This window comes from Anabrus simplex, chromosome 1, assembly GCF_040414725.1.
Source record: "Anabrus simplex isolate iqAnaSimp1 chromosome 1, ASM4041472v1, whole genome shotgun sequence".
Lineage (NCBI taxonomy): Eukaryota > Metazoa > Arthropoda > Insecta > Orthoptera > Tettigoniidae > Anabrus > Anabrus simplex.
In genome coordinates this window covers 1,254,379,865-1,254,524,043 of record NC_090265.1, presented here as the reverse complement: position 1 = coordinate 1,254,524,043, position 144,179 = coordinate 1,254,379,865, and the positions used below count along the sequence as shown (strand labels likewise).

The window sequence follows — 144,179 nt, the reverse complement described above, 5'->3', positions numbered from 1 at the left end:
CGGATGATGATCTTCAACAGCCGCTGTGAGGGCAGCTGGTGAGTGTAGAAATAGCATTAGCGGTGTCGAAATAGTTTATCAACAGTTGGTAGTCCTGTTCGTCATCGACATGATACTTGAGGGTGTCCTTGGTGTTGATGACCCGAAGGTCGCCAGAGCACCGCTGTCTCAAATATTTGAAATGCTGCTGATAGTTGGTCTTGTCAAAGACAACTACCGGCGGCAGCGACTTTTTCTTTGCAGGGGGGGGGGGGCCGTGGTGTCCATATGCTCGACTTCTCCACCAGGAGCGGTTGGCGTGGCAGTCCCATTCCCGTCACACATAGACGGTGGTGGCGCCGAACGGGAGGCGCTGGTCGAGGGGGCGGCCTCGGTCGCCGTCCGGGGAGTAGGCGACTGGGCAGGCACTAGTGCCTCTGGCCCGTTGCTACCACTGGTGGGTAGGGCCGAAAGGGGTGCGTATGAATTTAGATCTCTATTATAAACTAGGGTTTGGCCATTTGCAGTCCGTTTCTTTAAAACATACCGAGGTTTGGATTTGCCTTTAACTTTCCGAGCCGTTTGCCATTGGTTATCATTATTAGCAGCTTTGGCGGCAGCAAAAGAAGCCAATAATTTAGCCTGTTCTTCTAGAGTGGTATCAGATGGTAGTAAAGTAATCTTAGAGGTACTGGTAGCGGGACCAGAGACCTCCGTCAACTTTACCGTTCCCGAGTCCATGTCCGTAGCCGGAGTCGTCATCTGGGTAGCCGGGGCCCGTTTCCTCTTGGTGCCCCCAACACCAGGCGGGGGACCATCCGTAGCCATGATTGGGTTGCTCACTCGGAGGATTCAGCCAATCGCAGCGCGGGGTAAATGTCCAGCAACCCGCAACACACCGTACTCGCCCGTCAAACACTCAACTAAGCGCGCACAACACACAGGTAGTTCCTTACTCAACAGCAGTCAGATCTCGATTCAAAAGTTGTTTGGGAAGCAGCTGTATTTATATGTAAGTGTGTGGCCTCCAATTGGTTCGCGCTGTGCAATCCGACATATGATTGACTATCTGAAAGCACGACCTCCGATTGGGTCGCGCCGAGCAGCCTGACGTTTGGTTGCTATCTGAGCACACGCCCTCTGATTGGTTCGCGTCGGGCATGGATTCTGACTGGGTCGCTCCGAGAAGTCTGTCGTCTGATTGGATCACGGAGAGCACGACCTCCGATTGGGTCGTGCCGAGCAATGGATCCTCTGGTTGGTTGACTGTAATGTCCCTGATCTTAGTAAACTTCGGCCGTACGTTATTTAAAGGGGTGTACCAGGCCTTGCTGAGTTTCAGTCCTTCCTCCTTTCTATTAAAGTTATCCGGATGTTTATGTATTTCGATTGCTTCCCTGTATAGACGGGCGTGAAAGTGAGATGTTGTGGCCAGTAAGTCAGTATCCTCGTAACGGATCTCATAACTTCCGTCAAGCAGTGCATGCTCCGCTACTGCTGATTTGTCGTATTGCCCCAAGCGACAATTCCTTTTGTGCTCCGTCAAGCGAGTATTGACACTTCTGCAGTCGTGCCAATATAAACAGCTCCACAGCTGCACGGTATCCTATAGACCCCAGTAGATGTTAGAGGGTCACGTGGATTTTTGGCAGTACGTAACATGTTTCGTAGCTGTTGGGTCGGCAGAAAAATGGTTTTAACTTCGTGACGTTGAAGGAGCCTTCCAATACGATCCGTGACGTCCCGTATATACGGCAAATAAGCGATACCTTTCTTCCTGGGTTCTTCTCGCTTACTATTCGCTGGCTGTCTTCTGGGGTGGAGTGCTCTCCTGACCTCTTGTACCGTGTAGCCATTGGTTTGTAAGGCTAGATCAAGATGCCGTAGTTCATTCTCGATGTACTCTGGTTCACAGACACGAAGGGCGCGATCCACCAAAGTCTTCATCATGGCGCGCTTCTGCCCAGGATGGTGATTCGAATTTTTGTTTAAGTATCGGTCTGTGTGTGTTGGTTTTCGGTATACTTGATGCCCTAGGGATCCATCATTCTTCCTCTTCACCAGCACGTCCAGGAAAGCTAATTCTCCATCCTTTTCCTTCTCCACAGTGAATTGTATACGAGGATGAATACTGTTCAGATGTGTAAGAAAACCGTCAAGTGCGTCCTCTCCATGTCCCCATATTACAAAAGTGTCATCAACAAAGCGGAACCAACAGCTGGGTTTATTTACAGCAGTCTGCAGGGCTTCCTATTCAAAGAACTCCATATAAAAATTAGCAATAACAGGGCTAAGTGGGCTTCCCATGGCAACACCGTCTGTCTGTTCATAAAATTCGTGTTTCCATTGGAAAATGTCGTCGTTAGTACATGTTCAAATAAAACTATTGTCTCCTCTGCAAAGAGATGTTGAATATGTTCAAGAGTATCCTTGATTGGTACCATAGTGAACAGCGAGACGACGTCAAAACTAACCAGTATATCCCCCGGTTGTACTCGCAAGTGTCGCAATCTGTTTATGAAATGGGCCGAGTCTCTGACGTGTGAGTCCTTAGTCCCTACGTAAGGTTTCAGTAAATAGCTTAAATATTTTGCGAATTCATAAGTTGGAGAGCCAATGGTTCTAACGATGGGACGAAGAGGGACGTCTGACTTATGGACCTTAGGAAGACCATATAGTCTTGGACACAAGGCTTCTGATTTTTTCAGCTTCTTCTGTTCTTCTGGTGAAATAGAAGATTTCTTAATCAGAGTATTGGTCTTGCGCAGGATACTCATAGTCGGATCACGGGGAAGTTTTTTGTAGATCGATGGATCAAGAAGTTCTTTGATCTTATGTTCATAATTCACGGTGTTCAAGATAACAGTAGCATTACCTTTGTCAGCTGCTAATATGATAATACTTTCGTCGGTTTTTAAATTCTTTAGAGCAAGCCCCTCCTTCTTGCTAAGATTACGTTTTGGCAACTTGGCCTTGCAGAGTATCTTGGAACAGTCGTGACGTATTTCCTCGGAAACCTCTGGTGGCAACTGACGTATTCCTGATTCCATGTGGGAAATGATATCTTCTATTGGGATGGTCGCCGGTGTAACAGCAAAATTGCCTGCTTTTGCAAGAACAGTAGTTTCATCTTCTGTTAAAAAACAACGGTTAGATACACTGACTGACAGAGCAAATGCAACACCAAGAAGGAGTGGTCAGAACTTTATGCCAATTGCAGGGTAGACTGACGTCATTGAGGTATGCTCATGATGTGAAATGCACCGCTGTACTGCGCACGTAGCGAACGATAAATGGGACACGGCGCACAGTGTGTCGAATCCCATATCTAGGTGGAAAAAATTCACTGCCGCAAATCAAAGCGAAACCTGGCTCATTCGATAGTGAACAAACCAGATGGTGACCTTCGATCTCCCTTTGCACTTTCTGGTACGTAGGAAGGAGGGGACAGGTGCTGAAACGTCTTCCTGGCAGTTATCATCTCATTTAATAGGAGGTGTCGGAGTGAACAGAACGTTGTGTTTCTAGTGAGTTCGACGAGGTGTTGTCTTCTGTGGCTCATGGAAAAGTGAAAAGAGGTATGTGTTCTCACTTTTATGCGTAATACAATCGTTCTGCACGAAGTAAATTATTTACAATGCGTTGTAAAAGGAAGCGGTTGTAGAAAATGAGATTGTTTTTAAACTTTGCTCGATAAAAACTTTATGAGTGCCTCATAGTGCCACTTTACTTTAAACGTCATTCGATGGGAAATTTAATGTAGATTCAGGATCTGTAGTGGTTTGGTTGCGCACGAATGTGCATGATGGTTTATTTTCTTATTTTCAGTGACTATGTGGGCGTTACCGCGAGAAGAATTTTTCAACGCGTGGCGGTCATGTAGTAAAGAGGGGCGTTCAGAAGTCATATTTCAATATGTTATGAATAAATTTGAGCCTACAACTCTTACTGACACTCAGATTCAGGAGCTAAGAAACAATATTAAGTTGATATCCCATAACATTAACAAAAAATGGGAGAGTGCAGGAAGAAGAGAACAACGATTCCGGGAAAAATTCTGTGATTGGTTAAATGGGACGGATATCATCATGTTAAGTGAACAAGACGACATTGATCCAGCGTATGATCCGAAAACAAGTTGTGTCCCTAACAAACCCGGTCGCCACTCTAAGGAATTTAAGGACTGTTCCGTAAAGACGAAGAAGCAAAAAGTTTGTGATATTACCGAATCGCATAGTTTGGAGGAAGTCGCGTTTGCTGCTGAAGATTCTTTTCGATCAAACGGGAAAAGAGATGCAGCAAACATCGTGAAAGAGCTTTATTCCTCCCCAACAAGAGGCACAAAAATTAAGAAAGCTCTATTTGCTCACAGAAAGGAGCAAGACAAGCGTCCATTTACAGCGGAGGAAGCGTTAGCGTTATACGTTGACACCAAGTCTACCTCGTATGGTTATAAATTAATGAGGAAACGTGCCATGAATTTAGGGCATTTTATTTACCCCTCATATTACGCTTTAAAGAAAGCTAAAGCTGTGTGTTATCCTGCGGAGGAAGATCTGACTATTAGGGATACCTCGGCTACTGTAAAGTTACAGGCAATATTAGATCTAACGGTAAAACGCTTAGTTGACACCTTGCCTGTGCAAAGTACTGACTCCTCTGCCACCCTTATCAGCAAATGGGGATCTGACGGAAGTTCAGGTCACAGTTTGTACAAACAAAGTTTTAAGGACCAAAGTAACACAGATGAGTATTTGTTTGTAATCTGTTTCGTTCCTTTAAAACTGCACGTGAATGATGCCGATAAAACTGTCATTTGGACAAATCCCAGGCCTTCATCAACGCGTTATTGCCGGCCAATAACATTTCGTTTCGAGAAGGAAACATCTGAAATGGTCAAACGTGAAGTTGAGTTAATTGAAAACCAAATAAAAGAGCTGACGCCATCTCTGACTGGAAATTGGAGTGTAGAACACAGCTTTCTGCAAACCATGGTAGACGGAAAAATCTGCAATATTTTGACATATACTCCAGGCTCTCAAATTTGCTATATTTGTGGCGCAAAGCCAAGCGAAATGAACTCACTTATGTCTAGAAGTGTTTATGTCAATAATTACGTTTATGGTTTATCTACATTACATTCGTGGATAAAAACATTCGAATGTCTAAAAAACATTGGTTACAGAATTCCATTTAAGGTATGGCAGGTTCGTTCACACACCAGGGGAGAATTTGAACAAATGAAAAAACAAATTCAGCAAGATTTTAAACGAATACTAGGCTTGACAGTTGACGTTCCTCAGCCAGGATTCGGCACTTCGAATGATGGCAATACGGCCAGAAAATTTTTTCATGAAGCTGAAAAAAGTGCTGAAATAACGGGCGTCGACGAAGGTTTAATAAAAAGATTTCATGTATTACTAGCTGCTCTTTCTTCTGGTTCTGAAATAAATGTGAATAAATTCAAAGAATTTGCTTCGCAAACTGCGGCTTTGTATGTTAAACTTTATCCATGGTATTATATGCCCGTAGCTGTGCATAAAATTTTGGTACACAGTACTCAAGTAATTGAACATTTTCTTGTGCCAATAGGAACTTTATCTGAAGAAGCTCAAGAAGCTAGAAATAAGGATTGTCGGAGGTTTCGTGAACTTCATACTCGAAAGTGTAGCAGGGATTCAACGAATAGAGACTTGCTTAACATGTTGTTGATTACATCAGATCCCTTAATAAACAAGTACCGAACAATGCCACGTAAAACTCCTGGTAATCTACCTAAGGAAGCTATTGAGTTACTTAATGATTCCCAAGATCCTTTCACATCAAATGAAGAAGACCAGTATAGCAATGACTACGATGCTCTGGACTCTACAGACGAATCAGGGGACGACTGAACATTAGACATGTTGTTACTATTAACGGGATGAGACTGATGAGACAATTACTTGTAAATAATATGTTCCTTTCACGTCTTCTATGTTTTTGAGTGTAATCTTGACTTTTTATGTGGAAATACAATGCAATATATATAATACTATTGTTTTCGTGTGTAAAGTGTGTTTACAAAAACTACGTCATTAACAGGACTGGAACAAGAAATTTTGTTATAAAGAAATATTGTTGTTATGATTATGACGAATATACTTAATTTTTTAAAAAATGTTACTTTTTGTGCATTTTTCGTTGTTCTATGTTTAATACCAATTTAAAATACGTTTTCAATCTGGAAGCGTTTACATACAGTGCCTCCGTATATTCCCTCAAGGTGTAACATGAATACTGAACTGAAATTCTCATTGTTATTCATATTTTGTCCAGGTTTAAATAGTATGTTTACCATTGTCATAAACTGTAATATGCACATCCAAATCGTGATTTTTACTCCCGAAAATGGACGATTCTTTTGTTGCTTTCGGTCATTTTTAAACCTCCCCTTGACCCTCACCCCTATATATTTACCCCTGTAGATCGTACACTTTGGACGATGCCAGACATGAATTCAGCGACCTCGAAAACGGTATATTGCCAACTTTTATTAGGATCCCAGCACTATTAACGACGTTATTAATTTTTTCCACCTAGAATTGGGATTCGACACACTGTGCGGCGTTGGCGAATGGCCCACTTCGTACCGTGATTTCTCAGCCGACAGTCATTGTAGAACGTGTTGTCGTGTGCCACAGGACACGTGTATAGCTAAGAATGCCAGGCCGCCGTCAACGGAGACATTTCCAGCAGACAGACGACTTTACGAGGGGTATGGTGATCGGGCTGAGAAGGGCAGGTTGGTCTCTTCGTCAAATCGCAGCCGATACCCATAGGGATGTGTCCACGGTGCAGCGCCTGTGGCGAAGATGGTTGGCGCAGGGATATGTGGCACGTGCGAGGGGTCCAGGCGCAGCCCGAGTGACGTCAGCACGCGAGGATCGGCGCATCCGCCGCCAAGCGGTGGCAGCCCCGCACGCCACGTCAACCGCCATTCTTCAGCATGTGCAAGACACCCTGGCTGTTCCAATATCGACCAGAACAATTTTCCGTCGATTGGTTGAAGGAGGCCTGCACTCCCGGCGTCCGCTCAGAAGACTACCATTGACTCCACAGCATAGACGTGCACGCCTGGCATGGTGCCGGGCTAGAGCGACTTGGATGAGGGAATGGCGGAACGTCGTGTTCTCCGATGAGTCACGCTTCTGTTCTGTCAGTGATAGTCACCGCAGACGAGTGTGGCGTCGGCGTGGAGAAAGGTCAAATCCGGCAGTAACTGTGGAGCGCCCTACCGCTAGACAACGCGGCATCATGGTTTGGGGCGCTATTGCGTATGATTCCACGTCACCTCTAGTGCGTATTCAAGGCACGTTAAATACCCACCGCTACGTGCAGCATGCGCTGCGGCCGGTGGCACTCCCGTACCTTCAGGGGCTGCCCAATGCTCTGTTTCAGCAGGATAATGCCCGCCCACATACTGCTCGCATCTCCCAACAGGCTCTACGAGGTGTACAGATGCTTCCGTGGCCAGCGTACTCTCCGGATCTCTCACCAATCGAACACGTGTGGGATCTCATTGGACGCCGTTTGCAAACTCTGCCCCAGCCTCGTACGGACGACCAACTGTGGCATATGGTTGACAGAGAATGGAGAACCATCCCTCAGGACACCATCCGCACTCTTATTGACTCTGTACCTCGACGTGTTTTTGCGTGCATCGCCGCTCGCGGTGGTCCTACATCCTAATGAGTCGATGCCGTGCGCATTGTGTAACCTGCATATCGGTTTGAAATAAACATCAATTATTCGTCCGTGCCGTATCTGTTTCTCCCCAACTTTCATCCCTTTCGAACCACTCCTTCTTGGTGTTACATTGCTCTGTCAGTCAGTGTAAATTAACGACTGTCCGAGCAGTGTCCACTCTGTCGATCGGATCCCAATCAGAGGTCGTGTGCTCAGATAGCCAACCAAACGTCAGGCTGCTCGGCGCGACCCAATCGGAGGTCGTGCTTTTAGATAGTCAATCAGATGTCGGATTGCACAGCGCGAACCAACTGGAGGCCACACACTTACATATAAATACAGCTGCTTCCCAAATAACTTTCGCAGTCGCCAGCGGGATACAGGAGAGCGTATCTACACGACGCCACAGAAGATGACTACCGCAGCAGTAGTCGAAACGTCTGGGAGAAGCGAGAGGAGGGGACCACGGCATAACAGCCCGGAAGAATTTTATTATATTGACACCGACCGTGAAAGCCTTCATACTTGAATAACCCACCTCTACGGTGAGGATATTTATCGTTTAAGTCGTCAATTTGAAACGCTTCGCAAGAAGAAATGCCATCTACTGTGCTCTCTTAAAGTTTTACCCCGCTGCCGCGACACATGTGTTATTCCACAATTTCTTCGACAGAAGAGACTTTTTTCAACTACTTCGGCACACAGAATTTATAACAGGACGGAACAAGCCCTTCTTAGGGAACGTATTCAGATTACTCGTAAAGAACTGGCCCTCAATGATTAACGGCTCTTATCACTACATTTGACGACAGGCAACTCGATGCACTGGAGTGACTGGGACCGAATTGACAGGATTACTTACACCATGGAACATCAGGAGAAGAAGGTTATGCTTCGGCAGAAGAAAATGTACGAACGCGTAAGTGGCAATATGAGGACGAGGGATCCGATCGACAGAGTGGACACTGCTCGGACAGTCGTTAATTTATCTAACCGTTGTTTAACAGAAGATGAAACTACTGTTCTTGCAAAAGGAGGCAATTTTGCTGTTATACCGGCGACCATCCCAATAGAAGATATCATTTCCCACATAGAATCAGGAATAGGTCAGTTGCCACCAGAGGTTTCCGAGGAAATACGTCACGACTGTTCCAAGATACTCTGCAAGGCCAAGTTGCCAAAACGTAATCTTAGCAAGAAGGAGGGGCTTGCTCTAAAGAATTTAAAAACCGACGAAAGTATTATCATATTAGCAGCTGACAAATGTAATGCTACTGTTATCTTGAACACCGTGGATTATGAACATAAGATCAAAGAACTTCTTGATCCATCGATCAACAAAAAACTTCCCCGTGATCCGACTATGAGTATCCTGCGCAAGACCAATACTCTGATTAAGAAATCTTCTATTTCACCAGAAGAACAGAAGAAGCTGAAAAAATCAGAAGCCTTGTGTCCAAGAATATATGGTCTTCCTAAGGTCTATAAGTCAGACGTCCCTCTTCGTCCCATCGTTAGTACCATTGGCTCTCCAATTTATGAAGTCGCAAAATATTTAAGCAATTTACTGAAACCTTACGTAGGTACTAAGGACTCACACATCAGAGACTCGGCCCATTTCATAAACAAATTGCGACACTTGCGAGTACAACCGGGGGATATACTCGTTAGATTTGACGTCGTCTCTCTGTTCACTATGGTACCAATCAAGGATACTCTTGAACATATTCAACATCTCTTTGCAGAGGAGACAATAGTTTTATTTGAACATGTACTAACGACGACATTTTTCCAATGGAAACACGAATTTTATGAACAGACAGACGGTGTTGCCATGGGAAGCCCACTTAGCAGTGTTATTGCTAATTTTTATATGGAGTTCTTTGAAGAGGAAGCCCTGCAGACTGCTGTAAATAAACCCAGCTGTTGGTTCCGCTTTGTTGATGACACTTTTGTAATATGGGGACATGGAGAGGACGCACTTGACGGTTTTCTTAGACATCTGAACAGTATTCATCCTCGTATACAATTCACTGTGGAGAAGGAAAAGGATGGAGAATTAGCTTTCCTGGACGTGCTGGTGAAGAGGAAGAATGATGGATCCCTAGGGCATCAAGTATACCGAAAACCAACACACACAGACCGATACTTAAACAAAAATTCGAATCACCATCCTGGGCAGAAGCGCGCCATGATGAAGACTTTGGTGGATCGCGCCCTTCGTGTCTGTGAACCAGAGTACATCGAGAATGAACTACGGCATCTTGATCTAGCCTTACAAACCAATGGCTACACGGTACAAGAGGTCAGGAGAGCACTCCACCCCAGAAGACAGCCAGCGAATAGTAAGCGAGAAGAACCCAGGAGGAAAGGTATCGCTTATTTGCCGTATATACGGGACGTCACGGATCGTATTGGAAGGCTCCTTCAACGTCACGAAGTTAAAACCATTTTTCTGCCGACCCAACAGCTACGAAACATGTTACGTACTGCCAAAAATCCACGTGACCCTCTAACATCTACTGGGGTCTATAGGATACCGTGCAGCTGTGGAGCTGTTTATATTGGCACGACTGCAGAAGTGTCAATACTCGCTTGACGGAGCACAAAAGGAATTGTCGCTTGGGGCAATACGACAAATCAGCAGTAGCGGAGCATGCACTGCTTGACGGAAGTTATGAGATCCGTTACGAGGATACTGACTTACTGGCCACAACATCTCACTTTCACGCCCGTCTATACAGGGAAGCAATCGAAATACATAAACATCCGGATAACTTTAATAGAAAGGAGGAAGGACTGAAACTCAGCAAGGCCTGGTACACCCCTTTAAATAACGTACGGCCGAAGTTTACTAAGATCAGGGACATTACAGTCAACCAACCAGAGGATCCATTGCTCGGCACGACCCAATCGGAGGTCGTGTACTCTGAGATCCAATCAGACGACCGACTTCTCGGAGCGACCCAGTCAGAATCCATGCCCGGCGCGAACCAATCAGAGGTCGTGTGCTCAGATAGCCAACCAAACGTCAGGCTGCTCGGCGCGACCCAATCGGAGGTCGTTCTTTCAGATAGTCAATCAGATGTCGGATTGCACAGCGCGAACCAATTGGAGGCCACACACTTACATATAAATACAGCTGCTTCCCAAGCAACTTTCATTCGAAATCTGACTTGTGAACTGAGCGGATCTGCTGTACGAGTGTGCTTGGTGAGTGCGCGCAGTGATAGTTGTACTGACGGGCGAGATCGGTGTGTTGCGGGTTGCCTGCTGCTAGTCACCCCGCGCTGCTATTGGCTCTCTGGTACGACCGAGCGACCCAACGATGGACACGGCTGGTCCCCCGCCTGGCGGCGGGGACACCAAGAGGAAACGGGCCCCGGCTTCGATGACGACCCCTGCTACGGACTCGGACACTGGTTTGGTAAAGTTGACGGAGGTTGCTGGTTCAACCCCCAGCACCTCTACGATTACTCTCCTGCCGGAAGGCACCACTTTAGATGACCAGGCTCGCTTATTGGCCTCTTTTGCCGCTGCTAAAGCTGCTGAAGATAGTCAGTGGAAAACGGCTCGGATGGTGAAGGGCAAATCTAGACCCCGCTATGTCCTAAAAAAGAGAACTGCTAACGGCCAAACATTAGTTTATAATAAGGATTTAAATTCATACGCCCCTCTTTCGGCCCTACCCACCAGTGGTACAACGGTCCAGAGGCACTAGTGCCTGCCCAGTCGCCTACTCCCCGGACGGCGACCGAGGCCGCCCCCTCGACCAGCGCCTCCCGTTCGGCGCCACCACCGTCTGTGTGTGACGGGAATGGGACTGCCACGACAACCGCTCCTGGTGGAGAGGTCGAGCATATGGACACCACGGCCCCCCCCCCACCCAAGAAAAAGTCGCTGCCGCCGGTAGTTGTCTTTGATAAGACCAACTATCAGCAGCATTTCAGGTATTTGCAACAGCGGTGCACTGGTGACCTTAGGGTCATCAACAAAAGGGAGGCCCTCAAATATCATGTCGACAACGAGCAGGACTACCAACTGTTGACAAAATATTTCGACTCCACCAATGCTCACTTTTACACTCACCAGCTGCCCTCCAAGCGGCTGTTGAAGGTAATCATCCGGAATATCGTGTCAACAGTTGATATCGATTGGGTCAGGGAAGAGCTGATTGCGCTTGGCTATCAACCCAAGGACATTTATCAATACACCAGGAGGGATGCCACCACCCAAAAGGTTATCCCCCTCAGCGTAATCAGTGTCACGCTTCCTAATGAGGAATTTTCCAAAACCATTTACTCTGTTCACTACTTGTGTGGTGCCAAGGTAAAAATTGAGGCTTACCGAGGCAGGGAAGGACCTTCCCAATGTTTCAAGTGCCAGAGACTGGGGCACACTGCCAATTACTGTAAAATGCCTTTAAGATGCGTTAAGTGCGGAGATAACCACTTGGCTGCGGCCTGCCCGCTCACACCGGAGGCTTCCGCCAAGTGCGTTAATTGTCAGGGGGAACATCCAGCTTCGTGGCGAGGGTGCAAACTCTTTCGGGAGGCTGTAACTAAACAGAAGACTGCGGTGCAACTGAAAGCCCAGAAGAAGAGTGCACTGCCACCCTCAAAACCTGTGACCGAGGGGGTTTCGTTCGCGAGCCTCTTCGGTGGCGCTGCTGCCCCCTCATCATCTCCCACTCCCTCCCCTAGTAGTACTGGAAACTACTTCCCCGACCTCGGCGGTTTAGCTGACATCATCGATCTGCTTCGGCAGATTGATTTTTCCAGACTTATCCCTATACTCAAGGATACCATGACAAAATTGAGCTCGTGCAATAGCACTCTTGACAAAATCCTGGTGCTGATTGATGCCGCTATGCGGTATTTCTCAGCCCCTTAGACGACGCGACTGACGCCACGGACTATGGACTTAAGGGTTGGTGCTTGGAATTGTCAAAGTGTTGTTGGTGAGAGATATGAGCTTGAGGCTTTTATCTCTGACCATAACCTAGACATCATGCTACTGGGTGAGACGTTTCTAAAGGAGCATATGCCTTTCAAAATTAAAAATATGGTAGTCTACCGGAAAGACAGAGTCGGGATGAAGGGCGGGGGTGTTGCTGTGCTGGTTAAGTCTAGTCTTACCCATCACGTCCTCGACCCCCTCCCCCACTCCGTACTGGAATCCCTCGGGATTGAAATCCGACATCGGGACTATCATTATCGCTTATTTACAGCATACCTGTCACCTAATGCACCCTTCAATCTGGTGGAACTAAATGCTCTTTTGGAGAACCCTAGCCACGTACCCACCATAGTGGCTGGTGACCTCAATTGCAAGCATCCCGACTGGAACTCCAGGGTAGCCAATCCTCGGGGGAGAATCTTAAGTGCTTACATGAGAGACAGTGACGTCAAGGTGTGTGCTCCCACGGAGCCCACAATATACCCGGCTAATGGGTTACCTGACGTCATTGATGTGACCGTATCAAAATATTATAACAGAACAATTGATTTTGTTGTTCCACATGAATTGAATTCTGACCACAATCCCATTGTTTTCAATCTTGTCTGGGAGCGCTTGGAGGGGCCAACTCGTTCGATCCCTCCCATCAACTTGGACTACCACAAGTTCAGGAAACATGTGGATCGAAATTTTAAACCTTTTGACATCCGCACCCGGGATGATGTTGACCGGGCAGTCGAGCATCTTACTGGTAAGATTCTCAATGCACGGAAACACATCCAGGCCGTTGCCCGAAATTCTCGTTCGGCCCGCGGTCCACAAGTTGAGGAGGGCCTACCCGATCTCCTCAAGGATTTGATCAAGATCAAAAATCTCTATCGGAAGAGATGGCAACTCTATCGCGACCCAGATGACAAGGCAGAATACCAGGAACTTGCCCGTGTCGTCCGCCAACGGCTGCTGGAACACAAGATTGAAAAATGGGAAGAACTCTGTCGCACTCTCACTGAAAACGACTCAGACCGTGAGTTTTGGAGGGTTACTCGCAGTCTGACTCGAACACGAGAACCCCGTCGAGCACTTCACGGCCGCCGGGGTCTCGTTTTCTCCCCTCTGGAGAAAGCTGAAGCTTTCGCTGACTCCATTGAGAGTCAGTGTGTAGTACACTACACCCGCCACGATGACGACCGTACCGACCGACAGATTGAACGAAAAGCTTCAGCTCTCAGGCAAAGTAGGACGCCACGAGACACTGTGACTGACATCACACCAGCGGAGGTCCGCCGGTGTATCAAAGGACTTAGTGAGAATAAGTCTCCCGGGGCTGATAGGGTCACTGTTAAAGAAATCAAGTCCCTCCCATACAGGGCTGTGGTATTTCTAGCTGCCCTCTTCACGGCCTGCCTTTCCCTGGGTTATTACCCAACGGCCTGGAAGACGGCAAAGATTTGTCTGATTCCCAAGCCGGGGAAAGACAGGCTCTTTCCACAGAATTACCGCCCTATCAGCCTTCTCTCCCACTTGTCCAAAATTTTCGAGAGACTTATTCTCAAACGCCTCAATTCATACCTTGTAACCAGTAGGATATTGAGACCGGAGCAGTTTGGTTTCCGGGCCAAACGCTCAGCTCCATTGGCGGTATTGCGCCTGGTCCAATATGCTACGAGATCGTTCACATTACGGCGTAGCGTGCCAGCGGTCTTTTTCGATGTCGATAAAGCTTTTGATACCGTCTGGCACGATAATCTACTTGTGAAACTGGGGGAATTATACAAAGTCCCTCTCTACCTACTCAAAATTATTCAGTCCTATCTTCGGGATCGACAGTTTTTTGTCACCTGCGATGGTGAGAACTCCACCCCTCGGCGCTTATTGGCAGGAGTGCCTCAGGGAGGGGCACTATCGCCTACCTTGTACGCCCTATATGTGAACGATCTCCCCAAGGTAGCGGGAGTAGAAATTCAGCAATACGCTGATGACATTGCAGTTTATACCGCTCAGCGAAGATATTGTGATGCCACAGCGAAAATGCAAGCCTGGATTAATCAATTTTTATCCTGGTGTACCAAGAACAAGGTCAAAATTAACCCGGACAAAACCCAGGCAATCCTCTTTTCGAAGCGGCGTCCGAGGTTTTGTCGTCTTAAAATCCGGCGCACCGAGCTGCCATGGTTGAGCCGTGTCAAGTACCTTGGTATGACCCTGGACAAAGCACTAACCTGGAGATGGAATGTGGACCTGGCATTACAGCGAGCCAACGCCAGAACAGTAGCATTGCGCCCTCTGCTGCTGAATCGGCATCTCGGCGATCGTATCAAGAGGTCCTTGTACCTTGCGTGCGTTCGACCTATCTTCCTATATGGCTGTGAGGCCTGGTGCTACATGGCCAAGACGCACATTCGGCGACTCCAGGTGTTCCAGAACAAGGTACTGCGGCGCATGACCGGTTCACCATGGTACACATCAAATTTGAGGATTCGTCAGAATCTCCAAATCCCCACTGTCCAGCAGCAGATCTTCAAACAGGTTAGGATGACAAGATCTCGGATCACCCTGACTCAATCGAATGATGAGGGTCTTCTCTTGCTCAAACGGGTCATCAGGACCAAGAAGCCAACAACACGTTACCGCCACCGCGGCCCTTGGCTCCTGTATACCAAATTCTAGTTTCGGCCTTTTCCAAATTTTTCACAACGTTGTTCAGGTAATCACTAAAAGGTACTAAATTCTGTTTCAATAAGACTGACCCACTTCCTGGTTGACATCATGTTATGGCCCAGCGATGAGGGGGTTTCAATTCTGCCCCACCTTCTCCGGTGGGAAAGAGTGATTTTTCCCCCGCCAGTGTAGGTAACTCGCGACTTTTTCTGACTCATCAGGTAACCACGGAAACAGATGAGTAAGAGGGCATATTTTTTCGCCCTGGGGCTCCCATATACTTGATCTCACTAGGAAAAAAAAAAAAAAGCAACTTTCGCAGTCGCCAGCGGGATACAGGAGAGCGTATCTACACGACGCCACAGAAGATGACTACCGCAGCAGTAGTCGAAAAGTCTGGGAGAAACGAGAGGAGTGGACCACGGCATAACAGCCCGGAAGAATTTTATTATATTGACACCGGCCGTGAAAGCGTTCATACTTTAAAATCTGTCCTATTTTATTGGTGACGACTTCCGAAAAGTCCTTTCAGATGCATCTCAGCTCCTCTTCTTCACTCGGTCGAAGATGTGTGAACTGTATCTCATATGTTTACGTGGACTTCCGTATCCTTGGGAATCCGGAGATTTCCATCGTGCCAGGCAACTCTCAGACGTGTCTTTTCCCAAGAAGACTTCATGAGCTGCGTAGTCCGGGATCTTCTTGTATTCCACCAGCAAGTCATGACCTAATATGATGCCAGGTATCAGGTTCTGAATCACTTCAACATAAATTACAATAGGCATGTTCATGCATCTAGCGGTTAGGTTAGTCTGTCCTTGGATGGAATAGGTTACCCCGTCCGCTACTCCCACTACCCTTCCGAGGTGGTGTGGCTTTATAGGCGGTAGTAATCTGGCGACAATCCTGTTGACAAATGAATGGCTTGCTTGGCTGTCGAGTATGGCTGAAAAATTCTCGTTGAAAATCCTTAAGATGATAGCTGGGCGGGGTTGGCCTATTCTATTCACTATCTGACCAATTTCTGTTCTACTTGACCAGGGTTGCTCGTCTGTCAGTTCTTGGTCCCATGCCTTCTTAATCCAGAGTGAACCTAGTTTCTCTAACGTCGTGGTTGGGCACGTGTTCTTCAGGTGTCTCGCTCTTCCACACTGGTAATACTTCCTAACTGCACTGGTCTCTTCTGTACCTTTGTTCCTGTGTTCCTCCTCCAGCTGCAGTGATTCTGCATAGATCATCAAAGGATCCGGGTTGTGATACTTTCTACTAGGGGTCGAATCTTATCATGGAGTAGCTCTGTGATATCGGGTAAGATCTCGTTTTCGCTTCCTTCCGGGTGCGGGCGCTTGAAGATTTGGTACTTCTGTAGGACGAAGGTGCTAGGTCTCACGCCAGTGGGTTGTGCCTCAGTCAGTAGCTTCCTTTTCATGCAGCTCTTCACCCATCCGGAATTAAAACTTGCGAGGAATTCCTTCTTGAAGTCCGTCCAGTTTAGATTTAAACCCTTCAAGTTGTTACACCAAGTAGCAGCTTACCCCTTTAATCGCGGTGTGAGTTGCACAGAGATGTCCTTTGCTAAATTTTTCTTTCCCAATAGGTTGACCGATCCCTCGACGAAGCTAGTCGGGTTCTCCTTCAGTCGCCCGTGTAATTCCGAAAGGCTCTCTATAATCAGGTGTCCTGTATTGCCGGTTAAGTTTGAGGGGTTTAGAGGTATGGCGGTATTTCCTGTTTGAGTCGATCTATGTTCTACTGTGTGAAGGATGCTTTCCCTTATATTCTACACATCTTCCTTGATGGTCAAAATCCAGTTTTCTATCCTTCCTTCAACAGCAGAAATAAGGCTCCCAAGAGTTTTCTCGACGGCAGATATCGGTTTTCAAAATTTCTCTCTTTGTTCGAAATCCTCCCTTCAAACTGATGTTTTATGCTGGAAACCTGGATTTTCACACCCTCCTTGAGGTCCAAGACATCCCCTTCCAGCTGGCTTACTCTACTAACGATCTGGTCAACCCGTCCCAGTTTTGACATGATGTCCGATATCTGCTGCGTTAATCGATTGTTGGCGTTGCTAATTTGCGATGAAATTTCATCATTTACGGTTGAAATGTTTGATTCTAGGCCCTGTTCTACATTTTAAACCTGTGTGTACACTTCTGCTATCTGTCCGGTTGAAACTGAGTTAGCTTGAGGAATTTCGCCTGAAAGTTTGTCATTTAAGTCTGAATTTTGTTATCTACTTTAGAAATTTGATCAGCAAGTTTGCCATTCTGTTCATTGAGTGCCTGGAGCATAGTTATTATGTTCGAACACATTTTGGGAATATTTACCTCGTCTTCCGATGTTTCGTCGGCATCTTCACTGACTTCGATAAAAAACTTTTCCAAATCTACTCCCTTCTCCGCAAGATCTTCCCGTAGTCGCGCCCGTAGCGATTTCTTCTTCCCGTTCGTTGGGAGATTCCTCTTGGTAAGTTCGTCTTTGAGCTGTTCGAGTGACATATTCTCTAGTATGACTTGCATTTTGATCTATACATTCGTATTAACTCACAAATTTTAACGCTTCGTCACGGTCGCCAGTTAACGAATCCACAAAGACGCACACGAGATGCTGTCAGTTGGCACAATTATTTTATTCAATATATTTACAAATTAAACACACACATAACCTTGACCACTGCTGTCACAACAAAACACTGACATTACAAACCGTCATTTAAAAGACAACTGCCGATCTCTTCAATATGGCGACTGCGTTTTACCACATGTCACGAAGTCACAAGTATATTCTTGCTACACCATAACTCGTCAACCAATAACTTCCAAACAATAACTAACTTCTCTGTCAAGATCGTCTCCTTATATGTGTGTGCCTGGCCAGGCTTCTAGAAAGTTACATTACAAAATATATCTTCGTAAAAATTCTAGAGTGTCTAATGCATAGGTTATAATGTATAGAATATTCTCAATTATTCTCGTGCCTATTACCATTCTGTAAGTTACAGTGTGTTTCACAATTATGGATTACAAATTATATACAGGTAAGAATAAATTATATTAATTTACAGGTATTTACATTAACTGAACTAATATAAATGTCTATATACATTGCACATTTCATGACATAATGTCAAAAACAACGCGATCATATCGTATGTACACATGATGTAATAATAATAATAATAATAATAATAGTAATAATAATAATAATAATAAATGCATGCAACAGTTCACAGCTATACATACAAGTAATAATAAGAACCATAATCATAAAATTAATTATTATTATTCGAGCTCGATATCTGCATTAGTTACCCATGGGCAAGAGAATATTGTTTTCAAGTTATACCTGTTATCGCACTTGCGTCACCCTCGCGCATAAAACTCGACCTTCACTGTCCGCGTCTTTATTAGGCCTCTAGGCTACATCGCTAGCTGCGGCAACCGGCTGTACAGTGCTTCTGCGTAACGTCACTGGTTCTCGGAAAGTAGTGAAGAGAGAATGACATTCTACTTGATGGGAGACAGGTTCGCAGCACGGGTGACCGGGCGAGTGACAATCCCCTGAATAGATAAACAAATGCCCCTGCATTAGCCTCTATAAAAATGTTTCTCAAATCTGCAAAATGGCATCGAAACATGTGAGCCTTCAAATTCTTACAGAGGTCATGTCTACTTAGTGGCAGAGTTTTAACGTTTCTACTGTACCTGACACTTAGTAAAATTCATAGTTTTACAGATAGCAGGAATATTTTCGTGATGGATCATCGTATTGTGAACACATGTGGAACAGGTATTGCCGGCAAATTTTCAATGGGTTCTCGTCGATATTATGATGCCAACTGTTAGTCAATTGTTATTAAACATGTGGATATGTAGAATAATTGTGCAGTTGCAAGAAAATACGGCATAACTAAAGCCAATGTTCCGCGTTAGCGTGAAGGCAGATTAAAAATGCGTAATATTAAAAAAATGCATTCATTGGCCCGCAACAAGGACGCTTTAAAGAAGTCGAATATTAAATTGTGAGGTAGTTCGGTCCTGTGGTGTAGGGGCAATGCGTCCGCCTGTCACCCAGCGGCCCCGGGTTCGATTCCCGGCTGGGTCAGTGATTTTTGATTGTAAATGATTAATATCCCTGGCCTGGGGACTGAGTCTTTGTGTCGTCCTTAACGTTCCTTTACTCACATTCAACACTAAATTTCCTCGATTCCAATTACACGCAGGTTCATATCACATGGTACAAGTAGGGGCAAAGGATCTCTTTAGGTCAGCGCCCTGAACAATTAGCATTTTAAAAAATTGTGAGGTATGTGCGTGAAATGCGTAATGACGGGAATGGCCATACCATACTCGTTGATCTGAAACGTCCACGTCTTTTCTGCTCTTATGGCGGGCGGCCAACATGCTGTCAGGGGAAGCGGGGAGCATGGGTATGTCTTCTGTCAAGGTAGTTGTCCTCATGCAGATGTCTCCAAAACGTAAGTTACTTATAATATTTCATCGTTATATGTTGTACGCCATTAAGGGAAAGAGACAGAAGTCACTATTACAACGTTGCCAGGAGCGCCCGCGTGTTAAAGTTGTGTTAAAATACACATAACTTTGAAATACAGAGCTTCGTATGTTATAGTTCGAGTATGGCCTGTGGATGAGTTTTATTATTTATTTTTATTATATCTTCGATGTAGTATGATACGAGTTAACCCTTTAATGCACAAAAATTTTAGCACAACGCAATTTTAATTTTTTCATAGAGGGAATTATTTATTGTAGGAAATGTCTAAAGTTCGTGAATTAATCAAAAATACAAAATATATAACTTAACTATATGTAAAAAACATGGTGGTATTGTAACGATACCACTATGACGTTACAGTTCACAATCATCGACATAGTCTTCCAAAAATGTCATTACATTTCACTTCCACAGAGCTATCATTACTTTGTGTGGTAGTCTTCAAAACAATTTTGCTTGTCTCTGAGGCACAAAGCAACACCACATGCCCGGCATGACCATAGGGATCGTTGCCGATTGGCTTTGGTGCTGCAATTGGCACATCGTTTCCAAGTACCTCTCACAGGCATATGTACACCGTTAGTGAATCTAAGTTCTTGAGAGACTTGGGACTTGAACTTGCTGATTCTGCATTTCACCTTACACTATTCCTTTGGAGTTTTTATGGGGAGCATCCCGTCGACCGGAGATATCCAAAACTGTTTCAGATTTATTGGTTTCCCTAACTTCTGTCTCTAAATATGATTAATGAATTGACAATCGCCACATCTATAGAATGCCTCCCCAACCAGTCCTCCCGTAAGCTAAAGGTGTATCATCCTCAGAATCTGATGAAACTTGGTTGTTCACGCCTATTGTATCACTACGATGAGGCACAGGAAGGGTATCTAACAACTGTGGGTACAGGTGATCAGCATTTTGCCCGTTTGACGGCCCAGGAACTGGATTATCATCATCATAATCTTACCACTCTAAAGATTCATCATGTACATCAACAGACATATCACTGGTAGCTCGAATATCTGCATCAAGGAGCAGAGGGCACGGTAAAGACATCTTAACTTCATTCGCATCAGGGCACCGTGACTCATCGTCAGACAATGCCAGATCGTCATCGGAGCCTTCACTCGGAATATCAGTCCATATTGAAACTAGGAAATCCTCATCAACTTCATTCAGTGTCCATGCGTCACGTCGAGACATCTGTAAACAAATAACAGGAACTTGTTACGTCATAGTGGTATGGAGGCAATACCACCCATGTTTTCATGTACAAAACTGTACATAAATTAAATTGTCTAGAATTTGTGCAATATTATGATTCTACAACATATAACGATGAAATATTATAAGTAACTTACGTTTTGGAGACATCTGCATGAGGACAACTACCTTGACAGAAGACATACACATGCTCAGAGCACTGAAGTAGCAACTACTGTGTATGCCTTGTAGATATTTCTTTATTCTGACCCAGAGCGCTGTCGTTCGAAGAAGTGCATACTTTGGCCAACAGATGGCAGCATATGCTAGACCCTGAACGGTGGTAGAGTGAAAATACCACTGTGCAACATGTGGGAACACACTTGGAATATGTGGTATTGAGGCAATACCACTATGAAGGAAAGAGTTAATTAATAATGCATATAAAAAGTGCATTGACAACAGACCGAAAAATGATTCGTTCAAGAGTACAGAGTTACACAATATATTTGTTTAGTGTCAGGTATTCACCCTTTACGTAATACCATAACTTAGGGGAGTTCTTCCTTTTACATATTTATGGAATCCGTCGACTGCCTTTATTATAGCCTACAGTTCCTTTCGATTCGTTTGCACGGTGATTGAAATGAGATGGAACCAGATGACTGGGTAGGTAATGTCTTTACCTTTCTTTACTATACGCTGACCGGTTCGCGTACTAACTTGACGAGCTTCCAACACTCTCTGATGCACTTTATACACATTCACTAAAGGGTCATTTTCTGCTTCCTTTTGAAAATATTCATGAACATTGCTGATCATTTTTCTACCCTGGCTCCTTATCTCGTTCCTCTTCACCATTGTAAGATATATAGTGCAGTTATTACATACAACAATAACAACGACGAGCAATGCAAATAGAAACAAACTAACGTCATATCACATGTCACGAACACGCTAGTTGAAGAATGCAGTAAAGTATGCGGCAAGAATTACTCATAAAACAAGAATTATCCTAAAACAAACTCGTCAAACAAGCTCTTTGCAATACCCACACGCACACTGCAAAGCTACTTGGCAACACAGCAGTTCGGAGAGCGAATTGAGCGCAGCAAACTGCCCGGGAGACAGACTAGTTCTCAGCGCCACCGCCAGGCGATCTTTTGCCTGATTGGGCAGTGACATACTGCCCGCATCCCACTTTCCCTGACAGCATGTAGGCCGCCCGCCATCAGAGCAGAAAAGACCTATAGCCGCTGAAGTTGGCTGTTGCCAGCAAGCAAGACATGCGTCTAGCAGCAGCCAGTTGTACCTGACGCTTAGTTAAAGTAACAGTTTTATAGACAGTAGGAATATTTTCCTGATGGATCGTCGTATTGTAGAGACGTGAAACAGTTATTACCGCAATTTACACGCATTCGGAAAGATAAATTTCCCAAAGTTTTAAATAAGACCCGCACCCAATTTTGGAAGTGATATTTTTTAAAAGAAAACAACAGTGCGGATGGTATTCAAGATAATACGGCATTTTCAAATCGTTATTCCCCATGATAAGTGAAACCACATAATTACATACACAGGCAAACAAAACTTTATAATTTGTTGTACAGTGTAATTAATGGCATCTTTTTCAGGTATTTTTGAAATTTATTTTAAACTGAATTAGTTTTTGATGTACTGAATAACCTCACAGTTATAGACCTTGAAATGTTGTCTAGTAAAGTCCAACTGCACAAGAAGCAAATTGTTTATGAACAGGCATGTCTGTAAGAAAACTATATGCAGCAAATGCATACCCAATGACTATTATGTGTGAACGTCATGTGACATTAGCCATTAAAGGTACACTACAGTCTACCGGTAAGTAAATTTTACTTATTTTGTATTAAAATTCCATTTCAAAATACTGTGTACTCTGCGTGTGTTAAATTTCAAATAAATATTTTACTCTATTTGATAGTTACCACTATTTCCATCTATTCACACACAATAAAAAAAGAGATGAGAGTCTTATGTGACCCAGCTATGGTTGTAGGGGACATTCTTTACTAAAATAATGTATCCTGAACAATGGGAAGATCAATATAGTGCAGCCAGCTGGAGGAATTACACCATAATATTCAACAGAAGAGGCCAGAAATAGTGAACGGAAAGTCTGTACAATGCAAGGTTTCACATGTTCTCATCACTGATAGCAGGTAGCAAGAGACTGGCTAGGATATTTTACCATACCTACTATACGTGTATATAGGACATATTCAAACTTCTACTTTGTCAGAAAGGACTTCGATTTCAAAAGTGACAGAATAAATTGGGGCATAAAATGCAGAATACATTGATGAATGGAGACTCTTTTTGATAAGACTTTATGTCCATGCAAGCTATTGTTCAGAACTTCTGGACAACTCATTAGTAACTTATGAGTAGCGCCCGGATATTTAGGTTTTAACTTATTTTTTGTCGCGAGCACCGATTCGCAACACGTCCTTCCGTGGGAAATTATGGGGCGAGCGCATCGAACGAGATTCGATCCGTGACCTCCTAGTCAGAAATCCCCAATACTCATGAGTAATTGTAATAGAATATCAGTGCAGTGAATAAGTGCAGAATTGCAATTTTGATTAAAAGCATTTCTTAAAGCTAGTCTCAACTTGGAACATTTCAGTGAGCTGAGAATGAGGCAAACTTGTGCAATCAGAATATTGGTCAGAGAAACAAGTAAACAGACTACAAGGTCATAGTTAGAAGCTTTTAGAGGGTGGACCAGGAAAAGCAAACCTGTTGTTGGTCACGTAGCAAGGTGCCCTGTAAAAATAAGAACGCATGCTGTGGTGCAATAATTCTTTCTAGAAAGAGTCTCTGGAAGGTCACCAGTCACATGTACATCCATGAGACGGGTGGGACCACACTTGAAGCAACCAATAGGAAACTAACAGATCAGTAATGTGAGGGAACATAGTAGTAGGGAATGACTTGTTCCAGAAGCTCAGAGAAATGATAAAGGGGAGTGACAAAGGGGCCTCTTGGTCATTTGGTCATTCGGGCATTCTGCACCATTCTGTCATTCTGTGTCATTCTGTTGGTAGTAATCCTGGTATCATTCAGGCAGTTATTCTATAACATTGGAAAGGAACGTTCTCTTGGGAAGGAACAGACACTAGATTACTTGGCAGAGAAGAGACTCTGTACAATAAAGTCAGTGAAGATAGCAGTATATGAGGTTAGTCAGATTAGGCAGTAGTTGAGGCTGCCATCAGTATAAGACGTTATTCAAATTAGGCAGCAATTAAGACTGTCAAGCAGTAGAACTGGTTAGCAGTGTTCCACAGGGTAAAGTACAGAGACAGTACTTAGAGAACTCACTGAGTGTTCGAAGGAGACTGTAGCTTCAGTTAGCATTCACCTTAGAGTTCTGTGTTCGAGTCCTGAAACCGTCAGGGAAGATTCAGAGGAACACCACAACGTGGATTCAAGAGAGAAGCAAGAAGAAAGAAGCTTCAAAACCCGACATAAGTATAAACTAGTTAAGAAACTTTAAAGACTGAAGGGAATTTATAAATGCTGTAAAGTGAATCATAGAAGTGTGCGTATTTTCCAAGGAAGTCAGAGACTGATAAACTGGTTATTTAAAAGTAATATTGAGAAGAGAATAATTACAAGTGTGATGTAATATTATTGGAAGGGTATATTTGATAGTTTGTTTAAATAAATTAGACTAAGAATTTAATGGTGTCAGAAAGTGTTTTATATAAAGGTCAATCTGATATTCGAACCCAAGTCCTCAGCCTGTCCTGTTCATAGAATACGACAGGTGGACGAGAAAAATATTTGGTGTCAGATTCTGGGGTAATTAATTAGTTAGGTTGAAGTAATAACCTATCTAATACAAGCTTGTACAAGTTCCAGAAAGTTCGAGCATTGTGAGCCCAGTGTTGGAAGGAAGTATCCAGCAGCAAACACTTGGAGCCATCATGAAAAAAGTTACCAGCAGTAGCAGCCCAGCTCAGAGTCCTGTTTTATTCAACAGTAGGGTGAGTCAAATTCCTAGTTCATAATGGATGGGTCAGATAGAAGTGGTAGTCCTGCTCCCAGCAACATTGATGTAGCTCATGAGGAAGTAGTGCATGCTCACCATTATACTATAGTAACAGAGATTTTAAAACTTATTGGAGCAGAGTTTGATGGCTCTCACCCTGATAGGTTAAGAGAATTTTGTGAAAATGTGGAGACTGCATTGGGGCTAGTGAGACCAGGTGACCTAGATTTATTTTACAAGTTAATCCTAACAAAGATTACTAAAGAAGAGCGAAGTAAGTTGATAGTAAGATCAGATATCCAAACATGGGAAGATATTAAGGGTGCGCTAGAAGAATATTATAGCGAAAGGCGAACAATAGATTTCTATGCATGTCAGTTGTTCGCAGCCCGACAAGGCAAAGACGAAAATATTGCCCAATGGTCCCACAGGATTGACCGGATGGGCACGGAACCGAGAAACACGGCCACACAGGGGGAAACACCTGTAGCTACGGAACACTAGGCGAGATTCATCAGAAAACTAATAAAGGCTAGCTTTGTCCAGGGCCTTAAGGATGAAAGAATCCAAAATTTAATTAAAAGTAGAAACGCTCAAACTCTAGAACAAGCCATGGATATTGCTAGAGAGGAGGAGACTGTTATCATCTCCACTCAGGCAAAACAGCAATTAATGACACAGGTACGAAGACCTGTAGAGGTAAGAACAAAGTCGGAACCTCACTATCAGAGGACGTCCATACCCGCCCGTAAACCTAAGAGACAGGCAACCATTCGAGTCATATGTTACAACTGGAACAGAGAGGGACATCTCGCCCGTGATTGTAAAGCTCAAACAACAGTGAAACGGGAACCGAGACGAGATACCTGTAGCTACTGTAAAAAGATACGGCATCTCGGGAAAGACTGTCGGAATAAAAGAGAAAGGAGGCAAAGTGAAAAGCACGAAATAAAGATTTGTGAGATTATAAGATGTTATAATTGCAATAGGATGGGACATACCCAACGGTATTGTAGGGAAATCCAACGACAGTGCGGAGACAGGGCGTGCTTTACGTGTGGACGCAAGGGTCACTTGCAAAGGAATTGTTGGTTCAATCCTCAGAACACAAAGGGTCCAAAAAATCGCGGAAAGGAGAAAATCAGAACTCGTGATAAAGAACAGGGTAGAGAAGAGGTCTCCAGCAGAGACAGAGATTGGGCTAAACCGAAAACCCAAAATTTAAACGAGAAAGGGGCCGCCAATACGGGTCCCAAGAATTAAACGACCCACAAAGTAACGAACCACGCAGTAGGGGAGCCCCGAAAAAATCTGTCTGCTAAAGAAAAAGTGGACAGGAGGACAGATACACGGGAAGAACATGATCGAACCGGCTCTATTCTAGTTCGAGCCAGAGAGCGTAGGGAACCCCTCAAGCTCCTTATTGATACGGGAGCTGACGTCAGTCTAATTAAGGAAAGGAGTGTGCCCAAAAAGGAAGTCCATTATCGAAACCCGACAATAGAGTTATCCGGTGTCACAGGAAGGACATCCCGTACAAGGGGATCTATGAAGTTACATATAGGGAAATCCACCCCTGAGTTTCATGTGGTAGGAGATGAATTTCGTTTGTCAGTAGATGGGCTCGTGGGAAGAGACCTTCTGCAAAACAGTATAATTAATTATCGCGAAGGGTACGTGGAAATCTTTGGACAAAAGTTCCCTATGGGATTACGTATAAGAGAGAATAGTTGCATAGCAATATAGGGCATGAATCATCCACGAGAGAATAAAAGTGTAATTTATCTTGAGATGCCGGGTCAGAAGGACCCCCTTCGATTCCTGATAGATACAGGAAGCGAAGTGTCCTTTGTAAAAAGAAAGCTTGTGCCACGAGAGGCACTAATTGTGAACGAGCCTACCTTAAAATTAAGGGGGCTAGGCACAGAAAAGATCGAAACTAGCGGCAAAATAAGACTCCTAGTAGGGAAATCGAACCCCAACTTTTACGTAGTGGATGAAAACTTTAATTCACATTATGATGGCATTATTGGAAGGAATGCCTTGAGAGATAGCATAATTAATTTCAAGGAAGGTTATGCTATAATAGCAGGGAAGGAATACCCCTTAGGTGAACGGACTGCTCAAGTCCAGGTAATACGTCTCGAACCCCGAACAGAGACTATAATAGAAATAAGGACAGATAAGGGCTCTATTCAGGATCAGAATTCAGGACAGGTGTCTGTGCGAAATCGGTACGAGTCACTCCAGGTAGAACAACAGAGGGAAGATGAGGGACAGGGAACTGTTGCTGAGATGCATGGAAGTAGGAGGAAGGGAAAAGGTAGGAAAGGGAAATGTAGAGAAGAGGATAGGAAAATACAGGTGGAACAGGGTCATGGGAAGGAGAAAAGGGAGGAGGAAGTAGCTTCTGGAGCTATCAGAAAAGATAGGGCTGACCAGGAGGGGAGGGGATCAAATGAGGTGGGTAGGGTTGAGGCTCTGGTCATGGGGGATTCCATCGTTAGACACGTGGGGAAAGTGTGTGGAGGAAAGGGAACCAGGGTAGAATGTTATCCAGAAATTAGGTTGAGGCAGAGGTTGAGGAAAGTAGAAGAGAGGGAGGAGGGGCAGGAGAAGGTGGTAGTGTTTCACCTTGGTACCAACAACGTAAGGCAAGCTGATATAAGTACCAACATAGTTGGAGATGTGTGGGATCTGGTAAATGCAGCACGGGTGAAGTTTAAGAAAGCGGAGATTGTTATTAGTGGAATACTGTGTAGGAGGGATACTGACTGGAGGGTGATTGGGGGTTTAAATGAGACTATGGAGTGGGTATGTGGGAAACTGGGAGTGAAATTTCTAGATCCTAATGGGTGAGTAGGAGATAGGGATCTGCGCTCGGATGGCCTTCATTTAAACCGCAGTGGTACGTATAAGTTAGGAAATTTGTTTGGAAGGGTAATAGGGAGGTACATTCAGGGAAACGGGATGGCCTAGGGAGCGGTGATAAGGGAACAGGGAACTGGAAATCAAGTAGGGATGACATAAAATTGTTAGTGCTGAACTGTAGAAGTATTGTAAAGAAAGGAATAGAATTAAGTAATTTAATAGATATATATTTACCAGATATTGTAATAGGAGTTGAATCATGGCTGAGAAATGATATAATGGATGCAGAAATTTTCTCACGGCACTGGAGTGTGTATCGTAGAGATAGGATAGGAAAGGTGGGAGGGGGAGTTTTCATTCTGGTGAAAGAAGAATTTGTAAGCTACGAAAAAGTTAAAGATGAGACACATGAAATTCTAGGTGTAAGGCTCATTTCTAAAGATAATAGGCAACTTGATATATTTGGAGTGTACAGATCGGGAAAGGGTAGCACTGATGCGGATTCGGAATTATTTGATAGGATAGTCAGCTATGTGGGAAACGACATGGAAAGAAATGTGATTGTAGCGGGAGATCTGAATTTGCCAGATGTCAATTGGGAAGGAAATGCGAACGACAGGAAGCATGACCAACAAATGGCAAATAAGTTAATATGGGAAGGACAGCTGATTCAGAAAGTGATGGAACCAACCAGAGGGAAAAATATCCTGGATGTCGTGCTGATAAAACCAGATGAGCTCTATAGGGAAACTGAAGTAATAGATGGTATTAGTGATCATGAAGCTGTTTTTGTGGTAGTTAAAAATAAATGCGATAGAAAGGAAGGTCTTAAAAGTAGGACTGTTAGGCAGTACCATATGGCTGATAAAGCAGGTATGAGGCAGTTTCTAAAAAGTAACTATGATCGGTGGAAAACGGTAAATAAAAATGTAAACAGACTCTGGGATGGGTTTAAAGAAATTGTTGAGGAATGCGAAAACAGGTTTGTACCTTTAAGGGTGGTAAGGAATGGTAAAGACCCACCTTATTATAATAGAGAAATAAAAAGACTAAGAAGGAGGTGCAGACTGGAAAGAAATAGAGTTAGAAATGGCAGTGGAAGTAAGGAGAAATTGAAGGAACTTACTAGAAAATTGAATCTAGCAAAGAAGGCAGCTAAGGATAACATGATGGCAAGCATAATTGGCAGTCATACAAATTTTAGTGAAAAATGGAAGGGTATGTATAGGTATTTTAAGGCAGAAACAGGTTCCGAGAAGGACATTCCAGGAATAATTAATGAACAAGGGGAGTGTGTATGTGAGGATCTTCAAAAGGCAGAAGTATTCAGTCAGCAGTATGTAAAGATTGTTGGTTACAAGGATAATGTCGAGATAGAGGAAGAGACTAAGGCCAAAGAAGAAATAAAATTTACATATGATAACAATGATATTTACAATAAGATACAAAAGTTGAAAACTAGAAAAGCGGCTGGAATTTATCAGATTTCTGGGGATATACTAAAGACAATGGGTTGGAATGTAGTACCATATCTGAAGTACTTATTTGATTATTGTTTGGTCGAAGGAGCTATACCAGATGAATGGAGAGTTGCTGTGTATAAAGGAAAGGGTGATAGACATAAAGCTGAAAATTACAGGCCAGTAAGTTTGACATGCATTGTATGTAAGCTTTGGGAAGGTATTCTTTCTGATTATATTAGACATGTTTGTGAAATTAATAACTGGTTCGATAGAAGGCAATTCGGTTTTAGGAAAGGTTATTCCACTGAAGCTCAACTTGTAGGATTCCAGCAAGATATAGCAGATATCTTGGATTCTAGAGGTCAAATGGACTGTATCGCGATTGACATATCTAAAGCATTTGATAGGGTGGATCATGGGAGACTACTGGCAAAAATGAGTGCAATTGGACTAGACAAAAGAGTGACTGAATGGGTTGCTATATTTCTAGAAAATAGATCTCAGAGAGTTAGAGTAGGTGAAGCTTTGTCTGACCCTGTAATAGTTGAGAGGGGAGTTCCTCAGGGCAGTGCTATCGGACCTTTATGTTTTCTTATATACGGTATATAAATGATATGAGTAAAGGAGTGGAATCGGAGGTAAGGCTTTTTGCGGATGATGTTATTCTCTATAGAGAGATAAATAAGTTACAAGATTGTGAGCAACTGCAACGTGACCTCGAAAATGTTGTGAGATGGACAGCAGGCAATGGTATGTTGATAAGCGGGGCTAAAAGTCAGGTTGTGAGTTTCACAAATAGGAAAAGTCCTCTCAGTTTTAATTACTGCGTTGATGGGGTGAAAGTTCCTTTTGGGGATCATTGTAAGTATCTAGGTGTTAATATAAGGAAAGATCTTCACTGGGGTAATCACATAAATGGGATTGTAAATAAAGGGTACCGATCTCTACACATGGTTATGAGGGTGTTTAGGGGTTGTAGTAAGGATGTAAAGGAGAGTGCATATAAGTCTCTGGTAAGACTCCAACTAGAGTATGGTTACAGTGTATGGGACCCTCATCAGGATTACCTGATTCAAGAACTGGAAGAAATCCAAAGAAAAGCAGCTCGATTTGTTCTGGGTGATTTCCGACAAAAGAGTAGCGTTACAAAAATGTTGCAATGTTTGGGTTGGGAAGAACTGAGAGAAAGAAGAGCTGCTCGACTAAGTGGTATGTTCCGAGCTGTCAGCGGAGAGATGGCGTGGAATGACATTAGTAGACGAATAGGTTTGAATGGCATTTATAAAAGTAGGAAAGATCACGATATGAAAATAAAGTTGGAATTCAAGAGGACAAACTGGGGCAAATATTCATTTATAGGAAGGGGAGTTAGGGATTGGAATAACTTACCAATTTCTTTGACATCATTTCGGAAAAGGCTAGGAAAGCAACAGATAGGGAATCTGCCACCTGGGCGACTGCCCTAAATGCAGATCAGTATTGATTGATTGATAGATAGATAGTATAAGCGAATGGCAGATGGTGTGATTGAAAAAAAGGGAGGTTCTGCCAGGAGTATATGTAGCAAGTTGCCTAACAAAAGCACGTAATCACAAGGCAGTAGTGAGCGTGCTAAATACAAGAGATGCAGAAGTTGAATTTGAAGTGCCAGTACTCTGCATCCGTGAAGTCGAACCCGTGACACCTCCGAAGCAATATCAGCGAAGGACAGTCAACCATGTAACCCAAGTAAAACATGAGAACACGAAGTCCCGAGAACAAAGGGTGATAGACCAATTAAGGGTCGACCATTTGGCACCCAAAGACCGAGAAGAGTTGTATGCTAGCTGTGCGGCATATAATGACATTTTTCACTTGGAAGGGGATAAATTAACTTACACCGATGTTTTACAACACGAAATTCGGATCAGGGAAAATCAACCTCCAATTAATGTGAGACCTTACAGATTACCGGAGGCTCAAAAGGAGATCCAAAGACAGATTGACGAAATGCTAACGGAAAAAATAATCGCGCCTAGTACCAGCCCGTGGTCTGCACCGTTACTCATCGTCCCAAAGAAAATGGACGCTTCAGGAAAGCAAAAATACCGCATTTGCATCGATTTTCGAAAGCTCAATGAGGTGACGATAGGGACGGTATTTCCAATTCCTCTCATATCAGAGCTCTTAGATGCTTTAGAAAAAGCACGTTACTTCTCTACTATGGACCTAGCGTCGGGGTACCATCAGGTGTTAATAAGGCCAGAGGATCGTGAGAAGACGGCATTCTCAGCCTTAGGACGGCACTAGAAGTATTTGCGTATGCCGATGGGGCTTAAAGACGCTCCTAGTACCTTTATGAGGCTCATGACGACAGCAATGTCAGGCCTAAACGGTGTAAAATGTTTGATTTATATGGATGATGTTTTAATTTATGGGAATTCAATCGAGGACCATAATCAGAAATTGCGGGAAGTGTTCCAGAGGCTCAGGGAACACCGGCTAAAATTACAACCAGATAAGTGCGAATTCCTGCGAACAGAAGTGGCATTTCCAGGCCACGTGATTACCGAGAACGGGGTGCAACCGGATGAACGAAAAGTTGAGGCAGTGAGAAATTTTCCAAGGCCTACAACCACCAAACAATTGAAGGGATTTTTAGGCTTGAGCGGGTATTATAGGAGATTCATACCTGAGTATAGCAAGATCGCAAAACCCTTATATGAACTCCTGAAGAACAATGTCCCTTATGTATGGACAGACAAACAGGAGACGGCTTACAACATCTTGAAACAAAAGTTGACCGAAAAGCCCATATTACAATATCCAGACTTCGAAAAGCCATTCATCCTAACTACGGATGCAAGTGGTGAAGCTCTCGGAGCCGTTTTATCACAGGGAGAATTAGGGAAAGATTTACCAGTGGCGTATGCGAGCAGAACGCTAAATAAGGCAGAGAAAAACTACTCAGTGACAGAGAAAGAATTACTTGCAATTGTATGGGGAGCGAAGTACTTTAGACCATACCTATTCGGGCGACATTTCACAGTAGTGACAGATCATAAGCCACTGAAGTGGGTATTCAATGTCCAAGATCCGTCATCCAGGTTAATAAAGTTCAGGCTAAAGTTAGCTGAATATGATTTCACGACGTATACAAGATGGGTAAAACAAATAAGAATGCCGATGCATTAAGCAGAATTCCCGTTGTGCCTGAAAAAGCTGTACAAGTCGTGAATTCAGAGGGAATCATATCCCATGGGACTGCTGAGACAGGTGAAACTGAGAGTAAAAAATGAGCGGAATGATCTCGTGGACGCGGAAGCAGAGAGGTCAGGTGGGAAGGTACGAACCAAAGACTCTAACTCCGAGAACGCAAAAGCAGAGGAGAATGAGTCCAAGGAAGAAGAAGAATCGCCTGTTAATGAGCGTAAAGATTTGACTGAGGAAGAAAAGTTAGCAACACTACGTGATGTCCACACATCCCTTGTAGGTGGACATCAGGGGATCACAAGAACATTAGCGCGAATAAAAGACGTTGTTCAGTGGCCAAACATGAAGAAGGATGTGGAAGCCTTTATACGCTCCTGTCCTTCATGTCAGAGAAATAAAATTACAGGTCCGGAAATTAGAGCACCGTTAGTATTAACAGATACTCCAAATACTGTTTTCGAAAAGATATCATTGGATGTCGTAGGCCCCCTACCAGTCACCGAAAGACAGCATAAGTTCATACTTACTTGCCAGGACCAATTGTCCAAGTATTTAGTTGCAGTACCAATGGTTAATCAGGAAGCTGATACTGTGGCGAAGGCATTGGTAATGGACATTATTAGTGTATTTGGGATACCGAGCTCAGTTTTGACTGACATGGGGAGCAACTTCATGAGTCAAACTTTTAAAAGGCTGTGCAAAATTTTACGAATTCAAAAGATACACACAAGTGCATTTCGGCCACAAAGTAATGGTAGTATAGAGAGAGTACACAGAGTGCTTACCGAGTATTTGCGTCATTTGCGTCACTATATTTGCAAGGAACAGAACGATTGGGATGAATATTTACCCACAGCCACGTTCGTGTACAATACTTCAAAACACAGTAATACAGGATTTACGCCCTATGAATTAATATTCGGAAGAAAGGCGAATATTCCGGGAGTCCTCCAAAGGAAACCCGAGACATCTTATAATGAGTATCAAAATGTAGTCGAAGACTTAACTCGCCGACTACAAGAAAACCATGAGATTGCTCGAAAAACACTAATACAGAATAAAGAGAAAGAAAAAGAGAGATATGACAAACGACAGCACGACCTAACCTTACAGGTAGGAGATAAAGTATTGTTAAGGGATGAAACCCTGAGACGGGGTAGGTCCCGAAAGCTAGAACCTCCGTTTAGAGGCCCCTATGAGACAGAGCGAATTGATGGCGTAAACTGTCTTCTAAAAACTAACAGAAAGGGAATATTAATAAAGGTGCATAGGAACAAATTAAAATTATATATTTGAACGTGAGAAAGGATTGGCTTCATTTCGGCCGCGATGGTCTTGCGCTCTTCACCATCCCAATGGCTTTTTAGAACTATCGATAGTTGCTGGTGTGGTTAGTAGAAATACCGTGCCAAACTGCGTGCAAAATTTTTGAAGAGAAATTAGAAATTTAACCTGGGGATATTGAAGCCAAGAAATTTTGGTACGGGAATATCAGTGCGTATATATCCTTAGTACACGTCACGAAAAGACTGTGAGACAGCGAGGCCACAGTCTAGATGTCAACCTTGCAAAAGGATAACAGCGCTGGAAAACTGAGTCCTGCACTTAATAAATAAGTGCCCCTGTATTTGAAGGCGACAAGAATTAATAACAAACCCCTACATACACAGTGATTGTAATATAGAATGCAGATGTAATGAAAAACCTGAATCAGTAGAATAAGATAAACTAACACAAGAATATTACACTTACAAAAGTATAGCGACTTTTTGTTTTCTTTACAGGTCATACGACAAACGATATGGAGAATCCCAGAACGAAAATAGTCTATACTCTAGCTTTAATATGCATATTAAATTTTATGGGAGAGGCGTTAGATTTTCAGATTATGCCTTACGAGAAAACACCAAGTGTTTATTTTAAGAATCAAGGGGAAATGCAATTATATTCCATAGAGTGGAAATTAATCACTTATGTAAATTTGAGTAAATTAAATGATGCGTACGTTGTTTTACAGAAAAATATGCAAAAGACCCAAACATTGTGCTATCAATTACAGCAAGAATTAAATCACACTTGTCGACACGAAATACAGCTAGAAGCAAGCCGATTGCAAAAGATTTAAGAATTAAAAGAAACTATAAATCATTTTACTAAAGAAAAGGGTAAACACGAAAAGAGAGGAATTTTCAATTTTATAGGAACGATATCTAAAACATTATTTTGCACATTAGATGAAAACGACTCCGAATATTATCAAAATAAAATTTCAGAGTTAGAGAAAGAGCAGATGTCAATGATCAAAATCACGAAGGAACAGTTAACCGTTGTTAAGTCAACTCTACAATCAGTCAATAGTACTTTATATGATGTAACAGCTAATGAGTTACTCTTGAATAAAAACTTAGAACAAATAAAAGAATATCTTAAAAATGAAACGGGTCAGTTAAAACAAGTATTTACACAAATGGATATAGAAATTGCAGTCAATAGGCACCTGTTCGAAATTGAGGATCTGATATCACAGTTGTATGATTAATATAAGGTAATAGCATCAGGGATAATGTATGCACAATTAGGAATTATACATGTGCAAATTTTAAGCCTCACAGAAATTATAAGAGCCTACAGAAAATCTAGGGATCAATTTCCACACAGTATGACCTTACCATTTGAGCTGGGAACGACTCAAGAACATTTAATCTATAAGATTGTAAATGTAAATGCATTTATTAATAAGAATGTGCTGGCATATGTAATAATGATGCCTCTTAGTGACAAAAAGACTTATAAATTGTATGAAATACTTCCTTTCCCAACACCAGTGCAAAATAACATAGGAGAATTTGTACACATTAGAACAGAGAAAGACTTTATTGTAATTGACACTGAAAAGCAGTTTTATGCATACTTAACTGATAAGCAAATAAGAAAATGTAAAGAAATTAATGAGGAATGTAGGGTATGCAAATCAGACTTTCCACTAAAGATAATACAGGTAGACAAAGACTGTATAGTTACTTTATTAAAAGGGATAAATACTGTACCAAAAAACTGTGCAAAAGATGTCACTCACATTAAACAATTAACATGGTTGTTCATTAAAGAAAATAAATATGTGTATCTAGCACCAGAACCAACAAAAATAACTGTAGTGTGTAAGGACACCACTGAGGTGACTTTAAATAATTCAGGGATAATTACATTTTATGAATATTGTACAGTGTATGGACCAAACAGTAAAATACGGTCCACAGAAAAGGTAAATACCGCTGACAGGAAAGATTTAATACCAGATGTCTTGTTAGAATATGATTGTTGTATACATTTGAACAGTGATTTAAAATTAGGAGATGTAATAAATTTAAATGAAGCCCCCTTGCACAGTTTGTTAACACATGTTGAGGACTTCAAACATGCAGGCAAGAAAGTAGAGGAAGTCGAGAACTTAATTATTGATAAAGAAAAGGAAATGTATACAAATAACATGTATTCCAATTTTAATGTCTATAAAATAATTGTATGGACTATTGTAGCCATACTTATTGATGTGTTGTAAATGTTGTAATCCATGTCTTGTTAGCATATGTAAAAAGAAATATTGGGATTCAGCTACTGGGTGTTGTATGAAAATTTGCGTCAAGCAAAAGATAATTAATGCAAGTCGAGTGAAGGTGAAGTCATCAGACGATGACATAGTAGTGCATTTTGAAAGACCTAGAGTAATTGACACTAGGCCTAGTATTCATAACCTAGAATCAGAGTCAGGTATTTCAGAGATAGAGGAGGATAAAGAAAAAGCACAAACATCCCGTAGCCAGAGGATCAAAGACAAAGCCAGAATATAAAGGTCAGAGTATAAAAAGGTCAAAGAGAAGGGACTGACAGAAGTGATCGCAACGTGGGTAGCGATACACTTCTTTGCCTGGGCGGGGAGGTGTCGCGAGCACCGATTCGCAACATGTCCTTCCGTGGGAAATTATGGGGCGAGCGCATCGAATGAGATTCGATCCGTGACCTCGTAGTCAGAAATCCCTAATACTCATGAGTAATTTAAGTGTAATATATAAAAGGAAGATACAGCAAGAAACAGTGGAAGTGAATGAGTAAGTGTAATAGAATATCAGTGCAGTGAATAAGTGCAGAATTGCAATTATGATTAAAAGCATTTCTTAAAGCTAGTCTCAACTTGGAACATTTCAGTGAACTGAGAATGAGGCAAACTTGTGCAATCAGAATATTGGTCAGAGAAACAAGTAAACAGACTACAAGGTCATAGTTAGAAGCTTTTAGAGGGTGGACCAGGAAAAGCAAACCTGTTGTTGGTCACGTAGCAAGGTGCCCTGTAAAAATAAGAACGCATGCTGTGGTGCAATAATTCTTTCTAGAAAGAGTCTCTGGAAGGTCACCAGTCACATGTACATCCATGAGACGGGTGGGACCACACTTCAAGTAACCAATAGGAAACTAACAGATCAGTAATGTGAGGGAACATAGTAGTAGGGGATGACTTGTTCCAGAAGCTCAGAGAAATGATAAAGGGGAGTGACAAAGGAGCCTCTTGGTCATTTGGTCATTTGGGCATTCTGCACCATTCTGTCATTCTGTGTCATTCTGTTGGTAGTAATCCTGGTATCATTCAGGCAGTTATTCTATAACAATGGAAAGGAACGTTCTCTTGGGAAGGGACAGACACTAGATTACTTGGCAGAGAAGAGACTCTGTACAATAAAGTCAGTGAAGATAGCAGTATATGAGGTTAGTCAGATTAGGCAGTAGTTGAGGCTGCCATCAGTATATGAAGTTATTCAAATTAGACAGCAATTAAGACTGTCAAGCAGTAGAACTGGTTAGCAGTGTTCCACAGGGTAAAGTACAGAGACAGTACTTAGAGAACTCACTGAGTGTTCGAAGGAGACTGTAGCTTCAGTTAGCATTCACCTTAGAGTTCTGTGTTCGAGTCCTGAAACCGTCAGGGAAGATTCAGAGGAACACCACAACGAGGATTCAAGAGAGAAGCAAGAAGAAAGAAGCTTCAAAACCCGACATAAGTATAAACTAGTTAAGAAACTTTAAAGACTGAAGGGAATTTATAAATGTTGTAAAGTGAATCATAGAAGTGTGCGTATTTTCCAAGGAAGTCAGAGACTGATAAACTGGTTATTTAAAAGTAATATTGAGAAGAGAATAATTACAAGTGTGATGTAATATTATTGGAAGGGTATATTTGATAGTTTGTTTAAATAAATTAGACTAAGAATTTAATGGTGTCAGAAAGTGTTTTATATAAAGGTCAATCTGATATTCGAACCCAAGTCCTCAGCCTGTCCTGTTCATAGAATACGACATTTTTTCCTCGCTATTTAATTCACAAATTTAAATATATTAATTCGTTTCAGACTTCCTGGAGTAGAATATGTGAATTTCATTGCACCTAAACAAAACCCTAAATGACGGGTTGACACCTAAAATAACCTAAATAGCTGTTTTACCTTCTTCAAATAAAGAATTATATTTCCCCATTGAAATGCATTGTAAAATTATTTCCACCGCGATTACAAGCAGTAGGACAGAGATAGTTCAGGTTACTACCATTAAATACAGCACGCCCCATGCTTCCCACTACATGTGACATCTGGTGGTTCCTTGATGCACCTGATAGAACAGGAGGAACGTAAACAGGTTCGCTGCCAGTCGTCCACAAAGATTACAGTTGGCAGGGTGTGTAGTGAATGGTTCCTGCAGTATTTTCTAACAGTAATTGTTGTATAGCAAAACAATGCCTAAATCGCACTTATTGAGAAAATGGATTGCTACAGATGGTCGAGTAGTCCTTTGTCAGGCAGGCTCCAAAGAAGTAAGTTTCCCGTAACTGACCTAAAACCTATGTTTCAATACCCCAGCTTGCTTACTGAAGAGTACTTAGGATTTGGATTCTTCATTTCAGGTTAAATGTGAGCAGAAATCCCATCTTGAGCAGCACAAATCTGCAGCCGCTCCCATGGCTAGCGTAGCGAGGGGAAATAAGTTCAGCAGCAACAGTAAGCAAAGGATTATTTCCTCCACTGTTGGCAGGCCTGAAAATAACTTTAACTTTTGCCTATGTCAGGCACTGGTGTCTGCAAACGTCCCATGAAACGTGCTAAGTAACCTGACCATGAAAACATTCTTGGGAGACATCAGTGGCCACAATATACCTAATGAATCCACTTTAAGGAAGAGTTATTTGCATCCTGTTTACCAGAAGACATTCGATGAAATAAGAGGAGATATAGGCGATCACTATATTTGGGGTTCTGTCGATGAAACATCTGACAGTTGCGGTTGCTTCATTGTGAATGTGGTAGTAGGTAATCTGGATCAAAATGAACCAGGTAACCCTCATCTAATTCTTTGTAAAGAAATAGAACAAACTAACAACAGCACAATAGCTTGCGCAGTGAGGGATGCTTTACGCATATTGTGGCCAGCAGAGAATCAAGATAGTAAGTTCGTTTTGTTAGTGACAGACAGTGCTGTCTACATTTTGAAGGCAGGGCAGGTTCTACAGTCCTTCTACCTGGGCATACTATACGTTACGTGCTTGGACCACGGCCTGCACCGCCTTGTGGAGTAGATTAGAAGCAACTTTAGTAATGTGAACAGCGTGGTTTCTTCAGTCAAGAAAGTTTTCTTAAAAGCCCCAACACGTATACAGTTGTTCAAAGAGAAACTACCAGCAACACCTCTTCCACCTGAGGCAATACTTACCCGCTGGGGAACTTGGCTGCCTCTGCTATTTACTATGCTGAGCACCTAGAAGGAATTAAAAATGTCGTCAATGAGTTAGATGAAACAGAAGCTTCCTGCATCGGCAAGGCCAAGAAATCGCTCGAGTGCCCAACCCTCGTCGCTTCCCTAGCATATATTAAGACACATTTTTGTTTTATACCAGAAACTATTCTCCAGTTGTAAAGTGCAACCTTGCCACTCAAAGATTCCCTGGATATCACTGGCAATGTTTCCAAAAGAGAAATACCTGGGCCATTGGGAGTGGCATGTTCTTCGAAGCTGCAGGAGATTCTTTGACGCAATCCTGGCTTTGAAGATATGAAAGTCATCAATTCAGTGTTACAGGGTGAAAGGTATTCAGGAAAATTACCCCTACAACCTGCTGCATTAGCATGTATGCACTACGCTCCAATGATATCATGTTCCGTTGAAAGAACTTTTTCATCATATAAGAATGTGTGACGAGACAACAGGAAATCATTTACGCCAGACAATTTGGGTACGTACATGTTATTTACTGCAATACCAAAAATAACTTACAAAGGAAACAGTAAAGAGTATTCTCTGTGTGTTTTTATGAATATGACAATGTAAACTTCTGTGAAATAAGTACATAAATAAATTTTATAGAACTACGAAAACAGAAAATTATTGCTGCCTGTATTGATCCTGGAGGCAAAACCTAAAATAAAAACCTATTTTAAGAAAATAAGAAACCTAAAGTGAAGGTTTATGCCACCTAAAAATCTGGGCCCTGCTTATGAGAGAAGAGGTAAAGGCTCTTTCTCATTTGGTTTTACATTTCAATAAATGCTTCTACTTTTTTTTTTGGTATTTTGATGTTAATGTGAGTTTAAGTTTGATTCTGCATTTGGTTGAACTTTCTGTCTTTTCACTTTCATCATCATCATCATCATCATCATCATCATCATCAATATCCCACTCCAGTCACCCGGGTATGGTTTTCACTTTTCACTTTGGCCTCCTCATTTTTGCTCTCAAACATGGGGTTGATTATCTTCCTCTGTATTTCAAACCCTACATTGCTTCTGCTTATGCACTGTTTCCATAGCTGGGCTGAGTGGCTCAGATGGTAGAAACGCTGGCCTTCTGAGCCCAAGTTGATGGGTTCCATCTCGGCTTAGCCTGGTTGTACATGAAGAGGCTTAAATATGTCAGCCTCATGAAGTGACATTTATTGGCACGTAAAATAACTCCTGCAGGATGAAATTCTGGCACCTCAGACACTCCAAAAACCATACATGTAATAGTGGGATGTAGAAACAATAACATTATTGTGGTTTCCAAATTGACTCTTCCATTTCAGATAATAGTCAATATTTTACTGTTGACCAGCTCTTCAACTAAATAAAAAATTTCCATTTACACACCAGGCAAATGGACTGTACTTTAAGATCAAGGCTGCAGTTGCTTCCTTCCTGCTCCCAGCCCTTTTCTGTCCCAATGTTGCGCTAAGACCCACCTGTGTCGGTGCAACGTAAAGTAAATTTTTACAAAAGGATGACTTTTCATTTAATATGAATTAAAATCGAGACAATGGTCCGACGATGAAAAAAAAGTCTTTCACATAGCATATATTTTATTTTACAGTACTGGTGAGGTTTTTCACATAGATTCCTCTAAGTCATTTATGAATACCAGGATGGTTTCTTTAGACTTTACCTCGTTTCTTAATATATTGCATATAAATAGTCGTCCAAGGTTTATAAATTTCATCTGTTACAGTGACAACACCCAAAATGATGCCGGATGTCATAGCAAGGAAACAAACAAAAATACTTGCATGCACCGTTCCCATATACAACAATAATCAACTCTTCTTAATTATGCGATCATTTAAATATGTCTTTAAAATAATTTAAAATATTTCAGAGCTATGAAATAGAAAAGAGAGAACCTATAAAATTATCAACAACGCCAATAGAATTAACCACTAAAACTTAGTTATCAAAGTACTTTACAGCTGAGAAATCATAAGTTCACATTCACTGATTGCCACATACATACAAATTAACTATCAATCCAATATTACTGCCATAATCCAGCATAGTTCCCATATAAATTAGCAGGCAATGGTCCACCAGCTGTAAAGAGTCTTGTTCCAAATGAGTCATAACAATGAGTATAGATTGCTGGTGTATACTTTATATGTTGGAAGCCATCAATGTATTCTTCATCAGGAAACTGGAACATGAAAATGCAAAAGCTACAACACTTGTGCATAATCAAAATTACTGTTACAATAGCCAATTAATGATACTGTTACTTACAACCCATCCTTTGGAAGCTTTCAGCACTACAGTCCGACTAGAGTTAATGCTTGAGTCGAGGTACTTCCCTGCTCGGAGGTCATAGAACATGAGAATTCCAACACCTGTTCCAATAGTTAACACATTTCCTTGGAAGCTAGCAGAACGTATGCCTGAAGGGGAGGGAAAAATATTGTTCTGATAAAAGAGTTGCAAGATTAACCAATGATGGTGAAGTATTTAGGCAGACAACAGAATACCTGAGCACATCAGCTGTCATATATTCTCTAGCAATCTTCCCTACCCATATGCGACAATATTTTAATAACACTAAATTTGAAACAAAGCACAATACCCATCAACAAGCCAAAACACTGATATTTATCTATCCATCTACATATGTAGCGGAAACAGATAGAGAGCAGTGACTTACCATGTAAGCATGCATGGGTAGTGTACAAATAAAAGAAATAAATTGTTCTAAAATGTTTGGTTGCAGCCTTCATCAGAGGACAGAATAAAAATGGTGGTGATAACTGCTGAAAAGTAGATGCTGTTACAAGATAAAGGGAGGGGGAGAAAGGTGAGACAAGAGAATGGACAAGTTATTTAATGCTAGGCTGCCTGCTTTCCTGGAGCTGCGGAACAGTTTATGCCAACTTCAGAATCTCTAAGGGCAAAAGAGTGTGGAGATGGAGGTGAATGTTTATGGACTTGAATCATGAAACAATCATCTAATGTGGTTAGATGGAGGCAGGCATGAATGGACAGAGGAAGATCTATGTTATATGTTTTGGAGGTACTGTGGTGGCCTCATATATTTTGGGTTTTAAATGAGGTAGTTTAGCCAATGTAGAAAGTTGCGCAGACCCTGCACTGAAGCTGGTAAGATGATGTTGGATGAAATGCAGACATGACAACCTTGTATGGGGTAATACTTGGCAGTGGTTATACATAGATTGCAGGTCTTGCAGCAGTTGTGTTCACAATGAAGAAAGCCAGAAGTGGGTCTTTCATTTTCATGCACTTCATGGCCCTTGTCCTTCTTTGACTGATATCTTTATTTTTTGGAGCATTGGACCCCTTCTGTTTTTCCCTCTGATTAGTGTTATGGAGGATGGGTGCCCAATTGTACTTCCTCTTAAAACACTAGTCACCACCACCCCCCACCAATAAGGGATATTTTTGAGGCTTAGTGGGAGCCTAAATGTGATTGTAGAGTTTTTTGAAGAAGACCATGGGTGTGGTGCGAGGATGAGAGAAGACTGAATGCTTGTTTTAAAGTGTGATTGATTTTTATATTTTTGTTATTTGCTTTACGTCGCATCGATACAGATAGGTTTTAACTTTTTCGCTGGGCTATTTTTAAACAGAACACTTACAGAAAAATGTAATTTTTTTCTTTGTATTTTCCAAATGAACTGAAATTTAATTTTTGTTAAAGGTTAAGGGGCCCATAGACGTACAATATTATTGCCCAATATCGGGGTTGGTGCAATATAATTGATAGTGTATGTTTAATATTGAAGGGTTGTGCAATATATTGTATGAAATCAAAAACGTTTCAAATATATTGCGCAAATCGCAAAATACTGTGCCGTGTGTTGGCAGTATTGTGCAATATCCCGTCCTCCTGCCAGCTGGTATCAACAAGTGGGGGAGAACATATCGTGATGGCAGACAAACAGGTGATGAAAAGTTTATTTTGGAGTTTATGAAGTATACCATGGCCTTCTGGCTCTATGGGACGTAAGGAGCAAAGATTACAGCAATCGCGTTAAAAAAGATGAACAGAACGAGGTGCTTACTGAGAAATATCGCGAAAAATACTCGAACGCTGACAAGCAAGAAGTCTTTTTTTTTTTTAAATCAGTTCTCTGCGCACAAACTTCCGGAAGGAAGTGGAGTGGCTTCGTGATACAGAAAAGTGTGTTCACCAAACAAAATACCGGCATGGACTGAATATATATTGCCACTCATATTGTACGTTTATGACCGCTTTGCACAATATATTGCACAACCATCAATATTATCTCCACACGATTCTATTTATTGCACAAACCCGATTGTTGTGCAATAATATTGTACGTCTGTGGGCAGCTAACGATACATTGTACAATCCATTTTGCGCAATAATATTGCACGTCTATGGGCACCTTTAGTAACATTCAACACCATTGCTCCATTTTTAACTCAACTTTGGCAAACTAGCAGTGACATTTGACCTTGAAACACACAATACTGTGATATATCTCCAAACATGGAGCTGGACACATTGCAGGCTGCCCTGGGTAATTCTTACAAAAAAATACTGTCTGTTTTCTCTTGCACAGTCCCTTTCCTTTCTCTGAACATTTTGCTGGTAATATGGAACAAACAACACAATTAGGTTTGTGACTCTAGTCCTGCTGCTCCCCAAGAAGGATTTTATTATCAAGTCCACCAATGGCAAACATCGCTAATGTGGAAATATTGTTCAGTCATCATGGTAACGAACCTGCTAGCATAGGGGTTGTGATTTTTATAGACAGAAAAGCCACGGGGTCATTAGCCTCTATTGATCAGTACCTCTAATGCTTTAATATGCGATGAACCACAATGTCCCGAGTCCCTAAACCTTATCAATAATAACATTACATTGACTATTATTGTTAGTAGAGGTGAATTAGGTCTTTCCTGCTGGCAAAAACAACAATATTGTAGAAGTAAAATTTCTGTTTTGATCATGAGCATTTTAATTAAATCTATTTAGCATCAGAAGCCTTTATGCACCTGTTCACTATTAGACAGTATTAACATAGTTTCACCTTGAGCATACATTATGTTTTTGCAAGTTTTTTTTGTTACCAATATAACTGTGTTCACTGTTGTCTTCAAAGCCCCATGGCTGCAATTTAAAAATTCACTTTAGAAAAAACATGTAAATATTGCAACAGAAGACTTTGAATTACATTCAGTTGATTCCAAATTATTCTTACATTAGGAAACAAACTTTTATCTAACTCAAGCCAGTAATATTTGGAATAAAGAAAAGCAGATCTCAAGATACCAGCTATGTAGCAAAGAGAACATACGGGTGGTGGTGGCGGTGGTGGTGGTTATTGTTGTTCTAAGAGGAAGCACAACTGAGCCTTTTATGCTCTCAGGTAAAGCAAAAAAAGGATAGAAAAATATAGGAAAAGCACAATAAGGGTCCAACTCCAGGTGGGTGAATCTAACATTCAAAAATTAAAATGTTAATATTCAAAATTTTGATGGAAAGTTTCTCATGAACAGTAACAAAGATGTCACTTCAAAACTCACATGAACCTTCAATACATTGTCCATTGCCCCTCTTAGATTGTGACCCCCAAGTTGAGAAGCCCACAAGTTGATGGTTTTGGAGTGCACAGACCAGGAAAGGATAGCCCTGAAGCTGATCAGAATTATTTGTTAAGATAATCAGCTATGTGGGAAACGATATGGAAAGGAACGTGATAGTAGTGGGTGATCTCAATTTACCAAATGTCAATTGGGAAGGTAATGCGAACGACAGGAAGCGTGACTAACAAATGGCAAATAAGTTAATAGGGAAGGGCAGCCTATTCAGAAAGTGATGGAACCAACTAGAGAGAAAAATATTCTTGATGTGGTGCTGGTAAAACCAGATGAGCTCTATAGACAAACCGAAGTAATAGATGGTATTAGCGATTGCGAAGTTGTTTTTCTTGTAGTTAAAAATAAATGTGAAAGAAAGGAAGGTATTAAAATTAGGACTATAAGGCAGTACCATATGGCTGATAAAACAGGCATGAGGGAGTTTTTAAAAAGTAACTATGATCGATGGAAAATGGTAAATAAAAATGTAAACAGACTCTGGGATGGGTTTAAAGCAATTGTTGAGGAATGTAAAAACAGGTTTGTCCCTTTAAAGGTGGTAAGGAATGATAAACATCCAGTATATTATAACAGAGAAGTAAAGAGACTAAGAAGGAGGTGCAGGTTGGAAAGAAATAGAGTTGGAAATGGCTGTGGAAGTAAGGAGAAATTGAAGAAACTTGCTAGGAAATTGAATCTAGCAAAGAAGTCAGCTAAGGATAACATGATGGCAAGTATAATGAAGGGTCATACGAATTTTAGTGAAAAATGAAGAGTATGTATAGGTATTTTAAGGCAGAAACAAGAACCAAGAAAGACATTCCAGGAATCATTAATGAACAAGGGAAGTGTGTATGCGAGGAGCTTCAAAAGGCAGAAGTATTCAGTCAGCAGTATGTAAAGATTGTTGGTTACAAGGATAATATCGAGATAGAAGCGGTATTAAAGTATCAAAAATTACCTTTGATAACAATTACATTTACAGTAAGATACAAAAGTTGAAGAAAAGAAAAGCGGCTGGAATTGATAAGGTTTCGGGGGATATACTAAAGACAATGGGTTGGGATATAGTACCATATCTGAAGTACTTATTTGATTATTGTTTGCATGAAGGAGCTATACCAAATGAATGGAGAGTTGATATAGCAACCCCTGTGTATAAAGGAAAGGGTGATAGACATAAAGCTGAAAATTAAAGGCCAGTCAGTTTGACATGCATTGCATGTAGGCTTTGTGAAAGCATTCTTTTTGACATGTTTGCAAAATTAATAACTGGTTTGATAGAAGACAGTGTGGGTTTAGGAAAGGTTATTCCACTGAAGCTCAACTTGTAGGATTCCAGCAAGATGTAGCAGATATCCTGGATTCAGGAAGTCAAATGAACTGTATCACGACCTATCTAAGGCATTTGATAGGGTAGATCATGGGACACTACTGGCAAAAATGAGTGCAACTGGTCTAGAAAAAAAAAAGAGTGACTGAATGGGTGGCTATATTTCTAGGAAGGAAAAAAAAAAAACCTTAGAGAATTAGAGTAGGCAAAGCTTTATCTGTCCCTCTAATAATTAAGAGGGGAATTCCTAAAGCAGTATTATTAGACCTTCATGTTTTCTTATTTGTATCAATGATATCTGTAAAGAAGTAGGGTGAGAGTTAAGGCTTTTTGAAGATGTTATTCTGTACATATAATAAATAATTTACAAGATTGTGAGCAACTGCAAAATGACCTTGATAATGTTGTGAGATGGGGAGTAGGCAATGGTATGACGACAAACGGGGTTAAAAGTCAGGTTGTGAGTTTCACAAACAGAAAAAGTCCTCTCAGTTTTAATTACTGCACTGATGGGGTGTAAGTTCCTTTTGGGGATCACTATAAGTACCTAGGTGTTAATTTCAGGATATTTTGTTTTTGTGTCGCACCGACACAGATAGTTCTTATGGCGACGATGGGATAAGAAAGGGCTAGGACTGGGAAGGAAGCGGCTGTGGCCTTAATTAAGGTACACACACCACCGGGCTGAGTGGCTCAGACGGTTAAGGCAGGTTCGATCCTGGCTCAGTCCGGCGGTATTTGAAGGTGCTCAAATACGACAGCCCTGTGTCGGTAGATTTACTGGCACATAAAAGAACTCCTGCGGGACTAACTTCTGGCACTTCGGCATCTCCGAAGACCTTAAAAAGTAGTTAGTGGGACGTAAAGCAAATAACATTATTATTATTATTATTATTATTATTATTATTATTATTAAGGTACAGTCCCAGCATTTGTCTGGTTTGAAAGTGGGAAACCACGGAAAACCATCTTCAGGGATGCCGACAGTGGGGTTCGAACCCACTATCTTCTGGATACAAGCTCACAGCTGTGCACCTCTAACCGCATGGCCAACTCGTCTGGTAAAGGAAAGATCCTCATTGGGGTAATCACATAAATATGATTGTAAATAAAAGGTACAGATCTCTGCACATGGTTATGAGGGTATTTAGGGGTTGTAGTAAGGCTGTAGAGGAGAGGGCATATAAGTCTCTGGTAAGACCCCAACTAGAGTATGGTTCCAACATATGGGACCCTCACCAGGATTACTTGATTCAAGAACTGAAAAAAAAAAAAAAAAAGCTTGAATTGTTCTGGGTGATTTCCAACAAAAGAGTAGCATTATAAGAGTTTTGCAAAGTTTGGGCTGGAAAGACTTGGGAGAAAGGAGACGAGCTGCTCGACTAAGTGGTATGTACAATATTTGAAATTAAGAGGGTTCTTCCTATTCAATACAAAGTTGTTTATTAACGTGAAAGAATCACATATCGTTCACATGAGGTACTAGTTTCGGCACCAGATATGTGCCATCATCAACCACAAAGTCAAATCGGACAAACACAATAAAACCTTAAAACAACTTTAAACACACTATAACACCTGCATGGATGAATATGAAATATGACTTTAAAACAACTTTAAAAACACACTATAACACTTGCATAGATGTGTTTTTACAGTTGTTTTAAAGTCATATTTCATATTCATCCATGCAGGTGTTATAGTGTGTTTAAAGTTGTTTTAAGGTTTTATTGTGTTTGTCCGATTTGACTTTGTGGCTGATGATGGCACATATCTGGTGCCGAAACTAGTACCTCATGTGAACGATATGCGATTCTTTCACGTTAATAAACATCTTTGTACTGAATAGGAGGAACCCTCTTAATTTCAAATATTGTAATCCCACTTCAATACGGATCATGAAATATCTAAATATTAATAAGTGGTATGTTTTGAGCTGTCAGTGGAGAGATGGCGTGGAGTGCTATCAGTAAATGAATGAGTTTGAGTGGTGTCTTTAAAGGTAAGAAAATTCACAATATGAAGATAAAGTGGGAACTCAAGAGGGCAAATTAGGGCAAATATTCGTTAAAGGAACAGGAGTTAGGGATTGAAATAACTTACCAAGGGAGATGTTCGATAAATTTCCAATTTTTTTTTTTTTCAGTCCTTTAAGAAAAGGCTAGGAAAACAACAGATAGGGAATCTGCCACTTGGGCGACTGCCCTAAATGCAGATCAGTAGTGACTGATTGATTGAATGATTGAAGCACCACCCTATAGTCCAGCCGCTGCCTAACCAGCCCTGACGTTTCTCAGACAGTGTTGCCGATTTTGAACCATGCAATATAAACAAACTCGAACTCCTAAAAAATTTCACACATACGTAGATCAGATTCTGCGTTAATGCGATGGAAATGCGTATGGAAATATGCTAAAATTACCAAGAATAGTGTAATCATAATATTAAACCGCTCCAATTAAAATTAACCGCACTCCAAGAACAGCGTAAATATAATAACAAAACATTCCAGTCAAAATTAAGCACAGGGGCCAATGACCTTCGATGTTAGGCCCCTTTAAACAACAAGCATCATCATCATCATCAACTTAAGCACACTCCAAAAACAGCGTAAATATAATAACAAAACATTCCAGTCAAAATTAAGCACACTCAAAAAACAGCGTAAATATAATGAAACATTCCAGTCAAAATTAAGCACATTCAGAGAATAGAATAACTGTAACTCAATAATAGCAGACTATAAACGTAATATAAAATAACAACATTAAAACCTGAACTCTGTCAATAGTATCATCGTAATTAATATAAGTCATAATAAAAAATAAAACCCTGAAAATAGTATCACCATGGCAATAATAACATCTCTGTTACAATAAAACTTCAACATGCTCATAGAATAGTAGTGCCAAAATAATAAAATATAGCAATTACATACATACATACATCATTATAGACTGTTATGCCTTTCAGCGTTCAGTCTGCAAGCCTATGAGAATTTACTAAACGTTGCCACAATTCTCGATTTGCAACTAATGTTGTGGCCTCATCTATATCTATACCTCTTATCTTTAAATCGTTAGAAACCGAGTCTAACCATCGTCGTCTTGGTCTACCTCTACTTCTCTTACCCTCCATAACAGAGTCCATTATTCTCCTAGGTAACCTATCCTCCTCCATTCACCTCACATGACCCCACCACCGAAGCGGGTTTATGCGTACAGCTTCATCCATAGAGTTCATTCCTAAATTAGCCCTTATCTCCTCATTCCGAGTACCCTCCTGCCATTGTTCCCACTTGTTTGTACCAGCAATCATTCTTGCTACTTTCATGTCTGTTACTTCTAACTTATGAATAAGATATCCTGAGTCCACCCAGCTTTCACTCCCGTAAAGCAATGTTGGTCTGAAAACAGACCGATGTAAAGATAGTTTTGTCTGGGAGCTGACTTCCTTCTTACAGAATACTGCTGATCGCAACTGCGAGCTCACTGCATTAGCTTTACTACACCTTGATTCAATCTCACTTACTATATTACCATCCTGGGAGAATACACAACCTAAATACTTGAAATTATCAACCTACTCTAGCTTTGTATCACCAATTTGACATTCAAGTCTGTTGAATTTCTTACCTACTGACATCAATTTAGTCTTCGAGAGGCTAATTTTCATACCATACTCATTGCACCTATTTTCAAGTTCCAAGATATTAGACTGCAGGCTTTCGGCACAGTCTGCCATTAAGACCAAGTCGTCAGCATAGGCCAAACTGCTTACTACATTTCCACCTAACTGAATCCCTCCCTGCCATTTTATACCTTTCAGCAGATGATCCATGTAAACTATGAACAGCAAAGGTGAAAGATTACAGCCTTGTCTAACCCCTGTAAGAACCCTGAACCAAGAACTCATTCTACCATCAATTCTCACTGAAGCCCAATTGTCAACATAAATGCCTTTGATTGATTTTAATAATCTACCTTTAATTCCATAGTCCCCCAGTATAGTGAACGTCTTTTCCCTCGGTACCCTGTCGTATGCTTTCTCTAGATCTACGAAACATAAACACAACTGCCTATTCCTCTCGTAGCATTTTTCAATTACCTGGCGCATACTGAAAATCTGATCCTGACAGCCTCTCTGTGGTCGGAAACCACACTGGTTTTCATCCAACTTCCTCTCAACGATTGATCGCACCCTCCCTTCCAAGATGCCAGTGAATACTTTGCCTGGTATACTAAAGCTTCCATATCTTCTCCACATTTACCAATCACCCTTTCATATCCTTCAGTTCTATTCCCAACTCTCGCATTGAAATCGCCCATTAGCACTACTCTATCCTTGCTGTTGACCCTGACCACGATGTCACTCAATGCTTCATAAACTTGTCAACTTCATCCTCATCTGCACCCTCACATGGTGAATACACGGACACCATTCTTGTTCTAATTCCTCCAACTGATAAATCTACCCACATCATTCGCTCATTTACGTGCCTAACAGAAACTATGTTGCGTGCAATGGTATTCCTGATAAAGAGCCCTATAATGAAACAATTTATGTACTCAAATTAACTAATCCAAAGGGAATACGCCACACTCCGAAAACATCAGTGTCTTTGTACTTGTCACCAATGTCACTGGAGTCATTACTGTCATCCTTACCGATGGAAATAATAAGTTCTTCCACTCGACATTCAACAATTCCATCAGGTTTTTTTGCCTTATGTAGATCTTCCCAGGTGTGACTAACAACACTTTTCCACTTATCCATTGTAACAAGTTTGACTGCCTTGTGCACTAAGCTTTCAACATCAGTGAGATGGAAAGATTTATTATTTTCAGCAACATATCCTTTCACTTGTGCTCAAATTAGCTCGATTGCATTGATGTGGCAGTGGTAAGGAGGAAGGAGATTGCAGGCTAAGGGCTCTGTTCAGGATCAGAATTCAGGACAAGTACCGGTATCGTATTATAAATTAGTGTGTTTATTCTATTACTGTGAAATATTTGTGTAGTATAATATCTATAGTATCTGTGGTATCTGCATTAACTCTCTTACTAGAATTCTGTTGCAGTAATTAGGGCAGACTTAACTGCAGTTTAGAATTGTGTAGACCTAATTCTTGTGTATTACTTTCAGTTTTCAGTCATTAACAGCAATTTTCATTTTGTTGGGGTATTGTAGAAAAATTTGCGCAACTAAGTAGTATTGTAGTGTAGTAGTACCTTATATTAATTACCTTGTTGTTGTGTGATTTTTGTGAACTATCCTAGACAACATTTCTTTCCTTTCATTATTATAGGCAATATTTCTTTCTTTAATTTTTTTTTGCACAGAATAAGTTATTTTTCCTTTTCTTCCCATTATTCCGTAAATAATGGATAAGCAGTACAACTGTAGGAACTGTGGGTGTGGCCAGGCATTGAGGAGTATGAGGGAGGAGTTGGAGATTTTGACGGAGATAATTAGGATTCTCTCAGAGGACAGGAAGGAAAGTAGGCCTCCCTCAAATAATGTACAGGATACAGTACGTGTAAAGGAGAGATGGGAAGGAAATAGGGGAATTGTAGAAGACAGGTGGTCTAATGTTTTAAGGGGAAGGAGATTGCAGGCTAAGGGCTCTGTTCAGGATCAGAATTCAGGACAGGTGTCTGTTAGAAATCGGTACGAGTCACTGCAGGTAGAACAACCAAGGGAAGATGAGGAACAGGGAACTGTTCCTGAGATGTGTGGAAGTAGGAGGAAGGGAAAAGGTAGGAAAGGGTAATGTAGTGTAGTGGAAAGGAAAAGACAGGTGGAACAGGGTCATGGGATGGAGAAAAGGGAGGAGAGGTTTGTTTTTTTTTTTTGCTAGGGGCTTTACGTCGCACCGACACAGATGGGTTTTATGGCGACGATGGAGGGAGGAAGTAGCTTCTGCAGCAGTGAGAGAAGATAGGGCTGACCAGAAGGGGAGGGGATCAAATGTGGTGGGTGGGTTGAGGCTCTGGTCATGGGGGATTCCATTGTTAGACATGTGGGGAAAGTGTGTGGAGGAAAGGGAACCAGGGTAGAGTGTTATCCAGGAATCAGGTTGAGGCAGATGTTGAGGAAAGTAGAAGAGAAGGAAGAGGGAAAGGAGAAGGTGGTAGTGTTTCAAGTTGGTACTAACAACGTAAGGCAAGCAGGTATAAGTACCAACATAGTTAGGGATGTGTGGGATCTGGTAAATGCAGCACGGATGAAGTTTAAGGAAGCGGAGATTGTTATCAATGGAATACTGTGTAGGAAGGATACTGACTAGAAGGTGATTGGGGATTTAAATGAGACTATGGAGTGGGTATGTGGGAAACTGGGAGTGAGATTTCCAGAGATAATGGGTGGGTAGGAGACAGGGATCTGCGCCCAGATGGCCTTCACTTAAACCGCAGTAGTACATATAGTTAGGAAACTTGTTTAGAAGGGTTATAGGCAGGTACATTCAGGGAAACGGGGTGGCCTAGGGAGTGGTGTTAAGCGAACAGGGAACCGGAAATCAAGTAGGGATGACATAAAATTATTAGTGCTCAACTGTAGAAGCATTGTAAACAAAGGAATTGAATTAAGTAATTTAATATATGTAATAATACTTACCAGATATTGTAATAGGAGTTGAATAATGGATGCAGAAATATTCTCAGGGAACTGGAGTGTGTAACATAGAGATAGGATAGGAATGGTAGGAGGGGGAGTATTCATTCTGGTGAAAGAAGAATTTGTAAGCTACGAAAAGGTTAAGGATGAAAAACATGAAATTATGGGTGTAAGGCTCTTAAGATAATAGGCAACTTGATGTCTTTGGAGTGTACAGACCAGAAAAGGGTAGCGCTGACAATGATTGAGAATTATTTGATAAGATAATCAGTTATGTTGGAAATAATATGGAAAGGAATGTGATAGTAGCGATGATCTCAATTTACCAAATGTCAATTGGGAAGGTAATGCGAACGACAGGAAGCATGAACAACAAATGTCAAATAAGCTAATATGGGAAGGACAGCTGATTCAGAAAGTGACGGAACCAACTAGAGGGGAAAAAATATCCTGGACGTAGTGCTGATAAAACCAGATGAGCTCTATAGAGAAACCGAAGTAATAGATGGTATTAGAGATCACAAAGCTGTTTTTGTCTTAGTTAAATATAAATGTGATAGAAAGGAAGGTTGTAAAAGTAGGGCTATTAGGCAGTACCATATGGCTGATAAAACAGGCATGAGGCAGTTTTTAAAAAGTAACTATGATCACTGGAAAATGGTAAATAAAAATGTAAACAGACTCTGGGATGGATTTAAAGCAATTGTTGAAGAATGTGAAAATAGGTTTGTACCTTAAAGGTGGTAAGGAATGGTAAGGATCCACTATATTATAACAGAGAAGTAAAGAGACTAAGAAGGAGGTGCAGGTTGGAACGAAATAGGTTTAGAAATGGTTATGGAAGTAAGGAGAAATTGAAGGAATTTACTAGGAAATTGAATCTAGCAAAGAAGTCAGCTAAGGATAACATGATGGCAAGCACATAATTGGTGGTCATACAAATTTGAGTGAAAAATGGAAGGGTATGCATAGGTACTTTAAGGCAGAAACAGGTTCAAAGAAGGACATTTCAGGAATCATTAATGAACAAGGGGAGTGTGTATGCGAGGATCTTCAAAAGGCAGAAGTATTCAGTCAGCAGTATGTAAAGATTGTTAGTTACAAGGATAATGTCCAGATAGGGGAGGTGAGTAATACTAAAGAAGTATTAAAATTTACCTATGATAACAATGACATTTACAGTAAGATACAAAAGCTAAAAAACTAGAAAAGCAGCTGGAGTCGATAAGATTTCTGGGGATATACTAAAGGCAATGGGTTGGGATATAGCAAATACAGTAGAGACAATACGCGACACTTACGGATTTAGCCTTGTTAAAATGGGAGACAATTCGACGGTGGCACTCCTAGTGACTTGACCTGAAAAGTCGCGCTAAATTCAAATATCAATGGAAATGCATATACGAAAATGGATAAATAAATTACGTCTAGAAAGAAAGTCTTATTGAGATATTAACTTCGAAGTTGCTAAAGCAATTCTGGGTAAATGAATGAAGAATTATTTAAAAGGTTATCACTTAAAGACTGAAATTAGACATATAAACAAGATGTGATATGGACTGCTGTGAAATGACTTGATCTTTCATTTATGCATTACTATTTTTGCTTTAGCATTTCTGCCTGAACTTTTACGGTTAGATTTGTGTCTTTTTTCTCATTTAAAAAACATTGTATCGTCACATTAAGACACTTGTCAATAAAAATATTGGCACATTCCTTACACACATGATGCAATGAATTAACATTTAAAAGCTGGACAATTTTCCTCTTAACATGAAGTCTACTAACAGAAAGAAAATCTATAAAATCCCGGCTTTAATCTGAGAAGAGGGATAAAAGAAAGAAAAGTATGAAAATGTTGTCGATAGTAATGCTTTGAGGAATATTTACATACAATTAGAGTAAAAACGTAACATACCCTTGGCTGTATAGTCGAGGATTTTTAAAGTCGCTGGCCTGGAAATGATCTGAACAGATCTTATAATTCTTATATAAGTGTAACGTCCCTTCTTTCTTGTACACCTTATCCAAATCACTTCTGTGACATTTCAAAACTCACAGATCACACCTACAACAACACATTGGTATTGAAGGTTAACTGCTGCACTATACAATAAAATATGCGTATTGTATTTTAAGCCAGTTAAAATATGGGTCGAGCAGGTCAGAAGATTATGAAGTATTATAAATATCTCTTTGTCACTGGAAGAATATATATGCAAACACAATATTTCTTACATTTTCTTGTCACGAGGGTAGCGAAAGAAAGACGGCGCATTCTTCTCTACTTCACAGTTACTGCAGCCAAAGACAACACATACCTTTCCCCTCATGTTGAGAGGAGATATCAAGGAATGACACACGCTACTATTTAATTATGTCAACTCACTGAAAACGCATAAATAACACCAAAAACTTCACACACAAATACACGTGCTCTTATGACAGAATCAGTAGTTTTCAGGTCTATTCGCTAGAGAGAGCTCCAATAGCTGTCCCTCGATATCTCGCTCAGTGTCACGTATTGTCTCTACTGTATTTGGATATAGTACCATATCTGATTGATTATTATTTGGTTGAAGGAGCTATGCCAAATGAATGGAAAGCTGCTATAGTAGCCCCTGTGTATAAAGGAAAGGGTGATAGACATAAAGCTGAAAATTACAGGCCAGTAAGTTTGACATGCATTGTATGTAAGCTTTGGGAAAGCATTCTTTCTGATTATATTAGACATGTTTGCAAAATTAATAACTGTTTTGACAGAAGGCAGTTTGGGTTTAGGAAAGGTTATTCCACTGAAGCTCAGCTTGTAGGATTTCAGCAAGATATAGCAGATATCCTGGATTCAGGAGGCCAAATGGACTGTATTGCGATTGACCTATCTAAGGCATTTGATAAGGTAGATCATGGAAGACTACTGGCAAAAATGAGTGCTGTTGGACTAGAAAAAAGAGTGACTGAATGGGTGACTATATTTCTAGAAAATAGAACTCAGAGAATTTGAGTAGGCGAAGCTTTATCTGACCCTGTAATAATGAAGGAATGAATGAATGAATGAATACTAATCTGCATTTAGGGCAGTCGCCCAGGTGGCAGATTCCCTATCTGTTGCTTTCCTAGCCTTTTCCTAAATGATTTCAAAGAAATTGGAAATTTATTGAATGTCTCCCTTGGTAAATTATTCCAATCCCTAACTCCCCTTCCTATAAATGAATATTTGCCCCAGTTTGTCCTCTTGAATACCAACTTTATCTTCATATTGTGATCTTTCCCACTTTTATAAACGATACTCAAACTTATTCGTCTACTAATGTCATTCCACGCCATCTCTCCGCTGACAGCTCGGAACATACCACTTACATGTTATAAACCTCATTTTAGGTCCGTATTGAAAAATTTTTAACAGTTCAACAATAATAAAGGTGTTTTAATTTATTCCACCTATTCAATACTTATATTTTCACTTATAGTTGTTACATAATTAAATTCTTAGTTACATGGGACATGTTTCGCCCTCAATTAAGGGCATCTTCAGCCTAAATACAATAATCAAAAATACAACTAAATTAAAAGTGGAAGTTAAATACAATCATCAAAAATACAACTAAAATAAAAAGTGGAAGTTAAAAGTTTAGTCTGTTATTAAAATTCGGAACAATAAAAATGTGAAAAATGATAAAATAAAAATATGCTAATGGAAAACTGTCTTATGATTAAACTATAATCTTGTCGGAGACTAAAACTTCTATTAAAATCAATAATCAATCATTAATCAATAAAATTAAGAACAAATTATCTACGAATCTGATACCAGAAAAGACCAAAAAAACTGAGTATGCTACATTCACTTTTAATAATCCAGCTATACACCAGATTACTAGCGTATTCAAGAAACATAATTTTAATATAGCTTTTAGAACTACTAATACTAACCAGTCCATATTCTTTAATCATAAAAAAGTTAATTATGATAAGAATCGTTATTTAGGATCAGGAGTATACAGACTTAAATGTACTCGGTGTAATTTTTCATATGTTGGACAGACTGGGAGAAATTTTATGACAAGATACATGGAACATGTTAATGCGGAAAAACATAGGAAATACTCAGCGATGAGTTTGCATATGAGGGAGACTGGTCACAGATTTGAATCCATAGAGAAAGACTTAGCGATAATTAGAAACATACAAAAAGGAAGAATGCTGAACGAATTAGAAAGTTTATACATCTATTTAGATCAGACGTACAATAAGCAAACGAATCTCAATGAAACCACGGACAATAAAAGTATGCTACATGAATTAATGCCGGAATTATTAAAGTCAGTTAGTTCGAATAAATTTAGGATACCTAATATATTTAATTCTTCAAACCCTAATACTCCTCCCATACCTACAGATATTAGGCCTACTTCCAGCAATGCAGTTGACTCCGCCCCTTTGTCAGCCTCGTCACATTTGACTCCACCCATCCTCTCCTCCCTTCCGCACTCCCCTATTCCTTCCCCTCCGAGTTCACTACCGCCTCTGCAGCACAGTTATAACACCAGACTCAGAGCCAACAGACGGGCAGCAACCAACTCAACAGTAGTTAACAAATAACAACTTCCACTTACATGTAAGTCCTCATCTGTTTCAAAATTATGTAAGACTGAATTCTCTCCTTACGTTCAATTTCTTATTTCTTCTTTTCCTTCTCTTACAGAAAACTTATTTCTGCATCTGTTGACATTTTCTGGCAAGGATTCAGCCATTTTATTACCTACCGGTCTAACGGCCTCTTACAATTTTTCAATAGACGCTTCTGCCTTACTTGCTACGAATTTCATCAGCGGCCTTGAAAAGATTGTATTCATGACAATCAAGTTTATGCTTGTGTACACGCCCTCATGTCGTTGGCTTTTTATTACTACCACTTTGATTTTCCAATATTTTATATGAACTGTTTTAATTAGAATTTTAATAGAAGTTTTAGTCTCCGACAAGATTATAGTTTAATCATAAGACAGTTTTCCATTAGCATATTTTTATTTTATCATTTTTCACATTTTTATTGTTCCGAATTTTAATAACAGACTAAACTTTTAACTTCCATTTTTTATTTTAGTTGTATTTTTGATGATTGTATTTAACTTCCACTTTTAATTTAGTTGTATTTTTGATTATTGTATTTAGGCTGAAGATGCCCTTAATTGAGGGCGAAACATGTCCCATGTAACTAAGAATTTAATTATGTAACAACTATAAGTGAAAATATAAGTATTGAATAGGTGGAATAAATTAAAACACCTTTATTATTGTTGAACTGTTACATACCACTTAGTCGAGCAGCTCTTCTTAAGACGGGAATTCCTCAAGGCAGTATTATTGGACCTTTATGTTTTCTTATTTATATCAATGATATATGTAAAGAAGTGGAATCAGAGATAAGGCTGTTTGCAGATGATGTTATTCTGTACAGAATAATAAATAAGTTACAAGTTTGTGAGCGGCTGCAGGGTGACCTTAATAGTGTTGTGAGATGGACGGTGGGCAATGGTATGATGATAAACGGGGTTAAAAGTCAGGTTGTGAGTTTCACAAATAGGAAAAGTCCTCTCAGTTTTAATTACTGCGTTGATGGGATGAAAGTTCCTTTTGGGGATCATTGTAAGTACCTAGGTGTTAATATAAGAAAAGACCTTCATTGGGGTAATCACATAAATATGATTGTTAATAAAGGGTACAGATCTCTGCACATGGTCATGAGGGTTATGAAGATGTAAAGACAAAAGAGTAGCGTTACAAAAATGTTGCTAAGTTTGGGCTGGGAAGACTTGGGAGAAAGGAGACGAGCTGCTCGATTAAGTGGTATGTTACAAGTAATAAATCTCATTGTAGACCATATTGGACATCAGATTATGAACATTAAAACAAGAATAATAGTTAACACCACCTTTCCAATATTTATCTTTCCTTAAATTTAGGAAATAAACATTACAACAGGCGTTGTAAGATGGGACATGTTTCGCTTAACCGTTGTAAGCATCATCAGCCGAAATAAATCTTAGCCTAAAGTTAGGTCAGGGCCCCGAACCTAGTGTCCTTAAAATATATAGTAGCCTAAGAATCAACATTTACATTTAGAAAATCAAATAGACTTAAAACTGGTGTGAAAAAAAACATAGAATGTTACAACATGGCTAAGAGAAAAACACACAACCATGTTGAAACAGAGGATAAAAACAGAAAGTACAATACAGAGCTGGTAGTGAAATAATTAAAATCGTTAGGATATAATTGCTACCAGTCAGTCAATCAGAAATGTTCAAACATAAAAGAAGAGTGAAAATATATATGAGCGTTCATCTCGGCTAAGTGAAAAAAACACGTAATCGTGTCCAGAGGTTAAAAACATAAGGTACAACACAGAGCTGGCAGTATAATAATCAAAATCATTGCTACCAGTCAGTTAATTAGAATGTTCATAGATAACAAAAATGATTATAATCTTTTAAATGAAGAAGTAACTAAATCGCACTCTTGTATAGATACATGAGTCGGGCAAGAGAAATCACATATTGTAGCAATATGTGGAGTAGTAACACTTCAAACAGGATTGATCACGCCTGAAGCCGCTTATAAGGTGGTATGTTCCGCGCTGTCAGTGGAGAAATGGCGTGGGAGGACATCTTCTCTTGATGCTTGGTGTTTTAAGGGGCCTAACATCGAATGTCATCGGCCCCTGGGAGGACAGCAGTAGATGAATAAGTTTGAGTGGTGTCTTTAAAAGTAGGAAAGATCACAGTATGAAGATAAAGTTGGAATTCAAGAGGACAAATTGGAGCAAACATTTGTTTATAGGAAGGGGAGTTAGGGATTGGAATAACTTACCAAGGGAGATGTTCAATCAATTTTCAATTTCTTTGCGATCATTTAAGAAAAGGCTAGGAAAACAACAGATTGGGAATCTGCCACCAGGGCGACTGCCTTAAATGCAGGTCAGTAGTGACTGATTGACTGATTAATGACCGTGACCCGTAGCGATATAATCCACATCGTAGGTGCAAACTCTAGGCCTATGGAGTTTTACAATTTGTAGCAGCTCCACCTTTGCATATCTGCAGATATCCCTGGTACATTATTTTGCACCAACCACTGAACAATGATATCTTTTCAGTCTTTCATTGTCGGTGCTTTGTTTAGTTGCAAAGAGTGACAGGGGTCATTGCCCATAACAATTATGGAATTGGAATTATGTTTGGTAGCAAAGCATTTTTAAACCACGTTGTAAAAGTAATCCCATTCATTCCTTCGTGATAATCATGAGTGCTCTTGATTTGAAAAGAAGCATAGTTCTCGGAACAGATCCATTAACGATACCTGCATGAAGCAGAATAGGCCTACTTCCCTTCCCAAAAGGAGCTTTGAAAGTCCCTGCTACAATTTCATTTGTCCAGGCCACCGTTTTAGAATGTCGGGCATTTACCCACATTTCATCTAACCACACCATTCTATCAGGACTAGTCTTCAGAATTTTCCTCAAAAATCTACCTCGCCATGCTAAAATTTCACTTCGCTCCATCGCAGCTTTTCTCTCTGAAACTTTCTTCCAACAAAAGCCAAGTTCTCTCAGTATTTTACTTAAACTGGTCTTTCCTCCACTGAACAAGCAAGATTCTTCCAAAGGGAAATTCCCTCCTCACGTAATAACTATAAATATGTCGCCTTATGGCATCCTTATGAAGTGCATCTAGTGATGTTTTCGAACAATGTCTCGGTCTTTGTTTTTCAGGGAGTATGCAGTACTTCAGAAGGTGTATTAAGATCCACTGGACAGTTTTCTTTTGTTACACTTTTCACAGTTGTCCTACCTACTTTTAAAGCATCACAAACTCAATCTACCACTTTTGTAACAGGAAGAAGAGGCCCACCATTATCAAGCTCTTTCTCAAACTATTCACGCAGCCGGTATATAAATTCATGGCTTTGGCTCTTATAACAACTGATTTTTTTCTTAGTCGTTTCCGATGATCCACTGGCCATTCCACAATAACAAGAACAAATAGCTTACACACACCGTGAACACATGCATTTCATGCAGGCTAGAAAGCATCTGAGGCCACGTGTTTCTCTTCAAACAAGTGGCATCACTGAACTAGCCGTACACGGGACTCATGGCGACATGAACGGCGATTGGTCTTTGCTGTTAAATCTTAAATCTCACGCCAGTGAAGTCAGGCATTGCAAACCGTAGCAATTATTCTACCACTAGCAGAACTTTTAGTATTCTTTGCGGTAAAATAACTTTAATTAAAACAATAATATCAAATTGACGAAGGGTGTTGGTTTCAATTATTTAATATTAAAGTCATACGGCACAGTGTAAATTCATGATAGTGTTTTCAAGGTGAAAAATGGTGTATGGATTTTGGTGCCGGGAGTATCCGAGGACAAGTTCGGCTCACCAGATGCAGGTCTTTTCGTTTGACTACCAGAGGCGACCTGCGCGTCGTGATGAAGATGAAATGATGATGAAGACGACACATACACCCAGCCCCCGTGCCAGCGAAATTAACCAATTACGGTTAAAATTCCCGACCCTGCCGGGAATTGAACCCGGGACCCCTGTGACCAAAGGCCAGCACAATAACCATTCAGCCATGGAGCCGCACGGTTTTCAAGGTTATATCTATAGTTTCAAGTTGACACAGGTTGGCGATACTGTTCTCTCCTCCCTTTTATTCTTTACATCACAATCTGTCAGGGCCGGACAGGCAGTGGCTGGACTATGGTTCTCCCAATGTCTTGGGAGTCACAGTAATCCCCCTCTGTTTTTCTTCATGTTTACTAATGTCATTACTAGCCTGACTTTGATGATATTTAAATCCTCCATGGAATACCTAGTACTCTGTCATAAATACGAAGGCCATCCGGAAAGTGATTGGCCTACCCATTTGCGCAATAAAGACATAGGAGTAAATATTAAAAAATATACACATTTTTATTGGAAAGAGCATACTTTACACTACTTCTTCACATAATCTCCAAGCATATTTAGGCATTTGTCATAACGTGGGAAGAGTTTTCGTATTCCAGCATCATAATCCTCCGCCGCCAGCGTATTGAGATACGTAGTCACGGCTCATTTAATTTCTTCATCGCTTTCAAATCTTTTTCCCGACAGAAAGTCTTTAAGCTTCGTAAAGAGATGAAAATCCGAAGGGGCCAAGTCTCGGCTATACGGGGGATGGTTGAAGGTTTCCCACTTGAATTGCTGCAAAAGTTGTTGTGTTATCGCAGCTGCATGAGGCCTGGCATTGTCATGAAGGAGAATGACGCCTGTAGACAATAGACCATGTTTCACAATACGCATTAGCATTAATTTGTCTCCACGGGCCATAAAATCAATGAGCAGTACACCTCGGCGATCCGAGAAAACGGTTGCCATGAGTTTCCTGGTGGACAGAACTGTCTTGAATTTTATTGGTTTGGTTGGTGAATGAGCATGATGCCACTCCATTGACTGTCGTTTACTCTCAGGTGATGCATAACAAACCCATGTTTCGTCCCCAGTAATGAACCGAGTCAGGAAAGAGTCTCCTTCATCGGAATAACGTCCCAGAAACGTCAGTGCTGCAGCCATACGCTTGGTTTTGTGCTCCTCTGTAAGCATGCGAGGGACACACCTTGCACAGATTTTTGAATAATGCAGATGGTCTTTGACAATTTCATGAACAATTGTTCGAGACACATTAGGAAAATGTTCATAGAGTTCATCAATTGTGACGCGTCGATCGTTCCTCACGCATTCGTCTACTGCACTCAGCAGTTGGTCTGTAATGACAGATGGTCTCACTGAACGCTCCTCATCGTGTGTATTCCCCCTTCCCAGGTTGAAGTTGCGACACTGGCGCCGAACAGACGACTCATCCATCACATTGTCTCCATACACCTCCATTAATTGGCTATGAATATCACAAGGTCGAACGTTTCGTGCATTAAGAAATTTAATCACAGCCCTCACTTCACAACTGGCGGGGTTCTCATTTGTTTAAATATTTTAAAAGATCACAGGCACAACACAGGCAATGCTAGCGTCACGCAACCTCGCACAGAGAAGGCAAACAAGCCACTGACGCGGTCTGACCTTGCCCAGCGGCTAGCCGAGTCGCCAGCGCTTCATGCGGCGCTAACGGGTACTACTTTCCGGATGGCCCTCGTATCACATATTTGATTTCTTAGATATGATGCGACATTGAGAGGCCTCCAGAGAAGCCTGGTGGAGGTCTTTCAATCAATCAATCAATCAATCAATCAATCAATCAATCAATCAATCAATCAATCAATCAATCAATCAATCAATCAATCAATCAATCAATCAATCAATCAATCAATCAATCAATCATCTGAATTTAGGGCTGTCGCCCAGGTGGCGGATTCCCTATCAACTGTCTGCCTAGCCTTTTCTTAAACATTTTCAAAGCACTTGGAAATTTATCGAACATTTCCCTAATAATTTATTCCAATCCCTTATCTACTCCTCATCTTATAAATTAATATTTGCCCCAATCTGTCTTCTTGAATTCCAACTTTATCTTCATACTATGATCTCTCCTACTTTTAAAAGCTCTACTCAAGCTTATGCAACGCCAACTCTCCGCTGACAGCTTGAAACATACCACACAGTTGAGCATCTCTTCTCCTTACTTCCAGGTCTTTCAGCCCAAAGTTTGCAACATTTTCGTAATACTACTCCTTTGTTGGAAATCACCCAGAACAAAACGTGCTGCTTTCTTTTGAATTTTTTCCAGCTCTTGTCTCAAGTAGTTGATGCCCATGAGCAACCTTCATGCCTGGGGGTAGGAGGGTGGGTGATGATAATGAGGTAGATCAAATAACATCAAGGAGCTGCTCAAAGCTTAATGTCCCCATCCAATGGACAAGTAGTCATCAATGGCATATACCCTTACTCCATATGAACCCTGTGGAATGGTTTGGAATTGAAACCACGCTTTTGGCATGGAATCTAGGGATTGGAAATTATATACCATCACCTCTCCTACCCTGCAGGCCAACATTCTGAAGGTGAAAAGTTTTTCCACTAATGGGACTCGAATCAACTAACCATGGTGTCAGACCATGAGGGCTTGATGCCGTAACAATCACGGCCACTGGGTGGGTTATTTCTTAGATGGGAGAACTTTCATTTAATTATCATACATAATATTCTTACCACATCCACTATATCGCGTGGGAATTTTCTTCACGGCCTGAAGTGTGCGAGCATCTAGAAGTAATGTATATGAACGGCAGCCAACTGCATACATTCCTGTGTCTTGCACAGCAAGACACACATTCTCTTGACATGATGGGAGCTTTCGTGTCAATTTCTGAAACCCATAATTCACACATTACCAGCACAGAATAAAATTAATCTAACCGATTACCTAATTTTACAAAAGAGACAAATAACAGAGGTAAGCAAAAATATTAAAATAAGAATTACACTAAATTTTTATGCTTAAGTCTCTACATATTGGATAAAAGGATGCAAGAGCAGAAGTTGAACAGGTTAATTCGTGGAACAATTGTGTATTATATAATAGCAATAAAGAGCGTATTTCTTAGTGGAAAAATTAAATTATGCATCAATTATGCAAAGAGAAAAAATTCAAAGAAATCTTGGTGGAATTTTTTGAACTACTGGAGTAATAAGTCAAGCTGTATACAAATTCTTTTGTAATGCAAAATAGTGTTCTTTGAGTTTCTAAACCAAACCAAATCAAATCAAATCCCTTGGCGCATGGAGGAGCCATTGCCTACTAAGTGACCACTGCTCAGCCCGAAGGCCTGCAGATTTCGAGGTGTCATGTATTCCGCGTGACTGATCCCCTGGACCATTATTCTTAGCTTTCTAGGCTTGAGCTGCTTTCTCATCAGACAGCTCCTTCAATTGTAATCATGTAGGTTGAGTGGACCTCAAACCAGCTCTCAGATGAAGGTAAAAATCCCTGACTTGGCCAGGAATTGAACCCGTGGCCTCTGGGTGAGAGGCAGGCACACTACCCCTACACCGCAGGGCCAGCTGTTTAGAGTTTTTAACATATCAGAAAAACAAAATACTGTACAGGAAGATTCAGCGCTCACTCTCAACTCAATAAACTCAAGCTAATGCATGCCCTAATTTTTCCAATAGTAACCTATGCCACTGACACAGATGCTCAAAGTAAGCGACAGTTGACTCCTTCGAAATATGGCAGACAGAAGGATGCTACAAATATCTTTGACAGAACATTGTACAAACACATCGATCGTAGAACAACTACAAATCGGAGATAGAGACTTTCCCCCAGAATTAGCAGAAGATACCTGAATTACTTTGGTCATGTTATGTGCTGAATGACCAAGCTTGAAAGCCCTCACCTGCTATCCTGAACATAGCATTGGAAGGGGAGATCGGAAGGGATAGACGAGGAAGAGGGCAGGAAGTGGCCATGGCCTTAAGTTAGGTACCATCCCCACATTCGCCTGGAGGAGAAGTGGGAAACCACTGATAGTTCTTAGAAAGGTAAATGAGAAGCGGCCGAGAGGAAGGAGAACTACCCGATTTGCTAGATCAATGGGTCTCACTGACTGGTCTGAGCCTACATGAAGTCATACTACAACTGAGGCAGTGACATAATGCTACTGAGAGATATGTATCCAAAACCTTGCTCTTTGTAAATGGGAACACTTCTAGCATTGATACAAATTTTGAAATTCAGTGGAAGCAGAACGAGGTTGGAATCAACATCACATATGACTGGTCAAAAAACTCAAGTATTAACGAACAAAAGATCCAATCCTCAGTAGCTCAGGCGGCAGCGCGCCGGCCTCTCACCGCTGGGTTCCGTGGTTCAAATCCCGGTCACTCCATGTGAGATTTGTGCTGGACAAAGCGGAGGTTTTTCTCTGGGTACTCCCGTTTCCCCTGCCATATTTCATTCTAGCAACACTCTCCAATATCATTTCATCAGTCATTCATTAATCATTTCCCCAGGAGTGCGACAGGCTTCGGCAGCCGGCACAATTCCTATCCTCGCCGCTAGATGAGGGCTTCATTCATTCCATTCCTGACCCGGTCGAATGACTGGAAACAGGCCATGGATTTTCTTCATTAAAGAACAAGGGGAGAGGTCAAGTAAAAAAATGAAATTTGAAATGATTGTATTGGATAACAGAATTAATATACAGTGGGTCACCATAATATTTGGACAACATATAATGGAATGTTTCCTGACATAATATGTTCGCAAACAAACATACATACAACAAACACACATCCAACAATTCATGAGTATTTAGCCCACGTAACACAACGAGTTTAAATGTCAGGCAAATTGGTGAAGTGTTCTGAGAGTGATAGAAAAGGAAATAATGAGATACTACACATCACTTTATTATTCGGACACGTCGTGGTTACTCCATTTGCACATGACTACCTTACCCAAACGTAAGGAGTAGGATACGTGTCTCTGAACTTCACTGCAGTGAGCCGCTGTACAGAATGACAGGGATTAGTCTGCACGTACAATGGGGCGCATAGGCAGAAACACAACGTCTGAATAGCGCGAACTGGTTATTTTCCACAATGAAAATGGGCGCAGTTGCAGAGATATTGCGCAAATGTTGTGTATGAGTAAGAGTACTGTCAATGACATTGTACGGCGATTTAAAGAAGAGGACAGGATTGCATTTATACCACAAACGGGTCAACCGAGAAAACTAACTGATCATGAAGAGAGACTTCTCTTACGAAAAATAGGAAACAATCCTAAACTGAGTGAGCTGCAACTTGCACGGGAGTTAAAAGAGGGAACTGGTAAATCAGTGCATCCTGAAACTGTGCGCAGCACTCTTTGAAAGGCCGGATTCAACGGGAAGGTGTTGATGAAAAAGCCATTTGTCAGTGACGTGAACCGAAGGAAAAGACTGAAGTTTGCCTTGCAATATGTACACGATGACACAGAATGGAGGAAACAAGTGTTATTTTGTGATGAGAGCAAATTTAATATTTACGGATCGGATGGAAGGAGAATGGTTTGGCGCAAAACAAATGATGAATAAAAACCGAAACATTTGCAACTAACTGTCAAACATGGAGGCAGGAATGCAATGGTATAGGCGTGCTTTTCATCTGCTGGAGTAGGTGAAATGTCGTTTATTGAACATACAATGGACCATAAACAGTATCTAGCCATCCTGAAGCAGAATTTACACCAAAGTGCAACAAAGCTTGGGATCAGGGAAACATTTCATTTCTATCAAGATGATCTCAAGCATAAAGCGTGGAATATCCGAATGTGGCTACTGTTCAACTGTCCAAAGGTGCTTGAAACTCCACCCCAGAGCCCAGATCTCAATCCCATTGAGAATTTATGGGGTGAACTTGACAAGAGAGTGAGGAAGTCCAAAATAACATCAAACAACGAACTGCAACAAAGACCGATACAAGAATGGGCTAATATTAGCCCTAAGGACACAGAAGAGTTAGTGTGTTCTATGCCACAACTAAAAGCCATCATAAACCAACGTGGCAATGCCACCAAGTACTAGATTGATTTAAGTTCCATGTTATGCTACAGTTTCTCTCATTACGATCCTTGTGTCCAAATATTAAAGTGGTTTTGTTGTGTGATAAAGTGACGACTTATTTTTTATCTACGTCATTTTTGTGGGATCCAACCCGCAATGCCCCACATTCTCAGAAACTATCATAAACAATAATATTACTGACCAAGGGACTGCTTCTAAAGCAAAATCCTGAATCAAGGATGGTTGTCTAAAGGGGTCCAAAATCCAGGTCACTGCGGTACTTATCAAAAGTAGTGTAAACTCACGGTGTTTTACACATTACGGTACTACTCACAAGTATTGTACATCGCACAGGTAATGCAGACCTATGGTGTTTCTCACATAATGGCGCCACTCATAGGCAACACCACCCACGGTGTTCCTCACCTAGGTGTACTAATCACAGGCGTCGGTATTCCCGTGGTGTTCCTCACATAGTGGGTATTAATCACAGGCAACACAGACCTACGGTGTCGCTCATATAGTGGTACTATTCACAGGCAATCCCAGACCCGTGGTGTTTCTCACAATGGTACTAATCATGGGTACTGGAAAACCAATACAGATTCACCCTCTGTTGCTACTAATCACAAACCTATTGTGTACCTAACATAGTGGTACTACTCACAAATAAAGGAGAGCCTTGGTCGCTCCTTTTAGTCGCCTCTTACATGTCACGTCATATGGTGTCCAAATATTACGGCGACTCGCTACACAACTCAACAAATGTTCTCTCTTCATCAAATACAAGCAATAATCATACCAATTTACAAGCAAGGAAACCGAGAGGTTGCAACAACAGCTCTTTTTTAATTCACAAGACTAACCTTTTACGTGTAGTGGAAAGAAAAATATAACCAAAGACAGATGAATATTTGAATCATTTGAATGACAATCAGCTTGGATTTAGATCCTAAAAGGGATTCAATTTTTCAATTCATACAAGGAAATCAAGAATAAGTACTCATAAGGTTTCTTCTTTCTTTTCAAAATCTTAAGATATAAACACTCTGGGATATGGAGAGGGATTATGGTGTCAAGACAAGGAGATTAATTTAAATCAAAGACAGTTTTGTTGCAGATCACGTTGTAATAATGGTCAATGGAAGAACCTCTTCGAAGAACAGTATGGATTCAGGAAGGGGAGATCAACAACTGATTTAATCTTTACAGTCCGTCAGTTAATGGAAAAATACTATGAACACAACCGAGATTTGTGGTTAGCCTTTCTGGATATCAAGAAAGCATTTGATGCAGTGAATAGAGAGAAGGTGTGGGAAGCACTAAAGAAAATTGGAATACAGGATGACATGATACACTGGATTAAGAATTTGTATGAAGATACCCGAAGTAAAGTCAAAACACCTGTAAGAATGACTGAAACCTTTGGTATAACATCTGGGTTAAGACAGGGTGGTGTTCTGTCCCCTCTTCTTTTCATCACTGTGATGAACGAGATTCAGAGAAAAGTTCACCAAACCATTGGAGGTAAGAAAATGAAAGTTATATTGTTCGCGGATGATATATGCTTGTGGGGAGGCTCTAAAGAAGATCTTCAAGGACAAATAAACTCCTGGGCAGAATCTGCTAAAGAATATGGACTCATCTTCAGCCAAGAGAAAAGTGAGGTTATGGTCATGAAGAGATACGGGCAACCAATGGGACACATTGAAATGGAGGGGAAACAGCTACAGATGAACCATCAATTCAAATATCTTGGAAGTGTTATCTCTGATACTGGTTCTATAGATAAGGAAATTTCCCACAGAATTCAGGCAGGTAGCAACTTTTACAAAATAGTTAAAGACATAATATGGAAAAAGAAAATACCAACAAAATGTAAGAGAGACATATATGAAACTTATTACGTACCAATCCTGACCTATGGTTACGAAACATGGACCATGAGAAACAAAGATGTTAGTAGAATCCAGGCAGCAGAAATGAAATTTGTCCGTAGCATGATTGGCAAAACACAGAGGGACAGAGTCCGTAATGAGGAAATCCGCAAGCAGGCTCAAGTTGTAAGACTGCAGGACAAAATAACAGTGCAGCGACAGAGATGGTATGGACATATGCGACGCATGGGTGATAACGGATTACCAAAACAAATGTACGATCTAAAACTTGAAGACAAAAGACCAAGAGGGCAACTAAGACTCAGGTACGAGGACATGGTGAAGATTGGCATTCAACAGAGAGGACATACTTTGGAAAGCATTGAAGAAGGAGAGAAGTTCAGGGACCGCAATTAGTGGAGAAGCCTTGTTTCCGACCCATCGCTGGAACGACGTGGGGTATGTATGTATGTATGTATGTATGTATGTATGTATGTATGTATGTATGTATGTATGGAAGAGTTAGTTCTTACATCAAAGTATCGGTAGTTACAGAAGTGAGACAAATTTACAAGCAACAATGCAACTGCAACTCTTTGCAGCATGGAGGTTAGCAGTTGTAACCGCCTAAAAATTGTCCGTTCATGCAATGTGGCTAGCTTCAAGCTTTTCAATAACTGCATGGCTGTTGCTGTTGCTAACTACTCATTTCTGTTAATTTATATATTTGAGAACTCAAAAACAAAGTACTGTAACTGGAGAAGTTGAGATGTGTAATTAAGAAAAGAAAGAAGAAAGAGAAAAAGTAACATGTGCATGATGGAACACAAAAGATGAACATTTTCTCTGCTGCATAGAGTTCATTTGGTACAATCGAGTGAGTTGGCTACCAAGTTCACGTTGCATAGATGTGAACTTGCATTTGTTAGATGGTGGGTTTGAATCCCATCATCAGCAGCCCTGAAGATAGTTTTCCATGGCTTCCCATTTTCGACGATGATGACGATGCTTGTAGTTTAAAGGGGCCTAACATCGAGGTCAGCGGCCCCTAATGGTACGAAATGAAATGGCAACAAAAAATGCAAAATCATCCACTGACCAAAATAAGAAAATTGTCATGAAGAATGAATGGATGGATATGAACCCCAAAAAACAAAAAAACAATAAACAAACAAACAAACAAACAAACAAACAAACAAACAAACAAAAAACCAGTGGATCAGATGTAAAAAAGATCATAAATAATACTATTACTGACCAAGGGACCACTTATAAAGCATAATCCTGAATCGAGGATGCTTGATGTCTAAAGGGGTCCAAAATCCATGTCTAAGGCCCCACAGAATGGTACATGTCGAGAGTAAAGTAGAACCATGGTATTTGTCATGTTGGGGTACTGATCAAAAGCAGCAAAGACTCACGATGTTCCACACAAGATGGTACTACTCACAAGTATTGTAACGCAGACCTACGGTGTTTCTCACACAATGGCACCACTCATAGCCAACGCAAACCGATAAGGTTCCTCACCTAGGTGTACTAACCACACTATCCCGTGGTGTTCCTCACATAGTGGGTACTAATCACAGGCAACGCAGACCCACGGTGCCGCTCATATAGCGGTACAACTCACAGGCTACGCCCAGACCCACGCTGTTGCTCACATGGGTACGACACACGGGTACTGGAAACCCCCAGGCCAGTCTCTTTACTGCTACTAATCACAAACCTATTTCATACCTAATTTAGTGGTACTATTCGCAAGTACAGGCAACCCATGGTGTTCCCCGCATGATGGTACGAATCAAAAGTAGTTTCATGGTTCTAATTCAATCATCCCTTGGTCGCCCCTTTTAGTCGCCTCTCACGACAGGCGGGGGATACCGTGGGTGCCTTATTCGTCTGTGTCCCCCACCCCCAGGGGGTAAAGAGAGAGAAAAGAAGAAAGAAGGGATCCGTCAATTCAAAAAATGAAGTAACGGACGAAGAAAGGCAAGGGCCACGAAGGGCGTGAAAATGAAAGACTCCCTAGGCCTCGAATGCTCTAATACCGTCGGGATCGGAAAAGAACAAGAGTTTACCAAAGGATGTCGGATAGGATAGATGAAAGTGAGAGCCCGGCACAAGTAAGTGGAAGCAATGCCGAGACTCAGCTAAGGGCCCTGTGGTCGCCAATCCACACTCCCAATTTGAGAGCCCCTTGTGCCCCTTTTAGTCACCTCTTACGACAGGCAGGGGATCACCACAGGTGTATTCTACATGTGCGTCCCCCACCCGCAGGGCGTCTTCCCATTTTCACGATGGGCAAGTGCTGCAGCTGAATTTTAATTAAGAACACAGCCACTACCTTCCCAATCCTAGCCCTTTCCAAATATTGTATCACTGAAAAACTTTGATGTGTTAACATAAAACAAGGAGCAAAAAATCAATCATTGTGCTCATCAGTAGGTTTCGTCTTTGGTTTATTATGCATATATTGCATATAAGCAATTGCATATTTGGAGTAGTTCTCCCTTACTAGAGAACCTTATTATCATAGGGTTACACAATAAATAAAAAGTGGTAAATATGCAACAACACCAGCCTCTTGTAACCACAGCTTTAGTTAAGCATTTAAAATTACCAAACTCAATAGCTGCAGTTGCATAAGTGTGGCCAGTATCCAATATTCGGGAGATCGTGGGTTCGAAACCCACTGTCAACAGCCCTGAAAATGGTTTTCCTTGGTTTCCCATTTTCACACAAAGCAAATGCTGGTGGCTTTGTGGTACATCGGATGGGTTGGTTCTAGGAAAGGATGGTCATATTTCCAAATTTCTAGACATCAACTGTGTGATTGCATGCAATGAAAAGCCAATAATTGAACCTCTTGACACCAAAAATGTTAAATACTTGCAGAGACACTCAAGAGGTAATCTGAGACAAAAATAGCCATATCTATTACTGTCAGTGTCAGATACTTTCGGGAATCCATAACGGCAAAAAATTTACTCGCTATAGCGGATTGTCGTTATATCCGATTTCTTGTAAAAGTCGGGAAAACCCTCATAATCGTTAAATTCAGTATGAAATGGCAATTAGTTTGTTCAAAATTTGGGTTTTTTTTCGGATAATATCCACACTGCGGAATCCTTGTTTGTTGTTTTCCAAAATCCGGTACGTGAAAGTGTGTGTTTAATTTCATTCTGAAAAAAATATATTACGGTATTTCTCGGAATCCAAGACGACCGCCACCTTTTCCTTCAAAAAAATTTAATCAGGCTTGAAAAGTGCTTTGTAAAATCATATGAATGTCTTTCTTATACAGTACGCATTTTTAGACTGTAGACGCCGAGCACTTTTTGTGGTGTGCATAACACAGACTATTTCACTACGCAGGTTGGTCATTTGTGTTGATGAAGTGTAATTTACTACTTATAGTTCTCTACAGAAGGTGCTCAAAACGGCTACCACGAGTTGTAATGCAGGTTTCTATGCGCCGCATCATTGACTGTCTCACTCGTTCCCATATTTCAGGTGTCTGTCGTATCTGCTGACACCCTTGCTCTATTCACCGATGCAGCATTTCCACGATATGAATAGGTATGGCATACACGACCTTCAAATGACCCCATAAGTAGAAGTCTAACGGATTGAGATCGGGAGAACAAGCAGGCCACGGTGTCGGTCCCTGACGCCCTATCAATTTGTTTGGGAATAGCTTATGTAAAATTGCTCTAGCAGCAAGAACAAAATGAGGCAAAGCTCCACCATGCATGAATCACATGCACGGAATTGAATCGAGTGGAACGTCTTCCAACAAACCATGTAAATCATTTGTTAAAAAGGCGCAGTTACTGGTAAAATGAAAGGATCAATTAATGTGTCACCTATTATTCCAACTGTTGTTGATGTCTGGTTTGTATAAATTCTCTGGGATTTTCATACGCCCAGACATGCATATTGTGAGAGTTCTACACTCTATTTCTGGTAAACTATGCTTCATCGATAAACAGAATAGCAGAGAGGAAATGTTGTTCCTGAACACACATCTGTCGTAAACAGGTACAAAATGCTGCTCTGGGTGGAAAGTAAGCTGCACTAAGGTCTTAGTGACTCTTTGATGTTGATATGAAGGTGATTCTCGTAGAATTCTCGTAGAATCCTCCACACTGTCATATGACTCACATCCACCCTTGTCGCTAATTCCCTGGTGCTGCTCCCGCTACTTTTTTCAGTATGGTTGAAAACTCGTTCCTCTGTGTCAGGTGTTCTTGTGCTCCTAGGTCGTCCATTATCAGCAACACGTCTGCCAAACGAACCTGTTTCGCAAAGACGCTCATGTATTCTTTGAAACGTCTTGCTGTTCGGTAAACATCTATCAGGAAAGTGTTCCGCATACAAACAATGGGCTTCATTTGTGTTACACTGAGCCCATCCATACAGAAGGTGCATGTCTGCCATTTCCTAATTCGAGTACCCCGTTGTATCATGACTTGTACTGTATGTGCACTCAATAACAACTGACAACATGAATCACTCCACTCTAGCATATGACCTGTGTGGAAGTGTTTACTTTGCTAAGCAACTGACATCACGTGGCTATGAATGCAAAATAAATGTACACAGACTTGAATAGGGACGAAATGTACAAGTGGCCTGTGTGCCCTACACAAATGACCAACCTGCATAGTGAAGTGGTCTGTGTTATGTACACCACAAACAATGCCTGTAAATGGAAACAAAAATCAAATAAACCATATGTTTACAGGACATGTTCTGCTTGTTGTCAGGCCCTCTATCAACTCCCCAGAGCTTTTCCACATATTTAGTTACACCCTGTATATAAGAAAAAGGTCCAATAATACTGCCTAGAGGAATTCCACTCTTAATCATTACAGGGTCAGATAAATATTCACCTACTCTAATTCTCTGAGTTCTACTTTCTAGAAATATAGCCACCCATTCAGTCACTCTTTTTTTTCTAGTCCAATTGCACTCATTTTTGCCAATAGTCTCCCATGATCTACCTATCAAATATTTTAATCATGATACACCAGAAACAAGTGGAAAATGCTCCACTTCTGAGATTCATCTCTGTAAAAATAGAGAAAACGGGGTAGTCAGCACCAGCAAACAGAACGTAACTCAGGAATCACACTCGTACGCTACAACAATAAGAATGTTATTGTAGCCTCAACTGTGCTGATGTAGCACCTGGAGGACATGCCAGAAGATGGGAGAAATGCTGAAAATTGTTGTGTGTGTCCTCCACACTCAAGCTCCGCAACCCGCCGCATCACCAATGTTTTCAGAGCCTACGAGAGGACTGCACTGCGCCTGGCATGCTCGTCTGTGACGTCAGCCAGCGCTATATAAGGAGCGACGTTCCTCGCCTTACCGAGGACTACCCCAGTGTCCAACGACCAGACCACACCGCAAGTCAACACGGAGGCATTCCTCTTAAAAATGTGTCTTGAACAGGTGGACTGATTGCTGGTCGTAAGGTCTCACCTTCGGACATTGCCTCATCTTCCCTGATTCCCGTAGCCACGTCGAGCCCCGAGTCAAGCATTCTGCTACACTCCCAAGTCCTCACCAGTGCTCCGACGACTATCTTAGCATTCTGCGAATTAAGATATTGATGCAAGTTCCTTGCACGTCTACAGTCCAATACTAGCATTATACTAACACGACTCTCTCTACAAGTAACACTTGTTATCCCTCAACAGATAGTTTTCGACTATCCAAGGACATTTCCCAGTGAAATAGACTATCTCCTCAAGATAGGTGTGAATATGTATATAGGACTCTCTCTCAATAAATATATATTTGTGCCACAGACTTCCAGTCTATCATTTAATAACAGCATTAACTGCGTGCAATCAATCAAGCTTCAAGACAAGTTTCATTATATCTCTTGTAAATACTGTATAAAACTACTGAAGCAATAAACTTTATGTTGTGTTACTGTAAACCAAGTTCCTTGTATACAACAAAAATAAGTACATAATAGTAATTTAGCCAGCATGTATAATTTTATGTAATATGCACACGCAGAGCATCGATTGACTGGATCAAAATATATCAGGTTACCACATCAGCATCAAAAACAAGTAATGGTACTGGCCTCTAATTGCATTGTCTGAACATCTCCATGAACAATGCATGGCAACTTTACCGTTTGACCCCAAAGTACAAAAAGCAAAATGTAGACCTGCTCAGATTCACATGGTATATCGTTAGGGCATATACCTAGTACGAAAGTATCCTCACGCATGTTGGCAGAAGTGCATGTCAATACCAATACCACCTCGACACAAGGGAAAAGCAAGTGCATTGCGTGCACTGTGGTAAAGTGTCCAGGAAACAGTGCAAAAAATTTAATGCTGGCTGCCACGTCCTTTGCTTTGAGCATTTCACTCGCACTAAAATGGACTGGATTACAAAAAGAGTGTAGCTGAAAAATACAGACTAAACTATTCTGAAGTTCTATTCATAGTCATGTGTTTTTATTATTAGTAGAGTGACTGTACTTGCTCAAAATTTGGTATTATGTGTATAACAAGTAATACAAACATTTTGTGAAACAGTGTGCATTCTAAATTGAGACCAAACTGTTCCTCAATTATGTTTTAAATCATTTATTTTGTAATATTTATTGTGCTAATTGAACATTTATGTGACTAATACTTACTAAATTCTGAATTATTACATTCATACTGTATGAGCTTAAAATGCAAAGAAATGCACCTTCATCGAGCATCTCTTTTACCCTATCCATCCACACTCACCGTTGACATATGATGATATGGAAAATCTCTGGAAAAATAGGTTAAATGAAACCTAAAATGATCATAACCTGTTCATTTAGGTTACAAACAACTGGCCTAACAAAATATATAGCATTATTCCACAGATAAATAACTTGGGCAGATATGGGTTAACAGCCACCTGGTGAGCGAATGAACAGAAATTCAGCCAGTTAGAATAAGTATTTGACTCTTTCATCATATTGCTAAGTGAAGATCTGAGAAGCTAGGTTTATCTGCATATAATATGTACAAAGGTTACAGCCCAATGATCTTTATAACTTGTGGCAAGAAAATTGCTAGTACACAAGTTATGTAAACAATGCCACTGATGTACATGTAGGTTTCAAGATTTTTAAAATGCCTGCCCTTTTTTATGCATCTTACAGCATGAATTTCCACAATGCTACTCTTGGGTTTGTAACCTGAAAATCACCCATTGTGAAGTAAAGGTGGCATGAAAAGTAAAGAATGAGGTAACTGTGCTTTAATACCAGGGAATTCCTTCTCGGCCAACATAACATCCTCCTCACTCAAAAGATTAGAAGCCTGAAAATGTTAACAATGAAAGTATCACTAGTCCTCCCACCATAACAAGGGGAAAGAAAAACAATAGTTCCATTTCGGGCCACAGCTATTAAAAACTGAAAAGTATAATATACTTGTTCAAAGAATACAAGTAACTCCTCTCATAAATTCTTGTTGGCATTTCTGATTTCATTTCTCTGCAATTGATTATAATAGGTGTGTTAGGATGAAATGTTTTTAAAGAGTGAGGCAAGGTATTTTACATAGATAGTTTGATTGGCCAGAAAATAAAATTAGAGTGCATTTCTTTACTATTCTGAAAGCAGTAAAAAATATTTGTGCAGCAACAGTACAATGTACACCAAATGAGGGGGTCTGTTCCAAAACTTTTCTTAGCCAATCTTTAAAAAAAAAAAAAAAAAAGTGATTTAGAGGTAGCACTGCCTCCTTGGTTATGTCTGTGATAATTATATCACAAAAGATATCAAAACTTCCCTTTTCCCATTGCTATTGTTCCATAACTCGCCTTATCCATGGTGCCTGTCACTCCAAAGCTCGCCTTATATAACAACCAATAAAAAGAGATGATAATATCAGCATGCGACTTCATCCTGCAATTTACCTGTCTTTATGTCAGTTGTTCTTGAACTATGTTAGTATTTCATGCAGTTTTGTACACTACAATAATAATAATTTTGTGTGGCTATTTCTAGCCGAGTGCAGCCCTTGTAAGGCAGACCCTCCGATGAGGGTGGGTGGCCATGTGTAGGTAACTGTGTGTTATTGTGGTGTAGGATAGTGTTTTGTGTGCTGTGTGTCGCAGGGATGTTGGGGACAGCACAAACACCCAGCCCTCGAGCCACTGGAATTAACCAATGAAGGTTTAAATCCCCGACCCGACTGGGAATTGAACATGGGACCCTCTGAACCGAAGGCCAATACGCTGACCATTCAGCCAACGAGTCAGACAGTTTTGTACACTGAATACAGTGTATTAGGTTTACAGAGAATATTACTCCTGTTGCAGAAGGTAAAGGGAGAATAAGAGTAGTCCAGATTCCTGGAGAAAAAAGAGAGGTGGGCTATGAATGTTATATCCTAATATTTTAGTTGAGAGTTGCCACTTTTAAAATAAAACAAAACCTCATTAATACGTTTCTGCTGTGGACAATTTTACTGTGTCTACTTAAAACATTTTAATTTTGTCCTCATTAGCTAATGAACATTTTTTTCTACATCTCAAGTTTCTCATCAGAACGCTGAATACACAAAATCATGGGCACAAAGGATTAAGGCTAAGTAGCTCACGTGGTAGAGCACTGGCCTTCTGAATTTAACTTGGAGGGTTCAATCCACCTCAGTCCGATTGTATTTGAAGGTGCTCAAATATATCAGGCTTATGTCAGTTGATGTACTGGCATGTTAAAGAACTCCTGTGGGACAAAATTCTAGCACCTCAGTGTCTCCGAAAACCATAAAAGTAATATTGGGACGTAAAACCGGTAATATTATTTATTATTCAAAAAGGGTTACAGTATTAGCGAACTCAAAGAGCCTGAAGGTCGAGATACTTGTTATCTCTCACTTTTCACCCATCCCAAAGTAGATGTAAACAATCTTGTTGAAGAACAAAAGTTCTTTGTGATGGATGTCAAGAAGAGGGTCAGATTTGAGAGTGTAATGCACTACTAACATGATAAAAAACAATGAAATGATGTTTTATTTCTGAATTTGGTTCTTCATTACTTCATTACATATATTGTAAGCATCTGAAATAGTGCAGGTGCACAATGACGTAGTAGTGCTTATGGAATCTTTAGCATTGCCGTATGGCAACGCTAGGTGTTTATACTTAATAAAATTGCTGTAGCTGTCAGATCATGTTACTTTATCCTAATTCACACATCTTCTTTGCAGGAAGGGATTTTCCCTTCCAGAAGCACTGGATATGCTGCTGACTGAAGATCTCGATGGTGATATTTTTGTGAAACCGCCCGATGTAAGTGTACTTACAGACGAAGACTCTAGTGATGAAGATGCTGGCAGGCTTATTGATAATCTCAGCTTTCAACAGTTATGTGCCAGTGCTGAAATAAAACTTGTAAATAATGAAAGAACTCGAATTAGTTCCGATAGTGAAGGTGTGTTACCAGAGGATGAAGTGTCTTTTGATAAGGAGGGACAGATTTCTATACATATGTTGATTTCTCTACTTTGCAGATAATACACAGAATGAAGGGGAAATAGACCAGCACTGATCACTCTGTCTGCAAACAATTCCAAGATTGTAAGAAGGGAATCTTCTGCGGTACGAGCAGGGACTGAAACTTGTTGTTGAAACCACCTATGTGATTTTTCTTCTTCCATAACCTGATGGAAGAACGGCGTCAAAATCTCATCTTGGTACCGCTCGGCATTTACTGTCGTTTTAACAAAATAGGCCCAATTATTTGTCTTGCACTATCACCACACCAAACACCAATCTTCCTATCATAATGAGGGACTTCATAAACACAATTAGGATTTTCTGCACACCAATAGCGAAAGTTATGACTGTTCACACAACCATTAAGATGAAACCAGGGCTCATCCGGAAAGAACACAAACTGTGGGTTGAAGAAACGATCATTCAATGATGAAAGGGAGGTGGTGGTATACACTGAGTGGCCAAAATTCATGGGAAGGGGTGACCAATTAGAAAATGTGCTGTAAATGACCCCTGAGCGTTGTGGCTAGCTGCGGCGTTGCTGACTGAGCAGTCTGTCACAGACACTGGTGTCCTGAAGATGGCAACACGTCACGAGTCAACTGACTGAATGTGGAATGATCATCGGCACACAGCGCATGGGTCACAGCACTGAGGAGATTACTTGCAAATTCGGGTGGATCTTCGATATTGCAGAGGGAATGTTACCAACCGCGTAAACTGCTATACAGGAAGACCACAGGTGTTTAACAAATGGGCATCACATCACCTCCGCAGAACTATACTGGGCGCTCGACAGGCTACTCTGAGTCAGATCACCACCCCCCAGTTGAATGTTGGGATTCAGGAACCCATTTCTACCAGGACTGTAAGGAGGCAACTGCACCGCTGACGACCAACTCGTGTCCCTTGCTGACACCTCGACACAGAGCTCAACAGTATTACTAAAATTTATTAGGATCAACCTATTCAATACAATTGAGTTCCTAAAGTTAGAATTTACATCTTATTATACTAAAATTCGAAGGTACATGTTTCGCCCGTTATAAGGGCATCATCAGCCTTTTTACACTCATACCTAAAAGATAAAAATCAGGATCCTGATTGTTTTGGTCAAAATATAACCTTAAGAATGACTATTGTATAATGTGAAATTGTTATGAGTTCTTAATTGATATTTTACAGTTAAAGTTTGTTTAAAATGTTTGCGAAGAAATGAATAATGTTGGTATGATATTACACTGGTAATTTAAAATATTTTATAAGATAGACAACTAGTCCATATCCACATAATAATAAGAAGGTCTATGGCTAAAGTTGAATCCTGAGTTGCAGTATCACTGTGCGAGTGAAATTCGGTTAAAAGCAACTCGATTTAGATTATGAAGAAAAGCTTAAAATGGACCTTTAGTAGCTTAATTAAGATGACATTGAAACTTTCTTATCGAAAACTTGTGATACTAAACTGTAGTATGGCGCTGTGTAGGCGATGAAGTTTTTGGATCCATTAATCTTCTTGTTCACGAAGTGCGGTCCACGGTCTTCATACTTTTGTTGAAGAAGTAATAATAAGTTCACAACTGAATATTGCCGTGTAGGTCTTTGCTAGCTGGAGTGGTTATTTTCTCTTATACTGATAGTTAAAATAGTTGATACTGATGATTGAAATTTTTAACATGTAACAGAGCTCAACGACGTGCATGGGCCTGAAAACATCAGCAATGGACCATGGAACAGTGGCGGCGTGTGGTCTAATGAAACCTGATTGCAGTTGTATTCAGCTGATGGGCGCGAGAGAGTGTGGCATATGCCCCATGAACCAATGGATCCTGCGTATCAACAAGGTTGTGCCAGGTGGGAGGTGGATAAGTTCTGGTCTGGGCAGCATTCTCATGGTTGCAATTAGGCCCCATTGTCCGGCTGCAGGGAGCGCTGACAGGTGCACGTTATGCGGACACTCTTTCAGACCAACTGCATCCCTTTCTGGCCCTAGAGTACCCTGATGGAGATGCCACGTTTTAACAGGACAATGAGCCATGTCACTGCTCTGTGGTGTCACGCAGGTGGTTGGAGGAGCATTCCAGTAATGTTACGACCATAGATTAGCACTCCAGATCCCCTAATCTTAATTCTAATCAAGCATTTATGGAATGCTGTCGATACTGGTGTACGCTCCATGAACTCCGCACCAACGACACAAGACCAGTTGTGGGTTGCAGTGCAAGATGCGTGGGTCCAGATCCCTCCAGAATGATTCCAATACCTTGCAGAGACGATACCTTGCCCTATTGCTGCCGTTTTGAGGGCTCGCGGAGGAGCAACTCTTTATTAACATTCGGTGTCTTCCCATGACTTTTGGCCACTCAGCATACAATTTCTAATCGCTAGATTGTGTGCCAAAAGCCTGGGTTAAATTCCAAACCTATCTGCAGTGCTCATATGGAGCTGTTAATGATGATTCGTCCATCAGATGGGACATAAAGCCTTGAGTAGACCCCTTGGTGCTATTCGACACCAAGCGTTCGGTCTGGGTTTATATGTACCGGCACCGGGTTTCACGTTCTCCCCTCCTACTACCATATATCATGTCATTCATTTCATCTCATTAACTCCTCTGATGAAGGTAACGTCAAGAAGGACATCCGGTCATTAAAACCCGCCATGACAGATTCATCTCACCTCATACGCGACCCCGTAGAGAAACGGGACAAAGGTTGGACAAACCAAAAAGTGAGAGTTATGACTGTTTACACAACCATTAAGATGAAACCATAACTATTACATATGAAAATACAGTGTTGCAATGATAACTGTCTCACCATGTCGATGAGAAGGATAAAACGTGGAAATTTCAGCCAGTAATGGAAATACTGAAGGAGAAGTGTGTCAAGAATTTTGTGCCAGAGCAAGATTTGTCGTATGAGTGCATGGTTCAATATTTTGGCCGGCACAGCTGCAGACAATTTATTCACGGTAAGCCAATACGGTTTGCAAACAGTTGAGATTCACACTGGTGACTCATGCTTACCAGGTTTAACACATGCAGGCTGCTTGCAATGTCAAGAACTATGCACGCGCCTCCCATACTGCAGCTGCCGTAGCGCAGAGTACAAACCCCAAGCATTCGGTATGGGTTTATATGAGAGACCCTGTATACTAAAATGCCAAAGTATCACTGATGAAAATTAGACATCTTTGACTATTGCACAACATGGCTCTCCACACTAAAAATCTTGGGGTGGATTCCATGTGTATCAGAGATACACAGTTACGCTCAACCACTGAATGACGAAGTTTGAAGGGAGAACTTACGTATCAGTGACCTTTTTCCACCACAGATCTATAACAACAGCAGAAGAAGAGCTTATTTCATTACTACCCTGGATTATAATTATAATTATATAACCATCTGAAAACTATGAATAATAGTATTCATTATAATATTATTCATTTCCATCTGCATCATTTGTTTTCTCATTCCCTTGTTTCTTAGGTTAACGCAGTTTTTAGTATCAATTATTATTTCAAATTAACACCTGTTTCACTGAATTTTGTCGCAATAAGTTGTTTTGCTCTGCATATTGATGTAAATATTGTATATTTGTACTATTTTGTTTCCGTCTAGGCTCTCTTTTGTTTGTTTTTTCATTTGCGCTTTCATTATGTTTTTTAGCATTTTTTCAACTCATATTATGTAAATAATTATTCCAACCCCCCTAATTTTTTCACTGAAGATGGCTCAAACGAGCCAAAACATGTCTGAACTTGTTTACTCCGTCTAATGACGGAATATATGATGTATTGAATAGGAGGATACTTTCATTTTTCGCCATTGTAAACTGTAGGTCTTCACATTCAGTTTTCTTTCGACTCTGTAATATTAGGCCGTTTTATAAAATTAATTAAAGCGTAGACTGTACTTCCTTATTTCCCGGCTTTACATACCGATTTTCATAAAATTCTGTTTACCCATTTTCTCATGACGGCGCCGATATGATCTTAGCAACAAAAACCTATATTCATGAATATCTCCGTTATCATAGCTGGCACGATCAAAATGTATAAGACATAAATGATCGGAAATTTAATACTATGTAACTTTATTTATATAGTATTTGTCAATAAGACCACTAATAACACAAATATTCGAGAATTAAAATTTGGGCCTTCCCCTAAACTACCATTTTGCTCAGCGTGAATACAGTTATTTATGGCCTAGATTGTAGCGACTTATTCCCCGACTTTCCATATCGATTTTATTTACGATAGGACAACTAAGAAAAATATTTGAGAATTAAATTTTAGGCCTTCCCCTAAACTACCATTTCTCTCAGCATGAATAAGATTATTTATGGCGTAGATTGTAGCGACTTATTCGCCGACTTTGCATACCTACTGTATTTTAATTGAGATAGGACCACTATTAACACAAATATTTGCGAATAAAATGTTAGACCTTCCCCTAAACTACCATTTCGTTCAGAGTGAATGAGATTATTTATAGTTTATATTGTAGCGACTTATTCTAGAACTTTACATACCGATTTTCATTAAGATAGGACCACTAATAACATAAATATATGAGAATTAAATTTTAGGCCTTCCCCTAAACTACCATTTCTCTCAGCGTGAATAAAATAATTTATAGCCTAAATTGTAGTGGTTCATCACCCGACTTTACATACTGATTTTCATTAAATTCTCTTCTGCCGTTTTCTTGTGATGCGTGTACATACATACAGACAGACAGAAATTACGGAAAATTAAAGAGTGCATTTCCTTGTTACTATGGACATGACTGATACAGAAATACCAACCTTTTTAAATTTTGAGCAATGTAGAGACAAAACTCTTATTTTATATATATAGATTACTGCACTATTATGATCATTAAAACTTATTTTTGTGTAGAAGAAAGTGTTATAATCATGCCTTACCCTAGCATTGAAAAAAATTCAGAAACCATTAAAAATCCTGCAATTTCTGGAGGGTAGCACATTCAAATATGGCCATCTCCAATGTGTTAAAAAAGTACAGCAAATCGGAAGAACTGTGCATCTAGTACCCATAAAAGTGAATATGCTGTATGAATAGTTAGTCCTATGAACGCATTCGCTCCCGTATCCGACCATGGTCGAATTAGGTTTCATGTGTGTAAAATACCGCATCCGACCTTAATCGGATTTGAATTCACGCCAACTTTGTACATTCAAAAGTATTTTACATGACGCAGTATATCAGTTTTCCGGTACATAGCGAGCAGATGAACATTTTTACTATAGCTTATGGGTAATTTCCTGCATTGTGGACTTTGTGATCTAAGTAAACATGTGTTAATCTCGAGTTCTCTTATCTGCACGGTTGAAAATCAAGTGGCACTGAGTGATGTAACAAGCTGATATGGCTAGTAAAGAATTGATATCTCTCGAGCAAGTGACCGAGTTATTGCAAGCTGAAGATCTGGGTGATGATCTAATTCCGGAATTTGATTCTAGTGATAGTAAAAAATAAGAGGCAGACTTCTTTATTTCGCGCTGACAGTGACATACCAACCCTGTCTGACGAGTCGCCAAGTCATCATCCTCCTTTCGAGGCCAATGCAGGTTTAAATATAGACATTCAGAACAGTGACGATGTGATGTGTTTTGTCAATACATTTTTCTCAGAGGATTTTATCACGTATCAGTGTTCTCCCTAGGACCTGTTGTTTTTATAGTCCGCCCGACTAACATAACCTAGTGTACCAGGAAGGCATAGGCCCTGGCACATACGAGTTATACATTTTATTTTTGAGCGTACAGTTAAGTTTCGATGCATGAACAGCTGTGTGAGAGAAGGTTCTCATTCCCACTGCGCTGCGTGAGGGAGAGTGCAATTCGAGCAAGGTCAAGTGACGTCACTGCTGCCTGTTGCTTCCCTCCCCTTTGGAAATCTCTCGAAAATTATTTTATGGACTTTTTAACGCCTGGACCAATTAAAATGAGACCAACGCTGAATTGTAGCTAATATTCTGGAAGCGAAACCCTGCAAATTTGAGGTCAATCTGTCCAGTGGTTTTCGAAATATAATAAGTTTGGAAGGAATTATCACCCCTTCATCACCTGATTCCGAGCGTTGCTCGCAGACTGGTATAAATAGGTCAGTGAACCAAGGTTATAACCAGTGTATGTATGTGTTCTGCATTTATGAAGGACAGTATGCTCTGTCACGATCCATGAGGACATAGTAGTGGCCACACTCGAACACTGTGAAGATAGTGTGAAGACGTCGTACATAAAGTTTCTGCCACGCCGCGACGACGGAAATATTCTAAAAGTTTCTCAAACTAAATTGTCATGATATAATACTTAGAATTGTGTTAACTGAGTGAAGCTATAAATGAAATAGTGAATTGAAGTGTCAAATAATTCGTTTGTCAGTAAACGACATTGTGAACTTTACCATTTTTCACGTAATTCTGAACTGTATCTTTGAACTGTGACAATATTCTAAGTCACTGCGTGTGGTGAAATCCTAATTTGAGACCATTTTTATCATTCTGAGACGTATTTCACCTACAATAATACAATAGTGAACTGTGTGAGACATTATTTCACTCGACATTCGTCCAATAACAGGGCTAGAATTGACTGTTTTTTGTGTGCATTTTCTCAATCTTTCGATCGCTACTATGAGAAACCCAGTGAACATTAAGGACTTTTTATGACTACATTAAGTAGTACAGACCCATGTGGTGTAAATCCCTCCATAAAATCGCCTTAATCTGCGAACAGTATTATTTCAGAGACTGTGGTAGAGACTGTTGTTAATAACATTTTTTTCAAGTGCTTATGGACTGTGACCATTATTCGACAGTCGAACCTCAGACATAATTATTGACAATTATGAACTGTGACAGTGTTAAATCTTAATTCCATGAACTGTGTGTATATATAAACTGTGTTTTCCGTAGCATGGAATGTGAATTCTAATTCAACACCGTAAATTAATATAAGAATAGAACTGTGCATTACCACTTGTGTTGGTGATATTTGTGAGTTCTATAGTACCAAATGAACTTTCCGTGTTTTGACCATTACCTCAAGAACAATGGAAATCTTAGCGAAGTGCTGCGAGATTCTGCTACATCGAACGTCGCTTCCAACGTGAGATTTACGTGGTTTTTTCAACTATGGTACCCGTCGAGGGACGTCGACGAGGGAGATTAACGTGGCATCTTCACTGAACACGTCGCCGGTGCTGAATTCGAGCCTTGGCTGCACGCTGCGGAATGTTCCAGGCACCAATTCGCCATACAGCACAACTCCAACACTTGTAAGCAGATCTTCTCGTATTCTGAGTGAGTAATCCTACTGACTGACTTTTTACAAATCACTCAGTTCATTACAGTGCTCTAACAAGTGCTTTGTGTGAATATCAACTCGTAATTTATAATCATTCAAGAGAGGTTCATATCTTGATTTTTGACTGTAAATTCCTTTTTCAAAATCATTCATAAATTGAATTAACTTCACATAGATGAACTTTAGTATTTACAAGTGCACTACTTATTTCATTTTTCAATTTAAATGAACTGTAGAGACATACAGCAAGTGATCAAGTATTTTCATTTAATCTACCAACATTTTCATGAGAGTGTGTGTTCATTTTATGTTCAAAATATTAGAAAGACTGTAGGTCAGCACCATAAGTGATGAACTTGATAAAATTCAAGGTGCGAAGTGATATTTTTGTATTTCAATTCATATTAGATGAACTGTAGGGCGTATATGATCTATAAAAGAGTAATATTTATTTTGGACATCCTCAAGCAAATAGACGTCACAGAAGATAATAGCATCAATCTTTTATTTTACACTTTTTGGAAAATATTGGTTAGAAATTTGAGTTTGAAATTCCAATTGCAGGGTGATTTTTCTGTGAATATTTTTAATAAATTCTATCAAAAAGATTTACCATCTATTCCCTGCGATACTATCCGTCTCTGTACCTGCTCCAATAATAAACCGAACACTACCTGAGATCCTTCCTATGCTCTGGCCCCACAATCATTTCCTGGTACACTAGATATGTGCAAATTACATAATATTAATAGGCTACATATTCAACTACATATTCGAGTCACTGGGTGTTCCAAATTAAAATGTAAATACTGTAAAGCTGTTTATTTAAATGATAAATCTTCATTGTTGCCAGCCTAATTGTGTCTACTGCATCGGAGTTTAAATGTTTTGCTTGACTAACATGAAGTGTCGTGCATGAGCACACTCTGATTAGCGTGGAATCATATGCGAGCATTCCGATTCCGCATGATGTCGCAAGCCCGTATGGCACTGCACAACAACCGAATGATAAGTACAACACTAGAAGTTCAAAATACTCTGTTATGTCTTGTTCATGATAATAACACTAAAATAGTTTAATTTTGCAGTTAATATATAGCTGTCTGATGTTAATGCCTTGAGGGGAATAGGCCCTAAATTGAAATTTTATCGTATCATTTTTTACGTAGTATTCCACGCCCGGCTACTCATTCCTGCCACCCGGATGATGAAAATTTCTGGGGAAAACACTGCGTATGTTTGTGACTGGACAAATCTGTACGCAAAACAGGTAATTAGTACCGCGCCACGCCCATTCATGAAGTATTCACTAATGCTGCATGGAAACCAATTTTAGTGTCAGAAATGAGGCCATTTTTAGGGCTAATGTTCATTACTGGTATTATTAGGAAGCCAGATATAAAAATGTACTGGGCGGAGGATCCCACTTTTGAAACTCCTATTTGATAAAATAATGCCTAGGAACCGCTTCGAAAGTATAATGTCCTTCCTTCATTGCAATGACAACAGGCAGGACGACATTGTAGATAGGCTCTAGAAATTTAGGCAGATACTAGAAAAGCTTAGTGACCAGTTTCATTTAGTGTACACCCCAGAGCAAAACCTGTCACTAGATGAAAGAATGCTGGCTTGGAGAGGGCGCCTTCGAGTCAGCGCGGCATCTAAAAATCGCTGGGCTGCGAAACACAGTGCCCGCGGACGGAGTTGGGAGCGAATGTGTTAAAGAATGGAGCCCACTCAACATACATAGAATTCAATTTCCTACAAAAGAAATTATACATTTTTTTTGTCTTAACTCTAGGAGTTTTCCAGAAAAGATGTTTTTAATCAATCAATCAATCAATCAATCAATCAATCAATCAATCAATCAATCAATCAATCAATCAATCAATCAATCAATCAATCAATCAATCAATCAATCAATCAATCAATCAATCACCACTGATATGCATTTAAGCCTGCTTCCCAGGAGACCGATTCTGTATCAGTTATTTACCTAGCCTCTTCTTAATAGATTTCATAGAAGTCGGACATTTATTAAAGATCTCCTTTGGTAAATTATCCAATCCTTAATTCTTCTTCCTATAAACAAATAATTGTCCCAATTCTTACTCTTAAATTCCAACTTTATCTCAAGTCATCAGAGAAGTTACTTTTGATAAGTGTTAGGGACTTAGGACATCGTAGGCCATCACATTTTGTTTTCTTCCAGCTCAGTGATATTAAAGCATTCAAGGCCTAGGCTTTCAACCCCCTCTTTTATGATTCTTTTCCCCATAATTATTTGAGAGTGATCATTCCAGCACAGGGTTAATGACAACATAGTTTTTAGCTCATAAAAACAACCACCACCATCAACAGCTAGTTCATTATTACGATGTGTAAATTATTTTCTCCTCAGTATTGCTCATCATTGATGAATAAAACATAAATTTGTGAGTACCTCCATTATTATAGCTCATATGAAATTTTTCAGACAAAACTATTGAAAAATAGATTTTCTATCATTGTTACGTACTCTTTTTAGATAGTACTAATATTTCCCAAGATATTTGGAAGTTTGTGAAAATGTAATAACTGTGAATATCTCAACTGCTATCATGTGTATGGTAAAATTGCATAAAACATAAAAGATCAGAAATTATATTTTATATGACTTTTATAATGTACATTTTTTTGACATAGCTAATATTAATAGAGAAATTTGACATTTCCAGTTTTGGTTCCCTTAATATTGGTATGCCACTGTACATTAGTCAAATAATATATAGCCTAGAGCACTCTGTGGATATATCTAAACGTAAATACACAGTTTCAAGAAATTTTATCAAGCTGTTTTCCTGTGATGCTGAAACAAACACACAGAGCGACAAACAAAAATGGAACAAAACCTATTTTCAACTTTAATATACCCAACATGACATGAGTCTAAAATTTGAAGTGTACAGACAATATTATAATTTTACTCAAATAGGTAATGCTACTAGAGCTACTGTATACCAAATAGGATAGCTCAGTGCGATGCAGCACGACCAGTTATGGCTCCTAGCTCTGTACTTGGGAGACAGGTTGATTCGGATACCCTGGAAATGGTTTTCCATGGCTTCCCAATTCAACTCCAGGCAAATGCTGGGATGGTACCTGTCTCATGACCATGCCCACTTCCCACTGCTAGCTCATTTAATATACCTAGACCCACAGACAACACCCTCACACAGTAGAACATGTAGCTCACCCTCAACGGGGTGTACTGGGAAAAGCAGCTACAGAACTGGCGAGCTGTTCATGTCCTCGAACACTCACGACACTAAAAGCCATACACTAGAAAAAATAGAAAAAGCTAGAGCTATAAAGAAATTAATTGATTTATGTTTTTCAGCAGAAGTTAAAGTATAATTTGTTACATAGACAAAACTGTACGAAGTCAAGAAGAGGTATCTTTAAGCCAGAAGGATATGAATTTTGAATCTGTATGTGAAACTTGACAACTGTGAAGTAATATAAATCAAAGTGTAACAGAGTACAGTACCTGCTTAAAAGTTTCAGCATTCCAGATGTGAATGTACCCATTTAAAGAAAGAGCAGCAAGCTCTTGGAAACTCTTATTGAAGGCCACAGCTCGCACTTTTTGAGCAGACTTGCATTCCTTGGAAGAGAGTGCTTGAATGTGCTTGTATGTAGGGACTTCTTGTTTACTAGCAAGTTCATCTTCTTGGATCCTCCAAAGAGCCATTCGTGAGTCACGTGAGCCAGACACTAGGAACTGGTCATCCAGCCAGCACATATCAAAAACCCAATCTCGATGGGCACCCTATAAAAATAACACACAAATATATAATTTATTAATATCAAAAAGTGTACCAAGAAATAACCAGGACTGATTCAATAAATTTAGTACACATAATGCTTGGTATCAAATGAAAACAACAACCTTTTTCTAATCATCACAACAAATTTGGACTCAAAACACAAATTTGCTATTGTGGTAGTAGTCTAAAACCAGATGGATTATTAAAAACATCATAATCAGATTTTAAACAGGAATAATAATAATAATAATAATAATAATAATAATAATAATAATAATAATAATAATAATAATAATAATAATAATAATAATAATACCCACGGCGATATCAAAAGGAGAAAGACAAGGGAAAGGCATTGTGAAAATTGGAGGTCAGTCTTGAAATAGGGAACATACATGATCCGGGGTTTTAATTAAAAATATGCTAATCTGATTCAAAATTTCATGCAGAATTCAAAAATGTGATCAGAATGTACAGATAATAACTCCAAACGTGATAAAAATCTACGAAGATGTCACGTCACGCAAGCACGCGATCTCATTGGTCTGACGTCATCGTACAGGTTGACTGAATTAGCAGACGAAGTAACACATAGTGTGCTGTGAGAAGCAGGATACACTTCGCGTATTTCTACTTTACGTTAGTGTCTAGTATGGTTAAATTCGAGGTCTATACATTGGATAATAATCTGAGTGGTATATTTTAGACTTAAAATGAATCCTGCGCAGACAGTGAGGCAGAAAACTTATAAATGGTGTAGAGTTCCGATGTGCAATAGCACATCGCATACCATACCAAACAAATTGTTTATAAATGTTCCAAAGACGCTAAAACTAGGGAGAAATGGATTTTGGCGAGCCGGAGAAATGCTGGTGATATATCGGAAAAGTCTACAGTTTATTTTTTTTGAAGATTTTAACGTAAGATGAATTTGTTTGAATTTTCAAATCACTTTTCCATGTCAGCTGTTCTAGTGGTAAAACTTTAAATTTTAATGTATGATGCTTTATTTAAATGCTTCAATTACATCTTGGAATATGAAAGTAAAAAACAGTGTATTAAATAATGCTGATTATTAAAGTATTCTCCAAACCTAACTATGTTTTGGGTGATCCATGTCAAGATAATAAATCAAAGGGGTTATGAACCATTTTGGCAGCTCTAATTCTACCAATATATCTTGGCATGGGACAGTTATGTATGTCTTTATTGAAGAGCTTAATTGGTAAAGAAATTTAGGCTATATCTAAATACTCTATAATGTAACAAAGAATAGGCGTGTACATCATGAAAGGAAACAACGTGAATTTAACAAATGTATAACTACACAAAACCAATGCTTGTCTGTTGGGGTCTTTAACAATGCTCAATTATAATAATTATCATAATATTAATGAAATAAATAACATAATTGCACACAGGTGAAAATAGTGATGTAGGTGTTTAAAATATTATCCAACTTGCCAAGTCAATAAACCGAAGGGTAAAAATACCGCGCGAGTTGGCCGTGCGGTTAGGAGCGCGCAGCTGTGAGCTCGCATCCGGGAGATAGTGGGTTTTTGAACCCCACTGCCGGCAGCCCTGAAGATGGTTTTCCGTGGTTTCCCATTTTCACACCAGGCAAGTGTTGAGGCTGTACCTAAGGCCACGGCCGCTTTGTTCCCATTCCTAGGCCTTTCCTGTCCCATCGTCGCCATAAGACCTATATGTGACGGTGTGACGTAAAGCAAACAGCAAAAAAAATGTAAAAGTCACAGCACCCAAAGACATTCCTGTATTGAGCGACTAAAATGTCACCGGGACACTTTTCTTTCCTGATATGCTCAGCTTGTTAAAAGCCAAATGTAATTAATGTTATTGGCTTCACGCCCCGCTAACTACTTCTACGATTTTCGGAGACGCCGATGTGCAGGAATTTAGTCCTGCAGGAGTTCTTTTACGTGCCAGTAAATCTACCGACACGAGGCTGACGTATTTGAGCACCTTCAACTACCACCGGACTGAACCAGCATCGAACCTGCCAAGTTGGGGTCAGAAGGCCAGCACCTCAACCGTCTGAACCACTCAGCCCGACTTGTGAAAACTAGATGAAGTCATATTTATCTTTATCATGTTTAACTTTTTCCCTCCACAAAGATATTTAATTCTCTTTCATGGGCCCTGGAAGTGGGTAGGCCAGTAGTCCCAACCATAAATATATATTTTTTTGGGGAATGATAGATTATAGCCCTATAGTACTATGATCTTTCTTTCTTTCCTTCTTTCTTTCTTTCTTTCTTTCTTTCTTAATCAGTGTATCCTTCAGGGTTGGTTTTCTCTCGAACTCAGCGAGGGATTTCACCTCTACCACTTCAAGGGCAGTGTCCTGGAACGTGAGACTTTGAGTATGGGATGAAACTGGTGAGGAGGGCCATTACCTCGCCCAGGCGGCCTCACCTGTTATGCTCAACAGGGGCCTTGTTGGAGGATGGGAGGATCGGAAGGGATAGACAAGGAAGAGGGAAGGAAACGGCCGTGGCCTTAGGTGCCTGGAGGAGAAGTAGGAAAATACGAAAAACCACTTCGAGGATGGCTGAGGTGGGATTCGAAACCCTTCTACTCAGTTGACCTCCCGAGGCTGAGTAGACCCCGTTCCAGTCCTCGTACTATTTGTTTTCAACTTTCATGGCAGAGCCGGGAATCGAAACCGGGCCTCCGGGAGTGGCACACATTAACCACTACACCACAGAAGCGGGCTAGTCCTATAATGCTACCTATATGTTTATGTTAGTGCTGAAATCCGATTTCTTACTTTACTAATGCTGAAAGCCCGAAAATGTAATGTTCTTCTTTAATAGGGGAATCAGTCTAGAAGGAAATGTTGAAAGTGATGTGATATCTATCCAGGTTCGTTGTTATCCTAATACTATGGGTTACAGTACATTGCACGTATATAAAAGACGCCACTTACAAACTTGCTTATTATCCGCGAATTTCTGCGGCCACAAAAGTCACATTTTTCAAGAATGATGACATCTACACATGGTAGATTGTCTGACTGCGCTGTTTCGAACCTTTCTTCTGTCATTTCGAAGTTATTCGCGATCGTGAATAATAAACAATCGGCTTTTAGCAACGGCTGATAGAGCTCCATGCGGTACTGGATCGTGACGTCACAGCGCGCCGCTTACGTCAGAGGCCGTTTCCCTCACCTTGCGGAAAGGCACTATTAAATATTCTTTTAATGGTAGAAAACAAGGCAACATACCACAATGTAATACGTTTACGTACTATTTCATTGGTGTACTTTTCAAAAAAAATATTTTTGAAAATGAGGCATGTTCCCAATTGTTGACAGTGGTTTCAAATGCCTAGGGAATGAATTAATGCAGAATACAAGGCTGAACATGGAGATTAGCAAGATGGTGCAAGAGGGCAATGCATTCTGCCCATGTAAGAAACCTTGTGTGGAATAAGGAAGTACCTAGGAAGTGTAAAGATATAATTTACAAAATGTATCATGCACCCACATTGACTTATGCAGCTGAGAGCCGGCCAATGACAGGTAGGGGAGAGAGTTTGAATTTAAGCCAACCAGGCGAGTTGGCCAAGCGGTTAGGGGTGGGCGGCTGTGAGCTTGCATCTGGGAGACAGTGGGTTCAAATCCCCACTGTCGGCAGCCCTGAGGATGGTTTTTCGTGGTTTCCCATTTTCACACCAGGAAAATGCTGGGGCTGTACCTTAAATAAGGCCATGGCTGCTTCCTTCCCACTCCTAGCCCTTTACCAACCCTTCGTCACCGTAAGACCTATTTGTGTCAGTGCAACGTAAATCCAATTCGGGAAAAAAAAAAAAAATTGGAATTCAAGCCAGCGTAATGAAATACCTAAGACGTATGATAGGGAATACAGATTGAGAAACAAAGATGTGAAAAACGAGGCCGGAATTGAAAACCTAAATGAGAGAATTGATAGGAATACACTAAGATGGTTTTGGACATGTAAAGAAGATGGTGAAATGAATACTAAAACAGATGATAGAGATGAAGTTAGAGGGAAAGAGAGTGAGACGTAGAACAAGGTGGATCAATTCAAGAAGGGAAAGAAGAAGAAGTCATTTGGAACTGGGACAAAATTATGGAAGAGGAATGGTGGAAGGAGAGAGCAAGGTGGAGAAGTGCCATAAATGCCCCAACCTGGCAGGAGCTGGATAAATGTCATAATAATAATAATAATAATAATAATAATAATAATAATAATAATAATAATAATAATAATAATAATAATAATAATAATAATAATAATAATAGTTTTATGTTCCACTTTTACAGTTTTTGGAGATGCTGGGGAGCCAGTATTTTGTACCACAGGAGTTCATTTACATACCAGTCAATTTACCAACTATTACTAGTGTGCTACCCTGTTGTAAAGAATAAATAAAATACATAAAAATCTATTGAAGAACATACCTCACCAACACACACAGGATCCAATGTAGGAAGCCGGTACACTGCCACCTCGTTTGAGTTTCTTGCTCCAGTAGCAAGTAACGTCTTTGATGGATTAATCTGCACAGAATGTATGCCACATTGCTGATCCTGGGGTCCAGCAACTGAATCTCTTCTCCCCTGAAGGGATGGAATTTGGTCTAACCTTTGGGTCACTACATCGTAAACCATAAGCTGAAACAAAATATAACAATTTATAAGATAAAACAGAAATATAACAGACTAATTGACAATAAGTTTTAAGGACTTAGATCGTACGCATTTTACTTCTTAATTCTCGGTATTCATACAGAAAAAAAGGGGCAATGAAAGGTAATAATAATAATGTTATCGTTTTTACATCCACTAACTACCTTTTAACAGTTTTTGGAGACACTGAGGTGCCAGAATTTTGTCCCGTAAGAGTTCTTTTCCGTGCCAGTAAATCTACTGATATGAGGCTGACACGAACATCTTCAAATACCACCGGACTGAGCCAGGATCGAACCTGCCAAGTTGGGGTCAGAAGTCCGGCGCCCCAACCATCTCAGGTAATGAGGGTACAGAAACAATGAGTTATAGCATATGAAGAAGAGATGAGAGAACAGCTTAGCACAAAAGAGCGGAAAAACGATGCTCTTAACCTACGGTGCCATCCAAGTCCCATCTGTTGTGATCTCCAAGTGGAGGGAGACTGAATTTATGAACATCATTAACTCTTTTGTAGGTATCATTGTTTATGCCTCTAGAATTAAATGCAGTTCCTGCTTAGGTAAAGCCTACATCAAATCTACAGCAGGAAACTCTCTAAACAACATGACCAAAAATACTTTTTAGCTTCATGCTAGGAGATTTTATATAAAAATTGAAAGGAAATATAAGTAAGCTGCAAATTCTTGTGTCTACCAGGCAAGTTAGCTGTACAGTTAGGGGCGTGCGACTGTGAGCTTGCATCCGGGAGATAGTGGGTTCGAGCCCCACTGTCGGCAGCCCTGAAGATGGTTTTCCGTGGTTTCCCATTTTCACACCAGGCAAATGCTGGGGCTATACCTTAATGAATGCTATGGCCACTTCCTTCCCACTCCTAGACTATTCCTATCCCATCGTTGCCATAAGACCTATTTGTGTCGGTGTGACGTGAAACAAATTGTACAAATTTACATTTTTTAAAAAATCCTTGAGTGTGGATAATTTTGCTTATTTTTGATTTCATATATCTATATGTTCAGGAGCTATTTATTGTGTTTCTATCATGAACTTCCTGAACTACTGGTCTCAAGCCAACAGACAAGAGAATGTGGATTAAGGCATTTAATTTAACTTTATACGAGACTTAACAGAACTTCACAATAGTGTGAGGAAGTTTAATAAAGAAGAATTAAAATGAGATTATGGAAACTGTATATGGTAATAACGTTTCAATGAATATAGAAGAAAATAACCATGCTTGTAGGCCATATTCCAAATGCCGAGTGCAGTTCCAGATGAAACGGAGAGAGCTAGGAACCCAGCTGGACCACCCTTTATAAGATTGGAAAATTTCTTCTGTATTCAACAAGGCACCAGTTATGAAAGTTTAAGCTATTAAATAATAATAATCTTTAAGAGATTTTCAGCAACAGCTGCTCATGCTCTCACGACTCCATCATCTATACAGATTGCTCTTGCATACTTGGTAATCATGAAAATGATCAGGTCAGATGCACCTTCATTGTATATGAGAATGATATTGACATATTTTCAACACAGTACAAGCTCTCCTCATTCTGTTCAGTTTTCCAAGCTGAACTTTGGACCATAAAGTCAGCAGTAAAGTGGTGTAAAGATAACAACAAAAATGCAATGTTACACAGCAATTCACAGGCAGCATTGAACTCAATAAAGGATAAGTATAATACGAACCCAATAGTTGCTGACATGCGATCAATAACTCAGCGAGGCTTCCACGCAAGTCTCTTTTGGATTTGTGGACATACAGGGACAATCAGAAATGAAAAAGCAGACCTACAAGTGAAAGAAGCTGCAAAATCTACAATGGAAGTTTCATAAAAGAGAACTCCAATATGTTACCTGAAGAGAAAAATTAAAGAACACATAACTCTTCAGTTGAAAAACATCTGAACTGCAACAGTGAAAGGGCCCGTTATGAAAGAAATATTCTTTCTCAAGATCCAGCATTGACTTCAGTACAAAATACTATTGCCAAACTTTATGCTTACTCAATTCTTATCTGACCATGGTAAATTTAAGTCATATATTGAGCAATTTAATGTCAATGTTCCAGATGATTATTCATGTTTTGAGGATCCCCTCAAACTATATATCACCTGCTTTTCGAATGTTCTGAATTTGGAAGAACAAGAATACTCTAAATTGCCACCTAAACCATTGTGAAAGTTAACTGGAAAAACCTCTATATCGTATACTGAACAACGATTTTGTTATTCTCATTTTCTAACACCCATTCACTACATTTCTAATAAGCCTTCATTATAATGCTTCATCTGTGCTGAATATTACCTAATTGTTAATTATAATTATTCTGTATTGGAAATTCAATAATAATAATAATAATAATGAGAGAGTTGTCCATGTGGTTAGGGGCGCACAGCTGTGAGCTTGCATTCAGGAAATAGTGGGTTCGGACCACACTGTCGGCAGCCCTGAATATGGTGTTCCATGGTTTCCCATGTTCACACCGGGCAAATGCTGGGTCTGCACTTTAATTAAGGCTATAGCCACTTCCTTCCCATTCCTAGCACTTTCCCACCCCATTGTCGCCATAAGACCTATCTGCGTTGGTGCGACATAAAGCCAATTGGAAAAAATAATGTCTCACTGTACTTATTCCTTTTGGGATCCACATTTACTTTTTATGTTTTCTGTAATCTTTTAATTTGTTCTTTGATAAATTACTTGAAATAATACCACTATTGATGCGTTCACGCCCTGTACTTATAGTCATGATATGGGCTTTTGGACTTATGCTGTGTCAAGAAAAAAAGGTGAATTTCTTTATGTTTCGCAGAGAACTTTGCTCTGCATCCTCGGAAGAAAATTTCGACTGTTCACGAGGAAGACTTTTCCAAGAATGAGGTTTGAATTTAGACGTTAATAATAGATGTGGTACATTCATTCATCACCAGACGGCTCACCGTACCCGGTATAGCGCTAGAATTTGAAGCAGAAGCTGACAAAATCATCAGAATCAGTCTGAGAGGAAGTCACATAACATAACAGGTGTACACACATCTGAAAGTATAAAACTGACACAAGCCTGGAATGAAACATCTGGTGATGAGGAACATACGAATTCGAACACCGAAACGAAATAACAATAGTGAAGGGACAGAGAAGGGAACTACCTAGGTAAATCCTTAATGGCTGGCAACCACATATTACTTAATTGATAGCCAGTGTCAATGTTGGAATCGTTAGGATTTCTACGTATTCCTACAGCTTCCCATATAATCCTCGACCTGTAGTGTCTAATGTGGGTAAGAGCTTGAGCATCTTGGAACACGACATCATGACCCGATGATAGGGCACGCTCAGCTACTGCTGATTTGTCTAGCTGGTTGAGACGAATATTTCGTTCATGTTCCTTGATACGAGTACCAATGGATTGTCATGTTTGGCCAATGTATACGTTGCTGCAAGTACAGGGAATTTTGTATATCCCAGGATGTAAAAGTGGGGACAATTTGTCCTTGGTTTTACCTAGAATGTGAGCAATTTTAGTGATGATATCAAACACAGTTTGTATATTGTGTTTGCGAAGGACCTTGGCAATTCGATCTGTGGCGTTGTGAATGTAAGGCAGGTAGACAATTCCCTTCACTTCTTCCTTCTGTGAGCTTTGCTTGGTCGTTTCCCTGGGATGCAGGGCTCTATGTATCTGTACATCGCTTTAACCATTACCCTTGAACGTGACTTTGAGTGTGTCCATCTCCACCCGGATATTTGATGGCCCACAAATTCGTATCGCACTCTTGGTGAGTGTCATGAGAATGCCTTGTTTTTGTGCTGGATGGTGGTGAGAATATGCATGAAGATAGCGATTTGTGTGGGTAGGCTTATGATAGACGGTATGTCTTAAGGAGTCGTACAGTTTCTTTCTTACAAGAACATCCAAGAAAGGAAGGCATCTGTCTGATTCCATCTCCATAGTGAATTTAATTGAAAGATGTTGTTGATTTAGGTGGTTTAGAAACAGATGGTTTCTCAGGACCTTCTGTGCAGATCACAAATGTATCATCAACATACCTTCACCAAATTACAGGTTTGACGGGCACTGAACCAATAGCCTCTTGCTCAAAATGCTCCATAAAGAAATTAGCCACTACGGGTGAAAGTGGACTTCCCCCGTTTGTCTGTTCGTAAAAATTCCCACCCCACAAGAAATAGCTGGAAGTCATGCAGTGGTAAAATACCTAAGTAATGTCCTCAGGGAACAGACGTTAAATGAGAGACATGATCGAGTCAATCGGCACTTATTTCGTTTCAGTGTTTTCCAAATTTGTACGTTCCTCATCACCAGATGTTTCATTCCACGCTTGTGTCAATGTCGTACTTTCATATGTGTGTACACCTGTTACATTATGTGACTCCCTCTCAGACTGATTCTGATGGTTCTGCTTCGAATGCTAATGCTGTAACGCACGCGGTGAGCCATCTGGTGATGAATGAACGTACCACTTCCACTTCTATTATTAAAGTCTAAATTCAAACCTCATTCTTGGAGAAGTCTTCCTCGTGAACAGTCAAAATTTTCTTCTGAAGATGCAGAGCAAAGTTCTCTGTAAAACGTAAAGAATTTCACCTTATTTTCTTGACATGGCATAAGCCCAAAAGCCTATATCATGTAATAATACTAATACCCAATGTAACTTGCACATTACTGGAATGGATGGAAAGGGTAATGAAATCACTTCTTGTTCCTTAAGCAGTAATCAGTAATCTCTTGTTAACTGCAGTGAAACCTGTCAAATCCGAACTCCGAAAATCCGAAATCCTGGGATATCTGAACACGTTTTTTTCAACAATTTTAAGTTTGAAAAACACACTCAAAAAAAAAGAAAAAATTTATTTAGTAATAAAACAATCACATATTCAACATTATAAACTTATTTTACATAATTGAAAAATTAACAAAGAAGTACAGTTAGCATACCTAGCAAAGTGTAAATGTGCCTACATTATGTCATCCAGGATTGAAAAACGCCAAAGTTGGTTATTGAAATTCTTTTGGTTAATCACTTTGCAAAAACAATGAAATAACAATAGAAACACACAAAAATAACTTAACCATTCACTCAAAATCAGTTATCTTCAATTGTCGAAGTGTTCTATGAAGCGCAATGTGATGTCAAGAACAGAGACAGCATCGGTATAAGTCACATTGTCCGTCAAAGTTCCTTCTTCCTCACTGTCACTAGCTACATTGCCGTCATGTTGACTTTGGACCAGACTCACTATTTCATGTTCACTGCATTCTTCATTAACATCAACTGCTGCCCACTCCTCTAGACAACCTTCTCCAGCATCCTCACAATCTGGTATTTGCTGAACAAGATGAAGGAACTCAGTGTTATCTTGTGTGACAGGTGTAGGGGTAGGTGTTTTATCAAACTCGAAGCTAGGCCAAAGCTTCTTACAAGATCTCTGCAGTAAGTTCACACTTGTATTTTGCCACGATTCTGCAATCCAGTAAATAACGTCTTTTATTGTAACTTTCTTCAGCTTCTCAAAGATAAGAAGAGAACCATTTTCTTCAATAAGATATCTCGTAAGAGCATTTTTTGGTAGCTTAGTTTTATATTCTGTAGAATTCCCTGATCCACAGGCTACAGCAGCGATGTCATATTGGGAGGCAGTAAAACTGCTTTTATGTCCCTACATACGAACCGCACGTCTGAAGGTTGAGAAGAGGCATTGTCTATCAGAAGTACAGCTCGAGGTGGTAGCCTATTTTCTTCATTAAACTTTCTCGCTGAGAGAACAAATTCCTTGGCAAACCACTCATTAAAAAGAGAACTAGTCACCCATGCCTTGTTTTGATTCCTGTAATACACAGGGAGAGAATTCATATTCATAGTCTTAAGGGGTCGTGGTTTGGCAGATTTACCAATCACTATCAATGGAAGCTTGACTGATACCCCGGCGTTATTGTAGGCTAAAATGTAAGACACAGTTCATTCATTTTAAAACCCGGTGCAGAAGATTCCTTTTGAGAAGCAAGACTTGTATTGGGGAGGGCTTTAAAGTTCAAACCCGTGTCTCGTCTGCATTGTAAATTTACTGTGGCGAGTAGTTTTCTGAGGAAATCAAATCACCAAATTTGTTTAGGTATTCTTCCGCAGAAGCTGTGTCAGCTGACAGCTTCTCCCTGCTTATCGACAGTTGTCTGATACCATGCCTTTTCTTCCATCGATCCAACCATTCATTGCTAGCAGTGAAGGCCGAATCACCGTTCATAAGTTCATTAAGTCGTAATGCCTTTTCTTAAATTAGTGGACCACTAATAGGCACTTCTTTCTGTCGCTCTTGAGAAAACCACAACAACAAAAAAACGCTTCAACAATTTTTTCATTTACGGAAACTATTACGTGATAACGTTTTAAGACTGTATCAGTTGTTACATTGCAAAACTGTTCAATTTTTTTTTTCCCAGTCACTGATTATTGCTTTACTAACATCAAACTCGGCAGAGAACTCTGTCAAACTTTCCCCAGCACCCAGATGCTTCAAAGCTTTCAGATTTTGTTCTACGGCACAAGAACTGTGTTTTCGTTTGCTTGTCATAACTTAAAATCAAAACATTAATCAACACAGTTCACTTAAATAAAAACTCAACAATAACAGCGCAACTCGAACAAACAAAAAACAAACAAAACACAAACACAAATTAAGCAGTGCAGTGACAGCAGATACGAACAGAACAACAGGCGGGAGCTGACTAACTAAGCTGTTAGGGTAGTGTTCTATTTTTAGCACAGGCCTGCCAAACAACGATAATCAGCTACATGCCCACCAGTCAAGGTCACTACACTCGTAATATTTAAAGAAGCATTCTCACAGATAGGGCTGGAGGGAGGAGCACTGCATGTGCCAATGCACGGTGTTGGACAATACCTGCATTCCGTTCTCCTTCCCCTCATTTCTGGCTCATTTGTTCATTCGTTCAGAGTGCTCAGAAGTGAGAGGTTTGGCAACTCCAAGCAACTTGACCCGGCCAGCAGGTTTATCTCCATGGCGACCGGAGTGGGCATGCCCACGTTTCCATGGCAACCATACCCCCTACTCCTTTCTTCATGACAGAATACATCTTTCGATATTACGACCATAACCTTGATTGTCACGTGCCGAGCTAGCCTGACTCACTCAATGTACAGTCCTATACCAAAACGAGGACAGGTTATTATGTTATGGACATTTTTCGGCTAATCCGAACAAACTGAAATCCGAACAGGCTACAGTCGCAATTAGTTTGGATTTGAGGGGTTTCACTGTACAATATTTTTTTATAATCCCGCTCAGCTTCACTTTCCTGTAGCTATATGACTTGATTTAACCAGCACTTACACCAGTGTCCTAGAGTACCTTGTCAGTTTGGTGCAACACCTTATGCACTGCCAAGAAGCTACTGGAGTGTCTCGTAACTTCTGCATTACAGTCGCTGTCCCCAAGGCTCATCCCTATCACCACTGTTGCTCAAGCCTTGTGCTGGACACTGTTATGACAGACATGCACCAACAATACCCAAGTTCCTTCTCTAACCTAACAATGCCATGACATCTATCAAAAATAAGCTGACAATGTCAAAATCAAGAATTTATACTTAATAGTGTTATTGGGCTGAAATCCCATCTATTTTCAGAAACCTGAAGGTGCCAGAATCTTGTCCTCTAGGAGTTCTTTTACATGCCTGTACATCTACTAGCACGAGGCTGGCAAATTTGAACACCTTCAAATGCCACCAGAATGAGCTGAGATTGAAATTGTTAACTTGGGCTCAGAAAGCCAATGCTCTATCACCACTGCCATTCAAAGCAAAACTTGCACCATATAGGCTGTGACTCAATGGAAAGAAAACTGAATATTCAATATCAGATACACAGAAAAGAACAATCCAAGTCAATGGCGAGGACCTGGCACGAGTGAAGAAATTGGATCTATGATTGCTGTAAGGATTAATGCACTTTGGATGAAGTGGCGAGCAATGACAAGGATCACCTGAAATTGCTGGATAAAAAATCACCTAAACTGAAGATCTAACACTCAGCCATCCTGTTGCACTCTTCAATACAGAATGTTGGCTGAATGCAGAAGAGACAAAGTGTTGAATACTCATCATGAAGATTTTTTTTTGTTGCTAGTTGCTTTACGTTGCACCGACACAGATAGGTCTTATGGTGATGATGGGACAGGAAAGGGCTAAGGAAGCGGCCGTGACCTTAATTAAGGTACAGCCCCAGCATTTGCCTGGTGCAAAAATGGGAAACCACGGAAAACCATCTTCAGGGCTGCCGACAGTGGGGTTCGAACCCACTATCTCCCGAATACTGGCCGCACTTAAGCGACTGCAGCTATCGAGCTCGGTATTGTGAATACAAAGATGCTTATGTGGTCAGACTGCATCACTATGCAGGGTCGTATTTCCAATGTAAAGAAAAGTGATAGGACATTCCATGATCCAGAAGAAAAACAAGTGAAAGATTACTAGTGATCTGAACATGTGCTGTGAAGGGAAACCCATTTGATCTCAAAGATGGGCTATACACTGGAAGTTGTTGAGAAGAGACCCACGAATGTTTTATTCAGCAATGGGCTGAGATATTACATAACATGAAGAGAATAAATACAGCCTGATTTGATCTATGATCAAATGGATGCAGAGAAACAACATACCAGATCCTACAATTAAGTGAGATAAACCCTGATGATAAAGATAAATACCAGTTTGAGCCCAAAAGGAACCTGGTAACAAATAGTGTTACATTGCTACTGACAAAGATAAATGTGAGTACTGGTAAACACCACATATTCCAGCAAGCATTACACAGAATAATAGCACAAAATACATCAATCTTGAAATGTTATTATATACTGCATCTTTGGCTTTAAAGTCAGTCAGAATCTCATACAGCCCACAAGGTTTTGATATATTTAAAAAAGATGAGGAGGGCAAAGGACAGGGTAGTAAGGATAACTGACCCTAACAAAACACTGCCAGCTGTTATTCACTTCAAGTATACATTCTTTTCCTAACCATTCTCTTCATGCTTACTTCAGTTCGTGGATGTATTTCTGGTGACTAAACATACCGATTTGGCAAGAAGCATGAATCCACACAAACTGCAAAGCATGGATGGAGGAACTTGCGGTTGGGTGCGCCTGAGTTTTTATTTTTGTCATTTGGGCTTTTCATATCTCTGACGCTGTTCAAACAGATTGACAGCAGGAGAGATAGTTCAGCACCAACATAAGTGAGCTTCTATAAATGCATTCCAGGTTTGTGGGTTTAGATCTGTTCATTCAAGTTGATCTTTATAATGCCTCAAAGCAGCCTCTTGATTCTTGTACCAAAGCAAAGTTCACCATAAAGGATTTGGTAAGGCCCTATCCATACAAATTGATGACCAAGAGTAAAGAATCTATACTATTAATACTGCTTTCAGAAGAAGGTAACATAGTCCACCCACTTGATATTCAAGGCATCTCATTTTCTACTGGTGAAGGCATTAGAGTTTCTTCATGTTGCAGTGGTACAAGTTCTATGAATGGAAGTGAAGCCAATTTCATCTCAATGATGGAATACACACTGGAAGTCGTCAGAATGAGACCCAAGGGACGACCAGGTCAGCAATGGTCTGATTAACTGATGACATGAAGAGAATAAATCTACAGAACACCCTGGCATGATCTATGGCCAAACAGAGATGAAAAAGCCACATACTGGACCCCACAATTATGCAAGATAAATCCTAATGAATAAAAACAAGCCTGTACAGTTAAAAAAAGCTCCACCAGAGCTTCAATATCTGAACCTACAAGAGTTACCGTCTGACTTGCATCAGTATAGGTATTGCCAAATATTGTAGACAAATGGATACAGGGAGAAAAGCTTTCAGGATAAAGAAAGGAGACTGGAATACATATTGGGAATGAACAGTTAAAGTTCCATCTAAGAACAGACAGCAAGCAGGACCACATTTTAAAACAATGGATAGTATACAGGGATGTAATACTTGAAACTCCAGGGATACTGCTTATAATAACAGTATACAAAGATGATCATATATCTTGGTGGAATGATACAGTCAGGTCACATAAAAAAAAGTAAAAAGAAGCCATAGAAAAATGATTTTAATCAAGAAATACAGTAGATAGTAACCAACAGGAAACAAACAGGAAAGAAGTAATGTGGAGCCCAAAAATATTGTTTTTTAAATTGCAGAAATGTGAAAATAATCCAGAAATGTTAAATCATAAGGCAGGAAAACTCTTCTGGAGTGTAATAAAGAATTTCAGATAGAGAGGGTGAAATAACAGATCCAAGAGAAACATTGCTGATGGAAGGAGAGAAGTGGTAATGAAACTGTTGAGTCATGAAGAAGCAGGAGCATATGAAATTCTGCCAGAATACAAATACAATGAAAAGGCAAATATAAGATGGCTCCAATGAATAAATGGCTTAGAACACAATTTGGGGAAACTACTTTTTGACTGGACAAAAGCAGTTACACACCAATCTGCAAGTAAAAGAACAGGGAGCAATCCAGAAACATTTCAAATGTTTCCTTGATCAGTATTCCAGACTAACTTTTTAAAAGCAATGTTGAAAATAGTACCATAAATGTTGGAGACATGGTGGCGGTGGTGATGTGGGTGCACATTGTGTTGCACATGTGGACTAGGCCCATTTTATGGCTGGATGTCCTTCCTGATATTAACCGCATGTGGAGGCATGTATTCACTACTGAGAGTTTCTGTGGTGGTTGGTAGTTTGGTGTGTTGAATACCCATGAAGAGGAGTATGTGGGGACGAACATAAACACTCAGTCTCTGAATGAGAAAAATTAACCAGATGCGATTAAAATCCCCAACCTGGCTGGGAATCAAATCTGGGACTCTCAAAACCGAAAGTCTTGATGTTGACAGTTCAGCCAGCTATCCATAGTTGGCTAACTTCTTGCAAGAATTCTACTTAGCTAGGCTGTCTCTGAGCTGATTCTCCCCGAGGCTCAGCGTGGTTTCCATACCTCAAGAGGCACAATTGACATGATCTTCTGTGCAATGCAACTCCAAGAAAAAAGATGCAGAGAACAGGCAACCTCTCTACTTAGTGTAGCAGTCAATTAATAGTTTCAAGAGCACATATGATCGTTTTGGCTTTGCCGTCAATGGACAAAAAAACCAGGATCCTTACCCAACCTGCCCCAGGGACTAGACTTGCAGAGTTCAATGTCTCTGTCTCAGACGTATCCCAGAACACGCAGATCACTTCTCATACCTTGGGAGCATCTTATCTAAACAATATTCCTCAGAAGAGGATGTGGAAAACAGACTCCATGCTGGTCATTTGGCATCTGGTTGGCTATCCAAGTGATTCTTTAAGAATAAAGACCAAAAATTCATACCAAACTCATAGTATGTAAAGAAGTCACAATCACATTATTACTCTACGGATGTGAAACCTGGACCTTGTACCACCGTGACATCAAGAAACTTAAACGTTTCAATCAGCAGAAACTTCATTCAGTATTAAATATCACATGGGAGAATTATATCTCCAATCTTGGAGTTCTTGAGAAGCCATGTAGAAGCTTCTATCATTGGCCACCAGCTTCGGTGGACTGGGCATGGGTATAGTATGGATGACATCAGGCTTCCTTGACAATTCCTTTATTGTGAACTTTTCTCAGGCATAAGACACCGTAGTGTTCTTTTTAAGCATTATAAAGACCAGCTTAAACCATGAAGGTTACAAACACCAACCCTCAAACCTGGGACACAGCTGCTAAGGATCGCTCGCTTTGGTGCCAAACCACCTCTACTGCTGTTGAAGTGTTTGAGCAAGAGTGTAGCAGACATAAAGAATTTAAATTATAGTTATGCATACTCCGTCAGAGGCAGCCTTGTAATTCCCCATCCATCAAGTGCAATTTGTGGGGATGCACTTTTCACGTTAGAATTGGCTTGTTCAGTCATCAAAAGTACAAGCCTGAACAGCATTGAGTGCTGGTGGACTGTAAGCAGAAGAATTTGTATACTCAGAAACAAGTACCAGCCGATGACAATGATTGTGACAGTAGTTTGTTTTACAATTTTTAAATGAAAAAATAATACATTTGACATAGTAAAATCCAAATTTGATGTAAATATATCTTTAATATGAGATTTACGATTCATTTTAAAAAACAGGTTACGACAGCATGTTCTTTGAAAATAGCAGGTAATGGAGACAGTTCAATCACCAAGGATTGCATACCTAATGCTAAAGAAATATGCCTACAGTGCATATATGCATAGGCACTGATTATTTGGGTTCTCTGGGACTCAGCCACCCAATGGGAAATTGGGTTCTTCTTAACTGTAATAACAATGTCAATAATATGCAAAGTTCTGTCCTATTTACTTTTAAACAGTTGGTTTACGTCGCACCGACACAGATAGGTCTTGTGGCGACGATGGGACAGGAAAGGGTTGGGAGTCAGAAGGAAGCAGTCGTGGCCTTAATTAAGGTACAGCCCCAGCATTTTGCCTGGTGTAAAAATGGGAAACCACGGAAAAACCATCTTCAGGGCTGCCAACAATGGGGTTCGAACCCGCTATCTCCCAAATACTGGATACTGGTCGCACTTGTTCTGTACTTTACACTTCTGCAGTATCAAACTATTACTTTTAGCCTACTTTAACATACATACATTATCATTATAGACTGTCATGCCTTTCAGCGTTCAGTCTGCAAGCCTCTGAGAATTTACTAAACGTCGCCACAATCCTTGATTTGCAACTAGTGTTGTGGCCTCATTTAGTTCTATACCTCTTATCTTTAAATCGTTAGAAACCGAGTCTAACCATCGTCGTTTTGGTCTCCCTCTACTTCTCTTACCCTCCATAACAGAATCCATTATTCTCCTAGGTAACCTATCCTCCTCCATTCGCCTCACATGACCCCACCACCGAAGCCGGTTTATGCGTACAGCCTCATCCATCGAGTTCATTCCTAAATTAGCCTTTATCTCCTCATTCCGAGCACCCCCTGCCATTGTTCCCACCTGTTTGTACCAGCAATCATTCTTGCTACTTTCATGTCTGTTACTTCTAACTTATGAATAAGATATCCTAAGTCCACCCAGCTTTCGCTCCCGTAAAGCAAAGTTGGTCTGAAAACAGACCGATGTAAAGATAGTTTCGTCTGGGAGCTGACTTCCTTCTTACAGAATACTGCTGATCGCAACTGTGAGCTCACTGCATTAGCTTTACTACACCTTGATTCAATCTCACTTACTATATTACCATCCTGGGAGAACACACAACCTAAATACTTGAAATTATCGACCTGTTCTAGCTTTGTATCACCAATCTGACATTCAATTCTGTTGAATTTCTCACCTACTGACATCAATTTAGTCTTCGAGAGGCTAATTTTCATACCATACTCATTGCACCTATTTTCAAGTTCCAAGATATTAGACAGCAGACTTTCGGCACAGTCTGCCATTAAGACCAAGTCGTCAGCATAGGCCAAACTGCTTACTACATTTCCACCTAACTGAATCCCTCCCTGCCATTTCATACCCATCAGCAGATGATCCATGTAAACTACGAACAGCAAAGGTGAAAGATTACAGCCTTGTCTAACTCCTGTAAGTACCCTGAACCAAGAACTCATTCTACCATCAATTCTCACTGAAGCCCAATTGTCAACATAAATGCCTTTGATTGATTCTAATAATCTACCTTTAATTCCATAGTCCCCCAGTATGGCGAACATCTTTTACTTCGGTACCCTGTCATATGCTTTCTCTAGATCTACGAAACATAAACACAACTGCCTATTCCTCTCGTAGCATTTTTCAATTACCTGGCGCATACTGAAAATCTGATCCTGACAGCCTCTCTGTGGTCTGAAACCATACTGGTTTTCATCCAACTTCCTCTCAACGACTGATCGCGCCCTCCCTTCCAAGATGCCAGTGAATACTTTGCCTGGTATACTAATCAATGAGATACCTCGATAATTATTGCAATCCTTCCTGTTCCCTTGCTTATAGATAGGTGCAATTACTGCTTTTGTCCAATCTGAAGGTACCTTACCAACACTCCAAGCTAATTTTACTACTCTATGAAGCCATTTCATCCCTGCCTTCCCACTATAGTTCACCATTTCAGGTCTAATTTCATCTATTCCTGCTGCCTTATGACAATGGAGTTTATTTACTATCCTTTCCACTTCCTCAAGCATAATTTCATCATCATTTTCCTCCTCCCCATGAGCTTGGCTGTTTGCAACACCACCATGATGATTTCCTTTTACATTGAGAAGATGTTCAAAATATTCCCTCCACCTCTCCAGTGATTTCCTGGGATCTATTATGAGTTCACCTGAATTACTCAAAACTGTTCATTTCCTTTTTCCCTCCCTTCCTAAGATTCTTTATTACTGTCCAGAAAGGTTTCTCTGCTGCTTGACCTAGCCTTTCCAGGTTATTACCAAAATCTTCCCATGACTTCTTTTTGGATTCAACAACTATTTGTTTCGCTCTGTTTCTTTCATCTACGTACCACTCCCTGTCTGCCTTGGCCCTTGTTTGGAGCCATTTCTGATAAGCCTTCTTTTTACATTTACAGGCTGCTCTCACTTCATCACTCCACCAAGATGTTCGCCTTTTCCCATGGAAAAATAATATTCACAACCAATTAGATTCAAGGTACAGTATAGCAATAAATCAAACTGAAGAGCCAATGAAAGGAATTTCTGATTCAAAATTGAAAATTTTTCAACCTTCAATTATGTAACTGCAACATTCTAGTGAGTAAGCAGTTTCAGTTTGTATTGGACCAGGTACTTTATTTCAAAGCTTCAATTAGTGCTGTTTATTATACAGCAGTGTACAGTCTCTGTATTACAGTGATACAGTACTGCAAATAAGTGAACGATTTTCTTAACGAGAATGGATAAGTTGCCGAAAATGGAAAATTGTGACAGGAATTGAATGACAGGAAATTGTAGTGACTGCAACCCAGCAAATGAAGAAATTAAACAATCTACAGGATTTTCAGGTAAAACAATTACCGGTAAGCAGGAACAAGATAAGTGTTTTCAAAAATTATGGAAATTATCATACCAGAGGCAAAATTAGGAGATAAGTTATCCCAAAAACCCAATATAGTTGGTGCTGAATCTTTTAAATCTTCATGATTTAAAGCATTCAATGTTCAATTACTTTCAGCAATGTACAAGGTGTCCGGGTTAAAGGTATCTATACTAATATTATAAAGAGGAAAAATGTGTTTGTTTGTAACGAATAGACTCAAAAACTACTCAACCGATTTTAAAAAATTCTCCACCTATAGATAACTACCTTTCAAATGAGTAACATGGGCTGTATTTTATTTTCAAAACAATTCGAGGGGGAGAACGGGGGGAGATATAAAAATAATAGGCTAATATAGGCAAAATATTGAATTTGTCATATAAGGACGAGACAAAGCTCAATTTAACCCTCTTGACGCAAAGAACAAAACTCGGTAAGCCCTTTGGGCCCGAAAACCATGTTATAAGGCCGTAAAACCAACCGTTACGGAGATATTGGCAACACACTACTCCTGCCCTAGGAATCGGATAAAAGAAATGAACTGCCGTAACCATGGCAACGTCAGCTCCAGGATTCTAGAGCAGCGAGATTATGCATGTACGTTTGGGCATAGCTGCCAACCAAAATTGGTACACATAAGACTTACTATCTGGAAAAAATATAGCGTTGTGTAAGGCACTCATAGGACTCCTTTGGGCCGGGATGGAAAGGGGGGAAGTATAAAAATCTTATCTTACTATATATAAAAATGGATGTATGTGTGTGTGTAAATGACACATCTCCTCCTAAACCACTGGAGCAATTTCAACCAAATTTGGTACACATATTACTTACTATCGGGAGACAAGCACTGAGGGGGTAAGCCATTCCTAGCGCCCTTTGGGGGCGGTCAGGGGAGTTAGTTATAAAAAGAATCGAGAATAGTGTCAGATTCATAGTTTTCGGGGTTGCTGAGTTGAAAAGTAATACTCCAGAATTTTTTTTTAAAAGTCCAAGTTCAGCCTCCTTTTAGGTGGGGAGTGAATGGGGGCGCGAGATATAGTAATAATTAAAAACAGTTTTGAATCCGTAGATTTCAGGGTCTCTGAGATGAATAGTAATACTCCGGATTTTTTACAGGTCCAAGTGAGGGGCGAAGGGGGTGAGATATAAAAATAATCGAAAAACTATATATAAAATCTTATCTTCTTCTCCTTCTTCTTACTATATATAAAAATGGATGTATGTGTGTGCGTGCGTAAATGACACATCTCCTAAACCACTGGAGCAATTTCACCAAACTTGGTACACTTATCAGTTAGTATCAGGAGACAAACCGCGTGGGCGTAAGACACCCCTAGCACCCTTATGGGCAGGGAGCGAGGGGGGTTGTATAAACATAATCTAGAATAGTATCGAATCCATAGTTTTCGTGGTCACTGAAATGAATAGTGACACTCCGAATTTTTTAAAGTTCATGTTCAGCCCCCTCTGGGGTGAGGGTGAGGGGGGGGAGTGAGATATAAAAATATTTTAATCTAAGAATTTCATTTTTTGTCCGTATTGAACTGAGAACGTAAGATAGGAAACTTAAAAGGGTCCACCTTTTCAATACAAATAAATGTTATAAGTTTATTTACAACATATATTTACACCTGGAACTAGTTTCGACGCTGTTTGGCGTCATCTTCAGCCAAAATGTGGGAAATAGGCATAGGCGTAAGCATGCAGACATTTACATTATACAAGATGTTAAATCAGTGTGATTAAATAAGAGACATGAAATAGTGAATTACAATGTCAGTTTACAAAATGGTCATGAAGGGTGAGTCAAAATTGTATAATATTATTTCATGTCTCTTATTTAATCACACTTGTATAATGTAAATGTCTGCATGCTTACGCCTATGCCTATTTCCCACATTTTGGCTGAAGATGACGCCAAACAGCGTCGAAACTAGTTCCAAGTGTAAATATATGTTGTAAATAAACTTATAACATTTATTTGTATTGAAAAGGTGGACCCTTTTAAGTTTCCTATCTTATATAAAAATAATCGAAAACAGTGTTGAATCTACAGTTTTCGGGGTCACCGAGATGAATGGTGACAATCCAGATTTTTTATCTCTTAGGGTTGGGGGGCGAGGGGGGGACAGTCTCATTGAAAGTTGAAATCCTGTACATCATATCTATATTACGACAGCTAAATACATATAGTTATCACTTATTAATTTTTGACAGGATCAAATACTTCCCAGTGAGATTCGAGCTTCCATAAGGACGAAGTTTTACTCGAAAATTAAATAATCTAAAACTTGAAATCAAACACATCTAAATAATTCTAAAACTACATTATAGATCGTAACATATCAGTCTGCAAGTCAAAAAGGAATTCTATAAAAATTCACTTCACACATAACTAACTGGTAATGCAAATCTTAAAGGGAAATATTCAGAAACTATCCGGGCAACGCCGGGTACTACAGCTAGTAATAATATAAAATTTAATAACTTGAGAAATAGTGGAGTTATTTATTGGCGGTTTGTTTCTACAACAAGGGTAACTCAAAATGTTTTCTATGTTCACTTGCGGTGGCGGTGGCACCACATGCGCATGCGCGTAACTGCATTGTTCGCAAGAAGCGTGCCAGTAACCATGTGGACTCCACAGCAGAAGGTGTTCTGTGCGCTTTCGCTCGCGGAGATAAAATCCGTTACACTAGTACAACGTAGATTTCGGCACGAGTATGGACTGTTACCAACTGATCATGTTCCCACTTACGTAACAATAATGAAATGGGACAGGGACCTTTGAGAATCTGGGACCTTGCTGTTGAGGTAGTCCATCAAATTGCTTGGCCCCCTAGAAGCCCCGACATTATGCCACTTGCTTTTTTCCCTGTGGGGTTTTGTCAAGAATCAAGTGTACCAGACATCAGTACGTGATCTACCAGATCTGCGTCATCGCATTTATGCAGCTATCGCAAATGTTACGCCTATAATGCTGCAGAACACTTGGAGAGAAGTGGAATACTGATTAGATGTCTGTCACGCCACTAATGGTGCACATATCGAGGTTTATTAGTGCACCCTGGTGGGGGTGTGATAAGCGTCATGCAATTGTAATTATGATGAAGTATTGAGGAATATATATTTCATTGTCAGAATAAATAGTATCTTACTGTACATACAGTAAGAACAGGCCAGGCCGAGAGGGCAGGTTTCACCATACCACAGACTGCTGTCTCCAGTGAGATTAACAAACACAATGAGTGACAGAATTAGGTTTCTCAGAAATTGTAACAACGAGGAAAGAGAGAGGATAACTTGTTGCCAAAGTTTTCCTAGCCCCGGGCAGTCTTGGTAGTAGCAACAGTGCAGAGAGCCGAGTGCAAATTTCTGAGAAATGACGTAGGGGTATCTCCATGTAACTAGCGGGAGTTGAAAGCGGGGTTGGCACTGGAAGAAAAAAATATGAGCCTTCCCGGTCACGTGGTTAAGGTGGACCAATGGAAAAATTCACTTGACCAAAGCAAGGCGACAACTTCGTATTGTAAGAAGCACTAGCGAGGCTAACTCCGTGGATTAAACTGATAGAAAGAAGTGAAATATCGATTCAGAATAAAGTGGAATTTAGGGAGCCTTACTATACCATAAAACTCATATAAAGTTAATAATTGCGGGAGATTGCATAGTGTAATTCTGAGAATTCATGGATGCTATTCGCTGATTGGCTGAAGTCAAAGGAAGCCACAAAAGAGCGCGAAACCCCGAGCCGAGATACGGCAGCTAAATTCGCGATTATATCCATTACCAGCGAACGATAATAGTTGAGAATTGGTATAGAGCATTTGAGAACATAATTACATCATTGGATCATATATTAAAGCCACGGGCCAAACCGCAAAGGGTCGTATGAAGATATCGGACTGTGCGTCCCAAGATGACCTCCGTTGAACTCGGAAGAGAGGGGATACAAGTATAAATATGAGGTCGTAGACAAGGACAAAAAGGTACTTCTGACAAAGTGTTCGGGCGGTCACCACGCCAGTGGTGCGTAACTACTTTTGACAAAGCGTTCGAGCCGTGATTACGCCAGGGGTGCGAGTGTGTACTTACTCGTGGAGTAGGGTTCGAAGTATTATATTGTTACATAGTACAGTGATTCATGACGTGATGTAGCTCACATTACAGTCTTGAGCAGTCTACTAGTATGAAGTGTTTCAAATAGACAGGACTCAGTAAAGCATAACTTACGGAGTGTAAGATTCTACCAACCGATTAGGAAGTGCGTTACATGAGAACGGTCACGAGTGTTTATGTCACCTAGTAAACAGTCCATTCTAAACTGATACCTGGTCAGCTACACGAACGTGAGACGGGAAATTCAAGTGCGCGCACGGGCCGTTGTAAAGGGAAACCCGAGGTATCTCATGTTCCTAGTGTCCGGGAAAGGAATGAAGAATGTATATTTACATTAAGTGGGCTAGATACAAGGCCGAGAGTGTAAAATTTGTGAATAGAATTTAGGGTGGAAATTATTCCAAAGTGCAACAGTTAATTTATTTGTTTTTATTCAAAATGTGTAAAGTTGAAAAGGGTCAAGGATTAATTCTTCAAGCTGGCATGAATACCAGTGGAATGCATTGCTAAAAACCGGAGGGGCTATGGCTTCTCGTCCGGTTTTAGCAGACTACAATGGCAGAGTTGAGTACCTTTTAACATATTTATAGATTGCTATCGTTAGGGGGAGGAAATCATATTTTATCATGGTAACTTGATTGTGAAACGAGCCATTTTCGGCTCGTATAAATTCAAGGATAGATAGACAAAGGGACAAATTAATATGTAGATTAGATCGAGCACTCATCATAATTTTGATTATTAAATAGAGTATAGTAGGGTTGAGTTGTTCATTCAAGTGCTTGAGTTGTTTGCTATGATATGGAGCACATTTCACGTAAAGATAATGTAAATATTCATTTAGGAGTGCTTCCAAAGTGTTTTTCCGTTATCGGAATTTTTATAGATATTAAGGCATGTTGTTAAGATAATCCAGAGGTAGGATTGCCAAGTGATTTAAATTGTTGTGGGACGGAATGAAGTCCATTGATTTGTTTGTAAATATCGTGAAGTTCGCCAGTGGACAAATAATAATAATCTGTAGAAGTGTCGGAGTAATAAATTAATTTGGTAATGTGTAAAGGCGTGTTTAATAATAATCTTTGAGAATAAAGGCACGGGCCTAGTTGGATAGAATGATTGCAAATTAAAGTAATTTAACTGTGGAGATCGCATGTGCCGTGAATAATTATAATTTGTGCAGTGAATCCGGTTTTAACACAAATTGTTGATTTAACGTTTTTGGACTCCATAATAATCATAAATAATTTTGGTAGAAATGAGATAGGCACTTTTATAATATGGTCACGCTATGTTTGAGATCCAGAGGGATTTGAGCCAAAAGTTGAGATTTGGAGTTTTTGTGGGACAGAAATCCGGCCCGAAATGAAAGTGAATTGTACTGATGTTGATGAAGAAATAGATGGATCTTAAGGCCCATATAGAGGTTGTATTTATATACCGGTGTATTGAGTGGCAGAATAGAGTCCACACACCGAGGGTTAATTTGTGAAAATGTTTTGAAGAGTTCCAATGGATAAATGGACTTCAAAATGGAAAAGGAAGGAATAATTTAACACTTGCAGAGATTGGAGGTATTTGCCCAACTGCGAGGTGTTATGGGATTTGAGAATTGTCTTAGGAGCATATGGTCTCCATGAATTGACGACAGTACGAAAATAAGGTGGCGGATTCGAACACTATTATGTCCCGACCGATGTGAATTCGGATCTTGGTGATTTCTGTTTGGGAGAGAACGTATGTGACTAAATTATAAAGATGGGGAATAAAAATAAAGATTCTCGAAAGAATAATAATACTATTAATAATAATAATAATAATAATATTCCAAGTAAATCATATCTGGATTGATTTGTGCCAAAATAAAATCGGAATTGTAAAAGGGGTTATGCGTTAAACATATTAAGAGTGGACTACCGTGTAACAGGTGAAATTAAATTTTTTTTAAAAAAATTAATAATAATAATAATAATAAATATTAAAAAACTACTTTTTTGAAGAAGAATTTACTTTTTTTTAATATTTTGGACATAATAATGATGTTGGGAGTTGAAATGAAAAATTTGAGATTTTTAACTAATAATAATAATAATAATAATAATAATAATAATAATGAGAATATTTGAAGAAGGAGAAGAAGAATAATCAAAGAAGCTACTTTTATTTATTTCAGATGAAAATTTAAAAAATCGCGAAAAGTTGAAATATTATTCCGAGGATGATTACGGGTTACGATAATCATGATCTCCACAAATAATAATAATAATAATAATAATAATAATAATAATAATAATAATAATAATAATAATAATATTTAATAAAATATTTTTTTAAAATTTATTTTTCTTATTATTTTGGATGATGATGATGGATGATACTAGGGAAGTCAGCTGGCGAATTAACGTAATAATGTCAATTGGTTGTAAATAATAAGTTAAGTTAATATGTGTAAAATGAAGGCAAATCCCTACATCTGGACCATTAGGTTAGAGTCCCTTTGTCGAATTCCTTCAACTAACGATTAGCATATCTTGGTTAGGAACCCGGGGAGAGTTTGTAGTTTCCCGGGTTGGTCTCATCTCAATCAAAGTGGAGGCGATAACATGGTCCATGTGATCGCGCCTACTTAGCCAACAGGTATTTGGTCCATGATCAAATATGGCCATGGTGTTAACGAAGGTAAATCTGATACCTTCAGATATCAACGGTTCTACCACCAAAATGGAAGGGTGGTCAAAAGTGACAAATATTAATCATTTTCAGGAATAATTTGCCACATTACCGGCAAATCAAGGGTCAACAGATTTTGATTGTGTGTAAAATTTCATTTGTTTACTTAAATAAAATGCTCCTTTAGCATTTGCAAGGAAACAGTTCCAGGTTCTTGTTCTTGTAGAATAGTAAACCCTTGGTGACCGTTTAAATATCCGTCCCCATTCCTAGGACGGAGCCTTCATAATTTCCCTTTAATCTGAATATATATATATATATATAATTTGTGTGTTTTATGATGAGTCTTAAAGTTAAAGATTAGAGTGTCCCGTTCAACCCTGTAGTACTGATTGGATGGCACCCTTACATTTAGTTTGAGATCTTATATCTCAAAATATTTTTTTATTGTTTATGAGTTGCGATAGATTCGGACCGTAACACTCCCTGAGATAAATGCTGGTTGGGACTCAGGCTTTGAGCGGGTACATTAGGTATGTAAAAAAAAATTTTGAGTTACCCTACTTGTAGAAACAAACTGCAAGTAAATATCTGTACTACTTCTCAAGTTATTAAATTTTATATTATTATATCTTTAACCCAGACACCTTGTATTATATCAGTGCCACAGTGAAACATAAAAAATCGGCACCTATCTATCTATGAATGAATATGTATCTAGGTACAGCAGCACCCAAGAGTATTTTGTAGGTAGCATAATTATATTCAAATTTTAAAAAATAAAACAGTTTACATTACAAAATACAGTATCCGTTACCAACGGAAATACATCCATATTTGTGGTTGATTTCGTACAAACACAACTCTTATTCAAACATAACTATCTTCCATAAAATAACAAACTTAGACTTTTGTAGATCAAAAGTATTTTGCAGACAGAACAATACTTCAATACATAAAGACATTTTCAAATGCTGAAGTACAAATTTAGTACTCTTTTGCATATCTGTGAGCACAGACAACAGCACAAATATTTGTGGCACAGACTCAACAAGCTTCAGCAAAAGTATGGATGAAAGGCTGGTCCATTCCACTTGTAAAGCAGCAAAGAACTGAACCTTATTTGAGTGATTCTTGCAATGTACACATAGATTCAATGGGGATTCAGATCTGTGCTTTGGTTTGGCCAATTCAAAACTCTTACTTTCTTATCTATCTATGATCCTTCCTCGCATGACCAGAGGAATAGTCTGGAAAATTGTCTTTTTGAAATATCCAAATTCAAGGTATATTTTTCCTTCTATATGGTAACATGTGACATTCTAGAATGGCAAGAAACATAAAATGATCCATTATCACTTCTATTCATATGACAGGACCAACTCCATGTCTAGAAAAACAACTCCACACCATGATGTTACCACCTCCATGATTAATGGTTCGTTTCTGGTATCGTATATTGTTTCTCTGATTTGCTGGTTGATGAATATACTTGATACCTTTAAACAAGATGAGGATGAACTTACTTTTGTTTCCCTGTAAGACCGTTGACCAATTTTTACTCTTCCATGTGATATACATCTTTGCAAACTCTGACCTGGCCTTTCTATGTTTTGGTGTTCCTAAACAATGGGTGCATAGAAAGAATTTTTTTTAGACCTTTCCTTTCTTTTCTTAAAAAAAAAAAATTTGCTTTACGTCATGCTGACACAGGTATTAGGAGATGATGGGATAGGAAAGGTCTAGGGGTGGAAAGGAAGTGACCGTGGCCTAGGTGCAGCCCTAGCATTTGCCTGGTGTGAAAATGGGAAATCACGGAAAACAATAACCCCACCAACCTGGGCCCAATGTTTGGGAAGCCAGACTCTGCCAGTCACAAGTCTGGACAAAGGGCGAGTGATAGAGAAGTAATACCTCTTTTAAAAATATTGGTCCAGCTGACCCGACTGGTAATCCCATGTAAAGGTCCCTTGCCAGGACTACAGTGAAGACCTCAACGGCAGTGAAGGCGGAGAAGAGGAACTTCGGAATGGTGGAACTGGCAACCCTCCTATTCTGAGTAAATAGAACAGGAACTGCTGCCTTGCAGTAGAAGTGCGAATTTTAAAGGCTGAGGGAAGAAACTCCGACAGAAATTCAGCTTGGTGCCTCAGGCTTAAGATGGCAGCCCCGTCAAGGCACTCGGAAGCAGTGGGTTAGTCACTCGCTCTTCTTAAATAATCTGATTATAGAAATTGAAGCGAAATTACAAAACAGGACGGATAACCTGATGATGACTTTGACATGAAGAGGATAATGAAAATTGGTTTCTGGAATGTGAGGACCTTGAGGGAGAAAAGCAGACTGAAACAAGTGACACAGAAAATGAAGAACTACGGACTGGACATTCTGGGATTGAGTGAGGTGAGGTGGCCAAGATTTGGCGAGATACAGACAACAGGTGCAAATACATTTTTATATTCCAGTGGTGAGGATGAAGTGCACAGGGATGGAATGGGGTTGCTGCTCAGTAGAAATGCAATGAGAAGTCTTATGGAGTGTAAGCTAATTTCTAGTATGCTACTCACTGACTGCTAGGTTCAAGATCAAGATCAGGAATGTGACCATTATCCAATGCTATGCACCTACAGAACAATCGGAGCTGGAAAGAAAGGAAGAATTCTACCAAATGTTGCAAGATGCCACAATGCAAAAAAGTAAGGATATTCTCATAGTTATGGGAGACTTCAATGTGAAGATTGGCTCAAAAAATGAAGGACTGGAGCAAATCATGGGTATACACGGTCTTGGCGAGACGAATGAAAATGGGGAAAAGTTTACGGAATATTGCGCCAGCCAAGACTTGGTGATAGGTGGCACGGTGTTCCAGCATAGGCGGTATCACAAGGTCACGTGAGTGTCTCCTGATCAAGTCACGGAAAACCAAATTGATCACATTGCGGTGAGCAGGAGGTTCAAAAGAAGTTTGGAAGATGTTAGGAACAAGAGAGGAGCGGACATTGGCAGTGACCATCATCTTGTTGTCGCCAACTTCCGTATAAAGATCATGGCATTCCACCAAAAGTTCAACACTTGGCACAAGAAGTTTGATGTTGCTAAGCGAAAGAATAAGCAGACGTTGGAAAAATTTCAACTGGAACACAGCAACAGATTCCAGGTGTTGGATTCTGAGATAGAGAAGGATGTGAAGACTGTATGGAGTGAGGTAAAGAACATACTTCTGGAAACAAGTGAGAAACAGCTCGGGTACAAAAACTACTTGCGGAAAGAATGGATATCTGATCAGACCTGGGACAAGATAAATTACAGGAAGGAGATAAAGGCCAAGCTAAATATATGCAAGACTAGAGAGCAGAAGGCTCAAACACAAGCTGAGTATTCAATAGCAGGTAGGGAAGTAAAGAAGAGTGTGAGAAAGGATAACAGGAAGTGGATTGATGAGCAGGCAGAGAAAGCAGAACAAGCGGCAAAAAAGGGAGATATAAAGGAGCTTTATGGCATTACAAACATGCTTACGAAGAAAGGTTTTAATAAAACTAGGCTTCTGAAGAGCAAGACAGGCGAGATCGTCACTACGTGCGAACAACAGCTGAATAGATGGAGGGAACACTTGAATGAGTTTTTTAATAGAGAAGTGGGACTGGAAAATGAGCAGCAAGGAGAAGATAAAGAAGCAGAAAGTGATCCATGCTTCAGCCTTGACTCTCCAACCCAAGGTGAGATACGGACAGCGTTGAAGCAGATGAAAAATGGGAAGGCACCAGGTCTGGACAACATTCCAGCGGAAGTACTGAGAGCACACCTTGATTCTACAATCAAATTGCTGCACCCACTGCTGGAGAAGATATGGAAAGAGGAGAAAATACCGACCAATTGGAAGAAGGGATACAACAAATTGCAACAACTTCAGGGGTATCACCTTGATCTCCATTCCAAGCAAAGTGCTGTTGCGAGTCATCCTGAATCACATAAAGGATTCAGTAGAAAGAAGGCTTTGAAAGGAACAAGCGGGCCTTTGGCAACGTCGCAGCTGTGTGGCTCATCAATACACTCCAAATCATCATAGAGCAGAGTGAGGAATGGCGGAATACCCTCTACCTCGCATTTGTGAACTTCGAGAAAGCCTTGGAAGACCCTCGAGCAATACAGAATTCCATCAAAGATTACCACGATCACGAAAGAGATGTACAAGGAGTATGAGTGTCAGGTTCTTCATGAAGTGAAACTAACGGAAAAGATAAACGTCAAGTCTGGAGTGAGACAGGGGTTTGTTCTTTTTCCCACTCTGTTCCTGCTGGTCCTAGATAGTGTGATGAAGAAGGTAATAGGAGGAAGGAAGAGGGGTATTCAATGGGGGATGAGAGACAGGCTTAAAGATCTTGACTTCACAGAGGACGTTTGCCTTATGGCACAGCAATACCGGGACATAGAAGACAAATTGAGTAGGTTGCAGAAGGAACTGGACTGTGCAGGTCTCATGATCAACACAAACAAGACTAAAAAGACGATGATTAATTCCGATGTCATGATCAGCTTGACAGTAAATGGAAAGGAAACTGAGCGAGTTGAGTCCTTCCTCTACCTTGGGAGTATAGTTACAATGGATGGGGGAGCAGAGGAAGATGTTCAAAGCCGTAACCGGAAGGCAAATTGTGCGTTTGTCCAGCTCTACCCCATGCGGAAGAATAGAATCATCTCCAGGAAGATTAAGCTTCGCCTCTTCAACAGCAATGTAAAGTCGATTCTTCTACACGTCTATGAAACATGGAAAGTTACAAAACAGATCAAGAACCAGCTGCAGGTGTTCATTACTACATGTCTGTGTCGCATGACAAATGTGAGGTGGCCGGACATAATCTCAAATGAAGATCTTTGGACCATGACCAATCAGCAGCCAATTGACATCCAGATCAAGGAGAGGAAATGGATTGGATTGGGCACACATTAAAGAAGCCGGATGGAGCTGTTGAGAGGGCGACACTGAACGGAAACCCTCAAGGCACCAGAAAGTGAGGTCAGCTCAAGACCTTAAGATTGACAATAGGCTGAAGATGCCCTAAAACAGGCCGAAACATGTACCTACTGTATGTAGTGTATATAAATCACTTCGAATTTAATCACCACAAACGGTGAATTGTATTGAATAGGTGGCTACAATAAAGTTTATTCTAATAGAATATTACTTATCAGTCTGCAGTGATAAGAAGTGAGGGTTCTGAAAAGGAGGCAACAATCCAGAAAGGAGTGACACAAGGCTGCAGTTTGTCCACTCTCCTTTTCAATGTTTACATGGTATACGTATTTGATAAGATTTGCTGATGATATTGTTATTTTATCTGACCCTGCTAAAGATCTGGAGAAATTGCTGAATGGTATGGACGGAGTCTTGGGGAAGGAATACAAGATGAAAAATAAGTCCAAAACAAAAGTAATGGAGTGCGGTCAAACAAGGTCAAGTGATGCAGGAAATATTAGATTTGGAAATGAAGTCTTAAAGAAAGTAGATGACTATTTTACTTGGGTAGTAAAATAACTAATGATGGCAGAAGTAAGGAGGACATAAAATGCAGACTACCACAAGCAAGGAAGGCCTTTCTTAAGAAAAAAAATTTGTTCACCTTGAACACTGGTATAGGAGTTAGAAAGATGATTTTGAAGACTTTCGTCTGGAATGTGCCATTGTATGGAAATGAAATGGTGTTTGGATTTTAGTGCCGGGAGTGTCTGAGGACAAGTTTGGCTCGCCAATTGCAGGTCTTTCGATTTGACTCCCGTGGGCGACCTGTGCGTCGTGATGAGGATGAAATGATGATGAAGATGACACATACACCCAGACCCCGTGTCAGTGAAATTAACCAATTACGGTTAAAATTCCCGACCCCACCAGGTATCGAACCCGGGACTCCTGTGACCAAAGGCCAGCACGCTAACCATTTAGCCATGGAGCCGGACATTGTATGGAAGTGAAACATGGACAATAACTAGCTCCGAAAGAAAGAGAATAGGAACTTTTGAAATGTGGTGTTACATAAGAATGCTGAAGGTTATTTATTTATTTATTTACTCGTGTCGGAAGCATACTGAATCATACAGTTAAAATGAAATAATAATTAAACTATTTACAAAGATTAACAAACAAAGGAAACTGACCAAATTTACTGTACATCTAGATGGTGTTTTTCCAAAACTGAGCCATATCTAGGGCACTGTCATCAGCAAGCATTAAATCTTCCTCTACATATGGTTCACTCTTTGTTCCTCACGTTACGCTTGCTGTCCTCTGATGTGAAGCCCCATAACTTAAGTGAGGACTTAGCCCTGCCGACACCAGTTCTTAGTCGGTTAAGGGACCTCCAAACACTCCAGTCTTCATTATAGCCAACCGGAAGATGTTCATGCAGCTCCATCCATTCTTGCTGCTTAGATTTCCACAAGGAAAGTCTTGCCTTATTAGATGGTCCTTTCAAGGGCTTTGATGTCTGGAGGAAACTTTTTTTTTCCTGGATTTCAGCCTAGATTGAGTTCGTTGATGACCGAACAGCGGGTGAGCTTCAACATTCTCTACCTTCAGTCATTCTTGATCGACAGCGACTTCTCGACAAAAACTTGGAGGTGCCAGCAAGACAGTATAGCTTTTCAACAGGGTTAGGTTTCAGGCATCCTGTGATTAATCTACAAGCTTCATTCAGGGCATGCTGAAGGTGAGATGGGTAGACAGAATAACGAATGGAGGCGCGCGACTGTGAGCTTGCATCCGGGATATAGTGGGTTCGAATCCCACTGTTGGCAGCCCTGAAGATGGTTTTCCATGGTTTCCCACTTTCACACCAGGCAAATGCTGGGGCTGTACCTTAACTAAGGCCACGGCCGCTTCCTTCCAACTCCTAGGCCTTTCCTATCCCATTGTCACCATAAGATCTATCTGTGTCGGTGCAATGTAAAGCCCCTAGCAAAAAAAAAAATAATAATAAATGAAGATGTGCTGAATCAAATTGGTGAGAGGAGATCGATTTGGCTAAATCTGAGTGGTGGTGATTATTGTTTTAAGAGGAAGTACAACTAGGCAACCATCCTCTATATAACACTAATGAGAGGGAAAAATGGAAGGGATCCGACACTTCGAAAAATGAAGATATCGGTCAAAGAAAGACTCCCTAGCCCTCGCAAACCTAATAGCGTCGGGGTCAGAAAAGAACAAGAGTTGACTAAGGGAGGTCGAATAGGATAGATGAAAGTGAGGAGCCTGACACAAGTAAGTAGAAGCAATGCCAGGACTCAGCTGAGGGCCCCGTGGTCGCCAACCTACGCTCCAAAGTTCAGATCCCCTGGAGCCCCTTTTAGTTGCCTCTTACGACAGGCAGGAGAGACCGTGGGTGTTATTCTACCGCCCCCACCCACAGGGGGGTGGCTAAATCTGACCAGAAGAAGAGACAATGATAGGGCACATCTTAAGTCATCCAGGTCTTGTACAGTTGATTTTTGACAGAACTATAGGTGGTAAGAACGGTAGGGGTAGACCAAGATATGTATATGACAAGCAGATTAGAGCAGATGTAGGATGCAGCAGTTATGTAGAAATGGTTTTTTTTTGTTAGTTGCTTTATGTCACACCGACACAGACAGGTCTTATGGTGACGATGGGACAGGAAAGGCCTAGGAATGGGAAGGAAGTGGCCGTGACCTTAATTAAGGTACAGCCCCAGCATTTGCCCGGTGTGAAAATGGGAAACCACGGAAAACCATCTTCAGGGCTGCCGAAAGTGGGGTTCGAACCCACTATCTCCCAGATGCAAGCTCACAGCTGTGCAATCCTAACCGCATGGCTGTAGAAATCAAGAAGTAAGTATAAATAACCACCTAATCGATACTTTATTAATGCCTCAGGCAAAATTGAATAAAATTAAAACTTACAGGACATGTTTCGACCACTTAGTGGTCCTCTTCAGCTGTATAAATAAAGAAATGAAAAGAAAAACATTGACAATAAGCACAAATAAACGTTCTTTGGAGACTCCTTTGATAAAAATGGAGGTCATCAGAATAGGTCATCTTGCCTCTCGTTCTTGTTTGGAAAAGATGTTTATTCTGCGCTGTCTAGAGGGTCTGTCTTTGAGCGCGACCTGGTGAAGTAACGATGTGATACAGTTTGACAATTCATGGAAAGCTCTGGAGAGAAGGGAAGTAGAGTTTTATCGCCATCTAAAATAACATGTGAGGGAGGAGGGAGATTGGGCTGTGCTTCTGCGATGTCGTGTTTGATTAAATCTCTTGTTCGTCTAGTCTGTTTCATGTCTACCCATTCTAAGTATTTGCTAATATTCTCATATAAGATGTTTTTATGCTCGTTGTTTTCGTTGAGATTCTCTTCACCGTTTTCCAATTTATCAAGAACGATGTGGATGTTTTCCAGGTTGTTCATAAGATTACCTTTATTAATCATACAGATAATTTGAAGGTCCTGTTTTATATTGGTGAATTTGTGGTTGGACTCTTTCATATGGGATCCCATGGCAGAGAATCTTTTGTATCTATCAGCATTGACGTGTTCTTGATATCTAATTGAGAAGTTCCTTCCAGATTGTCCCACGTAAGTTTTTTTACATTGAGCACAAGTCAGCTTATAAATACCCGTAAGTTTTAATTTTATTCAGTTTTGCCTGAGGCATTAATAAAGTATCGATTAGGTGGTTATTTATACTTACTTCTTGATTAAACATCGATACGGTCATGAAATGGACAACTTGTAATGGCTGTAGAAATGAAAAGGTTAGCAGTGGATAGGGTGGTATGGAGAGCTGTATCAAACCAGCCCATGGACTAATGACTCAAACAACAACAACAACAACTGTAGATGGTCTTGAACACGAACATAGCAGGAAGATAGGAAAACTTAAAGGGTCCACCTTTTCAATACAAAAAATTTTATTATTTTCTATTTGCTTTACGTCGCACCGACACAGATAGGTCTTATGGCGACGATGGGATGTGAAAGGCCTAGGAAGTGGAAGGAAGCGGCCGTGGCCTTAATTAAGGTACAGCCCCGGCATTTGCCTGGTGTGAAAATGGAAAACCACGGAAAACCATCTTCAGGGCTGCCGACAGTGGGGCTCGAACCCACGATCTCCCGATTACTGGATACTGGCCGCACTTAAGCAACTGCAGCTATCGAGCTCGGTAATACAAAAAATGTTATAGTTTATTTATAACATGTATTTGCACTTGGAACTAGTTTCGACGCTGTTTGGCGTCATCATCAGCCAAAATGTGGGGAATAGGCCAGCATGTAGGCATTTATATTACACAAGGCGTTACATTAAACAATACACATCTTACAAGGAGATAAAAACAGGGACGAATATAGAAACAAATGAATCGTTGAGAAAGCAAAAGTTATACATATTAAAAATAACCTTAACCACACATCTTGCAGTGCGAAAGTAATCTTCTTGAATGAATCCTGAATATAAAACACACGCGCACACATTTCTGAAGAGCCAGCAGGCAGGACAAAGTAAAGTGAAACCTTAAGAGTTCTTCTGAGAAGAGTTCATCTTTTTTCTATGTTCTGACTAACTAATGAAGTCTCCCTTGAGTTCCTGATAAACATACACAACAGGAAATTCTCCTTCACTCTCAACAATAGCTATAAAGACCAACGGTAAATTTCATTTTAAATATTGTGCAGAGACGTGAAAGCATGAACTTGAACATGATATAACTCCTTCATTTAACCCAATTTTTTACACAAGGTGTTACATTAAATAATACACATCTTACGAGGAGATAAAAACAGGGACGAATGTAGAAACACATGCATCGTTGAGAAAGCAAAAGTTATACATATTAAAAATAAGCTTAACCACACAACTTGCAGTGCGAAAATATTTGCCTTGAATGATTCCTGAATACAAAACGCACGCGCACACACTTCTAAAGAGCCAGCAGGCAGGAAAAAGTAAGGTGAAATCTTAAGAGTTCTTCTAAGAAGAGTTCATCATTCTTTCTATGTTCCGACTAACTAATGAAGTCTCCCTTGAGTTCCTGATAAACATACACAACAGGAAATTAAACAATACACATCTTACAAGGAGATAAAAACAGGGAAAGTTATACATATTAAAATAACCTTAACCACACATCTTGTAGTGCGAAAATATTCGTCTTGAATGATTCCTGAATACAAAACACACGCGCACACATTTCTGAAGAGCCAGCAGGCAGGAAAAAGTAAAGTGAAACCTTAAGAGTTCTTCTGAGAAGAGTTCATCATTTTTTCTATGTTCCGACTAACTAATGAAGTCTCCCTTGAGTTCCTGATAAACATACACAACAGGAAATTCTCCTTCACTCTCAACAATAGTTATAAAGACCAACGGTAAATTTCATTTTAAATATTGTGCAGAGACATGAAAGCATGATCTTGTACATGATATAACTCCTTCATTAAACCAATTTTTTACACAAGGTGTTACATTCATCATGATGAACTCTTCTCAGAAGAACTCTTAAGGTTTCACCTTACTTTTTTCCTGCCTGCTGGCTCTTTAGAAATGTGTGCGCGTGTGTTTTGTATTCAGGAATCATTCAAGGCAAATATTCTCGCACTGCAAGTTGTGTGGTTAAGCTTATTTTTAATACGTATAACTTTTGCTTTCTCAACGATACATTTGTTTCTACATTCATCCCTGTTTTTATCTCCTCGTAAGATGTGTATTGTTTAATGTAACACCTTGTGTAAAAAATTGGTTTAATGAAGGAGTTATATCATGTACAGGATCATGCTTTCACGTCTCTGCACAATATTTAAAATGAAATTATCGTTGGTCTTTATAGCTATTGTTGAGAGTGAAGGAGAATTTCCTGTTGTGTATGTTTATCAGGAACTCAAGGGAGACTTCATTAGTTAGTCGGAACATAGAAAAAATGATGAACTCTTCTCAGAGGAACTCTTAAGGTTTCACTTTACTTTTTCCTGCCTGCTGGCTCTTCAGAAATGTGTGCGCGTGTGTTTTGTATTCAGGAATCATTCAAGACGAATATTTTCGCACTACAAGATGTGTGGTTAAGGTTACTTTAATATGTATAACTTTTGCTTTCTCAACGATGCATGTGTTTCTACATTCGTCCCTGTTTTTATCTCCTCGTAAGATGTGTATTATTTAATGTAACACCTTGTGTAAAAAATTGGGTTAAATGAAGGAGTTATATCATGTTCAAGTTCATGCTTTCACGTCTCTGCACAATATTTAAAATGAAATTTACCGTTGGTCTTTATAGCTATTGTTGAGAGTGAAGGAGAATTTCCTGTTGTGTATGTTTATCAGGAACTCAAGGGAGACTTCATTAGTTAGTCGGAACATAGAAAAAAGATGAATTCTTCTCAGAAGAACTCTTAAGGTTTCACTTTACTTTGTCCTGCCTGCTGGCTCTTCAGAAATGTGTGCGCGTGTGTTTTATATTCAGGAATCATTCAAGAAGATTACTTTCGCACTGCAAGATGTGTGGTTAAGGTTATTTTTAATATGTATAACTTTTGCTTTCTCAACAATTCATTTGTTTCTATATTCGTCCCTGTTTTTATCTCCTTGTAAGATGTGTATTGTTTAATGTAACGCCTTGTGTAATATAAATGCCTACATGCTGGCCTATTTCCCACATTTTGGCTGATGATGACGCCAAACAGCATCGAAACTAGTTCCAAGTGCAAATACATGTTATAAATAAACTATAACATTTTTTGTATTGAAAAGGTGGACCCTTTAAGTTTTCCTATCTTCCATTCTCAGTTCAATACGGACAAAAATGAAATTCTTAGGTTTAAACGAACATAGCATGCGATAATGAGAGATTTAGAATCAATATACGTGTCGCGATATACAGGTTTCAACAAACATTGCCCATCTGCGCAATAGTAAACATCGATATTCCATTTGAAAACAGCCAAAGAGTGAAGGACTTCTGGCCACTGGCGTACAATGCTGAAATAGCGGGATTTGAAAAGACATGTTTGAAGTTCACCAAAAAATAAGCTAAAATTGGGAGCAATAATAAAATAATCGGGAGGCGGGAAAAAATGTCAAAAATCGGGAGTCTCCCACCTAAATCGGGGAAGTTGGCAGGTATGGCTATTATTATAAGCATATACAAGTAAATTATGTTGATATTAGGATTGCAGTACACTAAAAAATGCTTCATTAAAATACAAAACAAGATCAATATGATCAAGGTCAACAGTTTTACAGCAAATCGTATATTTATATTGCGATCTAATATACAACTTTCGAGGCTTCTTTGAAAATAGATCCAAGAGATCTGTTGGTTTTACAATTATGCCCACTGAGTCTACTTTCACTTGTCTGTTGTAATTTTCTCTTATAAAAATTCCACAGAGGAGGGTGTAACCCCCAGTAAACCCCCCTTGGCTACACCTCTGACTGCAAGTGAGTTGAAAAATATAACTTGCTACTATTTTCTGTACATATACCAGTTTGAACATATTTGTGATACATTTTCAACTGTTGCTGTTCTTGTGTAACCAGATGATGTAATAAAAATTATAAAGATGAGCAAATTATTGTGTTGAAGTACCAGAAAGAAGAGTACTGTAGTTACTTTCTAAAATAATCTGAACTACAGTAAAGAAACAAGTTCAATAAAGTTTTATATTTAATGGACAGTATTTGTACAAACCAAAGCATTATAAATAAGCTAAAACAATAAAATTTACTTTAAAATAACATTATGCTCTTCTGTATCCATCCATTCCGTGCGAGTGAATGCGTGTGCACACTTCTAATCTGTTGGTTTACAGAAAAAAGGTCTACGTTACATTCTGTCGCGTAAGCTGCCCCGCGGACAACAATAATCCTTATTGCCGTTTTTCTCAATATACGAGTACAGGAAATGTAACACAGATGTTTGTTCACACATACGACTCAGTTCGAAAGACCAAGATAAGAGAGAAAAAAATTGTTTGATGCGGAAACAGGACTTTGACAGGTAAGTGTACTATCTCCCAATCTTCATCACAATCATGAATGCAATCCGTATATAAAAAAGAAGATGAGAAGAAACACACAAGGACCCTACTAATTGCAGATGCCATACCAGTAGTGATATGGGGAGAACAAAAGTTAATGTATGGAATCAGGTGATAAAAGAGTTTAGAATGTGAATATGTGTAGAGAAGAGCAGTGATAACAAGAGGAAGGAAGGAAGAGAAAAGATAGAAGTAAATGAAAAGTCAATAGAAATTGTAAAATGTTTTGAAAGCGTAATAACAGAAGATTGGAAAATAACTGAGGAGATTGGAAAGATAATACAACAATCAAATGGCTTTTACCAGTGTGTGTTGGGTATACTGTGCACTGAGAAGTTCTAAGGAAATCCAAAAAAGTCTTGTATTCGACCTGTTATGTACCAATATTGACATATGCAGCAAGTACAGGGACATCAGCAGAACAAGATGAGAGTAGAGTTCAGGCTGAGATAAAATTCCTCAGAGCTATCATAGGGAACATGAAAAGATAGAATCAGAAATGAAGATGTCTGAAATGACTACAGGACATAATAGAAATAAGAAAGCTAGACACAAGATGTGATTGAAGGAAGAGAAAGATGCAAAGAAACTATACAGAGAAACCAACAGGAAGGAAACCATTGGAAGCAGCTGGAATGGATAAGATTTCTGGGGATATACTAATGGCAATGGGTTGGATATAGTACCATATATGAAGCACTTATTTGATTACTGTCTGTGTGAAGAAGCTATACCAAATGAATGGAAAGTAGCTACAGCATCCCCAGAGTAAAAATGAAAAGGTGATAAAAATTAAAGCAGATAATTACACGCCCGTCAGCTTGATATGTGTTCCATGTAAGCTCCAGTAAAGAATTCTTTCTGATTATATTAGACACATCTGCAAAATTACTAAATGGTTCGACAGAAGGCACGTCAGGCTTAGGAAAGGTTATTTCTGTCAGGCTCAAATTAAAGGATTCAAGCAAGATATAGCAGATATTTTAGATCCAGGAGGTCAAATGGACTGCATCGCTATTGACCTTTCCAAACTTTTTCATAAGGTATATCATGGGAGATAACTGATAAAAGTGAGGGCTACTGGACTACACAAAAGAGTACTTGATTAAGTGGCTAAATTACTAGAAAATTCTCAGAGAATTAGAATGCCAAAGCATTATCTGATTCTGTAATGATTAAGACAGGGGTCCTGCAAGGCAGTACTGTTGGACCTATAGGTTTCAATCAATCAATACTGATCTGCATTTAGGGCAGTCGCCCAGGTGGCAGATTCCCTATCTGTTGCTTTCCTAGCCTTTTCCTACATGATTTCAAAGAAATTGGAAATTTATTGAACATCTCCCTTGGTAAGTTATTCCAATCCCTAACTCCCCTTCCTATAAATGAATATTTGCCCCAGTTTGTCCTCTTGAATTCCAACTTTATCTTCATATTGTGATCTTTCCTACTTTTATAAACGCTATTCAAACTTATTCGTCTACTAATGTCATTCCACGCCATCTCTCCGCTGACAGCTCGGAACATACCACTTACAAGTAACTATTCTCATTTTGGTTCCGTATAGAAGTTGACGTATGTCTCAAGTATGATTACAATATTATAAGTCCACCTGTTCAATACAATACAATATGATCCACTATTTCATATGGTCAAATATTTTTTATACACAATACGTAAAAGTCAAAGGTACATGTTTCACCCTCCTTACGGGCATCATCAGCCTATATCAATCTTAAAAATAATACTTATACTTATAAATTATAGGTTAAAACGTTGAAAAATGGTTTTGTAAAACATTGTCCTTCTTGGAACCTGTTTCTGCCTCAAAATACCTATACATACCCTTCCATTTTTCACTAAAATTCGTATGACTGCCAATTATGCTTGCCATCATGTTATCCTTAGCTGCCTTCTTTGCTAGATTCAATTTTCTAGTAAGTTCCTTCAATTTCTCCTTACTTCCACAGTCATTTCTAACTCTATTTCTTTCCAGTCTGCACCTCCTTCTTAGTCTCTTTATTTCTCTATTATAATAAGGTGGGTATTTACCATTCCTTACCAACCTTAATGGTACAAACCTGTTTTCGCATTCCTCAACGATTTCTTTAAACCCATCCCAGAGTCTGTTTACATTTTTATTTACCGTTTTCCACCGATCATAGCTACTATTTAGAAACTGCCTCATGCCTGCTTTATCAGCCATATGGTACTGCCTAACAGTCCTACTTTTAAGACCTTCCTTTCTATCACATTTATTTTTAACTACCACAAAAACAGCTTCATGATCACTAATACCATCTATTACTTCAGTTTCCCTATAGAGCTCATCTGGTTTTATCAGCACGACATCCAGGATATTTTTCCCTCTGGTTGGTTCCATCACTTTCTGAATCAGCTGTCCTTCCCATATTAACTTATTTGCCATTTGTTGGTCATGCTTCCTGTCGTTCGCATTTCCTTCCCAATTGACATCTGGCAAATTCAGATCTCCCGCTACAATCACATTTCTTTCCACGTCGTTTCCCACATAGCTGACTATCCTATCAAATAATTCCGAATCCGCGTCAGTGCTACTCTTTCCCGATCTGTACACTCCAAATATATCAAGTTGCCTATTATCTTTAGAAATGAGCATTACACCTAGAATTTCATGTGTCTCATCTTTAACTTTTTCGTAGCTTACAAATTCTTCTTTCACCAGAATGAATACTCCCCCTCCCACCCTTCCTATCCTATCTCTACGATACACACTCCAGTGCCGTGAGAAAATTTCTGCATCCATTATATCATTTCTCAGCCATGATTCAATTCCTATTACAATATCTGGTAAATATATATCTATTAAATTACTTAATTCTATTCCTTTCCTTACAATACTTCTACAGTTCAACACTAACAATTTTATGTCATCCCTACTTGATTTCCAGTTCCCTGTTCCCTTATCACCGCTCCCTAGGCCATCCCGTTTTCCTGAATGTACCTCCCTATTACCCTTCCAAACAAATTTCCGAACTTATACGTACCACTGCGGTTTAAATGAAGGCCATCTGAGCGCAGATCCCTATCTCCTACCCACCCATTAGGATCTAGAAATTTCACTCCCAGTTTCCCACATACCCACTCCATAGTCTCATTTAAATCCCCAATCACCCTCCAGTCAGTATCCCTTCTACACAGTATTCCACTAATAACAATCTCCACTTTCTTAAACTTCACCCGTGCTGCATTTACCAGATCCCACACATCTCCAACTATGTTGGTACTTATATCAGCTTGCCTTACATTGTTGGTACCAACGTGAAACACTACCACCTTCTCCTTCCCCTCCTCCCTCTCTTCTACTTTCCTCAACATCTGCCTCAACCTAATTCCTGGATAACACTCTACCCTGGTACCCTTCCCTCCACACACTTTCCCCACGTGTCTAACGATGGAATCCCCCATGACCAGAGCCTCAACCCTACCCACCTCATCTGATCCCCTCCCCTCCTGGTCAGACCTATCTTTCCTGATAGCTGCAGAAGCTACTTCCTCCTCCCTTTTCTCCTTCCCATGACCCTGTTCCACCTGTCTTTTTCTATCCTCTACTCTACATTTTTCTTTCCTACCTTTTCCCTTCCTCCTACTTCCACACATCTCAGCAATAGTTCCCTGTCCCTCATCTTCCCTCTGTTGTTCTACCTGGAGTGACTCGTACCGATTTCGCACAGACACCTGTCCTGAATTCTGATTATACAGGGTGGCGCAAATAAAGGATTACAGGTGAATATCTCTCAAGTGAACAGATATTTCAAATATTATTGGTGGAAGAGGCCTTCCAAACTATGATACTGTTACGTGCGCAAGCAGCCGTCAGCCCTGTCGCAGCCCATTCGGTATTACCTAAAAGGGGATGACTAAGCCAGCTTGGGGAACTTCCCAGCCTGCACGAGGACATGCCATGGCCCTACCTCTTATTGTTCCCTTCATCTAGTTTCTCCCTATGATTTCTGGAAGATACATCAGGAAAGTTCAATCTCCAGCCAAACCCTGAATGTTCTAGTGGCCCAACATCGAGGTATAAATACAAGGCCCCTGCGAGCGAGCAGTGGTTGTGGTGTCGGAGAAACCGGTGTGTCAAAAATGTCAAAAACATATCAGATGTAAGGCTTTTCAGGCGTTTGCTCTATTAACCAGCGTTTTGTCTTAGGTCTGACACTAGACTCATCAGAGTGGGATGTACCCTACCCACTGACGCTAGTGTGTATGCAGGTGAACTTATCAGAAGCCCTTATATAAGAGGCACACTCTTATAACTGCATACGGGAGATAAATCTCCACAATGGAATTATTGCCCGCCTAGCAATTCCGAATGGAAAATTCTAAATTCCCATGGAGGGAATTAGACATGCTCTATTGGTGAAAAATATCTAATTCCCTCCATGGGAATTTAGAATTTTCCATTCGAAACCAGTGTGTGCGTGGACTGGAGACGACAGAACGGCAGACTGTACTGTGTGTTTGTGTATTTCTGTGGACTGAGGCAGAGCGAGAGAAGCCGCTATTGTGAGTGTGAAGGTAAACGGACCTGTGTTAATGCTCGCTGTTGTATCGTCCTGCTGTTGAATACTGTTGAGCTGTTTAGTCGTTACTGCATGTGACTGTGAATTACTGGACTGTCTGTGGACTCGAACCTATGAACAGTCATCGTGTGTCGTGTAGCCAGTGGCACTATGTTCAAATCCAGCGGTCTACGCACAGCGGCTGTAGGAGGTGACTGGACTTGGGGAAAGTGAAAGCAAAGATTATAGCCGTTCCCAGGTATATAATTCCGACCGGCCGGAACTCCCTGGTGTGTGTACAGAAGAGAGATTTGTAAATAGACAGTAACTAGTAAACGTGGCCATTCACAGCTGGTTAGAATTGTGTGTGTGTGTGCATTTATTAGGTCATACTGAAATAATAAATAGAGTAATGAAACAGATGGAGTTTTATTTGTAACAATATGGTCAATATTTCCTCCCAGGCCTTTACGGACACCAAATTGATTATTTTGAATGGGACTATGATAAAACTTTTTGATATTCTGATTCCCCCTCAATAAACTAAGCAAGTTTTAATAAACAATTTTCTAAAATGAATAATGGGCAGTTATACACTGTTTAATCCAGGTTAGTACACTTCATAAACTTGAAGGAAAATAAACTATCAAACAAAAGGGTATCATTATTCTGCTTTCAAAGCCACCTAAACTCTCAAGATAAATAGTTGGCCATGTTAATTATTCACTGGAGCTATTCCAGATTCAGAAATATGGCAGTTTTTTATATAGAGGTAAATACTATATCAGTACTAACATGAATGCAGGAGAAATTCCAACAGTGTTCGATGAATGATACAGTATACAAATATTACGTCGGAAATTCAAAGAACTGAAAGAGTAATTTTTTATTTTAAAAGTTGCTTTATGTCGCATTGACACAGATAAGTAAATAAATTTCATTATTCGTCCGTATTGAACCAAGATTACAATTTGTTAAAAATTCGTATCCACCTTATTCAATACATTAAAATGTTTTTAAGATAAATTACAACATGTATATTTATTTTATCTTTTATATTTTATCTGATAAAATAAATATACATGTTGTAATTTCATCTTAACAACATTTTAATGTATTGAATAAGGTGGATACGAATTTTTAATAAATTGACACAGATAGGTCTTATGGCAATGATGGGATAGGAAAGTGGGAAGGAAGCGGCCTAGACCTTATTTAAGGTACAACCCCATTTGCCTGGTGTGAAAATGGAAATCCACAGAAAACCATCTCCAAGGCTGCTGACAGTGGTGTTAGAACCCACTATTTTCCAAATGCAAGCTTGCAGCTGCATGACCCTAACCGCACAGTCAACTCGCTCGGTGGAAATTTACAGAACAAGAATCGCTTAAATCTGAAATCAAAAGTGAATGATGAAAATGCTATAAATATTCTTGCTACTGCAGAAGTAAATCCAACATGAATTGGCCAAATACACTGGGAATAGCTGCATTTCAGTACAGCAGGTACTAAAGCAGCAGCATTACCAGCTTTTATTATACGAGTTTGAATCAAGACCTCACACAAATAAGTTTTCAGATTAGAGTTGTTTTATGTGAGTGGTTATGTAACACTAATGCAGAGAACGGATCATTCTTAGCATACATATTACTTTCAGATGAATATACACCTTCAACCACTGGACATGTTAATGGACACCTGAAAAGCTCCAAATGGATGAGAATTGTGCCTTTCCATCATCGTTGGTCATTGAATGTTTGGTGTGGTATTCTTGGTAACTTTATTATTGGTCCTTACTTCTTTGAAGGCACAATTACTGTTGAATCATATAGTCATCTTGTCACCCATGAATTACCTCTCCTTTTAGAAAACATTCCCCTCAGAGTGAGAAGGGAAATGTGGTATCATCAGGATGGTGCTCTAACTACATTTTGACCAACATAAACATGAACTGTTACACGAGAAATATGGTGACAGGTTGATTGGGCACCTTGGACCTGTCATATGGCCACCTTGCTCACCTGATGTAACACCCTTGGACAACTCCTGGGGGGGATACATAAAACAAAACATCATGTTTTCATCACCTATAACAAAAGAGGACAAGAACCATTGAATATGTGAAGCTTGTCACACTACCAGTCCCTGCAAGCAGCAAATGATCACAGGTGTTACCTGCTATCCTGGATGAAATGCCACTTCAAATCAAAAGTCTAGCATACCACAGTCTGACCATAAAAGAGGTAGAACATAAACTAAGCTTCATTAAGACAAAGAGACTCAGGTGGTCATACGGAGTTTCTACATTGGTTCAGGTTTGCAATATAAACATAAAATGCTGATTCAGGAGAATATGCATAATATCTGACTATGAAAGCTTGGACACGCACTGCAGACAGAAGCCAATCACTTCTACAAAGTAATCGTCGGTATTTGTTAGAAGGTAAGGGGCAACCTAAGAAATGATGGTCTGAGATACAATACAATGATGTAAGAAAGTAAATCTACAAAACAGCAAGATCCCATGACCAAATCAAATGAAAACAATGGGATCACATTGTGAATCCCGCCATCAGGCAGGAAAAATGCTAGTGAACAAGAAGATGTAAGAATTTGTGTAGCCTGTTGATAAATGGGAACAGTTATAAATATCATATGGTAGAGATGGTGTGTAGGTTTTCGGTGTGTTTCATGCACTGTAATATGTCTCAGAAAGCTTGTAGATTTAAAAAAATTGTTTTACATCGCAGCAACACAGACAGGTCTTATGGCTACAATGGGATAGGAAAGGGTAGAACTGGGAAAGACATGACTGTACAGCCCCAGCAATTACCTGGAGGGGAAAGAGAAAACCATCTTTAGGGCTACCGATAGTGGCATTCGAACACAATGTCTCCTGAATGCAAGCTCACAGCTATATGTCCCAATTGGCATAGCCAACTCTCTTGATAGCTCGTACTTTCATGCAATGGTTGATATCATGATCATTCCTATGGAATCTCCAGCTTCAGGGATGTGATTGTTCAATTAAAATTTCCCCACGCATCCATTTGTCAGGATTCAAACTGCAGCCAGCTTGGTGAGAAGCCAGTGATGATGGTACCAGGCTATCACATCCTCACAGCAAAGAAGCTTGAAATATGTCAGGTCATGGGTTGTCCATCAGACATAGTGTTTGTAGTCAAATGTGAAGTAATTCTAAGTTTAGAATTCTGTTGGTAATTCAGCACATTATATATTAAGGGGCCACACAACAGCTATTTACCTAAACAAACCCTTTCTAGTATAATTTTAAGATTATATACCTGTTTTAAAATTTGACTCAGCCACCTTGTTGCTTACCAATGGACAATACCCCAAGTACTATCGGTGATAAGCAAACCATCAGTTGAAAAATACTACTCTAGATCAATATGAAGAAAAAAGAACAATGCACACACACATACACTGTGTATAAAGGCTTGGTACAGCCCCACCATTTGCCTGGAGTAAAAAGGGTAAACCATCCTTAGAGTTAGATTCTGAAAGTGATCAGGATCAGATATCAAGAAAGATACCAAGGAAAGGAGAATGATCTATAATATGTACAAAAATCAGCCCGCAGTGATTAAGAAAATCATCTTTAGGGCTTTATGCGATGGTTGATATCATGATCATTGCTATGGAATCTCCAATTTCACATGCAATCTGAATCACATGGATGTGATTCTTCAAGTAAAACTCCTACATGAAAAAAAAAAAAAAAAGCAACAATCCAAAATGGAGTGAGGCAAGGCTGCAGTTTGTCCCCCCTCCTTTTGTTTATATAAAACAAGTGGCAAAGGAAATCAAAGAGGAAATTGGAAGGGAATCACAATCCAAGGAGATGAAATCAAAACCCTGAGATTTGCTGCTGATATTGTTATTTTATCTGAGTCTGCAGGGGATCTGGAGAAATCGCTGAATGGTATGGGAAGGAACCCAAAACATAAGTAATGGAGTGCAGTCGAACAAAGTCAGGTGATACTGCAAATATAAGATTAGGAAACAAAGACTTTGGCGCTACAGCCCGTGAAGGGCCTTGGCCTGCCAAGCGACCGCTGCTCACCCCGAAGACCTGCAGATTACGAGGTGCCGTGTGGTCAGCACAACGAATCCTCTCGGCCGTTATTCTTGGCTTTCTAGACCGGGGTCTAGGTAAAAATCCCTGACCTGGCCGGGAATCGAACCCAGGGCCTCCGAGTATAACTAATGATAATAACTAATGATGGTAGAAGTAAGGACATAAAAATGCAGACTAGCACAAACAAGAAGAGAGGAAATTTGCTCACTATGAACATTGGTACAGGAATTACAAAGATGTTTTTGAAGACTTTCGTCTGGAGTGTGGCACTGCATGAACTAGCTCAGAAAGAAAGAGAATAGAAGCTTTTGAAATGTGATGTTACAGAAGAATGCTGAAGGTGAGAAGGATAATTGAATCACGAATGAAGAGATACTTAACTGAATTGGTGAAAGGAACTTTACAAAGGAAAATTTTAATGTGTCCTCCTATTCAATACATATATATCTTCATTACTAACTCAATGGGTAGCTGTTACACTGTCCACACCTCAAATGCATTGAGTAGTCCTCTTCGACGAATCTGGGTAGGTTTAGCAGTGGTGAAAGACAATCAACTCAAAAGCAGGCATTGCTTATTGAATTAAAGTTATTAAATACACGCTTGATACTAGCCTTATGTAAGGAAGACAATACTAATAATAATAATTTTGCATGAGACAGACCCTCTAAGAGGGGTGGGCAGTGTCTGCCTTGGAAACTGTGTGTTACTGTGATGGAGGTTAGTAATGTTTGTAGTATGAATGACAGAAATGTTTGGAACATCACCAGTTTGCAAGCCAAGGGTATTACCTGTTTTAAGATTAAAATCTCTCAACTCAGTAACAAATCGAACCCAGGGCTCCTAGCCACAAAAGCCAAGATGTGGAACTGGGCATTTAAGGAAGATTACAATGTTTAATTCAGGTTCTACATTTTATTTTCAAGTGAATAGCCTTTTGCCAGGCTTGGCTATTTCTTGATATATTGTGTATTTTCACATCTGCCTCTTGCCACAGGTCAGCAAAAAATGTACCTTCAACTGAAGTCTTAGCCTTATTTATTCACAGCCATGATAGTATGGAAACTGCTGGGTATGGGTGATGCTAGTAACGGCTCTCAGAGCAATACTAATGTGTACGGAAAATATAGAGATGTTACGCATTGGGTCAGCTGTACCATAACAGCACTTTGTGGTTTAGTGAGGAAATAGCCTAAATGGCAAACCACCTTACGCATCTTGCTAAGTATGCTACTATACAGGGTGTTTCTAAATTCCCATTACAGACTTTGAGAGCTTGCAGTGGGGACCAAGGCGGTTAAGTTTATCATAGGAACTTGTGTCCGGAAACGTACAGCCTTCCCGCTACCCCCAAAAAACCACCACAGCACACTTTCACAGCTGGGTAACTGCCCAAAATGCTATTAAGTAGTAATTGATTGATATTGCTCAGATCCCAGCCAACAGAACAGGAATGGCTAGGCCACTGTAACTCAATGGTACAGTACTGGACGCAAAATTCGAAAGTGGTGTGTTCAGTTTCCACCAATGTCCACTTGGTCATTTTTGTTCTGTAGGCCTACATTATTATAATGTTCACTGTCTGCTTTATATTGCATTGACACAGACAGATCTTATGGCAACAACAGGATAGGAGGACAAGGCAAGGAATGGGAAAGAAGTGCCAGTGGCCTTAATGAAGGTACAGCCCCAGCATTTGGTTGGTGTGAAAATGGGGAGACCACGGAAAACCATCTTCAGGGCTGACAACAGTGGAATTCAAACCCATTTCTGAATGCAAGTTCACAGTTACGTGACGCTAACCGAGTAGTCAACTCGGTCAATGTTCTATACGTCTTAACATCTGTTAGGCATGCCCTATACGTACTTGATACAACACCCAATATGCTTTCAGTCTATTTCAAGTATGACGGGGCTAGTGAAGGCTGAATATTCAATTTGAAATCTAATACTATCACTACATAAAGAACACTAGTACTCACTAGGTGAGAAAATTGTTTTACACACTGGTAGCCCACAGTCATGGGGCATTGAATAGTAGCTTGCTTCCCTCCAAGATGGATACAGTTTAAAAAGTGGCCAGTTCACGCAAGATTTCTTAAATGAAATCACACTCCTGTGGTTAGGGTATAACTTCAATAATGGAACAAGAGATTTTTTTTTTTGTTATTTGCTTTATGTCGCACCGACACAGATAGGTCTTACGGCGACGATGGGGCAGGGAAGGGCTAGGAGTGGGAAGGAAGCGGCCGTGGCCTTAATTAAGGTACAGCCCCAGCATTTGCCTGGTGTGAAAATGGGAAACCACGGAAAACCATCTTCAGGGCTGCCGACAGTGGGGTTCGAACCCACGATCTCCCGAATACTGGATACTGGCCGCAATTAAGCGACTGCAGCTATCGAGCTCGGTGGAACAAGAGATAAAGTACATAAATTGAGAATTGGAATCTTATATATTTTACCTCACATTGCATGTAGGAGAGAGAGAGGTGTCCAATAACTTGCTGAGTACCCACCAACCCACCCTAAATAGTACCTTTACTTTCATAGTAAAACATCGCCAAATGGAGGGTACTGTCCAAAGTAGCCAGGTTACTGGTAGAAATTATTCATTAAGGTCTCACTCCCACAATTCAATACAGATACTTATTACTCACACATTTTTTAGTAATAGACGGACACCCTAGTGCTGAACCGGTCGACTTCGGTAATCTTCAAGATTCGTATCGGCAACCTTTGAAATACAAACTATGAATCGCTTATGCATCGCTGTGCGACATCTGGTGTACACTTTACGTATTAGTACTGTCGTTGTTTACACAGCAAAGCCAAACTATAAAATTCATGCTAGGAACAAGATTCGCATCGAGAAATGTTATATAATGTGTGCATGACACAGTTGTGGGCTTAAGATAATAAAGGTTTAGAAAATTCATATCGATTGATCATATTATCGAATCAATTAAGATTTTATTGCCATTGATGATGATGGCATATGGCCTCCGGAGAGGCCTGGTGCAGGTCTTTTTCTAGTGGACGGCCTATTAGGTGATCTGCATGTCTGTGAAGATGACGGACCTACCTAGGATGATTTCTGATGTTGAATACACCACACACACCCAGCCCCCGAGCCATTGGAATTAACCAATTAAGGTTAAAATCCCCGACCCGGCCGGGAATCGAACCCGGGACCCTCTGAACCGAAGGCCAGTACGCTGACCATTCAGCCAACAAGTTGGACATTTCCATTCAGCTGGCAGTATTACCGGAACCGGGAGAGCTCCCTCCTAACTCCTCACCCCCGTACACAAAACCATCACTAAAAAGTGTGAGAGTAATACCTAGATAAATGCCACTACCAACCATGGCACAATAAATACTCCTAAACTAATGGTGATAAATGAATATCCTACACACATCCCTTATGCCTGCTGAAAATAAACCAATGGTGACAAAGTAATACATGTACACACCTAAACAAAATCTAACCCCTTATGCTGTAAAGAAATCAATAGATCAATGGTAAACTATTATCTTCACCATGCAAACTTGCACTTATGTCAACAGTTGGTAGCATTGTTTGATGACATCAGCAAGCCCCTAAAAACAATAGAGCATCATTCTCCATTCCAGTCGCAGCACTATGTCGCAGAGCTAGTACTGTACCGTTACCGAAGTTCTACCATGGTTTGAATTCCACATAAAAATGAAGGATCTCGGGCTATGGTCACAATGTCAACAATCACATAAAACTAAAAGCTTCCTAACCTACAGTCAGGTTTTACAAATTGGCAATGATCAATTTTTTTACTGATAATGAACCAAGAAAGGAGGGATCCGTCTAGTAAGCATAATAATAAGCAAGTAAGAAATACATTATCAGTAAGCTACATGGTGACAGCCCAATAACACAGATTAAATTGCAATTTTGTATTACGATATTTCCTACACAGTTAAAAAAAAAAAATCAACAGAAGTAACTTAAAGCAAAGCTTTGACTAGAAGCTAGGCCTAATATGCTAACATTTAGACAAGCAGAGCATTGAAAAAAGGAGCACTCTAAAGGGGAGAATAGAATAACGATGGATGAGAAGCGGGGTGAAACAGAAGAGCAATAAAATTCAGAACAAATATCTTCAAACAGTAAAGAACTTCAAGATAAAAAATTCACCTTAATAACTTCAGTAACGGTACAAGAGATAAAGTACATAAATTAAGAAGTGGAATCGTATATATTTTACCTTATATTGCATGTAGGAAAGAGAGAAGTGTTCAATGCCTTGGTGTGTACCCACCAACCCACCCTAAATAGTATCTTTACTTTTATAGTAAAACATTGTCAAATGGAGGGCATTTTCCAAAGTAGCCAGGTTACTGGCAGAAATTATTCATTAAGGTGTCACTCCCACAATTCAGCTGTCTAAAAACGGAAGCAAGAAAAAAATAATTATGTAATATCCAACTTATTTAAAACAAAATGGCACAGTTTGGACAAATTAAATGGATAGAGAAGGAATACCAAACTATGAAATTGCCAATGAAACAAGATGGGAAAAAAATAAGAAACAACAAATTTAAAAACCAGGACGAGAACAGCATTGGAAAACAATCTGGACCGAAAAGAGATGAACAAATTTTAACCTAATCCAAATGCATTCAGATCTCAGAAAATTACAATGATAATCAGGACATGAACAATTTTCAGTCAACAGACAATGAACGATCCAGAGCAAAATATTCATAGAAATTAAAACATTCTCAAAAGCCCATGTGATAACACATATGCACAATCAGCAAGGAAATAGTTTCTGCTAAAAACAGAGCACTTCTCCAGCTCGAGGTTAGATCTCCCAAAAGAAAAGCAATTACCTTATTGCACTTGGTGCCAAATACAACCTGTCTGTCACTTAACCACTGCGAGCAAAACACTTTGTTCATATTATTTAGAGAAACGGAGTGTTCTTTAAACATTTCGTGAGTCAATATATGTCGGGAACCATACTCGGCGCCAACCCACCTAGGTTCCCTACAACCTATCTCTCTATCTCGAACGTAGTCCACAAAATTATACGATGTGCTCAGTACTTGCTTTTCAGCAGCCAAACTATCTTCTTCATCGTCCGAGTCTTCATAAACAACGAAATCTTCAGGTTTATCAGGCTTCCGAGAACGTTCAGCACGTAACGCACGCAGACGAAGATGCCATTCTTCGATGCGAGAGCTAGTGGCACAAGGAGGGCGACGACCATAAATTGGAACCCTCTGAGTATGTGCCATGACACTTAGCTGTACTATAATGGCACTATAAGTCAGTGAATAATTCTTGATATGTATATTTTAAAACACAATTAAGGGAAAATAGCCATTTTAAGTGCATTTACATACCACAAACACAAGTACAGTTCAATCTCAAAGAAAATTATAAAATGTACAATCTTAACAAAAGCGCATTGGTATCACAGCACAGCAACAATCTTACATCTTCATCTTTCATAACCTTCTTTACACACAGCTGACTAGAACAACATCATACAAAAATATTTACAATCCCACAAGGCAAAGAGGTTCATTTCGATATTCAGATCAAAGAAGGTCAAAACGGCAGACGACACAAATCATACTAAGGTACATAACAAATACACTACAAAAACGTTCCACATTGCGATATATCGCAAGCCATTGATTGCCAGCGCACATAGCCGGACAGGGCAAAACTATTAGCAATTCCGATAAGCTGACATAGTGTGAAATTTTGGCCTTTGATTTGCGTTAAGCAGAAGATTTTGCCGACAATTGATCTATCAGGTGACAAACATTTTTTTTATTTACATTCATACAAACATTAAAC

The 144,179-nt window shown here is 40.0% G+C and overlaps 1 protein-coding gene across 1 annotated transcript; it reads right to left on the bottom strand.

Moving 5' to 3' along the window:
• Positions 1–40,960: 40,960 nt before the first annotated feature.
• Positions 40,961–143,901, bottom strand: DCAF12 (DDB1 and CUL4 associated factor 12-like protein). The gene is made up of 6 exons (XM_067137659.2): positions 143,201–143,901; positions 94,514–94,726; positions 89,787–90,068; positions 64,172–64,328; positions 41,670–41,821; positions 40,961–41,583 (listed from the first exon to the last, which is right to left on the bottom strand). The coding sequence occupies exons 1-6, from the start codon at positions 143,606–143,608 to the stop codon at positions 41,428–41,430; spliced, it is 1,368 nt and encodes a 455-aa protein (XP_066993760.1). The 5' UTR covers positions 143,609–143,901; the 3' UTR covers positions 40,961–41,427.
• Positions 143,902–144,179: the final 278 nt, after the last annotated feature.

Bases quoted from the DNA above. Each gene is read 5' to 3' on its own strand.
- DCAF12 (XM_067137659.2), bottom strand. From the start codon at position 143,608: ATGGCACATACTCAGAGGGTTCCAATTTATGGTCGTCGCCCTCCTTGT. The intron at 90,069-94,513 runs GTATGTTCTTCA...TTATTTTTATAG, and splicing joins ATCCTGTGTGTGTTGGTGAG to GGTGCCCATCGAGATTGGGT. The intron at 64,329-89,786 runs GTACTGTACTCT...TATGGGTTTCAG, and splicing joins ATGCTGAAACTTTTAAGCAG to AAATTGACACGAAAGCTCCC.